The 140,666-nt window shown below is 51.8% G+C and overlaps 1 protein-coding gene and 2 long non-coding RNA genes across 9 annotated transcripts in view; all 3 read left to right on the forward strand.

Annotated features, from left to right (window-relative positions):
• The first annotated feature begins 10,266 nt into the window (after window positions 1-10,266).
• Window positions 10,267-108,556, forward strand: ACTN1 (actinin alpha 1). 4 transcript variants are annotated; one of them, XM_059056757.2, is made up of 22 exons: window positions 10,461-11,177; window positions 63,530-63,644; window positions 67,629-67,748; window positions 75,915-76,001; window positions 78,127-78,214; window positions 78,763-78,841; window positions 82,508-82,589; window positions 83,818-83,903; window positions 90,438-90,530; window positions 91,880-92,110; window positions 94,010-94,157; window positions 97,082-97,232; window positions 97,714-97,822; window positions 98,648-98,788; window positions 100,157-100,339; window positions 100,631-100,765; window positions 101,855-102,034; window positions 103,010-103,156; window positions 104,111-104,191; window positions 104,681-104,746; window positions 105,968-106,126; window positions 107,845-108,556. In XM_059056757.2, the coding sequence occupies exons 1-22, from the start codon at window positions 11,073-11,075 to the stop codon at window positions 108,001-108,003; spliced, it is 2,745 nt and encodes a 914-aa protein (XP_058912740.1). In that variant the 5' UTR covers window positions 10,461-11,072; the 3' UTR covers window positions 108,004-108,556. The 4 variants fall into 4 exon arrangements, with proteins under 4 accessions (XP_058912741.1, XP_058912740.1, XP_058912742.1 ...); XM_059056758.2 differs by lacking the exon at window positions 104,681-104,746 and having other exon boundaries at window positions 10,267-11,177; XM_059056759.2 differs by lacking the exon at window positions 104,111-104,191 and having other exon boundaries at window positions 10,699-11,177.
• Window positions 38,252-42,660, forward strand: LOC136793780 (uncharacterized). 2 transcript variants are annotated; one of them, XR_010839508.1, is made up of 3 exons: window positions 38,252-38,332; window positions 39,799-39,902; window positions 42,315-42,660. It is a non-coding gene; the product is annotated as an uncharacterized lncRNA (long non-coding RNA). The 2 variants fall into 2 exon arrangements; XR_010839507.1 differs by lacking the exon at window positions 38,252-38,332 and having other exon boundaries at window positions 39,700-39,902.
• Window positions 108,557-134,306: 25,750 nt separating the features above from the next.
• The window catches only part of LOC136793781 (uncharacterized), an 11,656-nt gene continuing 5,296 nt past the window's right edge, over window positions 134,307-140,666 (forward strand). For 2 of the 3 annotated variants that reach the window (XR_010839510.1, XR_010839509.1), the window contains exon 1: window positions 134,307-136,115. This is a non-coding gene — a long non-coding RNA (uncharacterized lncRNA). The remainder of the gene's footprint in view (window positions 136,116-140,666) is intronic. The other variant, XR_010839511.1, reaches the window with a different exon arrangement.

Raw genomic sequence — 140,666 nt, forward strand, 5'->3', positions numbered from 1 at the left:
ATTTAAAAAGATAAAAAAGATAGGAGAGAAAGAGAACATGTCACCAGATTTAGATTAACAAAAATCCTTTAAAAAGGAAACATATTAAGAAATAAATGAAAACATGTGACTATAGATGCAACAAAAACCCTGCAATTTTTCCATGGGTAAAAGCATATAAAGTCTTTAAGAGAATCTTACTGAATTTCTCTGCGGTATCCTATAGTGTGCTGGTTTTATTCTCAAATATTAAAATGAATAACACACCAAATTTTAAAAAATTAATAGATTGATGCCCATAACTGAGAATTCCAGAAGTGGTACAACTTCATGCAGGGACTCAAAAGGTGTCACCAGGACTCAGTTTTTCTTCACCTCTTAGAACTGTCTTCCTCTGCCCTGGCTTTTTCCCTTAGATTCCATGTGGTAGCTCCTGAAAGCTCCAGGCTCCTATCATCCTTACTGCTGGGATCTCCAGGGGAAGAGACTGTGTGCCTCTCTCCCAGGAGTGCCAGCAAGAGTCTCATTGCGTGTCATTCATTCTGACTGGGTCCCGTGCACAGTCCTAAACCAATCCTTGTGCTTGATTGGCCAGGCCCATCATTGCCCAGCCCTGGTGTTTAGGGGTGGGGTCAACTCTACCTGCAGCACAGGGACTGGGGTAGGGGAAGTGCCTCCCTAGAGGAAAATCAAGGTACAGTTGCCAGAAGAGGAAATGGTTTCTGGACAGTGAAACAATGAATATCTATTATACCCACATTTGCCCTGTACTTTTCCATACGTGTCTCACATGCATTATTCCACACTAGCCTCCTGGCTGTTCCTCAAATGCTTTACCTTCTTCATGTCACTTAGGTCTTAAATGTTCCCTACTCAATGAAACCTTCCCCGAATACCCCATTTAAAAAAGTAATCTCCCTTTACTTCTCTTCTATGATATTGTGATTTATAATAAGAAACATATTTTTTCTCTTTGTCCTGTTTCTGGCACAGAGCTCCTAAAACCCTCAAAATTTCCTAAGTGGTAAGAGCAATAAAGATGTCTTGAAATTCATGACAAACCCCTTTCAACCACATCAGAGTTTATGTTAATGAGATGACTTTTGGAAAGCATCTAAGGATGGGGGCTGGTTGCCAGGGGAACCGACTGTGTTATTGGAGGGTTGGACCTCTCAGCCCCACTCCTGAGACCTCCAGGGAAATGAGAGCAATCGGAGGTAGAATCAATCACCAGTGGCCAATGATTTAATCAATCATGCCTATGTAATGAAGCCTCCATAAAAACCCAACAAGGACAGGGTTGGGGTTGGAGGGTGTTTCCAGGGAGTTTCTGGGTTGGTGAACACACGGTGATTTGGGGAGATGGTGTGCCCAGAGAGGACATAAAAACTCCACCCCGGGACTTCCCTGGTGGTCCAGTGGTTAAGAATCTGCCTTCCAATACAGGGAGTGCACGTTCAATCCCTGGTCAGGAAACTAAGATCCCACATGCCACACAGCACAGCCAAAAAAAACAAAACCCAAACCAAAACTCCACACCTTGCCCTATGTACCCCTTCCATCTGGTTCTTCCTGAATTATATCCTTTTATAATAAAACCGGTAATCTAGTAAGTAAAATGTTTCTCTGAGTTCCCTGAGCCACTCTAGCAAATTAATCAAACCCAGGGAGGCGGACATGAGAACCTCAGACTCTATAGCTGGTGGGTCAGAATCTCAGGTGGCAGCCCTGACTGTCGATTGGCATATGAAGTCCCATAGGACTGAGCCTTGACCTGTGAGATCTGACACTGTCTCCAGGTAGATGGTGTCAGAACTGAATTAAATTATGTGTAGGACACCCAGCTGGTGGTGAAGAATTGCGTGCTATTGTTGGAAAACACACACCCTCTACTCCCCTCCCCTGCTTAATTTTTTTCCTGAGTACTGTCATATTATTTTCCTCATTCATCTTACTCTCAGTCTCTCCCATTGGCATGTGACTCCATAGGGCAGGGATTTTTTGTCTGTTCTGGTCTCTGCTCTACCCGCTGTGTCTAGAACTGTATCTGGCCCAGAGTAGGTACTCAATACGTAATGGTTGGATACATGAATGAATTTTCACAGCCATCCTGGGAAGTAGGTGGGATGAAGGTGATTCTCCTTCTGTGAGAGGTAAGGACATTGAAACCTGAGAGAGGGCTCCCGCTGGCAAAAGATTAAAAAGATTTTTTAAAACTTTAATTGTGGAGTGCTAATGAGAAAACAGCAGAGGAGAACTTAGTGCATGACGGTGTGTTCCTGCCAAATGAAGGTTAAATGATGCCCTGATGTGGTGGTTCAAATAGAGAAAGTAATAGGAGAATTGAGTCATCACCTGGCACGTGGTGATACAGGTATCCTGAATGAGAAAGAAGCACCTGCTCTACCACAGCCAGAACGTACATCATGCTGGGAGTTGTAGTTTAATTTCAGCAGATAGCAACAGTCACATTTAAATTAATATGGCTTGTTTGAGTTTTACCGGTTTTATAGTTTCTGTTAAATACAATTTGTAAGCTTGTTTTGATTTTATCTCAATCGTCAACCTTACGAAGTCTGTGCCTAGGACTTCCCTGGTGGTCCAGTGGTTAAGACTCTGCGCTTCCACTGCCGGGGCACGAGTTCCATCCCTGGTTGGGGAAGTTCTGCATGCCGTGGTGTGGTGTGGCCAAAAAGAAAAGAGCTTGTGCCTAGTTTTATGTTTGTGCACATTTAAGGAACATTAAAACAAAAATTAAGTAACTTTGTGAAAATTTGTATCCTTTATAAAGGAATTGAGTACTCCAGATTGAGAAACACTGTTTCCAAAGACTCAAACCCTCTTGTCATTGGAGATCTGAAGGAGGAGACTAAGGAGGATATTCTTTCTTAGAACAGAGCCCAGAGCTTAAAGACCAGGCGGTGAGTCCAGCTCTCTCAATTTGCAGGTGAATAAACTGAGGAGCTCATGTCTTCTGATACCCTCAGCCCCTCCTGCGCCCAGTTAAGGACACCTGTTCCCCAAAAGCTATCCCTTTATTTCCATGGAGTGACCTGAGAAGGTCTCTAGGGTTGAGCTTCTGTGGAAGACCAGTGGGACCCAGTTGCTAAGGGGGGGAAGCTGGGGTTGATCGGACTCCCATGGAACTCACTCCCTTGCCACCTCCCAAGGGGGTGGAGGTTGGGGTATACTACTCACCAGGAGTTTCCCAGCTGTGATCTGGGTGTTTTGCTCCAGTATTTGCTGGGAACTAGAGAGAGCTGGGGGAGAGCTCCCCCTGCTCCTTGGAGGGCTCAGGTTGGTCAGCCACCAGGCATGACTATCTCCTGCTCACAGAGCTGACCTCAGGGTGGCTATCTGAGGGGGAGATTTCTGAGGCTTCTGCTTGGATCGACCCCTGGACTTTGGGGGAGAGATATATGCAGAAAAGATGGAGAAGAGGGTACCAGACAGGCCAGATGTTCCATCACCTGAGGTCTAAGACCTGAGAGCTGGGCAGAGCGTGAGAACCAAAGAAAGTTTTCTGCCCGCTCCAGGCCAGTCTTTTAGTAAAGATTCTGCAGGAGGGACACTGTCAATTGTCTTCTTTCCTCCTCTGATGGGCCTGTGGTGGGAGGGGCAGGAACGGGTACCGGTGGCTGAGGACTTCGGCCTGAGGTCTGAGAGCTGCCGGCTGGGGCGCAGGAGGATGTTGGCCTAGCCACTTTCTCCAGCACTGGTTTCTTGGGAGGTCAGGGGACTGGTGAAATGCTTACATGGACTATGGCAGAGGACTGGCTTCCCAGAGCCTCCCACAGGTTGATGGGGGAAAAGGAGGCACAGAGATGGCATTTGACTCAGGCCATTTTTCTTTCAGCAAAGATTGAACTGGAGCCCCTTATGTGTGCTAGGCCCTGTAGTAGGCTATGTGGGGGCCGATAGAGGGGTAAGACTGCATAGGAACAGTAGGAGATGAAATGTGGGCCAAGGATTACAATAAAGCAAAAAATGCTATCTCAGTTACAAATGGTGTCCTGTGGGAGTTCAGGGGAAAGCGAGTTAATGAATTAGATTGCTATTGGGACTGGAAAAAACTGAGGCCTCTGACCTTCTGAGCTAGAAACCCAAGAAACCATAGTGATTTCCCCTCTTCTTCTAGCCTTCTACAAATACAACCATGTTCTTAGCTCTTAGGAAGAGCCCATAAGGAGCCTTAGGCTGTAAGGTCAGAGGTTCAGGACACAGTGAAGGAAACCCCCAGATCTCTGGGCTTTTAGTTTCCAGAATCTTGCAGATCCTACATGTCTGTGTTTCCCCACAGGGCCTTGTGTGGTCAATTACTCATGGCGGGGTAAGAAGACGGGCCCGAGGAGCATTGGAGTTTCTGTGGCACTCTGCATTGTTTATGTCCCTGCATATGTCAGTCCAATTCATTTTTACCCTCAGACTGTGCCGTCGGTAACTATCCGTTGGATGGATGAATTCTAGGGGTGGAAGCCCATTGTTTGGTCCCAACTAGACCTGGAGGTTTGGGAGGACCAGGGCTCTTCTTTGAGTCTCCTAGTACTCTGCTGGCACAAAGCAGGTGCTTGGTAAGCACTCCCAGAACTCACAGACATCGTAATTCCTCCCTCTTTCTAAGGGAAGTTGGGTCATCTATTCCAGAGGTAAGTTCTCTCAGCAGCAAAGCACTTCTGGCTTTCTGGGTGATTCATCACCGGCTGGACTGGGGCTGCCTGGAGTACTGGTAATGGACTGGCCTAGCGTCCCAGAGCCTGCTGCTGTTGAGCCGGGAGTTCCCTTCCTTGAGCAGCTCCAGAGAAAGCCCCAGGTGGTGGAAAGGACCTGAATATTTGCTTCCCGGCCACTGACTTGAGCAGAGACACCTTCAGTCTCGATTCACACCCATTGGCCTGTAGAATGGCAAGACCTCTGCCCACAATCTTGGTTTCTTTGTCATCGCATCCAGAGAAATCCAAAGGATGGATGGAAAAGGGGCAAGAAAGTCTGAGCCTCTGGGAAGAAAGGAGTCAGGGTGGTTCCCCAGATGAACCCTCTCATTTTCCTTTATGATCTTACTTCACTTGGACTGCCCATGTGACCCTGGGGTTTTTTTTTTTTTTTTTTTTTTGAGCTGTTTTCCTTAACCTTCTTTTATTGAAAAGTCATAATGGACCTGCTCCAATGGAAACCAAAACAGCTCCCATCAGGGGCCAAACAGCCTCCCCAGACAAGCATTAATGAAATATTTACTAAGCATCTATTACCTATTTTTTTCTTTTTTTTAAACATCTTTATTGGAGTATAATTGCTTTACAATGGTGTGTTAGTTTCTGCTTTACAACAAAGTGAATCAGTTATACATATACATATGTTCCCATATCTCTTCCCTCTTGCATCTCTCTCCCTCCCACCCTCCCTATCCCACCCCTCTAGGTGGACACAAAGCACCGAGCTGATCTCCCTGTGCCATGTGGCTGCTTCCCACTAGCTATCCACCCTACGTTTGGTAGTGTATATATGTCCATGCCACTCTCTCACTTCATCACAGCTTACCCTTCCCCCTCCCCATATCCTCAAGTCCATGCTAGTAGGTCTGTGTTTTATTCCCGTCCTACCTCTAGTCTCTTCATGACATTTTTTTTCTTAGATTCCATATATATGTCTTAGCATACGGTATTTGTTTTTCTCCTTCTGACTTACTTCACTCTGTATGACAGACTCCAGGTCCATCCACCTCACTACAAATAACTCAGTTTCATTTCTTTTTATGGCTGAGTAATATTCCATTGTATATATGTGCCACATCTTCTTTATCCATTCATCTGTTGATGGACACTTCGGTTGCTTCCATGTCCTGGCTATTGTAAATAGAGCTGCAATGAACATTTTGGTACATGACTCTTTTTTTTTCTTTTTTTCTTTTTTGCGGTATGCGGGACTCTCACTGTTGTGGCCTCTCCCGTTGCAGAGCACAGGCTCTGGATGCGCAGGCTCAGCGGCCACGGCTCACGGGCCCAGCTGTTCCGCGGCATGTGGGATCTTCCCAAACCGGGGCACGAACCCGTGTCCCCTGCATTGGCAGGTGGACTCTCAACCGCTGTGCCACCAGGGAAGCCCCATGACTCTTTTTTTAATTATGGTTTTCTCAGGGTATATGCCCAGTCGTGGGATTATTACCTATTTTAAGAGAGACAGGACCACATCTTTCTTGTTTGCTCTTGTATCTTTACTCTCCAGCCCAGTGCTGTGCATAGAGCAGTTGCTTGATAAATATTTGTTGAATGAGTGAATGAGTGAATTAAATTTGGGGAAATTAATAAAATTTGCATGTCATCATCTATCTCAAGCAGCTAAAAATATCAATTGCTATTATCAATGGCAGTGAGAATGACAGTTATTGATTCAAATGGTCATTAAGCATATGAACAGATTAAACTCATAAGAAGAGACCACTACTCACCCATCTTCATGGCTAAAATTAAAAAAAAATTTTTTTTTTTTTTTTTGATAACACCAAGTGGTGGGAGAATGTGGAGCAAGTGAAATTGTCACATCCTGCTGCTTGGAGAGTAAATTGTTACAGCCAGTTTGAAAACCTGGCAATATCCACTAAAATGAAACATATATCTACTCTGTGATGCAACAACTCCCTTCCTAGGTATATATATACCCAAGAGAAATTAATGCATATGTTCATCAAAAACACACATAAAAATATAAAACTGTTCACAGCAGCTTTATTCACAGTTTCAAATTGGAAACAATGCAAATGCATTGACAGGAGAGTAGATAAATTACTTAGCATATGCTTATACAATGGAATACTACACAGGAGGAAAAAATAGAAAACGAAAAATGAAGAAAAAAATCAACTACTGATACAAACCACAACATAAACAAATCTCACAGACATTAAACTGAGTGAAAAATCCAGAAACCAAAGTGTGCATACTGTATGAGTCTAAAAACAACTTTTCAAGCCTTACTTTCCCAGCTTTTCTGCCATATCTGATGTTGCTGATGCCCCTCACTTTGAAGCTTCACTCTGGATTTTTATGACACCATGTTGTCCTGTGCTTCCTGTGCTCCTGCCGACCATTTCCTCTCTTTTCCATTTACACTTCCTTTCCAAGTCCTGATCCTCTGGGTTCTGCTGGGTGCTCTTCTCAGCAGAAGAGCTCTCATGGTGTCCATACTATCCGTAATCAGATGACTTTCAGACACTGTTTCCCCTCAGGTCAGGGCTGTGCCATCACCTGCTTGCTGGACAGCTGACTCTGGACATTCTCAGAGCACTTCCAGTTCAGTGGGTTCAAACTCAATCCATGATTCTGCTCCCAAATCTAAAATTCTTTATCTCAATTGATTGTACTTCCACCATTCACCAGATTCTCTAAACTAGAAATCTATGGCTAAAACACTGGTTCTTAACCTAGGTATGGCTGATATTTTGGGCTGGATCATTCTTTGTTGTAGGGAGACTGTCCTGTCCACTGTGGGATGTTTAGCAGTATCCCTGGCCTTTATCCACTGGATGCTAATAGTAACCCACCAATTGTGACAACCAAAAATGTCTCCAGACATTGCCAAATATTGTGCGCGCGTGTGTGTGTGTGCGCAACTATCCCAGGGTTGAGAAACACTGGGTTAAAGGCATGGTTTTAGGAGTCACACGTAACTTTGGACTAGTTAGCTACCTCTCTGAGCATTAGTTGGTTTTCTCTGTAAGATGGAGACATTCTCACATCACAGGTGGAGCTTAAATAACATAGGTAAAGTGCATGGTCTGTCCCATATCAAACATTTGTTGAGGGAGTTCCCTGGCAGTCCAGGGGTTAGGACTCTGCGTTTTCACTGCTGAGGGTGCAGGTTCAATCCCTGGTCGGGGAACTAAGATCCTGCAAGCCACGTGGTCAAACAAAACATAACAAAAACAAACAAACAAAACACCGACCAACCAAACAAAAACATTTGTTGAGAGCAGCAAAGACTCCTCTCTCTCCTGCTTATTTCTCTCCTGCTCACATCCAAACTCCTAGGCCTCTCAGTTTTATCAAGTATTTCTTGTCTATCCACTCTTCTCCATTTGCTAAATACTCAGTGTTTATGTCCCTCTCAACCAAATTCATATGTTGAAATCCTAAGCCCCAATATTATGGTACGAGGAGGATGATTTGGTCACGAGGGCAGAGCCCTCATGAGTGGGATTAATGCCCTTATATAAGAGACCATAGGGAGCTCCCTGCCCCTTCCACCATGTGAGGCACAGTGAGAAGATGGCTGGTTTTAAACCAGGAAGCATGCTCTCCCCAGACACCAAATCTGATCATGGACTTTCCAGCCTCCAAAACTGGGAGAGATAAATGTTCTTTCTTTTCTTTTTTCTTTTTTTTTTGCAGTAGGCGGGCCTCTCACTGCTGTGGCCTCTCCCGTTGCGGAGCACAGGCTCCAGACGCGCAGGCTCAGCGGCCATGGCTCACGGGCCCAGCCGCTCCGCGGCATGTGGGATCTTCCCGGACGGGGGCACGAACCTGTGTTCCCTGCATCGGCAGGCGGACTCTCAACCACTGCGCCACCAGGGAAGCCCAGAGATAAATGTTCTTGTTTAAACCATGTGATCTACAGTATTCTGTTAGAGCAGCCCAAATGGGCTAAGACACCATTCCTATCCGGATTATTGCAATTCCTTTGCAACTGGTTGTCACAGCTTCCAGCCAGCCTTGTTCCCCTCAGAGCCACACTTCACAAGGCACAGGAGGCCTTCATGTTCTGGCTGCTGCCCACCTCTCCAGCCCCACCTCTTGCCCCTCCTTGCCTCGAGTTTGAGTTCCTAGTCTAGCCATGCTGAAATGCTAGGCAAGCCTTTTATACCATGGTTTCCTGCCCCCATGTATTAGCTCACACTGTTCCTTCTGCCTGGAATAACCTCCCACTCTCTTCTTTGTCTTGCTGACTCTTGTTCTTTAAGGCTCACTTGAATTTCACCTCCTCCAAAAAGTGATACCTGGAGCCTCCTTTCCTATGCTGGGCTCAAAGCTTGTCCTCTGTACCCCACTCTGTATCCCCTGCCCGGGGAACTATCTATCTCCTTGCAGTATATTTTTGTTTCTGTGTCTGTCTCTGCAGGGCGGCATGGGGGCAGGGAGTGTGTCTTTTTCATCTCTAGATACGTAACATCCAGCACATCCCCTGACACATGGAAGGTACTCAGCAAATATTTGAGTGAATGAATGGATACGGCGCCATCATTACCCTCTATGTCAGGTTTAGAGCCATAGTTTAGAAGTGGATATAAAATAGTCCACAAATCTGCTGTCTCTGTGGTTCTGAAGCACTGCTTCCTCAGCCAGGGACTTGTGGCAGGCACAGTGCTGACCAGTGACACTTGCATAAACGTGCGAGATTGGCTAATGATGCAGGGAGCAAGCGACAGCACCACCCATATCTGCACTACCCATATCTGCTTACAACAGCATCAGCTGGCTCTCCTGGGAGTCACAGGCAGTTTCTTCACCTTTTCCATCTGTGGCCTTTCAGGTATCCTAATTCACGGCCCTTTCTAACTTCTTCACTCACCTCTGGACTGACACACTTCAGTTTCTGCAGTAGACCCCGTCATCCCTCAGGGGAACAAATATAGATTAAGCACTGCTCTGTGCATAAGCTATTGGAGGCCTTCTTGCTACTGTTCTTCAGTCCAGGACCCCTCAGAAGAGCTCACCAGAGTGTGAGGCCTGCCTCTTCTTGGCGTCTGTCACTGCTGGAGCCCACTGGGTAGAGCTCCCTCTTACTAGGCCTGAGGAAGGAAGCCCAGGCAGGCACCAAGAAGTTAAAGGTGTTTCGCCAATCTTGCCCTCCCTCCTTCTCCAATAACAATATGGCTTTGTTTGTCAGGCATAAGATTACAGGGTTGGCCTGTGGAGTCCTGAGAACCTGATAAACCCTTTTTAAGCTCAGCTCTTTGAACCTCAGTTTCTCCATCAGTCAGGGGTGTGTGTTGGAGGGACGTGGCGTAGGTAGATCACTCGGAATTATCGGGATGCTGCCCAGGTGTATATGAGGGTAGCTCGAGCCCTGCCAGCCCGCGGGGACTCGCAGGGGATCCCGGGAAGCTCAGCGACATAGCCCCTGAGCCCAGGGGCGGGCGGCAAAGGACCCCGCGGCTAGGCGGGAAAGCTGTGTGGCCCTCTGAGCTCAGTTGGCTGGCAAGAAACCTGGCTCCGGGAGGGCAGGGGTCTGCGGGGTTGCGCAGGGCGGGGCTGGGCGGCAGAATCAGGAAATTCCCAGGAAATTCCTTTCCATTCCGGCACTTCCCGCCCCCCTTCCTTGGGTGCCGACCTCTCCGGACCCTGGGAAAGAGAAAATGGAACGCTTTTCGGGTTTCCTAGCGTCTGTCCTCCAGCTCCTGGCACTCTGGGGTTTGGAGAGCGCGCGGGAGCGCAGGACGCCGGCGCGCCGGAGTTCGAGGCTTTCTTGTCGGCGGGGAGCGTGTCCAATCCCCCGGCGGCTCCTGGGGCTCCCGAGCGCGCGCCCGCTCGGTCCCCGAGCTCGGGGAGGCGTCCCCCGGCTTCGGTCCCGTTCAGCTTAAGCTGGTGTCACATGAGCCGCGGGGGAGTGGGAACCCGGGGAGTGGGCGGGGGCGTGCGCGCCCGGAGGTGGCCGCCCAGTCCACCTATATGCGCCACGGCCCGGCTGACGGATGCCAGGAATTCCCAATGAGAGGCGATCGGGGGAAGTTTGGGCAACTCGGCCTGGCCAATGGAGAACCTCGGGAGGGCTCTACCCCTTCCCCTCGCCCCCGCCCGCCTCTGCTCCCGCAGCTCCACTGTGTCCGCCTCGCTCAGTGTGTGTGGAGATTAGGTCTGAGCGGCCGCCTGAGGCAGGCAGTCAGCGAGCTCGACCCGCCGCCGCCGCCGCCGCCCCTAGCAGCCGCCTTCGCTAGCAGCGCCGCGGCGGAACCGGGCGCAGGGGAGCTAGCCCGGCCCCCGCCAGCCCAGCCCAGCTCAGCCCATCCCCGACTCCCTCCCCACGCCGGGGCAGCAAGCCGCAGCAGCCGCCGCCGGGAGAGAAGGTGGAGGAAGAAATCCAGCCCCTAGCACGCGCTCACCATCATGGACCATTATGATTCCCAGCAAACCAATGACTACATGCAGCCCGAGGAAGACTGGGATCGAGACCTGCTCCTGGACCCAGCCTGGGAGAAGCAGCAGAGAAAGGTCAGCAACCGCCCCAGCCCACCGCAGCCCCCCGCCCCGGGCCACTCCGCCCGCGGGGCTCTGGGCTCCCGGCAGCGAACCGGTTCCAGGCGCGCACGAGCGGGGGCGGGGGATGCGCGGCCGCAGCCAGGAGGGGTGTTGGGTTACAGGCGCGGGGCGGAAGGGGGAGCGCCCGGGTCCCGGAGCCCGCGAACGCCGAGGCCAAGCGCGGGGAGGTGGGGCCGCCGTCGGGCAGGTCGCCTTGGGGCGGGCTATCCAGGCCACCCGGCTATACAATCGCACCAGCCCCGGGAGGGCAAGGCGCAGGGGCGGTGCTCGGGAGGCTGGGGCTGAGTCCCCGGCTCGGTAGGCTGTTAGCTTCGGATCGATTTTCCCTTCCCTTCCCCGCCCCTTGACCGCCTTTCCGTATGGCGTGCGGTGGCAGCGCGCTTCCTGGGTCGCCTTGGTACCTGGAGGGGACATGCTGCACTGGTCCTCCCAGCCCCTGCCCGCAGGCCGAGGGGGAAGCGGGCGCCAGCGGGATTGGCAGCCTCCTCTGGGTCTGCCTGGAGGTGGACCTGCCAGAATGGGGTTGGGGCCGAGAGAACCCGGGGGCAAACGCGAGCTCCCCAGCGGGCCCTGGGGGGGGGCGGGGTCAGGACGGCAAACCGCTTTATTGCTTAACTCAGTGGTTGGTAGCTGCGAGCGGAGATGGGCTTGCGTCTGCGTCCTGCCTCTCCGACCCCCGCTCATTCCCGGGAGATCGCGAATTTGGGCAGCTTGATCTGAGTCGAGGGGCTCTAGGGCAAGGCATTGTCTCCGGGGACGTTTGGGGTCAGTCACTGGGGGCTCCATGCTTAGCCAGCGAGGCGCGTCCCAGGCGCCGCGTGCGAGGGCGCGCTCCGCCACCGGCGCTGGGCTCGGAGAGCTGGCGATGGGACCCGGGCACAGTGGCCGGTGGCAGGAAGAGTTCACAACCCACTCTCGTGGGGGGGGAGGGCGCCCCAACCCTGTCCCTGCTTCCTGCCTGCGCGGTGAGCTCTTGCCCCAGGCGGCCACGTACCCTGAACACCCCCCTCCCCCTTCCCCGCTCCCATCCGGTCCCTCCTTACCCCCCAACCCCCCACCTCCACCCCTCTGCCGATCTGGGAATGGGGGGGGACAGGATGGCGCGTCCCTCTGGATAGTGCGGTTAGGGCTGGGCTTGAGGGAGAAAGCTCATGTCCAAAAATGGTAACATTCATTCCCTTTTTTTAAACTTAAAAGGGGGGGAGTTTAGGGAGCCGACTGAAGTTTTTTTTCCGCCAAAGGCATCCTGTATTAGCTCACTCAGGAATCCTAAGCCCTGAAACGGCGCCCTTTTACTCACTTCATCAGACAAGAAGAGGTAATTTAAAACACGCGCACAAAGGGCTTCCCGAAGCCGGGCGACCTGAGCTCCAGGGTCTTGGCTTCTCTTGGACCCAGCCCTCTGTGGCCGCATCCGAGGCTTCCCGGCTTCGAGCTGACTTCTTTGCCATGTGGCAGTTGCTTAAACACCCCTCCCCCTCTTCCTGTCGGCCCTTCTGGGAGAGCTGGGGGAGAGGTGAGTCCTCCCTCATCCGGTTTATCTCCTGGGTCTGTTGGGCTGTTGGTGAAATTGAGAAGGGAGTGATTTGGAGATTCCTATGCGGGAAAGGGTGGGGCTTTTTTTTTTTTTTCCCCCCAAGGTGCAGCTTTCTTGAGAATAGATTTTAAATTGGACGTGAGGGGTGGAATTAGGGATTAGGGTTTAGTGGATATCTTGGGATCTTCCATGGGCAGTAGAAGAGGAAAAATTCCTGTTTGCCTAGCACCTACTGTGTGCCTGGTGGGGCAGGAGTGACAGGACTGCCCAAGAATTAGGAATTAGGTCCTTCTAAGGACTGTGGGACTAAGCACCAGGCACTGGACCTGTACACAGTACTCATTATTATCAAATGAATGAATGAATATATTAAAAGTAGTTGGGGAGAAAAATTATATAATCTCTTTCTCTCCGCCCCCCCCCACACCGGCACTCACACTCAAAAACCCTGACCTGGGTGGTAGTGGGTGTGCACCAGGCTTTTGGGCAGCCAGGTAGGAACAGGGTCACCTGGGAAAGTTGGTTATCTAGAGACAAACTCAACAGTTCCAAGAGCTGGCTTTGGCTGATGTGTGCCAGGCACTCTTCTAATCATATATATTGTTTCAGTTGTTACTGCCAACAGCTCTGTGAGCTGGGCACACGTGAGGATGAAGAAATAAGGGGCAGAGGGGGAAGTAACCAGCCCAGCGTCCTGATGGGTGCACGGTGGGGCTGGGGTGCAGCCGTGTTCTGGGCAGGCAGCTTCCCCTCACTTGTTCCTTGTTGGTGAGGGAGGCCAGAAAGCTGGGTCTGGCGTACAACCCTGCAAAGATCTCAGACCAAGAGGAGCCAACACCTGCTTTGGTGGTGTTGATGGAGAGGGGTACACGGCACAAGCTCTGGGCCTGATTGGGAAAATCTGGTCCAAGGTTTGTTTTTTTCCTGCCATTAATTCTGTTACCTCTCAGTTTCTGCACATTTCCCCTAGTTCTCAGAGGGCTGGTGGGGATATAAAGTGGTACAACAAGTGGAGGATCAGACTTAAAGTAACTTGGTGCTTTTGACACCCTCCCTGCTGACCATGGGAGGTGAGGGTTGAGTGGGACCAGAGTTAACGAGTGGACAGAGGCCGACCATTCCAGATGCAGGCCGGAGGGTGAGTCTGGGGGTGAGAGCGGGGAGGAGGAAGACACAGTGCCGTGGGATACAAAGGCCACTGGGTGGGAGGCTGAAGACCCTGTTTTTAGCCCTGGTACAATCAGTGCTATGTGTGAGACTTCGGGCAAGTCATTTCACTTCTCTGAGCTGTTATTAGAAACTTCAGCACATACTTTTGGAGCACCTACTCTGGGCCAGGCCCAGTTCTAAGTGCTGAGGGTAGAGCAGTGAACTAGACAGGTGAGGTCCCTGTCCTTGTGGCCCTTCCATTCTGTTTCCTCCTCTTGCCGTGTGCCTGCCCTGCCCACCCCTTTGGGGCTCTTAACAGGCATCAGATTAAAGACTTCTTGGGAAAACGGTAAGGCTGATGCAGATGCAGGTAGAAGTTTGTGCAGGCAGCAGGCATGACTCAAGAACCTGCCTCAGGTCGGCCACGGCTTGTCCCTTCAAAGAATGTTTCAGTGCAGAGTTCATCATGCTGGACTTCCTGCCTCCAGACACAAAATGCAGTGGATTGGGGAAGTTTACCGGCTTTCACAGTCTTTCTGATATTGGAGGCTGAGCGCCAAAGTCACCTTTTCCAGGGGCCCCAGGTCTGAATGCCCATTTTGGGGGGATGACCATAGTCCCCACTTTATTCCCTCATGTGGATCTCACCCACGTCCTCGTGTGCGCACGCGCACGCATGCCCAGGGTCAGGTGGGCTGGAGAGAGCATAGATTTTGAGTAGCATCCTGGCTTTACACTTTTAGGCTTGTGGCCCTGGGCAAGTTACTTAACCTCTCTCAGCCTCCAATTTCTTATTTATAAAAAGGAGTTAATACCCCTCTGCTGGGCTGACAGCAGAGAATATGTAAAATGGCAGCTTCTGCTCTTCAATTTTTTTAAAAAAAATAATTAATTTACTTTTATTTTTGGCTGCATTGGGTCTTTGTTGCTGCGTGTGGGCTTTCTCTAGTTGCAGCGAGCGGGGGCTACTCTTTGTTGCTGTGCGCGGACTTCTCATTACAGTGGCTTCTCTTGTTGCAGAGCACAGGCTCTAGGAGCGTGGGCTTCAGTAGTTGTGGCTCGCGGTCTCTAGAGTGCAGGCTCAGTAGTTGTGGCGCACGGGCTTAGTTGCTCTGCGGCATGTGAGATCTTCCCGGACCAGGGCTCGAACCCGTCGTCCCCTGCATTGGCAGGAGGATTCTTAACCATTGCGTAACCCGGGAAGCCCCCCTGCTGTTCAGTTTTATTCTCTCTCTTCCCTCTTAAATCCTGGAGGCTCTGGTTTAATGTGTATTCCCACAGCTGCCAGCCCGTTTTTTTTTTTTTTTTTTTTTAAACATGTAGGACCTTAATTAATATTTGTTGAGCTGATGGAAGTTCAAACAGAGGCGGCCCTGGCAGGTGAAAGGAGGTGGTTGTAAATAGGCCCAGGTGCTGATTCTGTACCCACGTCAAGCCAGGTTGTCAGGGGATGTGGCAGGAAGAGAGGCCACTTTGTTTACACTTGCTTCTGGACTGTGAGACCATCATCACAGGAGCTACCAAGGCCACCGATCAGGATGGAGGACTGCAAAGAGGGGAGGGCCTGCTGTGGGTGGGTTTACCTGGGGAGGAGTGGGATGTCTGCTTACCCTGAAGGCAGGAGGTTAGGACTTCTAAAGCCAGAGTGATGCCTGGTGGAGATAAAGCCTTAGAGAGGAGAGAATTGGCCATCATCTCCATCCTCATACCCCCAGTGTTCTTCACGCCTTCCTGCTTCACTCCGTGCCAGTGTCCATGGGAGCAGGGACCCAGCCTGTCCTGTGCTCTGCCTGGCAGAGAGTTAGGCCTGTTATACATGGTCCAGAAATGATGCGAATAATTGGATAAATGGCATCATGCATGGCTCCCAGCTCCGGGCCGGGGGGGTGGATATTGGAATGAAATGCTTTACGTTCCAGATAAAACACCCCATCCTGGGGCTGGACCCCGGCTCCAACCTCTGCAGGTGTACATGCTCTGGGCACACTGGGTTCAAGTCTTGGCCCCTCCACTGACTAGGTGGTGTGATCCTGGGTGAATCACTTACCTTCTCTGTGCTTCTTGATGCCAAGGGGGAAATGGGGATAATAATTGTTCCCACTTGAAATAGCTGCGTAGAGGTTTAAACCAAGTAATGTATGTAGGGAATTTAGCATAGCACCTAGCATATAGTGAGTGCTCAATAAATGTTAACTATTTTGAGGAGCCAGATTTGCTATGGCCTTTACTCATGATGCTCTGAGATAAGATGTCGTATATAAACCCATTTCAGAAGGAGACCAGGTTGACTAGAAGGGTGGGGGAGTTGTGTTGTCCTTGACCTTTGACCCCAAAGTCAGCTCTGGCTCATTCAGTGTCACCTGACCTCTCCAGTTGCTCAGTACCTTTACCTATAGAATGGTATAGAGTCCCTTGCCTACCCTTTCCCTACTTCCCTGGGTATCCATCATGAAGAGATGAATGCTGAAGTGCTTAAAGACTTTGTCAGCTGGTTGTAATACAGGTAAAATGACCTCAGAATGGATTTCCTCTACAAGAGACAATTCTAGAATGTCTTCAGCCCCTCTGATAATTAGCTGAGGCCATTCTTTGGGGGCGGCCCACACCCCCAGCTGCTTACCCAGCCCTGCTTTGCTCCAGGACCCGTTAACAGCTGCTTCCTCTCTGAAACCTGTCCCACATGGGTGCGCTGAGCACAGGTGCCCCACTGGTTGGTGAAGTGATTGACAGAGCCTGAAAGAGAGATAGAAGAGATGGACGAGACCTGGAGCATCAGGGCTGTGGGTGGAGGCTGCCACCTTCCCTGCCCTGGACAGATAGATGTGAGAGTGCCAGGAGCACAGGGCGAACCAGACTTTCCAGTTCTGAGGAATGATGAGACGTTAAGGGCCTGCTGGTCACTCGAGATGGGCTTGTGGGATCCAGCCTTTCCAAAGGGAAAAGGAGGAAACTCATTTCCTGAAGTCTGACTTCTTAAGGAAGGCTGCCAAGCCTGTGCTCAATGGGACGGGGCTGGGAGAGGCCTTCACCGCTGGGACCTTCCTTGTGGGGCAGTTCTGTGTGAGGAGGTCAAACCAAATGGGTGTCCTGTCGTTTGGGATTTGTGGTGGGGATTTGGGCCTCCTTTTTCCAGCTCCTCGAGGAAGGCCTGGGGCTGGGCTCCTGGCCAGTGGCCACAAACCACAAACCTGACTGGAGGACTTGTCACATGAGACCTGGTGCCTCCTGCCCTGCCAGGGTAGGGCGGCCTGAGACAGGACCCAGCCACAGACCTGCTACTTTGTGTCTCTAGGGAAGCGCCTTGTCTCTGCTCCTTACCTTCTAGTCCCTTCACAGCGTAAGAACATGGACCATTTCTCCTTGTGGGGTCAATCAGTGAGTGCTGATCGAACCCCTGTTAGGTATCAGATGCTCCACCCATGTGGGGTTGTGGAAATGACAGTTTAGGTGCAGAGGGAACCAGAAAGACAGAAAATCCCATCCAGTCTGGAGCTCCCCAGAAGAGTCTCGGCTAAGAGGCGGCAGGCAGAGGAGCCCCCGTAACCTGGTTCCGTAGTCCTGGTCAGACGGGGTCACCCTGCTGGGACTCGGGGTTCAGCCCCGGGTGCTGTCTCCATCGGCCAAGGCAGGGTCCTGCTAAGTTCTAATTGCCCAAAGTGGCCGACGCCAGGCACCTGGGGAGTGGCGGGGGCAGGAGACCCTCAGAGCCACGCTGGGAGCCCACCTTCCTCTTAACACACGGCCAAGATTGCTCGCTGGTTCTCAGGCCGAGCATCCGGTCCGAGAATCCTCCCGTCTCAGCCCGTAGAGGGTAACGGCGTGGAGAGGGCTGGTCAGGCACTCTCCTGCTTGTCTTTCCTGTTCTTCCTTCACCACCACCCCCCAATCACGTCCTGGCTGGGGATTACCTGGCAGGATCTTGCCGTGCAGGGCAGTGAGTCCCGGGTAGTGACCCTTTGGCCTCAAAGCCACACGGGCAACATTCACGACCCCCACCTGCCCCAGCCTCGTGCCCTGTTCAGCCACCCCAAATGATGCAAGGCCTTCGCCCAGCTCCAGCCCCTCCCAGACAAATGAGCAGAAAGTGGCCGTCCCGGCAGCCCGAGAGCAGAGCCAGGAACAGGACTGGATTTTTTTCTTTTCTTTTCTTTTTTTTAAGTTGAAATTCTTTTTCTCATAATGATCACAGTGGCTCACCCTTTTGGAGCATGTGCTAAGTATCTGGTCCTGTGCTAAGGACTCTACGTGCATTAACACATCTCATCCTGCGAGGCGGATACTGTTACCCTGTTTTACAGATGACAGAACTGCCTTGGAGCAGCCGCATGACTTTTCCAAGATCATACAGCGGGCGGGAGGTGGAGCAGGGGTCCGTAGCCGGCACTGTGTTTCCTGATTTGCCTGCTCAAACTGCGCTCTCCTGCTTACAAAGCAAATACTTGCGAATCTCGGGACAATTTAACCAAAGCCAAACATATACAAAACAAGACCTAGTGATGAAAACGTTCTGGAATTAGATAGCAGTGGTGGTTGCACAGCCTTGTGAATATACTTAAAACCACTGAACCGTAGGCTTTAAATGGGTGACTTTGATGGTATAAGAATTATATCTCAATTTTTAAAAACCCTCAGAAAATGCTAATATAAGAAGAGAATGACAGTTGCCTGTCATCCCACCTCCTAGACGTGAGCTCTCTCCATCCTTACCCCTCTTCCTCTCACTTGGGAGCCCACCTTTTCTGTCTTGCTCACTGTTTACGCTAAGGTCAGGGATACAGGCTCATGGTGAGTGAGTGCGAGAAGAGAAGAGGAGAATAATCTAGAAGGGTGGCTTTCATAAAAAAGCATCATGTGGCCTTTTTCTTGGAAACTGCTTAAGAATAGATCACCGATAAGAACAGACAAACAGAAGGCTGCGCTGGGGGGAGGACGGGTGGCCTTCCTAATTTCTCCAAGGCCGAGTCCCATGGGACCTGCCTTGTTGGCCTGGGATTGCTTCTCACCTTCTGCCATCCCCCGGGTTAATAGGGTGGGTCCAAGTGGGGCAGCTTTCCCCAGGGCCTGAGGCATGAAGAGGGGAGGGCAGGGCCAGGGTCCTACCCCAGGAGACAGCTGCCCATTCCCAGAGGTTGCCTAGCAATAATGGGAACAGGTGACTTAGCCCACTACAGAGGCGGGAGGAGAATAAAAGGCAGCCGAGGATAGAAATCGGGAGTAGTTGCAGAGGATGCTGTTACCCTGGAAACCGCCTGCTTGGTCCTTGGCTACAGTAGGCTACTTCTGGACTGGGATCCACTCTTCACTGAGAGGTTGTGGGGTCCTCTCCAGGCCTGTCACCCACAGTGTCGGGGAGGGGGACGTAGAGAAACCCCTCTTGCACATGGCCTCTGTGGTGGATGTGTTCTCTGTGGTCTCATTTAACATTCACAACAGCCTTGTAAGGCATGTGGGATGATCACACTTGATAGATGAAGATCTTGAGCTTAGAGATATAAAATAACAGGCTCACACCAGAAGGCTCACAGTGAGAAGGGGCTGGGAATGAAGGTGCTGGTACACTTGGTGCTTAAAACAAACCTTTCGTTTCGGTTTAAAGCATTTCACATGCCCAGGATCTGGGAGGTAAAGTAAACCCTATCCACCTTCAGGGAAGGGAAGAGAAGATGAGAGAAGGAAGTCTGGAAAGGAGAGTTGTCTGTTTTATATCCAACAACCAGCCAGTAGTATTTATTAAGAAAGTCTTGGGCTTCCCTGGTGGCGCAGTGGTTGAGAGTCCACCTGCAGATGCAGGGAACACGGATTCGTGACCTGGTCCGGGAGGATCCCACATGCCGCGGAGCGGCTGGGCCCGTGATCCGTGGCCGCTGAACCTGCGCGTCCAGAGCCTGTGCTCTGCAATGGGAGAGGCCACAGCAGTGAGAGGCCCGCGTACTGCAAAAAAAAAAAAAAAAGTCTTGGTTCCGCAAATAAGTAAAAAGACTGATAGTTCACATGGATTGAAGGTTGCATGGTTTGGATTATCTCAATCTGTCAAAAACTCCTTTGAGAAAGGTACTTTTATTTCCCTTGTTACTACAAATAGGGAGATTGAGGCTCAGAGAGGTTAAGTAACTTGCCCAAGATTGACCAGGTAATAAGCCAGGTAATGAATGAACCCAGGCAGGTTGACCTTGGAACTCTATCCTTAACCATAAGTACAGACGCACCCTTTGTTATTTTGGAGGTTACGTTTTAATTGATACATGGCTGATATAAATGAAATAAGGAACAAGTCAAGATGGAATATAACCAAGTACTCATCATATAGTTCATGATTTTTTTTTTTTTTTTTTTTTTTTGCGGTATGCGGGCCTCTCACTGCCGTGGCCTCTCCCGTTGCGGAGCACAGGCTCCGGACGCGCAGGCCTAGCGGCCATGGCTCACGGGCCTAGCTGCTCCGCGGCATGTGGGATCTTCCCGGACCAGGGCACGAACCCACGTCCCCTGCATCGGCAGGCGGACTCTCAACCACTGCGCTACCAGGGAAGCCCTAGTTCATGATTTTTAACATTTATGCTTTCACATATGTTTTTTTTTTCACATATGGTTTTTCTCTCCATTTATCATGATGAATAGACTTGTGAGGCCTTATCCCCATTTTATAGACAGAGCAAGTAAGGCTTAGAAAGGGGGAGTGATTTTACCTCTCGCAACCTGAATGGGTTAGAGTTGGTTCTGAATCCAGGTCTTTGAGGGTCTGTGAGGCTAAAGGGGTAGGTGTGGGCCTTTCCAAAGTTCCTTTTCTCGGTTGGAAAGGTAGTGGAGGATTCTAGTTGTATTTCTCCCCACTTTTCAGTAGGAGTAACTGTCAGGAATAGACTCAGGTCCCCGGTGGCCTCTCCTGGAGCTGCTCCCAGCTTCGGGGGATTGGCTCCCCCGCTATGAAATTCAACCACGTCCCCTCCTTCTCTGCTGCTTGGGTTCCTTCAGCTTCACCTGCTCCTGCCGGCCCCTTTGTTTGGTCACCAGGGGAACCTAGCACCCTTTGAACCAGGTAGCTGAGGCTTAGTGTTTATTTTGATTTTAGAAGCCTGTGCGTGTGAAACACAAAGGTGGAGGTTCTGGTTTGTGCTTTTTTTTTTTTGGTTGTTGTTGTTATACGCGGGCCTCTCACTGCTGTGGCCTCTCCCGTTGCGGAGCACAGGCTCCGGACGCGCAGGCTCAGCGGCCATGGCTCACGGGCCCAGCCGCTCCGCGGCACGTGGGATCTTCCCGGACCGGGGCACGAACCCGCGTCCCCTGCATCGGCAGGCGGATTCTCAACCACCGCGCCACTAGGGAAGCCCCTGGTTTGTGCTTTGAGGCTGTTAAGAAAGCTGATGAGGGAAAGTCTGGGGCCTTAGGCTGGGGTAAGCAGTTTTGGCTTTCAGCGCCACGGGCCAGGCCAGAGGACAGCACTGGGGGGAGGACAGTGCCCTTCCTGCCCCCTCTTCCCTCTGAACCTTGCAGCTAAGGGTCTAAATCAAAGGCCCTGAGTGGTTCAGCTGAGGGCAGAAAAGTGATGGGGTGGGGAAGGAAAGGGAGCCTCCTCTACCTTGTGTTTACTGTTCCGCGGTGGTTGGTACCGTGGAGCGTGGAGCGTGGTCGCAGGCCTGTGATTTGAGGCCAGGGCTTACAGGGGAGCGTTTTTTATGGGCCTGAAATTTTATTTTTGAAAAGCCATCGGCAAAGCTGATTATAACCGACGGGAGTAGAACAGAGCGGTGCTGGGCTCTGTTTTCAAATCATCTGTAGGTGAAATGACACGAGGGGAGGTAGCGGCGAGGTGGGTGGCCCCCTTCAGGCAGGTCTCCTAATGGAACTTGGCTTTCCATTTTGGAAGAGGGGTGGCAGGTCCTGCATGTTGGTGGGAAGGGACTTGTTACTGTCAGACTCTTTCTCCTCATGTCCCATGTGCACATGTCACAGCCTGTGGTTTGAGGATGGAGAGAGAAGTGGGGCTTTTAATTCTTCTAAGTCCCAAGACCAGGAAATGGATCACTACCTCCCCCTCCCACTGGGACAGGGCCAGTGGCTTTGAGGTCCCGTGTCTGTTTTGACCTCTAGTTCTGTGAGTGAGCGAGGATGTGTATGTCAGCGTGAACGCAGGCACACGTGTGTGTGTGTGTGTGTGTGTGAGTGTGTGTGCGTGTGTTTGTCTGGCTCTGAGAAGCCCCGCTGTTGTTTTTGGCCACTGCCTTGACTTTGGCAGGGGAGTGGCCCCCTTTCAAACACCACAGACATCCTTCAGATAATATATAATGGCACTTTCCAGTAGAGTTCCCGATACTTCGGAAAGGCCTTTCTTTCCAGGAACCCAAAGTGCTTTTCCAGACTTGGCCCCGGGAGCTGGGAGATGGAGGAGGTGAGGGAAGTGGGGGCCAGACCCCTGGTTTCCTGCCCTTCCTCCTGGATGCTGTGCTGGCCAGGGCTGTTTGGAGGTATCTTTGCATGCATGAAGTCCTGAGGACGCCCCAAACTCTAGCCCCAAAGAAAGCCACCTATATATATATTTATTTTTTTTTGGTAAGTTACACAGTGGTAAATTGAGTTTCATTGAATATAATCAGCTTTTTAAAAATTAAGGAATTCCATATTGGGGTTTCAGTTCTCTGGGCCTGTCTGGAATCCCCTTAATGGGCTGCTTGGTGCAGGCAGTGAGGCCACATTGGGGCCCAGGGGTGCCCGGCTAGGGGACCTGCCCCCAGTCCCTTTCCATGGAAGCTGCTGGTTCAGGACAAGGCCAGCTTAGGCCCACCTTGTGGCCCAGGGAGTATGTCTGGAATTATATACAGTGGACCATCTACCCCCTCCCACAAGCATGAGGCAAGCTGGTACTGTGCTATGGGCCAGACGCATTTCTGAGTGTTTCCTAGATATTAATTCATTTAATCTTCACAACACCTGTGTGAGATGATTTGGCTGGGGGTAAGGAAATTTAGAAAGGACTGCAAAGGCTCAGGTGGTTACAGCCGTTATTTCTACATTTTCTGCTCTGAGGCCAGTTCACAAAGACAATGAACATTCTAGATTTGAGGTCACGGTGCTCTTCTCCCCAGTCCCTTTCCTGTCCCTCAGTGGAAGTGACTGCGATCCAGTTTGGTGTTTTCATTCCTAAACATCTGTTTGTACAGTTCTTGCCTGTGTAGTTGTCTGTGTGACAGATGGTGTCACACACAACGTGTCGCCATGCACGCCTCCCTTTCTGCTGTCACTTGTCCAGCACCCCACGTGGCAGGAGCTCCGACCCCTCTTGCGTGGATGAGACGGCTGACGTCTGGAGGGGTTGGAGGACTTGGGGGATTTGCCCGGGTCACACAGCTGCTTACAGGTGGCAGGTGGGACCAGCAGCTGGGCTTCTTGCCTCTGTGGGTGGCTCTTTGTGTTCACCTGCTGCTCTCTGCCCCATCGAGTTCAAAGACTCACTGGTATTCGGTGAGGGGGAGGGCAGGAGCAGTCAGAGACTCACTGGTATTCGGTGAGGGGGAGGGCAGGAGCAGTCAGTCTGTTTCTTATTTTCTTTCTTCCCGCGTGTGCTTTTGACACCTGGTTCTCGTCCCCTGGGGCACTTGTACCCTTGGGGACTCACACCACATTGCCATTTTTTTTCTCCTCCCAGGAGAGAGCCCTTCTGCTTTTATGGGCAAATATGATGAAGCAAATATGCAACGACAGAAAGCTACTGTGAATTTGGGAATGCTTCTAGATGAATGTGTGTTGTATGTCTTACAGTGGCTTCTTGCAGCATATGGAAGTTAGTTGTTCTCTGCACGTAGAGTTTTGGAAGAGGCTGGAGGTTGGAAGCCATGACTGAGCCCATCTTTCCTGGATCCCAGGGGCAGCCAGTGGGATTCCAGTTATGTCTCTCTGTCCCCACTTGGTTTCCTGGCTCCGCTTGGTTTCCTGGCTCTGGCCCGTTCTTCCTAATCCCGTGGCTGTCAGCCACTCAGCCCTTGCCTTGTTCACTTAGCGCCTAGGTAGAGAGGATGGCCTGGAGAGAGCTGGAAAGGACAGCCGTGTTGGCAGCCTTCACCGCACTTGCTTAGGGCACTGTTGTGAAACTCTAGGCTCTGAGGACATTTCGAGGGTTCTCGGGATGTCACTCATCTGTGATTGACTTGGGACTCCTTGGATGAGTGAAGGTGGGTTTGTGGGGTCTCCTGGGGCCTCCTAGTAAGGGCTCCATTACTTGGGGCTCCTGAAGGCTGTGCCACTGGGGTCCAGACACTCATGCCACCTCATCCCAGAGCCTTGAAGCCTAGAAGGATAGGGGTGGTTTGTGCAGTAGAGCAGTGGTTCTCAAACTCGAACGTGCATCAGAATCACCTGGAGGGCTTGTTAAAACACAGGTCGCAGGGCCCCATCCTCAGTGTTCGTCATTCAGTGGGTCTGGGGTGGGGCCTGAGAATTTGCATTTTTAACAAGTGAGATGACACTCTAAAGTTACTCGCAGGAGGGGGTAGATGTAGGCAGGGGTGAAGAATTGGGGCTATTTTTGCAATCTACTGTAGAGGTCTTGAACCAGACTGTGACTTTGCTGATAATGTCTACCTAGCGCCTCCTCTCCCTTTCCCCAAAATAAAAACCATGTTCTTTCTCTCTTTGGGAGGCCCAGGCTTGGGGAGGGAGATGTGCTTTTGCACCCCAAGAAAGGGTGACTCCTCAGAAGCCTCCTGCCAGCACATAGTACGTACTCACCAAATAGCGGGTGGACGGTGACAGTGGGTACATTTCAAGGGGGTGTGGTAGCCACAGTCCAGCAGGAGACGTCTGCAGATGCCGAGGTGCTGGGTGTGATGACCTCCTAAGTCACCAAGGGTCACTCCAGTGATGGGGCTGATTCAGGGCCCAGAGCAGGGCTGGCTCCCAGGACTCAGAAGTGTGCCCTGGGGTCAAGAGGAGGCCCGAGCTGGGGAAGCAGCCTTTTGCTCGGGGTGGGGTCTGAGCCTTCCACGCTGCTGCTGGTCGGCACCCCCCCCTCCCCCGGTGTCCTATTGCGGGGAGGCGGGAACCAGCGCAGGGCTCCAGCTCCCTGGTAGGTAGTCCAGGTGCCTTTCTTCCTCTTTTGGCCAGCGGCCCCCCTTCGGATTCTGCTGCCGAGGAGATGGCCTTGCTGACACATCCCTCCACTCCCTGCCCTATTGCATTTGGCTGAGGCCTCTACTTCAGAAATTCTTTGGGAGTTTCTGGTCCTGTTGTGTGGGTTTGTGGGCCTCAAAGGAAGTGAAATCTGGGCCTCGGTTTTCCTTCTCCTTCCAGGCCCAGAGCCAAGGGTTCTCTCAATTGTGGGACAGCAGCAGCCTGCTGTCTTTGGGCTCGACCTCCTGGGGGTGTGGAAGCAGACAGAACCCTGGGCTCTCCAGCTCACCAGGATATGGGGTTCAGCAGGACCTTGGTCCACCTGCCTTCAGCTCCCTTTCAGTTGGGACCTTGCGGGGGTGGCATTTAGGAGAGGAATAGGTATGGAGAGGCTGTCCCTTTTTCGCACTGTTAGGCCAGAGAGCTGCTTGGGAGGACCCTGTCCTCTTTCCTCGGAACAGGGAGAAGGGTTGTACATGATATACCGGGGCCTCAGGAGACCTGAGGTCTCCTCTTAGAGCTTCCTGTGGCTACTGTATGATGCTGGACAAGTCACACCCGATCGTTACCTACAAAATGAGGGCTTCCTGTGGCTACTGTATGATGCTGGACAAGTCACACCCGATCGTTACCTACAAAATGAGGGGGCTGGGTTATAGGATGACGGTGGTGCTCTGCTGTAAATGCCTTGCTTGGATTATCACATGGAGATGATCTCCAGGGTCTGGGTCAGTGCCAGTATTCTGTGCTCTGGTCCTCTTTGGGGGGATTACTCAGCAGAGTCTAGCACTTCTTGAGGTGACCTTGAGGTTGATCCCTGGGCTTCCCAGTCTGGCCCTGAAGATAACCTGCTAATACACAGTCTCTTATCTTTCGGAGTCTTATATGTCCTCAGCTTTCAGCAGTTTGTTCCCACCCTCTAGGGAGGGCATGGGCGGGGCCAGGTGAATGAGCTTCCCTTATGGACCCACAGTGCTCTGTGTCTTGGGCCCTGCATGGACTCTCTTACTCTGGAAATGCCTGCTTGGGCTGTGGCTGAGTGGAAAGCCAGGTGCCTGGGGAGGGGAGAGTGGGGAGCCCTGTTTGGGTTGGTGATGGGCCCCTTAGCTTTGCCTTGTAGCCTGGATGCTCCAGGTATGGTCTGGGGGTGGGGATACTGGGGGTGGCTCTGGAGGGATGGGGAGAGCATCTCTGCCCACTGCAGGGTGGATGGTTCATAATCAGTCCTTTGTGTAGGCTTGGCTGACCCACGGCCTGGTGCGAGGGAGGTGGCCTGCCTGTGGGTTCAGTGGGTAGGAGAAACTCCTGCCGGAGCAAGGGTATCTGCCCAAGGGACTGGTGTCAATGGGCGGCCTTGTTTTTCACTTTGTTTACTCCCAGAACCCGGCTCTATCCTTTCCCTTGTAGCAGTTTGAAGAAATCAATTCATGGAATGCCTGAGCAGAAGGGACCTATACTGTTACCTGACCTTCCCCCCATTAGATGAAGAGACTGAGGTCCGTAGTGGTGATCTGACTTGTCCAAGGACACACTGCCAGGAGTTCATTCCTTGTGGGGCTGGTTTTAGTCAAGGATTTATTCTGGGTACATATAAATCATCTTCTGAAGTCACCCTTGCCGGTGGGCTCCAGAATACCTGCTGACAGATAGGTGGGGTGAGCCTCTGTGCTCTGAAGGCAGATGGAGTTGCCGGACTTCTGGCTGGTGTGTGGGTGGTCAAGTTCAGGTGAATTTCACACATGCTGGCAGCTGTGCTCTGCCAGGCTGGAGGGGGTGATGGACAGACAGGTGGGCCCTGTGCATGGCTGCCCTTACACTCAGATGTGCCTGGCACTGGCTTCTGATTTTGCCGTTGAGGAGGGGAGCAAGAAAGGAGTCAGAGGGACAGGTGCTGGTGGTGCTGGTGGCTCTCGTGGTCCTGGTCCTGATATTCACAGTACCGCACGCCCAGCCCTGTGCTAAGCCCGTTACACGTATTATATCAATGAATCATCATAACCACCCCACAAAATCTAGGTCCTCATACATTTTCATCTTCACTTTACAGAAGCACTTGAGCATTATCGCAATTAAATAATTCGCCCCAAGCCACCAACTCCTGGGCTCTGGCCCGTGAACCCAGGGCTGCCGGGCCAGAGCCTGCACTCCTACCCAGCACCCTGGCTGTCTCCCCTCTGCCGGGATAAGCTGCCTGACGGCAAGTCAGCCCTGACTGGAGAAGGGAAGCCCCTCGCCAGAGAAGGAGCTGGGTCTCCACCCTCCCTGGGCCCCAAATACCTCTCTCCTGACACACATTCCTGAGCATTCCTGAGGAACCAGGAAGTGGCTGTCTCTCTGGTCCCCGACCCTGCAGGTCCCAGCACTGTGTCAAGCAGTGCAGGTGGCTGGGGGCGCTCAGGGCCAGATGAGGGCTTTTTATGTCCCCTCCGTACTTCTCTTTGCCCTCCTCCTTTCTTCTCCTTGTCTGTTCTCTTTCCCTCCTGCCCCGCAGTGGCACCCCAGACACTGGCCACCCCTGAGGATGGCCTTGGGAGGTGAGTGGCCAGGCCTCACCGCTGGGGAGGGGTGGCTTTCTTTGCCTTCGTGGGGGGCACAGGGTACTGGTTGCCTTCACTGGCTGCCCCAGAGCGGGGCACCTTCTTGGCTGTGTCAGGGTTGGGCTGCTCCTGTGTCCGTAGAGGTGCTCCAGACCCCCACCCTCTGAAATAGCCACGCCTGTGTTTCCCCGTCTTTGTTGCAGCTCCTGTACTGGCCGTTCCACATCCTCAATCATATTTCCTCCCCACAACAAGGTAGGAGGTATCAGCCCTGTTTGCAGGTGAGGGAATCAAAACCCCGACAACTCAGAGAATGCCCTGAGGCTAGTATACGCCAGATTGAGGTTAATGCCCAGGTCTGTGGGCCAAAGTGCCCACATCCGCTATAGCCCAGTGTGAGCAGAAAGTGGCAGCTGAACAGAATCCCCCCCAAACAACAACAACAACAACGAAACACTTCCCAGCCCGGCTGAGGCATCCTGGGTCCAGGTGGGCTGGGGTAGCTCCCTGATGAAGGAGCCTTGCTGGCCTCCTCTGAGAGAAGAGGGCAGATGGAAAGCATTTACAGGCTTGTGGGCACCTCTTACTCACTAAGCCGTGGCTGGGGCATTGCTCATTCAAGAGAACACATGATGCAAGGGCAGCCAGAAGCCAGTCAGAGCCTGTCCTTTGTGTCTGGCCTTGTTCTGTGATTCCTTCTTTCCAGAGAGTTTCAGTGCCAATTGTCGTCGGGACCTGTTAATAGGGGCTGTGGGAGCCTGGTGAGTAATAATAATAAATAATAATTATACTGTAAGAGCTATATGCACTGACTCTTCTAATGCTGTGTGCCTGGCACTGTCCTTAACTTTTCACATGTAAGCACTGGGACAAGGACTTTCCATATACTAACCCATATATTCCTCACAACAACCCTGTGAGGTGGGCATTAGTATCCCCATTTTACAGATTGGAAAACTGAGGCCCAGAGAGGTTTAGTTATTCGCCCAAGGCCCTACAGCTAGCCAGTGGCAGAACTAGGATTTGAGTCCGAGGATTTCAAGTCAGTAAGACTATGCATGATTCCCTGGAGGTCAGGGACTTCCTTATGGCTTTTATTTCTATCCCCAAAGCTTGCCTAGCACCGGATACTGAGTGGGCTCTAGGAAAAGTTGCAATGATAGAATGTAGGGCGTTTGGATCCTGCCGTTTGAGAGGAAGTTGCCTTTAAGTTGCAGGGATCTTGGCATGGGCTCCTATGGGGGTGTGAGATGGGCAGCAGCCCTGAGGCCCACCCCGGGGCTCCTGCAGCCACAGTGAGATTAGCATGCTAGGATGAACTGCTAAGACCTTCTCAAGTGGAAAAGGACAAATAGAGATGAAATGGTGCCCTCGTGATGCCGCTGTGCCAGGCACACTGCAGGTGCTTCTTTGAAGGTTTGACCTGACTGCACTTGATAACTGGACCAGGTGGCATTGGGCTCCAGCCCCAGGGTGGGAGGAACGTTTCTGAAGGATGAGTTCAGCAGATCCATGAGATCCTCAGACATGTACGCTGGGGCTAAAGGCACTGCAGCCAACGTTAGTTCATCCACACAGTTCACATTTATCGTGGATCTCTTTTAAACATTCAAATGTTTAAAAAGTACAGAATAGTAAAACAAATACCCAGGTGCTTGCCACCCAGATTTAAGAAATATTAAGCACTCATTCTTTTCAGATTAGGGCCAGATGATGCAGGATGTCTGCCTCTGAAGAGGCCAGTGGGGGAGAGACCCATGAATTAGCATTTCCCTGTCATGTTCAAAGATGTCACAGCCCATATAGTGAAGGGAGCCCAGGGAAGGCCTCAGGCCACCTTGGGGGAGACTGGTGTAAGACCTCCTGGAGGAGGTGATAATGTGAGCTAAAATTTAAATCTAGAGTACGTAAGAGTGAGTCAGGCAAGGGGGGTGGTGGCGAAGAGTGGGCCGGGCGGGCTGTGTGTGACCAAAGGCTTGAGACAGTGAGTGTCAAGTTCTGGGAAGGGAGGGGCCGGGGATGAGTGTGAAGGAGGGGCAGGGAGGGGCGGAGAGGAAGAGGCCCGAGGGTGGGTGACAGTGAGTACTGGGGCAGTAGCAGGCTCTGGGCCTGTCTGAACTGCGCACTGAGAGGATTAGAGACCAACATAATCCCCTGTAGAGTCTGCGCAAGGGTGGGAACTGCGAGGCAGAGGAATATCTGAAGGAACCTGGCTGTTGAGAGTAGCTCCAGGCTGGAAGAGTGGCTGTGCTGGACTTGCTATGTTCGGTGGCCCCAAGGGCTCGGAGAAGCAGGCCTTGGGGGAGGTTGAGTGGAAATGGAGTCTAGCTCAGAATTTCTAATAGTCAGACTTGCCAAAGAAGGAATGAACTGTTAGGTTGGGAGTTTCCTGGTCTTGAATGTGTTTAGGTAGCCCTGAGATACTGAACCGGCAATGGGGGAATTCCCTGGTGGTCCAGTGATTAGGACTCAGCGCTTTCACTGCCGAGGGCCTGGGTTCAGTCCCTGGTCGGAGAGCTAAGATCCTGCAAGCCGTGCGGTGCAGCCAAAAAAGAGAAAGACAAAACAAAATTTAAAAAAACCTTGTAGTTGAGGTATTCAACTAACCCAAAAAGAAATGAGATGGGAGGGACGTGGAGGGAGTGGGGGGGGGCACTGGGCCTTCAAGGCCCCTCCTCACTGTGGGTTCTAAGAATATAAGCTGGGGGAGAGTGGGTTCAGTGACCGTGGGCACAGGCGAATGGTGCTCCAAGGAAGGCAGCCATGGAGGAGGTGCTGGCCTGTTGCCATGGGAACCATCTCTGCTGTGGGTTTCCAGTTTCAAGGATGCCCTGGAAGGGAATGAGCTCACTCCACCTGCAAGGTGATGAGTCAGCCTGCTCCAAAGTCCTGCTTGTTATCCGGGGCTGGGCAAGAAGTTGAGTGGCAGACCCTGCCTCTCTGCCCCTCCTCGGACCACTGATACTTCTCTGCCTGATGTGGGCTGTTGTCATTAGAGACGAGATGGGGGCAGTAGAGGAAACCACCCGCCATTCTGGTGGCCCCGGGGCGCCTGACTCCGGTAGAGGCAGGAGGAAGCCTCTAGTCCAGTTGGCCAAACCACGGCGCCCAGCAGGGCTGAACTGTGCTATCTGCAGGCCACTCAGCTCACATCGATGGGGCCACAACTACACCTGTGCTAGGCCTGGGGCCTGCAGTCCCGTTGGCTGGCTGGATGCTGTGATTTCAGGGGTGCTGAGGGTTTTGAAGAAGTTCAGACTGTTCATGACTGTGTATTGGTCAGGTGTGGGCTGGTTTCTGAGAGTGGATGAGGAAAACTTCCGGGTGGGAGTAGCATTTGATCTGACACTGGAAGGCTGAGGGGTCACTAGTTTGCCAATCAAGTCCTAGGTATTTGGAGGTCCGGGGTTGTGGCTCAACTCCTTCCTCCCCGCCCACCATGTGTGCGATTTGTCGTTGTTGTGAGGGGGTGTGCAGAGCATGTCCACTGACCGCCAGGGGATGGCCAGCATCTCAACACAACTGTGATTTCAGGGCGCCAAGCATCTTCCTCAAGACCCTGTGAAATGTAGAACGTCATCCACTGGGTCCCAGTCTCTTAAGGATCCAGATGAGGGCCCTAAGCTGTTCTCTCCTTCCTGGTGTGGCAAACTGGGGATGACATTGGAGAGGCCAGGGGAACTCTGCTTTTCTAGTTTCTGGCTTGCCTACTTGTTTCACCTACACGGGCCTCTGTTTCCTTTTGAGAAGATAAACAACTTTGGAGGTTTGAGGAAATGACTGTTTTAACCCTTTCACCTAAACACAACTACTTATATTTTCAAAAACCTATTTATTTTTAGTCCTCATGCTTGTATTATTTTGATAGTGGTAATCACAGTGGATCTACAATTTAGTTTACTTTTATATTTCCCCACTTGGCATTTTATCAAAGATGTTTTTTCTTATATAGCCTCATAGCCTTTATATTCCTTCCCTGGAGAAAGTGTAGGGTTTTGTTCATGAATAAATATTTATTTGTATTTTCCTGCCTCTTTCCAAAAAATGTTTGAGGAGACACGTTAAAAGGCTCATGTAAAACAGAGTTTTAAATTAAAGTTAGACGACCCAGAGCTTTGTCAGGGTGATGGTGGTGGGGTGAGGTAATTGAGAAAATAGTGTTAAAAGAGGTTTGTCTTGGGACTTCCCCAGTGGTCCAGTGGTTAAGAATCCGCCTTCCGATGCAGGGAACGCAGGTTTGATCCCTGGTCAGAGAACTAAGATCCCACATGCCATGGGGCAACCAAGCCTACACGTTCTAGAGCTTGCACGCCGCAGCTAAGACCCGATGCGGCTAAATAAATAAATATTTTTTTAAAAAAAGGTTTGTTTTTGTAAGTCAGCACTGACCCTAGTTTTGAGCTTCCTGGCAGCCAAAACAAAAGAAGAAATTAGAATTCACATCTGTTATTTCCTAGTAAAGGGGAGTGTACCAGTTCATTGGAAAGAGACACTTTGCCTCTCTGTGTAAGCACTGAACACCCAGGGCTCTTCCATTTTAGGAGAGCAGTGTGGTGGAGGATGCCATCAGTGTTAGTTTCATGGAACACAGAGACCTTTTTTGTATATTGGTTCTTAAATCAACCCCAGTAGAGCCAAAGGCATGATGTTACATCACACTGGTGTGGAGGCATTTCTGTGGGGAGCTGAAGAATGAAATCTTGTTCTACTGTTTCTGGAGGTGCAGCCTGAGCGAGGCCCCAGTCCTTGGAGATGCTTGTCAGCATTTTCTGGAGACTTACATGCAGTTGTCTGACAGGAGCTGGAAGGCGGTCTGTGTGGACTTCTGTGTTCAGAGGTTTTCGGAGGCCTTTACTGAGATGAGAACTTTTGCTTTCAGTGCTGGGCACATGAGGGCCAAAGCTGCCATTTCGTTAGGAAAATGAGAGTTTGGCCTATATCACCTCTTTACAGGAAAGCTGTCAAGGCCAGATCTGTCCTCTGGAAGCACTTGGGGGTCTGCTGTGCATCTCAACAAGGTGATCCTGGCCCCAGGCTCTTTGCCACAGAGGAGGGATGAGGCCGTCTAGTCGGGGCTGGGCCTGGGCGTGGACCTCTACTGGCTGCCGCACTCGTCAGCCATACGTCTCCTCTTAATTCTCCCATTATTGGACATTTTCATGGTTTCCAGGGTTTTTTAAAATTAATTAATTAATTTATTTTTGGCTGTGTTGGGTCTAAATTGCTGTGCATGGGCTTCTCATTGCAGTGGCTTCTCTTGTTGCAGAGCACGGGCTCTAGGCGCACGGGCTTCAGTAGTTGTGGCTTGTGGGCTCTAGAGTGCAGGCTCAGTAGTTGTGGCGCATGGGCTTAGTTGTTCTGCGGCATGTGGGATCTTCCCAGTCCAGGGCTCAAACCCATGTCCCCTGCATTGGCAGGAGGATCTTTTTTTTTTTTTTTTGTGGTACGCGGGCCTCTCACTGTTGTGGCCTCTCCCATTGCGGAGCACAGGCTCTGGACGCACAGGCCCAGCGGCCATGGCTCACGGACCCAGCCGCTCCGCGGCATGTGGGATCCTCCCAGACCGGGGAACGAACCCGTGTCCCCTGCATCGGCAGGTAGACTCTCAACCACTGCGCCACCAGGGAAGCCCGGCAGGAGGATTCTTAATCACTGCACCACCAGGGAAGCCCCATGGTTTCCAGTTTTGAGCTCTCATAGATAATTCCTCTATAAATATTCCTTTCATGTGGACATTTTCCTGCACTTTAGGATAATATCTAGGAGCTGAGTTAATCAGTCAAAGAGATGATCGTTTCTATACGTCCTTTTACATATTAATCAGTTGCCTTTACAAGGCAGAGTAATAAAAATTAAAAAAAATAAAATAAAAGGCAGACTAGCTTAGTGTACCACCAGCATTACACAACCTATTTTTTATTGAAGTAGAGTTGATTTACAATATTATATTAGTTTCAGGTGTACAACATAGTGATTTAAAATTTTTATAGATTGCACACTCAACCTGTTTTTTTAAAACTAATTAAAAAGGAAAGTAATTTTGATTGTGGCAGATTTGGAAAATACAGCCAAATACAAAGAAGAAAATAAGGATTGCCTGAAGTTCTACCACCTGAGAGCATGGAGGTGTGTCTTTTGATGGTCTGCAGGGGTGAACCTGTTGCCTCTTGTCAGGCAGGAGTTTGAGCTGGGACAGTCCCTCCTTTAATGGCTGTCCCTAGGTGCCCCTACCTGGCAGGGGGGTGCCTGATTTTCCTCTGACCCAAAATATCTTTTCAGCCATTGGCCTGTCTGGCTGTGGACTTACATTTCTAAGGTTCTAAAGACCTTCATAACATTTTCATCTAGTGCTAGAGACATAAGATGGCTTGGAAACTGTCAGGATTTAGATATTTGGATGGAAAATGTGAAATATTATCACCTAGTGGCAACTTAGCAGATTCCTCAGTAGCTACCACATACCAGGTGAGATCTAAGGGCTGGGGGTACAGCTGGGACAGGGGGTCAAGAAGTAGAATCTGAGGGCTTCACTGGTGGCGTAGTGGTTAAGAATCTGCCTGCCAATGCAAGGGACACGGCTTCTGGCCCTGGTGCCAGAAGACCCCACGTGCCACGGAGCAGCTAAGCCCCTGTGCCACAACTACTGAGCCTGGGCTCTAGAGTCCACGAGCCACAACTACTGAGCCCGCGAGCCACAACTACTGAAGCCAGCACACCCAAAGCCCATGCTCCACAACAATAGTAGCCCCCGTTCAACACAATAGAGAAGGCCCGCGCGCAGCAACGAAGACCCAGCGCAGGCAAAAATAAATGAAAAAAAAAAAAAAAGTAGAATCTGTGTCTGAGAAGATTCTGCCCAGCCCTGGCTCCTGACCGCATTCCCCAAGTTCCTGTCTGTCTGTGAGGCTTGTCAGAAGAGCCAGGGTGTTCGGTGAAATTGAAGGGGAAGTAGGATGAGTGGTAAGTGAGAACCTACGCCTGCCATTTTGTGCTGGTTCTCACTTCTCTGAACCGAGCATCCCGTGGTCCAGGTGACCCTCTCCTCTACTGCTTGTCTTCAGGAGGAAGCCTCCAGGCAGGGGAGACCACCTCCTGATCTGGATGGGCCCTTGCTGAACTCTTGGTTAGGGTGCTGGTGCTGGGCTGAGGCTTGCTGACACCTCCAACCCACAGTGATACTTCTGTCACCCGAGCAGTTACGCATCTGCTCTGAATTTCCCAGATGCTGGAGTGAGAGGACAAAGAAGGTCTCTTCATGGTATGACTTGACTTCAGGTAGGGATGGAGGCCTCAGTCCCTAAGAACTCTAAGAGTTGACTAATGATTTCTTAGGTGGCTTCAAATGCCAAAATGGGTGATTATGCTTGGGGTGCCTGGTACAGTGCATACAGTAGGACACCTGGATGATTGTGTTATTTTCAGCATGGAGGAGGTGGTGCACAGAAGCTTCCTTTTCCCTACAACTGTGGCCCTCCCCTTGAGTTGGATGGGATTTGGGCAGGGACCATAGCTAGCTGGAGGCTCATAGATGTCTCTTGGGGGAGGAAGAAATGATGCTTAAATGATGGCATCTTAGAGTTACCCACCTGTGGGACTCTCAGGCCTCTAGGAGGTGCACCTAGAGGAGGCTTGATGTTCCTACTGCTGTTTGTCCTCTGGCCAGCCCATCTGACACAGTTGGGGACAGTTTTCCAAGGTCCGGGGGCTGTGGATGATCAGAACTTTGGAACCATGGGATTCACCACAGAGAATTTTCGTGTTGAGACATTTCCTTGGGGGCCCTGAAAGGGGAAGCCATCAGAATGTCTCAGCTACTGTTCTAGTTGTTTGGGTAAAGAGCTCCCTGTTGGAGCCTTGTAAGGCTCTCCAGCTTGCGGCCATGTGGAAAGGCTGGGATTGATTTTTTTCTTTCTGGTTTGTTAGACACTCTACCCTCTTTGCCCCTCCCCACCCAGGAAACCACATGAACTGTCAAGGCGGGTCCAATTACAATTCATGGTAATTGGAGGGAGAGAGGGACTCCTGAGGAGGCAGTGACTTGTGCTTTGCTCTGTGAAGGAGAAGTTTCTTTGCTGTGAGGAGTGGAGGAGGCAAGTAGCAATTAAGGGCCTCCTCCTTACACCTTATTAAATGACCACCGACTCCAGGTGACCACGGCTTCCCTGCAGGTATTCTGGTTCCCGAGGGCACATCCACCCTCTGCCACCCAAGTGGAGAGTTTCACTCCAAGGCTGTATTCCTTAAAGGATGGTCCACGGACCACCTAGAGTTCATGTAAAAATTGTAGCTTCCTGGGCCTTGCCTAGACCTGCTGAACCAAGTATACTGGGCTCAGAGCCCAGGAATCTGCATTTCTAGCAAGCTCCCACCTTAATTTTTAGGTAACACTAGAGACCTCTGCGAAGGATTACATGGGAATATTGTTGCTTCAGTCTGAATGGCAGGAGTTCGGCTAAACAAATTCAACTCCTTCATTCTCATTCACTCCTCCTCTGGCACATCCTGGTGATGCTTCGTCTCCTTGTAGACTTAGACCACAAGTTCACTAGCTCTGGGCTTCCCTGGTGGCGCAGTGGTTGGGGGTCCGCCTGCCGACGCAGGGGACGCGGGTTCGTGCCCCGGTCCGGGAGGATCCCACATGCCACGGAGTGGCTGGGCCCATGAGCCATGGCCGCTGAGCTTGCGCGTCCAGAGCCTGTGCTCTGCAACGGGAGAGGCCACAGCAGTGAGAGGCCCATGTACCGCAAAAAAAAAAAAAAAAAAAAAAAAATCACTAGCTCTCCAAAATGTGAGCCAAGCATCTCTTTTGGACCCCAGACCCAGAGGGGGGAATATTAATAGAGAAAAGGAAAGAAAGGAAAGAAAATCTCCTCTTGTTTCTCTGACTATGATTGTTTTTGGCTTTGGAGCAGGTGGGCCAGTCGGCTATCTGCAAGGCTGTGTTAAAGCAGTATTGCAGTGATAATGGTGGAAGCCACTTTTCTCATCCCGGGCATGCGGAGGGGTGTCTGTATCAGACAGACAGGAGGCCCATCCTGCCCTCCATTCCCTCCGGGTCTGCTCAGGGCCCGCCTTGCCACAGAGCACAAACATCTGTGTCCTGCAGTGACCTGCCAGTTCTGTTGTTTGGTTTCCTGTAGAGGGAGGGCTTTTCAGTGTTGTGTATCCTGCCTTGCCTGGCTCCTCTCCCTGTCCCACCTTAGTGACCTCTGGTCCTCTATACTCAGCTGAGCCAAATTCTGACTGTGGGCTGTTGTCTGGGTTCTAGCTTTCATCCAGACAGCGTGACAAGAGGAGTTTGGGTTGGCCCTAGACTGTGTGAACGCCTCCTCACTGTTATGGCCCTGGATTGTTTCAGCCTGCGGGTCTGCCAGCAGCAGTGTGTTTTGCTGGCACGGACTCAAACTGCCCCCTTGAGACAGGGGTCCCAGCAGCAGGAAGCTAGAAGGCCTGTAGGACTGAGCTCAACAGGCAATTCCCTAATGACTCCACACCACTAGGGGTCCTCTCGGGGGTTCTAGGTCAAGAAACCCTCTGGCAGCCTCTCTGCCTAGTGGAAGTTTTGCAGGGGAGATGTGGCACTGTGGAGGTCATGGCGTAGAAGGGGATCAGGGGCCTCAGAAATGGGGGGGCATTGAGTCTGGTAGGGAAGGCGTCAAGGGAGCCACAACAGGTCTGCTGATGTCAGAGTGGATTAGGGTTACAAGAAGGATGGGTATAGAGGAGGTAAGAGTTTAGAAAAAGGATCTCCAGAGCGCTGAACCTGGAGGCCCAGAGAAGATGAACTCTTCCAGTCAGTACAACTTAACTTTAAAAAGGTAAAATAAAATCCTATCAGGGCAAGTTTCTAGTCGAATAAATGCTTGCGCTCTTTTCTGAAGGCCTTGAGGATTTGCGCAGCCTGGGTTAGTATCTGGCTCGTTTATGTAGCAAAAACTATGGAAATGTTCTTACCCTTGGGCAGGGTAATTTTACCCCCAGGATAGTGTCCTGAGGAAACTGTCCAACTAAAACAACGAAATGCCTCAGAATATTCTCTGTGCTCTCCATAGGAGCAAAAGGAAGGCTTCTGTATCTCACTAACGTCAGGGGAGGAATTTAACAAACCGTCCTGACACACGATAGTGGTGGAACATATTTTCAGCCTTTAAATGACATTTAGGAAGGTTACACAGGAATGAAATGTTCAACAGACTGTTGAAAGTAGGAGAACTTTATGTAGCATGTACATTATAATCGGTTGCAACTGTAAAACCTATGTAAACAGGAAGATAACGTACAAAAGTGAAAATGGCTGTGTTGAAGTTGTAGGATTAAATACTTAAAAAAAAAATAGTACTCAAATTTTATAACAAGTCAGAGAATTGCTATCTGAGGCAACATCCTGCTTCAAATGTTTTTCTGCCATCACCTGTCCTTTTTCTTGAGGAATGGCAGCTCAGTGAGATTTAACTGTCCGTTCTGAGCACTTTGGTTGTGTGCTGTGCACTGCTGAGCCCCGTGGAGCGCACAGAGGGGGTGAGACATGGTCCCCTGAGCCTGAGAGCTCAGGGGGAGGTTTCTTCTCCCTGGGGAGACAAAATGTGCTGGGCAAGCTGATTAGTGCTGGGTGCTGAGGCTTGGCCCTGGCCGTGGGGAGGGGAGGGGGCAGGTGGGTGGATGGTCTGGGCCTTCAGCCAGAGTTGGAAGGATCTTTAGGACCAGGAGAGCTTTCAGGACCAGGGAGCAGCCAGCCTGGCAGCTGGGAAGGCTGCAAAGCCCAGCAAGAAGAGTCCAGTTCTCCTAAGGTGGGTTCTATCCAGGTCCTCACTGCTTTGACTGAGATCAGAGTTATTTAAATAAATGCCTGCGATTCACCCCATTTCTAGAGACTGGGAACTGAAGTCCAGGAAGCGAACTCTTCCAGGAATCTCCAGAGTCCCCTGTGACAGGGCTGCTGCACAGGCCCACTCCCCGCGTGTTGGCTGTGCCCCGTCTGCAAGCCCTACCCGTGCCCTCCCCAGGGGCAAATCCCCTGTTCAGGATCCACTCCTGGGAGGCTACCCTTTGGTCCCTTTTGGGTTGGCAGTGGGGGATCAGAGTTCCTTCCCCAGTGATCTCTCCTTTTAGATCTTTCCCTGGCCTGCAGGGGTGCCGGGCATTGCTGGGAGGCCGCCCATCCCCATTTTCCATTTGGAGACCTTGACATTTTGTTTAAGAGGGGGTGTGATTGAGAGCGTGTGAGGGTGAGAACCGGAGGTGCTGGCTCCTTAAGGCTTGGCCTTCAAGTGAATTTTGGCAGAAGGGACACTGAATGTTTAATTTTAGGGCCAGGAGGGGGTGGGGCAAAGTCCCTACTGCATCTGGTTTGTGTTAAGTCCTTCCCTTCAGAAAAGGGCTGTGTTTATGGTTCAAATCCAGCAGAGATGGGGCGAGAGGGGCTCCACTTTCCCGTACTAGGCAGTGGGGCACAGGGAATGCACAGAGCTTCCTTCTGGTCCTCTGACCCCATCCCAAGATAAATGCTTCCAACTTTGAGAAAACTTTGACATCCACTTTATCCCTGAGGTTAAAGCAGGCATTTGCTTCCAGCAGCTGGGCTTTGCAGGCGGAGCTGCAGAGTTCGCGGAGTTGGCCGGCTGTCAGCTTGGCTTGTCTGGCGTCTGAGGGTCCCGGATGGGTCAGCAGTGCTGCTGGCTCCCACAGGCCTCCCGGCCGTGATTCCGGGATTGAGGGCTTGCGTCCAGGAGGCCCAGGTTGTCAGAGCTGGAAGGTCCTGCAAAGACCAGATCCAGTCCCTTCTTGACAGATAAGGAACTTGAGGCCCAGAGGGCTGAAGAAGCTTGTCCAAGGTCAGAGGGTCGGCAGTAGACTCTGGATTCGAACCAGACTTCCCTGACTCCCAGTTTGGTTCAGTGCTCTTTTCAGGGCGCCGTATGGCTTCCCATTTTGCCTGCTGTTACTCTTCCAGGCTCTGCTTCCTCAAAGGGCCGGCTTTGGGGACAGAGCTTGTGACGGCCAGTCTTGAAATTTGGTGGCAACATTCACAAGGCTGTGAGCGCCTCGAAGGCTGGCTGACTCACTGCCGTTTTCCAGCCCTGGCATGGTCCCTGGCTCAGGGGAAGAAGAGCTCAGAAAAAATTAAATGAATGGATGAGTGGGTGGCTTGGCCTGAGGGTGGAGGTGCGGGTGTTCCAGTTAGAATCATTGTGCTTCCCTCTGAGCATCTGTTCTGAAACTGTCCTGTTCCAAGGCTGGGTCTTGTCTTCTCCAGCCCTGGCTCAGTTCCGGCACATCACCCAGCTTTCAGGGAAGTCTAGAGTTTCAGAGCCAAAAGGAGCCTTCGATAGCAAAGGGTTCATCCCCTGCAAGTTACAGGTAAGGAAACTGAGGCAAGGCCACACGGCTGGTCAGGGGGAACACAGGACTGGAGCCCGAGCCTGGTGTGTTCGTGGAGGGAGTTGAGGGTCCGCTGGCCTCCCCATCCCATGTCTTCCTCAGTCGGGCGGACGGGCCATTTCGTCTGCCTCCCTCTTTGCTCTAGCTTTCTCCTCACTGCGGAGGGTGGTTTCACCAGAGCCGACTGGGGAGAGGCCGGGGCATGCAGGGATGGGCCACGTCATTCTCTTGTGCTGTCCTAGAAGGGGAAAAAGGGCGGGCGGGCTCATTTCCTTGCGGGGAAACCAGAGCTGGAGTCACCCTGGAGTCGGAGCCCAGGGAGGGGCCCCCAACCCTCTCACCGCCTCTGGCCCTGGGTCGGGGGCACTTCCCTCCTGCCGGTCTCCCGAAAGGCAGAGGAGGACCGGGCGACAGTACCGCTGTTCCCCCACCCCAAGTTTTCCTTACTGCCTTTGGGAAGGCGTTTCTTGTGGTCCTCGGCAGGGCAGGCTGGAGGTGGCAGCAAGGGGAGGAGTCCGGTGACAGCATTGTCCCATTCTAAGAACTGGGGGTTGTTAAACCCCCCCCATGCATCGTGATTTGAAATCACGATGCATGGGGGGGGGTTTAAAAACTCCCAGAGGGGGTTTAACAATCACGATTGCCTTATAAGTCTCAATCTCTTTTTTGGTTTTATTATGAAAGTAAGAAATGCTCATGGTAAAAAAAAAAAAAAAAAACCCAAAAAACAATTCCCCACAGGTGACATGGTTATTCTTCTATGCCACACATAAGATTTTGTATTTAATTTGTATATTATTTATTTAATTGTGGTAAAATATACATAACATAAAATTTACCATTCTGACCACCTTTAAGTGGACCGTTCAGTGGCTATAGTTACATTCACGCTGTTGTGTAACCATCACCAGCATCCAGCTCCAGAACTTTTTCATTTTGCAGAACTGAAACTCTGTACCGTCAAACAGTAGGTCCCCGTTGTTTCTCCCCCAGCCCCTGGCCACCACCATTCTGCTTTCTTCTCTGTGAACTTGACTGCTTTAGGGACCTCATTAAAGTGGAATCAGAGAGCATTTGTCCTTTCATGTCTGGCTTATTTCACTCAGCATAATGTTTGTAATGTTCATACCCGCTGTGGTGTGTGTCAACATTTCCTTCCTCTTTAGGGCTGACTGATATTCCATTGCACGTACATGCCATATTTTGTTTACCCGTGCATCTGTTGATGAACATTTGGGTTGCTTCCACCTTTTGGCTATCGTGAATCATGCTGCTGTGAACATGGGTGTGCAAATACCTGTTCAAGTCCTTGCTTCCATTTCTTTTCTGTATATACCCAGAAATGGAATTGCTAAATTTTATGTATTTACTGTTTGCGACTCTCAGGCTCTTTGAGCCCCCGTGGCAGGGTTGATAGGTCAGCACAGCGCCCTGGGCACCCGCCCTCCTTCCTTTTCCCCAAGGGCTGGGTCCCTGGCCCGCTGGTCTGCCGCGGTAGCTGTCGGCAGAGGTGGGCAGGTGGGCGGGCTGGCCAGCTGGGTCTTCTTTGTGTACTGTGTCTGGGGCTGGCTGCAGCACAGCTCTAGGGAGGTTTGGAGCTGCTGAGTTAGTGTGAAGCTCTGGCATCTCCTGGTGAAGAAGGGCCTTTTTGGGCCAGGTTCCTATCCCTTCTCCTGCTGCAGATCTGGGGAAGGGGGCTGTAGTCTCCTAGGTGCCCTGGGGTGGAACGGGGACCCCAGAGCCAACTGGCCCCACTCTCCCCATTCGCTTCCCCCCGCCCCCCAGTTCTTCCTGCCCCAGGTCATTTCTCTCCCAGAGGGTTAGCGTGTGAACGATTGCTGGCCAGGGAGTTCCAGAGACTAATGCAACACTTCCTAGCTGTCTTTAGAGAAAAGGTCTATTTCTTGCTAACAGAGCAGGCTCTCCTCTCCTGCTTCCTGCTCTACCCACAGTCGACCATTATCTCAAGTCAGGCCCCCAGATATGCTCATAACCGCAGAGCAAACTGGTTGCTGCCTGCTGTCTGGAATGGACCTCCACCACGTGCCACATACCTGCCCCCTGCAGGGATCTGTGTAGCGTTCCCCTGGGCGCTCAGTCTGTGTCTCACTGGTGGGGTGTGTAGTTAGTTATCTGTCAGCTTGGCCATGGCTTCCTGAGAGCTGGGCCCTCTCTTGTTCTAGTAGTCACTGGTCTAGTGCCCTATACTTAGTGGATGCCCAGGGAGAGAAAGAGAAAGTGGAAAGAATTTGGAATTTGGTTAGAGAACTCCTGGTTTGGGGTTTGAGGCCTGCTCTTTGCCAGCTGAGTTAGTTAACCTCAGTTTAACCTTAACCTTCCGGAGCCTCAGTTTTTCCATCTCTAAAATGGGGATCAAAATCTACCTCTTAGGGCTTCCCTGATGGCGCAGTGGTTAAGAATCCACCTGCCAATGCGGGGGACACGGGTTCGAGCCCTGATCCGGGAAGATCCCACATGCCGTGGAGCAACTAAGCCTGTGCTCCACAACTACTGAGCCTGTGCTCTAGAGCCTGCGAGCCCCAACTACCGAAGCCTGCACGCCACAACTACTGAAGCCTGTGCGCCTAGAGCTCATGCTCCGCAATAAGAAGCCACCGCAATGAGAAGCCTGTGCACCTCAATGAAGGGTAGCCCCCGCTCGCTGCAACTAGAGAAAGCCTGCGTGCAGCAACGAAGACCCAGCACAGCCAAAATAAATAAATTTAAAAAAAATCTACCTCTTTTTGTGAAGAGTAAATGTGATAATCAGTACAAAGTGTTTGGTAAGTGTCACTAAATGTCAGCTGTGTCATTGTTGTGGCCTCTAAGTGGGAGAGACGTCATCAGCTGCCAGGCAGGGTGAGGACTGCTGGAAGGTGAGGTTTTAGGGTGGCCATGGCGCTTTCCCTCTGCTTCTCAGTTGTCTGGTCCCTGGAGAGGCTGGGTGAGAGAAGGAAGGGGCCGTGTGATGCTGTCTGGCTGGGTGGTGGCAGTTTCCTCTGCAGGAGGAAACTATTTCCTCTCCAGGGAGTCCGCAATTGGCTTGGAACCCTCCGTGGGGCTGGCTGCTGCTCACTGAGCAGGGATTGTGTGATGGGGGGAAGAAGGGGTCCGGGGTACCTTGGGCTTCATTCCAGATGTGACATGTCTTCGGATCTCAGCACCCTTCCCTGCCAGACCTTCTTGGAGCCCTGCTCCCCAGCACCAGGAGGTCTGGCTCAGAACTGCCCCTGCCGTGGTTGCTGTATGACTGTTTCTCAGGGGAGGTCCTACCTACCTTTGTAGATTGCAGGCTCCAGGACCCCTGTCTCCCTCATATTCGAGGACAGGAAATAGCAGCCTCCACCGCCATGCAGTAGAGCTCTCATTTCTCCTGCAGGCTAGGATGGTTGGGTCCACCCATGCATGGGTCGTATCTAGGCTCTGGGGAGGGAACAGGATTGCGAATCCCGCTTGGAGCTGCTGGCTCCTTTCTGCCCCGCCCTGCAGGAGAGTCTGTCCTGCAGAGGCTTCGCGGTGTTGGGAAAAGCCCGGCCTCGGAGCTGCCAGTTCTGGGGTGGGGGGAAGCTCTGCCATCTTACTAGCTGTGTCCTTGAACAGGTCCTCCTTCGGAGCCTCAGTTTCCTCATCTATAAAAAGAAGGCCATCTGTCCTGCGGGATCACTGCCAGGACTAAACAGGATGATGGTGTCCTGCCCCCGGTGGGCTCCCTAAGCTGGGGCAGGGCTTGTTATTTTGGAAGTGAGCCCAAAGCCAAGGAGCCTTTTCACAAACTCTTCTTTCCCTTCTCTACCCAGAAGGCAAGGTGGTAAAGACTTCCTGTTTGTTTCCACAGCCCAGAGTTGCCCAAACTCGCCCGATTCTAGGATTCACCCGAGTACTTGTTACTTGTTAAATACCGATTCTTGGCCCCCACCCCAGATCTTCTGTACCAGAATGGCGATTGTCGGGTTGGGGTCTGTATTTCATCATGTTTTATCAGTAGGCCAACTTGGGAAAACTCGCCTCCCTCAGATTGCCCTCCCGGTGGCTGTATCATCCGATCTTCACAAGAGGCCACTGAGGCAGGTCTGAGGTAGGTATGGCTGCACGCAAAATGGGAGACTTTATAGGTGAGATGGTGACGTTTAAGGGACAGACCCGAGGTGGTGGTGGTCTGAGCCACTGGTTCCCTCATGGTGGAAACAGAACTCAGATCTCCCAGTGCTGTGTGTCCATTGTGCCTGCAGACATTCTAGCAAAGCATGGAAAGGGTGGGGGATGGAGAGAAATGGGGTGACTGGAAGGATGTGAGTAACAAGGCTGCAGTGGTGGCAGAGGAGCACCAGTGGTGCCCTTCTGCTGCCCCTTGAGGGAGGCCTGCAGAGACCAGCCACAGGGACAGGGGTGTAGGGTGTTGGGCTGGAGCCCTTCCCCCACCAAGATACTTCCCCAGGTGTGCCTTCTGAAAATCAGGGCCCAGGTGTGCATGGGCTTTGTCCCAGAGCCACTGGGAGTCAGCAGGTATAAGGAGGTTAGGGGGTGGCCCGGTCCAGGTGGCCGAACACCTTCCCGGGGCTGTTGGCGGAGTCCTGGAAGTCCTTTGTGCAGGTAGGTCTACTTCTCCCTCCCTTCCCCGCCTTTTATGATTAGGTCTGGGGAGCCTTCTAGAAGCACAGGCAGGGCTGGCTCCCCTGCTCCAATGGTGGAAGGCGGCGTGTGTGGGGAGAGAGGAACGGGAGAGGGGAACGGGCGTGGCCAAGGTCAGCTGGCCATGCCAGGTACAGGGGCCCACTGCCTCCCTGCTTCCTTATTCCCAAGGTTGACCTGGTCCATTAAAGGAAAACTAGTTGAGGTCGTCTGTATACCACCCCCCTTTCCAGTTTCCCCTTAAGTGGCTCTTGATGATGCTTTCAGGCTGATTTTCTCCCAGTATTGGTGGAGAGGATTGGGGAGGGTGGCACTGGAATTGCTCCGTGAGGGCGTTCAAGGCTGAGGTGGGCGGTCCTAACTGCACAGCTGCGTCACTTCTACCTGGGGACTTCGGGAGCTGCTTCTGCCTGGGCGCACCCCCGGAGGGTGATCCGACTGGGCTGGGGAGAGTTGGGCTGGTGCGCAGTGTGAGAGGAGGAGCCCCGCCCTGGGCTGGTGCACGTGACGTGACTTGCTGCTGGGCCCTTGGGAGGGGCCAGAGGGAGGAGAGCCAGGCGGACCGAGCCTGGGGTTAGGAGCATGGGCTCTGCGCCCGGTTCTCTGGCTCCTCTGGCTACTGTTTGATGTGACCTTGTGAGCGTCTCTATGTCTCAGTTTTCTCCTCTGTAGAATGGGATTAATGATAGCACCTACCTCATTATGGCGGCTGGGGGGTTTAATTGTGTTAATACTGACAGAGCACTTGGGACAGTGAAGCTGGGGAGGGCATCCCTGGCCTCTGAAGTCCTTCTGCACTGACCTTCAAATTAGATTGTCAGGGGGCTTCCCTGGTGGCACAGTGGTTGAGAGTCCGCCTGCCGATGCAGGGGACACGGGTTCGTGCCCCGGTCCAGGAAGATCCCACATGCCGCGGAGCGGCTAGGCCCGTTAGCCATGGCCGCTGGGCCTGTGCGTCCGGAGCCTGTGCTCCGTGACGGGAGAGGCTACAGAAGTGAGAGGCTTGCGTACCGCACACACACACAAAATTAGATTGTCAGACTGAGGTGGCACCTTCACCCATGCCTCCTTCCTCCGTTGGCTCGGGTCCAAAACCTGGGTGTGACCTCTGATCCCTCCCTCCCTCCCTCCCTGAGTATCTCTTGTATCCACTCACTTCTCTGTCCCCGCCACCACCGCCCTGGTCTAAGCCACCTTTGTCTCTTGCCTGGACCTTTGCGTGGCCCTCTGACTAGTCTCCGCTGCCATTCTGGCCCACCTCTGATCTGCTTGTCACGGTGCAATTAGGAGTCTCTTTCCAAGATGTAGGTGTAGTTATGTGTAAACTAGCACCTGATTCCTGCACCCACCCTACCCCCACCCCTCAACCCTCAGCTGAAATCAAGTAAAACCTCTCCCATTGTTCTCAGGAGACACCGTCCTAACATCCTATGGGACCCCATGCCCCTGCGGTAATGCTGACCTCTGGCACCCCACTCTTCTCCTCCTGCACCAGCCCCAGTGGCCATTTTCCAGTGGCTTAAGCAGGCCTTCGTCCCTGACCCCTGGGGCCTCTGATATTTTCTTTCCTCTGCTTGGGCGGCACCACACTCCTGACCATCCCGGACCCCACACACATGCATTGGGTACCATCCATCTCAGTTTGCACCTGTTGTTCTGATGTATTTGTTAATAGCGCCTCCCTTTAAGTGCCCCGATTTGGATGATAAACTTTGTGGTCCCCCTTTCACATTTACAATCTCTTCATCTAATTAAAATTCCTCAGCTTTAAAAATTCACTGGCTTCCTCAAAGTAGTGGTCAGGCACACACACACACACACACACTGGACCAGGTTAGGGACCCGTTTTAGCCTCATGCCTTCCAGAACTTTTCCTGTATGCATCGAAGCTCAGCTTGCAGATATATACTCACTGATATGAGTCTTTGATTAACATTTGTCATCCTTGTTAGACCAAAGGCTCCTTGATTTAAGGGACTATGTCTTGGGCTTCCCCGGTGGCGCAGTGGTTAAGAATCCACCTGCCAACGCAGGGGACGCAGGTTTGAACCCTGGTCCGGGAAGATCCCACATGCCGCGGAGCAACTAAGCCCATGTGCCACAACTACTGAGCCTTTGCTCTAGAGCCCGCGAGCCACAACTACTGAGCCCATGTGCTACAACTACTGAAGCCTGCGTGCCTGGAACCCGTGCCCCGCAACAAGAGAAGCCACCGCAGTGAGAAGCCCGTGCCCCACAACGAAGAGTAGCCCCCGCTCGCCTCAACTAGAGAAAGCCTGCACGCGGCAACGAAGACCCAACACAGCCGGAAAAAAAGAATAAATAAAATAAATTTTAAAAAAATTAATAGATAAGGGACTGTGTCTTTACTTGCCCAAAATGTGACCCCAGTTCCTGACACAGTCAGTGCTCAGTAAGAATTTACTGAGTGAGTGAATGAACGAATGAATGAATTTACCTTCTCCTGCTCGCTGTCAGGGGAGCCTGGAGCCTGCGTGGGTCAGGAGCATGGTGGCCTGCCTTGAGGGAAGCTGCTGACGTTGAGCCAATCCAAGCCCAAACAAGCCGGTTGCCCACACCCTGGCATACACACCCCCTTACTTGCTGCCCCTGTAATTATTCATGACCTCTCTCAATGGGCTTTGTGTTTGGAAAGCCAAAAGAGACAAGAGTTCAAACCCTCTTTCCACCTCCCCCAAACTGAGACTTAGGAGAAAGAGTTGCCCGGCCCATTCTGTATCTCTAGGGAGCCGCAAGGTCCAGGACCTTCTCGCATGGCTGGATACGAGTGCTGGCGTGATTCTCACCCAGTGTCCTGGGCTGCCCTCCCCGGTCCAGGCCCAGGCACTGCCTGGGGACAGCTAGCTGCACACGTCCCCGTGTGGCTCTCGGCAGACCTGGGACTGGTGCTGGCCGATTCCTCATTTATTCTCCAGCCTGAGCAAGGGTGGAAGGCTTACCTGGAAGAGCCGCAGCCCCCAGCACAGTGGAAAGGGCCCACACATTGGCATCCTGTGGACCCCAGTTCAGATCTCAGCTCTGCCTCTCACTAGCTGTGTGGCTAGGAAGGTTGCTTCCTTTAACCCTCGCTTTCCTCCCCTAACGCAGGATTGTTGAGTGGATTTGCTGAGATGGTGCATGCCATCACCCAGTGGTAATAACAGCCCACGTCTTTGAGCAACTCCAAGATCTTATTCCCTCTCTCTTCCCCTCCCCTTGGGGCTCCCAGAGGTCCACTTTGCCTTCCGTGTCCCCATTTTGGAGTTGAGGGGTTAAACACGGTACCCTCCTCCGGAACAAGGTTAGGGGGAGGCTTGCGGTGCCCTTGGGCGGCCCGTGTTCTCTGCGGCCCCCTCTCCTACTCACTGCACACTTTCTGAGCTTAAGCCTGGTGCTGGGAGACAGAGCGGGTGTGGATCCCCGAGCTCCCAGGAGGCTGTGAACGCACTCACCCACAGACAGAAGCCCCGTGTCCCACCCCATCCCGGCAGTTAGTTGGCCAGACCCGCCTACAGCTGCACTTCTTCCCACCCTTCTGGAAATGTGGAAGTTTCCACAGACACGTTTCTATTCCTTAGCCTCTGCTCCCTGCTTCTGATCTCCCTGCCGCCCTGTCCCTTGAGCCGGGCTGGCCGTGCTGAGGTGTTGGCCAGCCACCTGGCCGGCAGGCCCGCTGCGCTGGGCTGCCGACACCCCAGGTCGCTGATGGGTCTTAGTGGAGGCTGGAAGGGCAGGGACGGTGTGGGGCCACATCCGCCTGGGCCTGGGTGGAGTTTTTTCATGGCCCACAGGTTGCCTGTGATTTCTTCAGAAAAGGGGTTTGGGGTTTCTGTGCTGCTTTATAATGTGCTGATCTGTGTCTGTATTTCGGGAGAAGAAACTTGATTTTCCTGGACCTCAGGTGAAGAGAACGGGCTTAAGGAGGCCCCTCAGCTCATGGCCCACTTGTGGGTCCACCCACGTGAGGCCACTGTGCGTCCATCATGTTTCACCCCACGGTCTCCCTACGATGGGCACGTAGAGGGTCCCCAACCCCTTCCCTGCCAACACAGATAACGGAACAATGAACATTCTCCCACGGACCCCTGGGTTCACCATGTGAGGCTTTCTTTGAGAGGAGATTTCCCGGGTGGCTTGTTGGGCCAGGTACGTGTTGAATTTCATGACGTAGTGCTGGCTTGCTCTCCAGCGTGGCTGCACAGCCCACCCTTCCAGTCAGGCATGAGGGCTCCTGGATTCCTCAACCACAGCGACATTTGGGGTAATCAGCTCTCTAATTGCTTCCCAGTCTCTTAGGCGTAAAGGACAAATTAGTGTTTTATATGCAACTGAGGAGGAACTCTTAAAGTGCCAAGCCTCTCTGTTCCCTTCCTCCATTCAGAGTTCCTGGAACCAGAAACTTCCTCTTAGGCATGGGGTGATTACTGTCATAGCTGAGAGTCACGGAGGTTCTCTGCAGAAAGCCCCCCACTCCCCGGGGAGTGGCGATTTCTAGGGAGTCTGTTAATGCCCCAACCTCCCCACCCCCACCCAGAGTGCACATCACTCTTGGGATTCCTTGTGGCTGGTGATGCTTACGCAGCTGCTGGATTCTGAGGTTGTGCCCCCTGCCCCCTGCTTTCTGCTTCCGGCGTCTCTGGCATCCTGAAGGCTCTGGGTTCCCTGGAGCTTTGACCTTTCCCTTGGGAGGCTGCGTGTCTACCTGCATTCTGGTGTGAGGTCATGTGGTGGTCCCTCGGGAGGGAGGTGGTTGGCATCGTAGCACTGGCGTGGGCTCGGGGCTGAGGTCGTCTTACTGAGCTTATGTCCTTGATTGGGTCAAGGAGCCTAGGGCCAGGGAACGCTGGGGCACAGTGCCGGCTGGTGCGTGCTGGCCCAGACTCAAGCACACACTGGGCATGAAGGCGACCTCTATAACCCCAGGATGGTGCCAGGTGACCATTTAGTACACATGGGCAATTCCATGGGCCCTGAGTAGTTCTATCTCACTCCTTTCTGTGAGCATCCTTTTCCGTTTCTTTCTTGTATTTTAATAATGAACTCTAGATATTATTAACAACTTATCACGTGCTTGGCTTTTTGCAAATGTTAGCTCATTGAAACCCCTTAATACCCCAGTGAGAAAGGTATTAACCCCTTTTACAGATGAGAAGACTGAGGTTCAGAGAGGTCAAGAACTTGCTCAGGTCCCAGCGTTACTAAGTGTCAGACCCAGATCACATCCAAGTCATCTGCGCCTAAACCCATCCTCGTAACCGTCAAGCCCGTGGTCCTCAGTGGGATCTCTGGACCAGCAGCGTCGGCACCACCTGGATTCTTGTGGGAAATGCAATTTCTCTGCCTGTCCAGAACTATGGAATCAGAAATCTGGGGGGATTCATAAATCTGTTTTAACGAGCCCTCCAGGTGATTTTGATGCACCTTCAAATCTGAGAACCACCGCATGGAGCTATTCTGCTCTCCTTTTTCTCCTTTATTTTTTCTGCCCTGCGCTTGTGTCATTGGGCCAGTCAGTGTAAGCACAGACGTTGGGCCTTGGCTTCTCTTCACGGGTTGCATGCCCACTCTGAGAGGTACCGTGTCTGTCCCTACTGGGTCTGGGGCCTCCAGGAACCCCTCCCAAGTCCCTGAAAGCATTTGATAGAGCTGATGTCTCCGCCGCCTCCAGGTGCAAGCCTGGTGACAGTGGCCACCACGGGGTTCAGAGTTCCCAGCACTGTGCCAGAGGAGATGCCTCGAGAGGGCAGGGGTTCCCGCAGTGGACCGTGGGACAGGCCAGAACAGAAACTCCAGTCCAGCAGGTTATTCAGGGACACAGAGAAGAGACCTGGAAATTTTCTTTATCCAAGCAGTGTCCCTTTCCTTCTTGCAAATTTGTAATAATGGTTTGGCCTCTGGAGAGGCCACATGGGGGGCTTGGAGCCTAGGCAGGACCCTTGTTCCCAGTCAGCAAATCACACTCACTAGAAATGACCCTGGCGAGAGGAGGGGAGCTAGCTGTACTTGATTTTACTTTTTGAGCCCCCACTATAAGTCAGGTATTGTGCTATTTGATTCTTACCACAACCCCGGGAGCGGGGGGAGGGCAGATTGATTGTTCCCATTTCACAGATGAGACCATCGAGGCTTCAGGCTGTGAAGTTGAGGGTCACAGCTCAACCATACAGAGGAGTCAGGTTAGATGCTCGAGGCAGCCAGACCACAGCTCCCTATATTTTATTAATACCAGGCTGGGCCAGATTCTTGTCATGCGGGGAAGTTCTCTGTGGGATTGAGTGGCCCGTGGCTCTCTCAGCATTGTGCCAGAAAAACCAGATGACCTCACATGTGAATGACTTTTCCTTCTTTGGGGAAGGAATGTGTGGGCCATTCCTGTGAGCTGCAGCCCACAAGACCTGTGTGCTGTCAGACCCACAAGGGCCAGAATCCGACTCCAGACATGGGAGAGGTGTCACAGGCAGGCCCAACCTTGGGGTCGGCAGTGGGGAGCAGGCTGTTCTCACACTGGCCTCCGTAAGTAGTGTCAAGTGTGCCCAGGAGGAGCCAACGGGCCTTTGATGGTTAAGCAGATGTCCTGGGGCGTGAGCTGCTCTTCAGAGTCACCACTCCCTGGGGAGGCATCCACAAGGCCGGTGGCACCTAAAGCCCGCACAGTTCGGGCCTGGCTCGAGTGCTACATATGCCCGAAGATGAGACCAGACCTCCCACCTTGGAATCTTGGTCTCAGTTACCTCTACCTGGAGAGAGCGAGGGTATGGGGCCTGCCCTTGAGTCTGGTTTCTTGCCAGTGGGCCAAACGGGTAAACAAAACAAAACAAAAACCCCTTGATAAAAGACTTAGTGGGGTTCTGGAATATTTTAGTGTTGTGTGTTTTTTTTTAAAATAATAGCTTTATTGAGATATAATTCACATACTGTACAATTCACCCATTTAAAGTGTACAATGTAAAGTTTTTAGCGTAGTCACAGATATGTGCAGCCATTACTGCAGTCAATTTTAGATCATTTTCATCACTTCTAAAAGAAACCCCATCCCCCTTAGCTATCACCCCCCCCCCCGCCCCAGCCCTAAGCTACCACTACTCTATTTCTGCCTCTGTAGATACATTTTTGGTTTTTTAACATCCAGTGAGCACTTAGTCTGCATCTGGCACGGGGCTAAGCCTTCTGTTTTAGCTCACACAACCCTCCCTCAGGATAACCGCACGGGATAGACGCTCTTTTTTGTCTTTGTCTTACTGATGTGGAGACTGAGGCTCAGCGAGTCCAGGATCCCAAAGGCCGTAGTGACAGAGCCTGCCGACCGCTGGACCATTGCTGTGGCTCTTTGGTCCCCAGGAGAGGCCAGGCTGTGGATGGTGGCAGACTGGTGGGGGCAGCTGATGCTCCTTGGCCAGGAGCTGAGAGGACAGTCCTTGTTTCTTCACTGGAATCTCACGCCACCTGACTTTTAAAATGGCCCTGGATTCTCTCAGGAGCTACAGGTTCTGCCTGTACCTGCAGGAAGGGACTGGGCTGCTTTCCAAGGGCCTTGGTGAGAAGGGGTGCCTGGGCCTCATGGAGGGGCTGGCAGCTCTCCTCTCTCCCACCAGGGTGTGGTCATTAGGTCAAATCACCTCCTAGAATGAGCCATTTGGCCACCTGTGCTTTGGCCTTGGGGCCTTGGCGACCCTCCGGGCGTCTGGTGCTGTGTCTCCCGAAACGGGCTGCAGGTGGACATGAACCGGAAACACAGGCCCCTGTTTCTCCCACTCCTGTTCTCACCCTGGCCAGTGGCTGGTCTCAGGGTTTCCTCATCAGTCAGTAGGAGAGAAATAACAGACCTCTTTCTTCCTAACCTGTAGAGCTCTGTGAATAATTAACTTTGATTGACTAGAAAGGGAATGGGAAGTGAGAGCAGTAGGACAGAGGACATTTATGAGGCTCCTGCCCTTTTCTGACGGCTGGCTATTTTGCTTCCATTGCCCTCATTCTGACAGCAACCCCACAGACTTGTGATATTATGTATCCCCGTTTGTCAGATGAAGTAATTGAGGCCTAGACAGGTTCATTAAAGCCACACAGCCACTGAGTGACAAAGGCCAGCTGGATTAACGTTTTTTAAGCATCTGTTGTGAACAGAGCACCAGACAGTCTCTAAGTGCATGAGATCTAATTTGGTCCTCTTTAATGCTGTGCCGTCATAGGTCTTGTTATCCCCATTTTACAGATGGGCATCCTGAGGCTGAGAATGAGAATCGTGTACAAAGAGACAGAGCTAATGAGAGGTGTAGGCCGGGGGCCCAGCTCTTTCCAGTTACAAAGTCCAGCTCCTTTGGGAGCCTCCAGCCACCTGCCTCTGAGTTTCCAGGGCCCCAACATTCACATGGCTTTGAGGGCAAGCGGTTAGAGAGGTGCCCCTTTCAGAGCAGAGGAAACCGCCTGGTGGTTCAGCACCACTCCCAGGGGTGGAAAGTAAACAGATCTGGGTGGAGATGTTCTTGAGGACTCTGCTTTTCATCTGTGAGTGAACCAGCTGACTGCTTGCTTTGAAAGGCTGGCAGCCAGCCCTTGATAAGTTAACCAGATACTTCTATTTACGTTACCAGAACACTGGGCATCTGAGATCACTGCTGGCAGGCCTTTGCTTAGGCAAACCACCCAGTGCCCACGCCCTGTCCAGGCTGGCCACGTGCGGGGGTCTGAGGGACTCCACGGTGGCCTGAGGGAGAGGGAGTGCTCCCTGGATGGTCCACAGTGACCTCCCCTGGGCCAGCAAATGCTGCAGAGACCTCACCCCTGAGCTCTCAAGGGGCCCTGGCCTGACGCTTGCGCATGGCAGAGGAGGGTGGGCTGTGACTGACAGCCATGGCAGGGTGCCCGCCCAGAAGGGTGTGGGGATCGCAGCACCGCTGAACTGATTTCTCAGTTGCTGAGCCTAGACCAGGACCAGGGTCCTTGGCTGCTGTACTCCAGGGAGGGGAAAATCATCCGATGAGAAGCCAGCTTGTACAGGAAGCCCTGTACCACCTTCAAGAGGCTTAGAAACTTGCTTGGGTTTTTCTGGGCCACTGGGCCAGGGGGACTGCCCTTCATCTCCCCCCACAGTTAACAGTTTGCTGTCTGTTGGGGTGGACATGTGGGTGTAATTGCTGCTTTATCTTCACGTCCTGGTCCCTAATTATGACTTTCCTTATAATAGTTTACACTGATAAGGCATTTCAAAGTTTTTCACAACCCTTTCTCTATATAATATTTTATTCTATTACTTATTCTTTTAAATAGATGGAAGAATTTTTCCTTTTTCATCTCTTCCTATTCTTTTAAAATTTGGAAACATTTGTCGTCCCCCCCCCCCCCCCCCGAGAATTCATGAGCCCTGACCCCACCCCCAGCCCATCCCCCCATCCCAAGTGATCCCAGAGAAATGGGAAGTTCCCTTTATCCCATCCAGAGGTCTGACTCAGCAGATAACCGTATAAGTCCACACAGACTTTTCTTAGATTTGCATCGCTTTTTGTTTGTTTGTTTTAACAGATAATGACTGCACACGGTATAAAATTCAAAGGAAACAAAAGGGTATCCTGTGACAAGAAAACGCCCCACCCTCCCCTTTCAGGAGCCTCCTAGCTCCCCTCCCTGGAGGCAGCCACCTTGCCAAGTCCTGTGTGTCCTTCCAGGGATACTCTGGCATAAAGCTTTTATGGACTATCCAGCAAACTAATAACAGGTGTCTTTTTGTGAGGGGTAGGCAGTCTTGAGACCGAAACCCTGATCGTGCGTTGAGCCATTGAGGTGAATCTGCCCCTGTGGGATTTATTGCCCTCTGACAAGGAGCAGAGCCCATCAATTGCAATCAGCCCTACGTACATGGGAGCTGAAGATTGTCCCTGGGTGCTCTACTTGCTTGTGTCTTTTACTTTTGCACGTTATGATAGGACAAGTTGCTGGGCTCTGACTTGCAGGGTCCCTGCGTGCTCTACTTGCTTGTGTCTTTTGCTTTTGCACGTTATGATAGGACAAGTTGCTGGGCTCTGACTTGCAGGGTCTGGGACTCATTTGGGGTTACACAGCTGGAAGGGGTTGAGGTGATACCTATGAGGTCACACGCATGCCTGGCTGAGCCAGGGCAGAGCCCAGGTTTCCTGACCCCTGTGCTCTGAACAGTAACTCCCCTGGAGTGAACCGGGGCTGGTGTCCAGTGTCAGGATCCCAGGGGAGCAGGAGGATGTGCCTGGGAGAGGTGTGGTCGGTACGAGCCCGGGGCCTGGTGGCCAGTGAGGTGGCAGTGCTGTCCCTCCACCCGCTGAGCCGGCCTCATTTTGGCTGCAGGGTGGGTTGTCTCGTTTACTCAGGACCAATGGAGAGGTCAGCCAGGTGTGGATGGCCTGGATTGTGCGCTGAGGGGGGTACACATCACAGAGGAGTGCTAGCAGGGAGCAGGGCATGCAGGAGACGGGGACTGCCAACCACATTTGCAGACGGCTTGGGCAAGGAAAGAAAGTCGTCGCAATTCAGTTACAGGAGCACAGGCACTGCTTGCGTCAGGATGGGTTTTGTTTCCATCCTTTTCTCTCGTTCCTGTGATCGCTCACATGGTTTTAAGCCTGTGGTACATAGGTTTCGTATCCTGCTTTCTTGGTAATTACGTATCAGCCTTTTCCCATAATAATATATAGTTTCAGAACCCATCATTCTGGCCGTCTAATGTTCCATTAATTGGAGGAACCATAATTTATTTAACGAATACTTTATTAATAGAATTCAGGGCTATTTCTAATTGTTTCCTCTCAAGTAATGCTGGCGAGGATGTCTTTGTGCCCATGACCCTTCTCTTTCTTGAGCCATATTTACCCAGGATAGTGTCCTAGCATTGGGCTAAAGGTTATGCCCCCTTTTAGCTCCCCTCGGCGAGTTGCCTTCCACCGGAGTTGTACCGACTCAGCCTACCTGCTGTGACGTGTTGCGGCTTGGCCACTGTACCCCCACCCTTTAGTGGGAATTAGCAGAAACTTATTTTTGCAGATGTAATAAATGAAAACTGGTACCTTCGTTTGAATTCACAAAACATGGTGGTGTGTGTGCACGTGTGTGTGTGTATGGGGGGGGAACGCACATCTGATTGCCGTCCCTGGTGACAGGGGTGGGTCCTTGATCAACCCAAACGAGGAGAGCTCCTGTGGCTCCTCGCGGAAAGTTCTCTCAGTTTCTGCTTGCAGATTCCCGGATGGCTGATGCTGGTGGTGGTCTGCGAGGAAAGTTAACCGTGATGGGCACAGCTGTCTGCTTGCGTTAACACACCATTCGTTCCTGTGTGGTCACTCTTTGGTTAGGAGACTTAGAAAGTTTCACGTTTTCCCACTGTGGAACCAGAGACCTTGTCAGTCTTAATTCAGATTTAGCGTGTCCCTATCTTTTGAGGGGCTGTGGGATGTCTTTATTTTTAAGTTGGACCAGCATTTAAAAATGAGAAGACTCACATAAAAGTGCAGGTTTCTGGCTCCTCTTCATTGGAGGTCTGGCACCTGAGGACGCGCGTTCCCATATGAGCCAAGGAGAGACGCCTCCCGTCCCCTCATCACACCTGCCCTGATATCGAGATTGTGTTCTAACTGCCATTATCACCGTGTACGCTCGGGACCAGTTCTCCGTGCCCATGTTGCTGTCCTGAGTGGAAACCCAAAGGATAGCCCGAGAGGGCCACTGTTTCAAGAGAAATCCATGAGCGCACTTGGAGGCAAGGGCGCTCGCCAGCCCCACTTTCCTTCCACTTTCCCCTTTGGCCTTGTATTAAACCTCTTTGTGCCTTAGTTTTCTTATCTGTAAAATGGGGAAAATAATAGCACCTGCCTTGTAATGTTGTTTTGAAAAGGGGTAAAGCACTCAGAAGAGGGTCTAGCAACAGCAAGTACTCAACAGATGTTAGATATTATTATTAATGGCATATGTGCTTGTCTTCTCCAGACTAGATTCTCGACCAGGGGTGATTTTTGGTTGTCACAACTTGAGGTGGAGGATGTTACCTGCATTTAGTGGGTAGGGTCCAGGGATGCTGCTAAACATCCCGTGATGCATAAGACAGGCCCCAAACCCTTAACAAAGAAGTAACTAACCCAAAATATCAATGGTATTGAGGTTGAGAAACCCTGCTCAGACATTTGAGAGTGTGACTCTTGTCTAACTGAACTCTTCAAACACATCTCTAACCCAACTTTTCAAGGGCTGCCTTGGGCTCTCGAAGAATCAGCATTATAAGGGACTTACTTAGCTCAGCCCCCAGGGGGAGCTTGAATCCTCTCCCAGCACCCTCACCAAACACATGCCTTTGGTGGGTAATGCACTGTATATCCAGTGTTTGGTCCGTTCTTTATTACATTGAACTCTAGTCTTTCCTGCAGCTTCCTATCCTTGATCCTAATAATAGTAGCTACCATTTATTGAGCCTGATGTGTGGGTGATTGTGCTTAGCACTTGCCATGTGTTGCTGCACTGATCCACACAGGTTCTATTATTATACCCATTTTACAGATGTGGAGATTGAGGGTTGAAGTGACATCACTTGCCCAGGTTTACTCAGGGCCAAAGATGGGATTAGATCCAGGTGAGTCTTGCTCTAGAATCCACGTTCCTCACCGTTACTTCCTGCCTTGTTCTGCCCAGGGCTGCACTCAACAAGTTTATTCACTCGTCCATGGAAGGGTCTTTCAAATATTTAGGATGAGTCCCTGAGTCCACTCTTCTCTCTTCCTGGTCAAAGGGCCCCATTCCCGGAATTCTCCTCAAAGACATGTTTCTGATCTGCTCACCATCCAGAACGATCTCCCCGCTCTGGGCAACAAGCTACCTGCCTTGGGGCTATGCTCCCTTTGTCTCTCTCCATCCTGCTGCCTCCAGAGAGGCTGCCCAACCCATGCCAGTTGATGGTCCATCAACTCAAGATTCTCTGTGCCAGTGCTGACCGGAGTCACCCAGGTTCCCTCTGGGTGGTGTTTTCACTTCACAGTGACCTGTTTTTCAGTGACAGGCCACAAGATTCAGCCCACCTGTCCGCCCTTGGTTCTGCTGTTCCCTTCCAGCACCCCACCCACACCTGCACCTGAAATCCATGTCGTCCTGGTAGAGCAGAAAAGTATACGGGACTGGGAGTCAGGAGGCCATGTTGTGAACACATCCAGCTGTGTGGCCTGGGAAAAGTCACTCACCCTCTCTGGTCCATGTGTCCTCAGTTGTAAAGTGAGGGTTTTGACTCACGTGTGCCAAGCATCTCTTCCAGCTCTAACATTCTTTGATGACATGTGTTGGACAGCATGAACTTGTAATAGTTATCTCTAATTATTGTGGTACCAGTAATGATAGGTAATTATGGAGCGGTCACTGTGTTCCAGACCTTCTTTTCCGTGTTTTAAGTGGGTTATCTTATTGAATTCTCCACCAACCCCATGCTGTCATTACCCCATTTTACAGACTAGGGCCTTGAGGCAGAGCCATGTTGACTCACTTACCACCTGGCTAGAAGCTGATGGACTGGGGTTTGCCTTGTCTTCTTCAGAGTGATTGAATCCTTCCAGGCTCTTGGATTCTTGCTCTGTGGAGTGATTTTTATTTTTAAATTTAAAAAAATTTAAAAACGATTTTGGCCACACCTTGCGGCTTGTGGGATCTTAGTTCCCCAACCAGGGCTTGAACTCGCACCCTTAGCATTGAAAGCACGGAGTCCTAACCATTGGACTGCCAGGGAATTCCCTCTGTGGAGTGATCTCAAGCAAGTCCTGGGATCTTCCTGTGCTCAGCATCTTGTGTTTTACCACTCCCTCCTTCCGCCAAGGTCAAGACTCTGAATGCCACTTGACTTCAAAAGCTCAGCCCCTGACTCATGCTTATGGGGTAATCCTCTGTACCCCAGATCCCAGCTGAGTGTGATTATTCAGACACCTTTTAGGACCTAAAAATTAGGTAATAATGATGACGGTAGTGACTACTTCTTACACACTTAATGTATTTCAAACACAATATTGTATTATTGTTATTAATATAAATTAACAATATTAATATGTTAACATTATCGTTTTTCCTAGTTTTTTTGGTTGTGGTAAAATACACTATATCATTATTTAATCTTCATTGCAGTCCTGCCTGGCAGGTGCTGTTGTCTCTAGTTTACAGTGTGAAGACTGAGGCTCAAAGAGGCCTGTGTGGCTAAAGTCACATTCTAAAGCATATGAGCTGGGGAGCAGGGAGAGCATGTTCTCAAAAGCCACTTGCCTTCTCAACACATTTTTTTTTTTTTTTTGCGGTAAGCGGGCCTCTCACTGTTGTGGCCTCTCCCGTTGCGGAGCACAGGCTCCGGACACGCAGGCTCAGCGGCCACGGCTCACGGGCCCAGCCGCTCCGCAGCATGTGGGATCTTCCCGGACCGGGGCACGAACCCGTGTCCCCTGCATCGGCAGGCGGATTCTCAACCACTGCGCCACCAGGGAAGCCCTCAACACATTTTAAAGGAAATATAGGGAATTCCCTAGCGGTCCAGTGGTTAGGATTTGGTGCTTCCACTGCCTGGGGCCTGGGTTTGATCCCTGGTTGGGCAACTAAGATCTTGTAAGCCACTTGGGGCAGCCAAAAAAAAAAAAAAAAAAAAAAGGAAATATATGGATAGGATACTTGTTAAAGATATAATGGAAAGCCTTAGAGGATTCTGTGTGAAAGCAGGACTGACTGTGAGACCCACAGAGAAGGTAGACAAAGATGCTTCTCTCTCCATCAACTCCATGGACCTTGGCCCAGCTCAAGTGTCCTGTGCTCCCTCACCCACTGTTGGGTTGGAGCCTGGCCTGGCCCATTTGTAACCTTGGACTACAGTACTGGATAGTTAAATTCTGTCTCCTTAAAATCACCTTTATGCCAGATTAAACATGGGTAGATGCTTCAAGGTCAGTGAGAAGCTGAGCAGGAGTCTGGGTTCTCTGCCAGCCTCTCCCTCTCTGTCCAGGGCCTTCCGAGGCTGTGCAGTGGGGCTGGAGGTAGGTGAAGTGCAGAGAGAGGCTGCTGAGAAGAGAGCTAAGCTAGCCCCTCACTGTAGCTCTGGGAGCACTTCCAGCATGGTGCCCAGGCCCTTTTTCCTGAGACCTGTCTGCATACCCGAGCTCATTCTGCAACAAAGTAGGTCCACGGAAGGCCCATCAGTTCCTCCTATCTCCTTAGTCAGGCAGTGAGCCACAGCAAGGATCCCCTGACGGGGTTCTTGAAGCGAGCGGAAGGTCAGATAAGGTCGGGCCTGGTGGGGAGTGAGGCAACAAAGTGCCACCTGGCCCTTTATTTGAATGAGGCTGGACCCTAACCCTGCTGGGGTGGCACTGCCCACCATGCTGGGGCATCTGGGCTGGAGGCCATGGGGCCAGGGTCTCTAGCCATGGGCATCCCTTGTGGCTGTTCGCTTTTCCTCCCGCCAAGGGGCAGGTGTCCCCCTCTGTCATAATGTGGGAGCTCAGGCTTCAAGTCTAGGGCCTGCCTGTGCCGGAGGAGAGAACGTGGCTGTGCGGTGTACGTGGAGGACCTCGCTCCTGAGCCTGAGCCTGCTGTCTCCCCTCTCAGGCCCCGTCAGCCTCCTCTGCTGGGGATCCACAAGGCCACGGTCAAAGTCACAGGCTTTCCTGCCCCCATACCGCAACTTTAGCCCTCTCCGCATAACACATCAGCACCTGTTCAAAGAAAAAGAGTCCCCAGACACAAGGTGTCGTCTTGGGGACACAGCACAGCACTTGCCGGGGTGGAACCCAGGACGGAGTTTAGCGGCTGGAGGCCGGGGGAAGGGTGTGGGCTGGGAGCACGGGAGGCCGAGTCCTCTGAGCCTCTTCCCCCAGAGCTTCCAGGGGAGCTAGCTTTTCTCCTCCCTCCTACCATTTATTGAGCCTGTGTTACGTGGTAGTCACTTTATAAATATTTTCTAGTTAATCCACCTGACTTTTATTGCGTGCTGTTACTATCCCTATTTTGCTGCTAAGGGACCCAAGGTTTAGGGAGGTGAGTCGGCGGGTCTCACCTGCAGATTGGTAAAGAGTGGGTCTGAGCGCTGAACCGGATCTGGTGCCCCGCAAGTGCATGTTCTTAATCACTGAGTTACCCTTTCCTCCATGGCCTGAGCTTCGAGCTGCTTCCCGGGGAGGTGCTCAGAGGCCCCTTCATAGCAGGCACCTGTGGGGGCCGGGACAGGGGCTTAGGGTTTTAAACAAGTGCAGCCCCTGAGGCCTCAGAGGCAGGGCTTTGTGTGGGGAGTCCGAGCAAACACAGGTACGTGTCAGCCTCCAGGGCTCTAGGACTGGCTTCTCCAGGAAATGGGGCTGGCTGCTTTCAACAGCACTTTTCCTCTTGCAGAAGTGGTACCTTTTTACCCACGTGGCCTCTTCCTCCTTCCTCTCACCCCATCCCCTCTCCACAACTGGGTGGTAAACAGTGAGATTTCACAGCCCCTCCAGCTGCGGGAAGCTGGGGATCCCCACCAGGACCCCGGCCCCACTGGACCTGAAAACTATCCCTTTGAGCTGCTGGGGTGACCCACTTCCTGCCAAGTCAGCAGAAAACCCCAGGCGGAAGCTGAGCGCGGGCCTGGGAGGGAGATGAGAGTAACGTGCTGTGGAAATGCAAGATGGTGGTAAATGACCTCCCCCCTCCATCAACGTACAGTGTGATGACACCCGGGCAGAAGTGCGTATACAGGCACAGGACAGCTGGGAGAGAATAAGGAACTACAAACAAATTATATTTATTTTAAAGATTTTAAAATTCTTTAATATTTTTTACATCAAAAAATTGACAGCACGGTGAAAATAAAAACTAAGTAGCCTCTCATCCCCTGCTAGATTTGCAATGCCAACACGAGAGGAAGGGGACCTGGTAGATACTCTTTCTTGGCCTGCTGCATCCCCTTTCCTCTGAGCTGTCTTCCTCTTCCAGAGGGTCTCTGAGAGCGCTCTTTGGCCCATCACCCGCCCTGCACTGATACCATCCAGGTGTGGTTGGATCTTCCAGGACCCCTCCCACTTTGCTTCGGTTCCTCACTTGCTCCTTCGCCCGGTTGTCTCACTTTTATATCCACTAGGATGTCCGTTGCACAGGGCAAGGAATTTTGTTATTTTGTTCACTGCTGCGTCTATGACTCTGTGCCCTGAGGCTTTAGGGTGAGTCCAGGTGTGAAGCTGACTGGTGGCCACCGTGCAGTGGGATACGGGCAATGATAAGAGGGGTTTGCTGGGTGCCGTGGGCTCACACATCAGCCCGATGTGGCGGGTGGCTCTCAGGAAGGCTTTCTGGAGGAGGTGATATCTTAGCCCAGTCTTAGAAGAAGAGTGTGAGTTAGCCAAGCATGACATAGAGGACACTCCAGGCTGAGGAATCGGTGTATGTCCCTTGCCCACCCCCAAGCTGTGTGCCGGGCTTACCAAAGCTTTGGGACAGCACACGCACATCCCTCTCGTCTATCATGGGTGTGGGCTGGACCTACAGAGTGGAGCTGTGTTTGCAGGGAGAGAGAAGTACCCTGTGTTGCTGAGTGTCTAGTGAGATATGATTTAAGAATGAGGCCCAGTGTTGGAGGGGTGTCATAGTACGGCCCCCTGTCCCCACCTCGTGTGGGCTGCTGTCTCGCCTGCTTGCTCACAGGCTCGTCAACTCTTGGTTATAAGCCTACGCAGCCATTTCTTCTCCCCAGTACTCACTGCTGTGGCACTGCCCCTTTCTCCTGCCCATTTATTGCCACTTTGCTTTGGAGTTCCCTAGGGCAAGAGGACGTGGTGGTGGGTGGGGGTCATGAGTCTGGTGACCTTTCCAAAGAGGAGTATTTCCAGGGTGGTTGCTGCTGTTATGAGAAATAACACTGTCACCATTGCCACTTTGCAGGACAGATGGGGAGAGAGCTGGCTGGCCCTGCTGTGGGGGACGGAAGGTTGGCTCTTGAGCCCCCATGTAGTTGAGAGTACCATTTGGTGCAGAGGAGTCTTGAGTTGCTAAGGAATAGATTGGATCTAAAGTAAGAGAGCTCTTCTCTCTGTTTGTGACAGCTGGGGAGAGACGCTTGCCCAAGTTCTGTTCGGATGGGCGAGCGAAATGGAAGTGCACACTTTTTCTTTCTCATGTTTGTTGAGTCACCCTGTTCCTTGTTTGAGCCACCAGAGGGCGCTGTTGGCGCAGGGTAGCTTGGCCTGCCTGATGGTTGGCTTAATACAGAAGCTTCAAGGTTGCTGCTCTCTCCCCACAGATCAGAAAAATTACAGCGCTGATGGCCTTTCATTTAGTCTTCTGACAGTCCCTTTTTGAAATTCTTGCTGATACTTTTGCACCTTAAGGTGCCTCCACCTCCCACCCCCAATACACACACATACACCATGGGGTACTTACTTCTCTCTCTTTGTTCTGACACTGTCCCTCTGAACTCTGTCCCCAACAAAACTGATTAATCTTCCTTTAGCTAGCTGCCAAGTGGACAAGGATTTAATAAACTTATTTACCCTAAGGTGTTAATGAGACCTAATACTTTACCCCTGGGGTACCCGACCTTGTAACTGTGAAGATCTAAACTAAGCCGTATAATCCAAGAGGTGAACTGCTAAGAGTGGAATTGTGCCACTTCTCAGTGTGGGTGGGGATGATGTTTGGGGAAGAAGGTTGGGAGGGGAGCTGTTAAAGGAAGGTGCTGCTTTGTCCATCCCCCTGGTGCCCACCCATGCCACTGGCCCTGCAGGGCGACCCCTCAGCTGTTTACTGCGATGAGGTGAAGGAGACTCTGCAGGACAACCACGCTGAGAGGTTTTATGGGCTCTGCTGACTGGGTTTCTCACCCTTTATGGTTAGATGTCTTGACCAACAAGGATGACAACACCAGCCTGCCCAACACCTTATACAGAACAACTGGAAAAAGGGCATGAGACAGACGGGTCCTAAGGGCCTCAGAGACCATGTGGCTTGTGGGAGAGACTGACCGCTTACTTGTTCTTCTTTCCTTTGTGCAGACGTTTACAGCATGGTGCAACTCCCACCTCCGGAAGGCAGGGACGCAGATCGAGAACATCGAGGAGGACTTCCGGGATGGCCTGAAGCTGATGCTGCTGTTGGAGGTCATCTCAGGTGAGCTGGACCACTGGCCTTGGGCGAGCCAGAGCAGAGGTGATGCCAGATGGGTGGGGCCACCATGGCCCAGGATCAGGCACTGCCCACTGGGTTCTGCCACTTTGGGAATGCTGCCCTGACACCTCTGCGTCTGCTCTGTCCTTGGTTATGGCTAGCTTTGGGTGTCTTGAAAAAAGTTGGGGGTGACGTGTGAATTCAGACAAGGAGACTGAGTTTGGTCCTGGCTCTGCTGCTGACCATCTCTGTGCCCTCGGACAAGTCGCTGCCTTTCGGCCTCAGCATCCTCATTTGCATAAAGAGGGGTTTGAAGGATGGTCTCTGAGGTCTCTTCTCCAAATGCTAGGATTCTGTGGTCAAGAAAGCAACCATGGCTGACCATCTCCAAATGCTGGCTCCACCGCTACCTAGCTCCCTATATCCAGGTGATCCCAGTCCCTTATCCAGCCCCCAGCTTGGAATTTGGGTGTCCAGATATCTGGATGGACAGCTCCTCTCCAATGCATATCTCCTCTTTCTTAGGGATACCTTTCCTCCACCATCCCTTGAAGGTTGGAGGTCCCGAGATTCTAGCCTTGGCTTTTGCACTGGAGGATCTTGGCTGCTTGCTTCAATTTACCTTCCATCTTGCCACCAGTCCTAGACTAGTCTCAGTCCAGCCTTCTCCCTGGAGCCTCCTTTTCAATACTGAATCGCACTGGGCATCTTCCCCCACCTGTGCCCCAGGGTTCAATGCCTTTGCTCTTTGGCATTCAAGTTTCATTCATTCTGTTTCCTTCTATTATCCTTCTTTTACCTCTGCTACCTCGTGGTGTCAGTGCGCCTGCGTCCGCTGTCACCTGGCTAATGTCCAGAGGCCTTGGCCCCCTCCTCCCAGCTTCTCCCTTCCCACTGGCCTCTGTTACCCAACGGCCCAAATATGGTCACGCTGTTCCCTGCTTGAAACTTTTCAGTGCCTCTCTGGGGCTTTTTACGCCTGCAGCCCACATGCCTTAGCATAGCCAGCAGGATCCCTCATGAGCTGGCACCTGCTTTGTTTTCAACTAACTATTCCCAAAAAGGTGTCAGACTTCAGACCCTCTGCCACGTGGGGGCACACGCAGTCCTCCCCAGATGGCACGCTCTCTGTTTTCTGTGCTTTTGCACAAGCTCTGACTGCCTTCCCTCACTCCCCAATACTTGAAAATATTTTCATTGCAGGTGAAATCTCTGAAATCTCTGTGTGTGTGTGTGTGTGTGTGTGTGTGTGTGTGGTAAGATATACGTAACATAAAATTTACCATTTTGATCGTTTTTAAATTTACACGGAGGCATTAAGTACATTCACATTGTTGTGCAACCATCACCACCATCCATCTCCAGACTTTTTCAGCATTCCACACGCGGCGCCATACCATTCAATGCCAATTCCTCTTTCCCTTCTCCCCCCGCAGCCCCTGCCAGCCACCATTCTGCTTTCTGTCTCTGTGAACTTGATTCACAGATTCTGTTCTAGGTTCCTCATTATTAGTGGAATCATGTAGTATTTGTCCTTTTGTGACTGGCTTATTTCATTTAGCATAATGTCCTCATAGTTCCTCCATGAAGTAGCATGTATGAGAATTTCCTTCCTTTTTAAGGCCAAAGAATATTCCATCGTGTATATATATCCCACAGTTTGTTTATTCAGTCATCTGTCAATTCACACTTGAGTCGTTTCCACCTTTTGGCTATCATGAATAATGCCGCTAAGAACATGGTGTACAGATATCCGTTCAAGTCTGTGCTTTCAGTTCTCTTGCGTATGTACCCAGAAGTGGAACTGCTGGGTCCTAGAGTAATTCTATATTTACTTTTTTAAGGAACTGCCATATGTTTTCCTCTGCTTTTTAGAGTGTCTTTCCCGACCTCCTCTTCCAACATTTCTTAAACAAACTTGGCATTGTCCTTTTTCATTCTTCAAAACTCAGCTTAGGTGTTTCCTCCAGGAAGGCTTCCCTGACTACCACCGCCCCCCAGCCCCATCCCCGCTCGTGCTTTGAGTGGCTGCCCTCCTCTGGGCTCCTAGAACAGGCCGTTGATTCCTCTGGTGTGTCATTTGCCATGCAGCAGGATCATTTTTGGCTCATGTGTTTTCTCCCCACTGCGCACTGAGCCCCTTGGGGCGGGGGTAGTCTCATCTGTATCCCAAGTGTTTAGACCTGTACTTGGCACATAGGTGATGCGTGATGCTCAACAAATATTAGAGTGACTGACTGCCCGCTGGGCTTTTCCACATACCCACCAGGTGCTCTCACTGAACGGGCCAGCCTGTGCACATCTGTGGGGCTGGGAGAGATTGAGTCACTGAGATGTTGCCTTTTCCTCCTTGAGCATTTCTGGAGATGGGTAGGATAACAGGAGAAGGAAGGGGGTGCTCCCTGCAGAGGTCCTCTGACTGTGGTCCCTGGACCACCCAGCAGAATCAGCAGGACTGCTTGGCCACATGCAGATTCCCAGCCCACACCCCAGACCTCCTAATTCAGAAACTCAGGAAGCAGGGGAAGGGGACTGGACGTCTGCAGTTAGCAGGTCCTCCTGGTGGTTTTGTGCTGATTGAAGTCCCAGAACCACTATCCTTGCTGCCTCTACTGTCTTGGAGAAGCCCCGTTCCAGCCAGTGTACTTGGCTGACGGGCTGGCTGGCGAGCTCAGGCTTAGCAGGACCTAAGGGCTGGGGCTCTAGCGGGAGCAGCCTTCCGGGGGCACGAGGTGCTGCCTCCATCCATCCTATCGGAAGGGAGCCCTGCGGCATCTCATCTGCTCAGGAGGGCGGTAGGGTACCTTGCCAGAGTGGGGGGCAGTGGCCACAGCCTTGGGAAAGCCGTGAGCAGAAAGTCTTGATTTAATAATAAAAACCCAGGTGTGCTTCCCTGGGAGCTGCCAAGCGAAATGACATCTGTGGCAGGAATTCTGTTCTCTAGAAGCTGGGGGGGCCCCCTGGGGAGTTGGGAGGCCCCCTGGAGAAGTGCCGCTCTGACAGGGTGGGCATGGCCCAGCATCAGGGCCACCCTGCCCCTCGAGATCTCTCAGCCAGACTGTCGATGTGCTCAGAAGGGGGCGGGAAGGGCACCGCTGGGCTGGTCTGGAGACCGTGGCAGGTGCAAGGGTCCTGAATTTCAGGTCCTAGGATGGTGGTTCTCAGCCTTTTAGGGTCCCTGCCCTCTTAGAGACTCTGAACACCGTGTGCCCCTTCCCCAGATATGGGCACACATGTCGTACATACGCATTTTTCAGATGGTTTCAGGAGGTCCCTGGACACCTCTGGTCTGTGCTCTTAACAGGGTGTTTGGAGAACCTGCTCCTCAATGCCTGTCTCCCGGCAGCTTCTGAACCAAAAGCCTGATCATCAGGAGCTCCCCTGTGGAAGCTGGAGGTGTGGGATGGGGCGGGGGAGTGGCTGCTGAGTGACGGTGAGGGGGTTGACTCAGAGCTGAGCCGAGGGTACCCCTGGGAGGCAGGGGTAAGAGGTTCTCAAATGAGAGAGGACTCTGGCAGCGCACAGGGAACTCTTCCAGAATACTCTAGAGTGACCCAAACACTCTCCCAGGCTAAAACAGTCTAGGCTAGGAGTTCGGGGCCTTTGCATATGCTGTTCCTTCTGACTTGGTCACCATTCCCTGCAGTTTGGGCCTGGCTGCCTCCCACTCAGAGGCCTCCCCTGACCACCTCATAACTCTTTCACCCTCTGCTGTCTCTCTTAAAGCATTTATTTTAAGCATTTACCCTTCTGTCTATTTGTTCATTTGTGCGTTTCTCTGATGAAGATCTGTCTCTCCTCCTGGACCATAAGTACAGGAAGGCAGCAAACTGTTCTGTTCACCCCCATATTCCCAGCACACAGACAAGTCCTTGGCATATGTTAGGGGCTTAATACAGACTTGGTGAGTGGCTGCAAGTAGTTTACACCTGAGAAGTAAGAGAACAGCATCTCACTTCCTGTTCTTCCCTCTCGGTCTGTGTTCAGGTGAACGTTTGGCCAAGCCGGAGAGAGGCAAAATGAGGGTGCACAAGATCTCCAATGTCAACAAGGCCCTGGACTTCATAGCCAGCAAGGGGGTCAAGCTGGTGTCCATAGGAGCTGAAGGTGAGTAAGGCCTGCCCCTGGCTGCCCCCCAGAGTTGGATTCTCCCCACCTCCCAACTTCCTGGTTCTTTTGGCCCTTTCCAGCCTGACTCCTAGACCCACTACTATGTCCCACCCACTCCTAGACATCCCTGGGGGCATTTGGAAATGGGGCTCCCAGCACCTCCATCTGGTCGACCCCGTGGATCCTTCATGTAAAAACAGCACTTTCCATCCAATCTCAGCACGTTGGCAACCCCTCCACTGAATCTTAGTGCTGCGGGATATACCTGTGTGGAATGCCACCTCCCTCTTCCACAGGCCTGGTTGCACTGCACTGTCCCAAGCAGAAAGTTCCGTGGTCTGGGAAGAGTGTGCAGACACTGGCTGGGTGGAGGCAGCCCCCTGCAGGATGGCTGTCTACACACCTTTAGGAATATTTTTAATATCATTTCCCTGCAGAGCAGCTTCTTGACTCTTTTCCCTTTACTTACAAAAAAAATTGTTTATACACCTGAAAACTAACACAAGCTTGTAAATCAACTTTACTTCAATTTTTAAAAATTGTTTCAAGCTCAGTCTAAACCATTATTAGCATGTTCTTAATGGTTACAAGGAGGTCGTACAATTTCTTGTGTGCACTGTAATGGTTCTGAAGGATTCAGGGAGGGTTGTGAGGTGATTAGAATAAAATACCATAACTAGGCCCTGTCAGGACTGTGTCCCATGGATTCTGCAATGGATTGGGCATCTGCTGTGTGGTGCCAGAGATCAAAAGGTGAGTAAGACACCATCTCCATTCATTCCTTCCTTCATTGTAGATATAACCCTGGCTGTGGTTACTGATCACTTGCTCTGCGGCAGGTACTGTGCTGAAGCCCTTTGCTCCAGTGCTCTCATTTCATCCTCACCAGCCCTATGAGGTGGCTCTAATTATTATCCCCATTTTACAATAGGAAAATACACACCTGACGAGATTAACTTTGTCCCAGGTCCCATCATCAGCAAGTAGTAAAGCCAGAACTCAAATTCAGGTCTGAGTGACTCCCGAGAAATACCCCAGAGGGGGGCCTTTCCTCGCAGAGGATGGAGGGTCTTGCTTCAGTAAATCCATAAGAGCTGATCTCTTCTCTGGTTGATGACTTTAAAGTCCTCCTCTTTTTTTCTAGAAATTGAGGGATTTGATGTATCAACATCAAACTGAGAAACTTGAGCACAGCGGTTGCCAGACCATGGGGTCCAACCTGGCTGACCTGGGTTTTTGTAAATATTGGAACGTGGCCATACCCATTCGTTTACATATTATTGGCTGCTTTCCTGCTACAGGCAGAATTGAATAGTTGCGACAGAGACCATGTGGCCTGCAAAGTCGAAAATATTTACTATCCGGCCCTTTACAGGAAAGGCTTGCTGACCCCTGCCTTACCAAGGACTCAGGCTAGTACTTGAGGCCATCACGGGTGGTGCCTTATGCATCCCATCCCCTCAGCTGTGAGGCAGAGATCACGTCTTCTACATCCTTGTGGCCCCAGCTCCTAGCAGCACGATGCATACAGTCAGCATTCAGTAAACGTTTGAAGGGCTTGTGCATAGCAGGATACTTCGCTTTGTGAGTGGGAAAAGAATCGCTGCCTGTTAAGAAGAAAAGAATAGTTTGTTCTCTTAGGGAAAAGAATAGTTTGTTCTCTTGGGGAGGAATCAAGACTTGGCAGAAAAAGTTTCAACCAAGCAGGTATGGGAAGCCAAAGAAATTGCCACTCAGGTCATCTGGTGCAAGCTCAGGTGCTCACTGGGACAGGGCAGGAGAGGATGTATGATGTGGGCTGGGGTGAATGGTAGGGGTGAGTGGGGAGAATGGGGGAGAACATGTCCTTCTAAGCAGGGCAGCTGCCATGTAGATCTAGCCAGTTGTTGCTGTGTGGGAATACTCATCAGGCATTGCTAGATCTTCCAATTTTTCAAAAGAAGCCAGAAATCCAGATTTTGAGAAAGGAAAATTTAACAACTACCTAAAAAAATATATCTGTAAAGACTCTGGATACCAAAGGGGAGGAAGAAAGGAGAAGATGGGCGAGAATAGCACTTGCTGAGTTCCAGATCTGTAGCTGACTAGACAGGATACTTTAACAGCTTGTCATGTCACCAGCCACATTTTACAGTCAAGGAAACTGAGGCTCAAAGAAGTTGATGGAATGGAAGTATGTGGTACAGGCTCTGGGCCAGACTGCTTCCATATGGCAGAGTCCAGTAAACCCCGGGGGTTTGGGCTCTGGAGCTGAGATCTAAAGCTCTCCCATCACCCCAAGGCTTTGCTGCCTCCTCTGCAGGGGCCCAGGACAGAAATTTCATGTCTTGATTTTCCTCAGCTCTGAAGTGGCAGGTCAAGCTGGCTGTGTTGTCTCAACAGAGGGGTAAGGAGCAAAGACTGACATGGGTGTAAACGCTCACGACCCCTCCTCTGATCTCTGGGGAGTCACCTAACCTAGCTGGCCGGAGTTTTCTAGCTCCTTTGGCACAAGCCTCGCTTCTCAAAAGATTTCTAAAGCTTCCTTAAAATGAGACGTTCCCTACCTTCTTGCTGCCTTTAGGCCAAGCTTCCCTCTTTGAGATCCTCCCTCCTGTTTCAAGCTGAAATAATAACCTGTATAGGACAAGAATCTGAAAGAGAATGAATATATGTATATGTATGACTGAATCACTTTGGGGTACACCTGAAACTAACACAACATTGTAAATCAACTCTACTCCAATAAATTGAAAAAAAGAAAACAAAAAAAGCTGAGCGCCGAGATCGTGCCAGGACGGCCGCTCTGCTGAGTCAGGAAACTGGATGAGGCCCTGAATGGGTTTTGTTTATTTTAATGAAGTGAAGTTTACTGCTGTGGACTATAAAAGGCAGCGGAATGGATCACCTGGAAGGAGCCCTCTTGGGGTGGGGGTGGGGGAGATGTTGCCAGTTATCCTGGCTGGGGTGCCCTGGGGACCAGGCCCAGCCCAGGTGAAAGGCCCCAGACCTTTGAAGGGTTATCACGTGGGGCAAGGTTTCGACTCTGGCTGACCCTGACGTGCAGAACCAGGCCCGGAAGGGAGACCCTGTGGGCAGGCTGACTGTGGATAACATACAGAACCTTAGGGGATGCAGTGGGTGCTCTGGGAAAGGCACGGGTTCCCTGCCCCCAGAGATGGAGGCCAGAGGCAAGAAGCCTCCACACCGCGGCAGGGGTTAGAATAGATCCTTAGGATTTCTAGTGTGATACTTTTTTTTTTTTTTTTTTTTGCGGTACGCGGGCCTCTCACTGCTGTGGCCTCTCCCGTTGCGGAGCTCAGGCTCCGGACGCGCAGGCTCAGCGGTCATGGCTCACGGGCCCAGCCGCTCCGCGGCATGTGGGATCTTCCCGGACCGGGGCACGAACCCGTGTCCCCTGCATCGGCAGGCGGACTCTCAACCACTGTGCCACCAGGGAAGCCCTCTAGTGTGATACTTGATTCTAGAGTGTCTAGACTTCACGGGGTTGCGACTTGACGTGGGTGAGTGGTGGTATTTAACCAGCTGAGAGTACCTGAGAAGGATTTTTTCCTTTTAAAATCTTGAGGCAGGGAAAACTTGATGGCTTTGGGTGCTAGAGCCTGGGGGTGGATCTGTCCTTAAGATGGAGGGGGCGGGGCTTCCCTGGTGGCGCAGTGGTTGAGAGTCCGCCTGCCGAGGCAGGGGAAACGGGTTCGTGCCCCGGTCCGGGAAGATCTCACATGCCGCGGAGCGGCTGGGCCCGTGGGCCATGGCCACTGAGCCTGCGCGTCCGGAGCCTGTGCTTCGCAACAGGAGAGGCCACAACAGTGAGAGGCCCGCGTACCGCAAAAATAAAAAAGATGGAGGGGGCGGCGGGTACAATAGCTAAACCCAATGGTCTTGGGAGGTGGTGACCCCCAGGGTTCTAGCTCTATCACGTGGAGTTCCTTCGGCATCATTCATTCCACCATCTGAATACTGCTCACGTGACTGCCTCCCTGGACTGGGGCCGGGGGACAGGCAGGTTCTGAGTAAAAGCAGGATGTGAACAGCTTCACAGGTAGCTGTGGTCTAGGAATGACTTCTTCCCACACCCACAGCGACACTGTTTTTTTAGTTTGGTTTGGCTTTTTAAAGATTTTTTTGATGTGGGCCATTTTTAAAGTCCTTATTGAATTTGTTACAATATTGCTTCTGTTTTATGTTTTGGTTTTTTGGCCACAAGCCATGTGGGATCTTAGCTCCCCAGCCAGGGATGGAACCCACACCCTCTGCATTGGAAGGCGAAGTCTTAACCACTGGACCGCCAGGGAGGTCCCAGACACTGTTAATCTAGCATCATGGTTTTTCCCCCAGGGGCCCGGTTGTGGCCTTGGAACCCCTCTTTTGGACCCAGCATTTCAGGCCATATAGATGCCTGTGAGATGGGCAGCCTTACTGCAAACACAGAGATGCCTGGGGAAAGGATCTACCATTCTCGGGACCAGGGCAGGAGAGCCCTCTGGGGAGGGTTACACTCTGAGGGCGTGTGGGGAATCAGGTGGGCCCTGGGGATGGGTGGCACATGGGCTGTTAACTGTACACACACCACTCTCTTTGCCTGTCCTTGGCCCCTCTGTTTTCTCGAGTGAAACTGCTTCTTTGGTAGGAGTTAGAATTCAGTAAGCAACACCCCCAGGGCTTGGGTGTTTCTGTGGAAGGAGGAGAGACGTAAGTAGGCAAGACCCAGAAAAGAAGTTGCCTTGTCTTCCTTGGTGCTGGGAGGACACTGAGTTCAAGGCCAGCCGGAGGCTGGGATATTTTGATCTTCACAAATGGGGCATCTGTGGGGGCGGGGGGGGGCACACTGGCCTCAAGTCATTAAAAACTTGTGAACATAATTTTTAATTATGTTCTAATTGTCTATTTGGTGAGCACAGCTGTGCCCTGTTCCAGACCTGGGTCCGGTCCTGGAGGAGCCTGAGTGCTCTTATGTTCTCTGCCCGCTCGCCCGCCTGTGGTTAGTGTCCTCCAGTGTCCTATTCATTCATTCATTCATTCATTTGTTCATTCATTCAACAAATGTTGACGGAGGGCCTTTTCTGTGTCAGGGCCAATGCTGGGCTTTTAAGCAGTGATGCAAAACAAAAAAGCTTTACCCTCAGGGAGCTTACGTTCTAGAAGAGGGAGAAAGAAAATCTATATTATGTCAGTTGTAGAAAAGTAAAATGGGAGGTCCAGGAAGGGCTGTGAGAAGATGAAGGGTGAGTGGAAACAGGAGGGAGGTGAGGGGTACCCCAGGGTGGGGGAGAGCTGCAGGGAGGCCGTGTGACTGGAGGGGTAGAGGGAAGGGGGTCCCAGAGGCCCCTCCAGCTACTACCTTTGGCTCCGAGTGGAGGTTTTGAGCACAGAGGGGTGACAAGTGTGGGGGTTTGCTCAGTCATGCCTTGTACTTTGCACCTTCACAGGGTTTCCAGTGTGTGGTCATGACAAATACCCTGGCAGCAAGTGCCTTCACACAGCAACCTTACTCTGTATTTCACTCCACTGGCTGGGGCTAGAGAGAGAATGTTTCTCTCAAAAAAATTGAGCAACTTCAAGATGCTAGCTCCCTATTGCCAAATTATTTCCCAGAAAGGGTTTTTTTGTTTTTTGGTTTTTTTAAAAACTTCTAGCCACAGTATGGTAGCCTTATTACCATCCTGGTGTGTGTTCGCTTGTTTTTCAACTTTGCTAATTTAATAGCTGGGAAATGGTATCTTATATCTTTAACTCCAAGTGAGATTGACATTCTTACAAATTGGTTATTTGTATTTCGTGTTTTGTGAAGTGTATTCATGTCTCTTGCCTACTTATGTATTATGAATTTAGACTTTTCTCTTAGCAATTTATATAAACATTTTGAACGTTACAGATGCAAAACCATTGGGAGTCACAAATGAAAGGGCATTTTAAAAATATCAAACTTTTAGGAACTGTTTTTTTTTTTTTTTTAAATTAATTTTCATTGGAGTATAGTTGCTTTACAAGGAACTGATTTTTGACTGATTAACTGACTCTACTCCCGGCTCCCCACAAGCCTGCTCTGCAAAGTGCAGCCGGCTGTTTTAGTTATTAAGGAGGATGCTCATATGCTGCTACATCTCTCTGTCTCTCTAACCCAGGTTCTCCAACTTGGATCATTGTCCTGCAGATGCCTAGGGTTCTGGGAGGGGCATTCAAACCCCCTTCTTTATAGGAAGAGTCACATCCTGTCCCATGTCCAAAGTGGACACTGTGCTTCCTTTACTCAGCACCCTGATGCAGGCTCAGCACAGTTACCCACTGTCCCCACCAGAAGCTGCTGTGGCCAGGCATCACTGTTCAGTGCCTTTACCCTGCATGCAATTTTGCCCTCCCTTTTTTTTTTGGAGGGGGGGGTGGTACACGGGCCTCTCACTGCTGTGGCCTCTCCCTTTGCAGAGCACAGGCTCCGGACGCGCAGGCTCAGCGGCCATGGCTCACGGGCCCAGCCGCTCCGCGGCATGTGGGATCTTCCCGGACCGGGGCACGAACCCGTGTCCCCTGCATCCGCAGGCGGATTCTCAACCACTGCGCCACCAGGGAAGCCCTGCCCTCCCTTTTGAGAAAGGGGATGAGATCTTAATTTCCTTAGTGGAATCCACTCTTGTTTAAGGGGTTTGTTTTGTGGGAAGCAAACCCAAGTGGACGTGGGCTCGGGATTAGGACTCCCTGGAAGTTGCCCCTTCTTATGGTTTTGTTGGGTCTCCCCTAAAACTAGTGTTGCAGGTAGAAAAAAAATGAGATATTCTTTGGATGCCTGAGTCTTAACTGAGAGTACCTCACCATGGGGCCAGGTTACCATCTCCTGGCTTGGAAGCAGGTGAGGGGTAAGGAGTCTACATTTGATTGTTACACTTCTCAACCCCCAAGACTATAAATGACTCCATGTCTTAGGCTTCTTAAGAAAGGGCTTATTTATCTTTGTATTCCCTGCCTTTGAGTCTGGTACAGAAAAAAAAAAATTACTTCATAGAATTTATAACATTTTTTTAAAAGTCTAGAAAGTGCTGCTTAGACTGAATTTAGTGGGGTATCTTTTTTTTTTTTTTTTCGGTATTCGGGCCTCTCACTGTTGTGGCCTCTCCCATTGCGGAGCACAGGCTCCGGATGCGCAGGCGCAGTGGCCACGGCTCACGAGCTTAGTTGCTCCGCGGCATGTGGGATCTTCCCGGACCAGGGCACGAACCCGTGTCTCCTGCATCGGCAGGCGGATTCTCAACCACTGCGCCACCAGGGAAGCCCTCTTTTTTTTTTTAAAGATAGATTTTATTCATTTAAAAATAGTTTTATTTATTTTTAGCTGCGTTGGGTCTTCGTTGCTGTGAGCGGGCTTTCTCTAGTTGTAGCGAGCGGGGGCTACTCTTCGTTGTGGTGCGTGGGCTTCTCTTGTTGCGGAGCACGGGCTCTAGGCGCGCGGGCTTCAGTAGTTGTGGCTCGCGGGCTTCAGCAGTTGTGGTGCACGGGCTTAGTTGCTCCGCGGCATGTGGGATTTTCCCAGACCAGGGCTCCAGGGCTCGAACCCATGTCCCTTACATTGGCAGGTGGATTCTTAACCACTGTGCCATCAGGGAAACCCATAGTGGGCTACCTCTTAATTGTGATCTTGAAGCTGTTGTTTGCTTTTTATTAAAAAATACCCAGCTAGTGGCATCATGAACTTGATTTGTGAGTTACTGGATCCTTCCAGTGGCAGTTTATAAACCTTTGTCGGGTTGGTTAATTTCTGTTGCCTGCACTGGCTTTCCAGCTGTGGACAGCTGTTTTGAGAGCTGTGCTTGCCCAGAGGTCCTCAGCTCACAGAGGTGCCAGGACATTTGTGATGGTATAGAAATTCTCTCCCTCTTCTCTGTTAGGCTGGTGGACACCGCTCAGGGTTTAAGACACCCCCTTCTCTGTTGCCTTTCCTGTTGTACCCAGTTGAATTGACAACTGTCCTGATGCCCCCAAGACACCCCCAAGTAGACTTCCTTCCTGACACCTGTGACATGTAATTGCACTAATTTTTAGACTTCCCTCTAGAAGTGGAGTGTGTGGTCATTGACTTCCTAAGTGGCACACGGAGTGACACGGGCACTCAGGGAGTGTGAACTTTGTCCCTGCTGAGACCCTTCTTAATGTGTCCTACTGCTGTTTCTGTAGAAATCGTGGATGGGAACGTGAAAATGACCCTGGGCATGATCTGGACCATCATCCTCCGCTTTGCCATCCAGGACATCTCCGTGGAAGGTGGGTCTTCTGCTCTGTTCTATGCCATCCTCAGGCTTCCACCTCTCCCGTGCCTTCACCATCACGTCTTCCTCCCTGATCCTCAGGGCAACAGGGCCTTGATCACAGGCCACATCCTGGGCCGCTTACCCATCCCTGGCATCTGTGCTCTCTCCTAGTCTCCAGGGAAGTAAGAACTGTTTGGAGTGCTGGTCCCCATAGATGTGCTGGCCCCAGGGAAACCCCTCACTTGGAGAAAGCCCAAGCTTGCTGTGGGGAAGTGTATTGGAAACACCCCACCTGGCTCAAATCTGAAAGGGTAGGGAAATAGCAGTCAGGAGGGAGTGACAGGAGGGTGAGCCGACACCAGGTCCTCCACTTTGCTCCCATAGCACCCTCTGGTGTCCACCTTGTAGATCTGCAAGGGGCCACCATGGTCTGGAGCAGTGATCTCTCTAAACTTTTGATTTCACACTCCAGCAGGGTTTTTTTGGTTTTTTCTTTTTTCGTTTTTTTTTTTTTGTGGTATGCGGGCCTCTCACTGTTGTGGCCTCTCCCGTTGCGGAGCACAGGCTCCGGACACGCAGGCTCAGCGGCCATGGCTCACGGGCCCAGCCGCTCTGCGGCATGTGGGATCTTCCCAGACCAGGGCATGAACCCGTGTCCCCTGCATTGGCAGGCAGACTCTCAACCACTGCACCACCAGGGAAGCCCACTCCAGCAGTTTTTGAGCTTTATGTCTGATACGTGTGTATTTATTTTGCACTAAATTATATGCATATTATATTATTATAATATTATAATAATATAATATTATAATATTATTATAATATTATATTATTATTCATATAATATTATATTATTATTCATATAATATTATATGAATATTATAAAAACACACCAAACCAAATTTTTAAAAGATGAGGTGGAGATATTTAAAAAATATTTTTTATTCATTTTAATGGCCTAGAAATCAAATCTTGAAAAGATTTTTGTTCAAAATAATTTTTAATGAGAACAATGTGGATTAAATTGCTTTGTTATGGAAATCTTGGTTTGACACTTGGTGATACAGCATTGTGAAGTTCTAAGTTTGGTTTATAGATACCTGGTATTTAGGGCTGAAGTGGTTAAAAAGATACCCACAGTAGTCACTTAGGGCATGGTGCTTGTTAGTGATAATAGATATAAATCTGGTTTTCAAATAGGTTTCTTGATGAGTTTATTCTTTTGGGTAGACATCTTGTCAGTTCTGATTAAATGGTTGTTTTTTCATCCTGTAATGTGACTGACAAAGAGCTTGAACTAAAAGGAGAAGCATTAGCTTTGCTGATTTTTTAATCGTTTTCTTGTGCTTGAATTATTATATTATCTTTGCAGGAATTGTTTAACATCATTTTAAAGTCCATTTTGTGAATCAAAAGTAAATGAGATCATCCACAAACCCACTTTACTGAGTACTATAACCTGCAATTCACAGCCATGAACACATGGGGGCGGTGCGGTTTGCAGTCCTCCTGGGCTGGGAGCTTCTGGAGTCCTCTCAGATACCTGCCCTATCTTACTGACACATGTCTGCTTTACACACAGCAATAGTGTCGATCCATGCATTAAATATAAGGAAACCATTTTTGTTCTTAGATGAACACTAGATGCAACCGGAAGTCCTAATGCTTTCTTCCCACATGGCTGTGTGCCCTCCACAGGGCACATGGGGCCCCTATCTGAAGATTCCTGGGTTTCAGATTTCATAGACCAATCAAACCTTCCTCCCCAAAGCGGCCACCTGACATAAGTTGCCAGCTTATTTTGTATTGTTGCCATTTCTTTGCATAAAAGGGAGTGAAGGGGAGATATTCTGAAAGTTTGAAAAGCCACTTTCTCAGTATTTAAATGTGTAAGGTGGCCAGTTATGAAATGCTTCCTAGCTTACTTCTATGTTTCTCAAATAAGTTCTCAAACTTTGTCAAGGAAATAAGATTTGGTGGCCTGGTAGCAGCAGGGTTGAAATCTAGGGGTCTTTGTGTGGACGCCCTGTGTGAAAAAGCACGGACCCTGTGGTCATAGTGGGACCTCCACGAGCCCACGCCCCTCCCTCCACCAAGCCAGCCACTGACCTCTCTGCCCGTCATCCCCTTCCCCACAGAGACTTCAGCGAAGGAAGGGCTGCTCTTGTGGTGTCAGAGAAAGACAGCCCCTTACAAAAACGTCAACATCCAGAACTTCCACATAAGGTGAGTGGCTGGGGTCTGAGGGACCCTTGCGGAACCTGGGCTGCTTCCCCCAAGGACCCCAGGGCACACTTGGCTGGGTCAGTCTTAGCTCTAGAACAGAACAAAGACACTTGGGGAAGAAGTCGCTTTTCTGGGAAGGGAGTATCACCTTTTGATGCCCTCTTCCTCCTAGAGAGGAGCCCTCTCCCTCCTAGCTACTGCCTGATACACCTTTGGTTGATGCCCTTTGGAGCCCCCCAAGGAGAGTGTCTGGGAAGTTCTAGCCTGGGGCTCTGGAACAGAGCAGATGAGGGCCCTGGACCTTGGGGGGGATGGGGGGGTAGGGTTGGATGTGGCAGGTGTATCTCAACTTGCCAAGCCCCACAGTGTCGTACCCCAGTGCCTGGGATCGTGGCAGGAAGAGAGTTCCTTCCCATGGTGTCTTCTCCCAGTTCCTGCTCCGAAGGGTTATATACTCATCTCTGGAAAAAAGGAGACCCCTGCTTAGTGCTTTGCCCCTACTGCTTGGCCTGACTCACCAGCTTGCCCCCCTTCTCTCCCCCGGGCAGCTGGAAGGACGGCCTCGGCTTCTGTGCCTTGATCCACCGACACCGGCCTGAGCTGATTGACTACGGGAAGCTGCGGAAGGTTCGTGTGCTCACCTGACCCTCCTGCCCCCTCCCCCAGCAGCTCCTACCGACTGGTCCCCCTTGGTTGGGTGGGGGATGGGCAGGACTGGGCCCCCTGTTCTGAGAGCCCATGGCCTAGTGTGAAGGGGTGTCAGTCTCCTTAGACTAGCTGAGGAGACAACCCTTCTAGAAGTAAGAGAAAAATATCTCCTCTATCAGGGCTGCTTGAGTATGTATGTGCATAGCACATAGGTACTTGCTGACATGCCCAACCTGCCAGGAAAAATATCAAAACCACCAAAGCAATTTTGTTAGGATGATGGGATACTAAGTGGCCTTTTCCCCTTCTGCTTTTATGGGTGTGCAAGATGCATACATTACTTTCGTAATTTAAGATATTGCATATCTTTAGAGACATCTATCCCAGCCTTGTCTGAGACTTGCTCTACAGTCCTGGGCAGGTTCCCGCCATGGATTTGCTTTTCCTCATTGCTGAAGTTTGACTGGGGATTTTATTGCTGCTTGATTCATTTATGCTTTTGGTGTGAAGTTGCTAGGGGGTTTTCTTGAGCAACAAGATGTTGAGAAACAGACCGGGAGGTGGGAGCTGTGTGTCTAGCCTCGTGGTGGTTTTTAGTGTCTGGGCTGGTTAAAGATGCTGGCCTGACCTGGGAGAGGTCTGTCTGGGACACCCTGACTGTACTCAGCATCCTGCCTCTCAGCCCATCCCAGCACCGAGAGGTCCTGTGGTGCAGACATCCTGGGAGAGGCCACCCATGGAGCCCTCCCCATGCCCCCGGTATATGGTCTGGAGCTCGGGTTGGAATGTCACCTGTTGGTGCTTTAATCTCTTGGCAAAGGGCTTCTAGGAATGACCGTTCTGGTATTTGTCTCCTTGACCTTGATACTTGGAGAGCTCAGTGTTCAGTGAAGTCCCCCACCTTGCCTCTGCCCCCAGTGGCCAAGCAAGGCTTGATGTTGCTGGTGCAGCAGCAGCTCTGTGGCATCAGAACCTCTGTTTTGGGGTGTGTGTGGTGAGGTGAACCGCCAAAAAGGATTTGTGAGAGAGGAAAGGAGTAGTTTCCTATCCCCTCCAGAAACCCCAAGCTGGGCCTGAAACTTGAGGCTGGGCCCCTGCCCACCTGGAAGGGCCCACCTGCCAAAGGAGAGAGCCCACTGCCTGGCCCTGTGCATGGCGGTGTCCAGGTGTATGTGGACGAGGGTCCAGCTAACCTCTTGGGGGATGGGGGGGTCCCAGCCCTCTAACTCAGCCACTTTGCAAAGAGAAAAAAAATCGATTTGAGAACCCCCCTGACCCGCCTGAAAGCTGTGTGGCCAAACCAGGCAGGGGCCAAGGTGGGGGAATCCTAGAGGCGGAGACTTTTTTTAAAGGTATCATCATCACGTACCGCCCTAGCAGTCAGCCGATGCCCTGTGGTGACAGGTGTGCATGTGCCTGTGTCCCTGCTTGGGGGGCCGGGGTGGGCAGCAGCCAGTCAGTGCACAGCTCTTCCCCACCCCCGTATAAAATGGGGTCCGTGCCGACTGTAGCTTTTCAGCCTCGGCCCCCGCCCCGCCCCCCGACTCCAGGAGCCTCAGCCGTTCGGGAGGTGAGAGTCCAGGGGCCTTTGTCTCATTCCCGGCCAGCCTCTCCCCACCCTCTGTCCCTCTCTGTGTCTTTCATTTCTCCCTGTCTCTTTGTGTCTGTCTCCCCTTCTCTTTAATTCAGTAGCAACAGTACAATCCAGCCCAAATCCTAGCACAGACCTATTCCCACTGAACCGTGGATTCTTTCCAGAAAGCACAGAGGTTGCCAGAGCCTCTGGTGCTTGGGAACAGGGAAGAGCCAAGGGCTCTGACCGGGAAGTACTTCCTTCCGGCACCCGCTCTAGGTGGGCGTGGGGGGCCTGGCGGTCCTTGGGAATCGAGGGGGGCAGGTGGGTGTGCACCCGGGGCCTGAGGATGGCCGAGGGCCTGGACGGAAATGACTGTTGCTGCTCGACAGTGGTTTTTTATTATTCTGGAAGCTGTCAGAGACTTTCCCAGAAGGACCCCACCTTCTTTATTTTGAGCAGTTTCTTCCTGAAAGTGTCCCAGATGAATGGATTTATCCTTTTGTACCCTGTGATTCTCACCTTAGCAAATGCGGAAGCTGAGTCGTAGGCTGACAAAGCCAGTTTGCTTTAGATTAGTCTGGGAACCAAGAATCCAGCAAGGAACTCCCCCGACTAAGTTATGGATTTTTTTCCACATTAAAAATTTTTTTTTTAATTTGGTAAAGTATACGTAACTTTTAAAGTACCACTTTAACCATTTTTTTTTTTTTTTTCTTTTTTGGCGCGCGGGCTCAGCAGTTGTGGCTCATGAACTTAGTTGCACCGCGGCATGTGGAATCTTCCCGGACCAGGGCTCGAACCCGTGTCCCCTGCACTGACAGGCGGATTCTTAACCACTGAGCCACCAGGGAAGTCCTACTTTAACCATTTTTAAGTGCACAGTTCAGTGGCATTAAGTACATTCACACTGGTGTGCACCCATCACCACCACCCAACTCCAGAACTCTTCATCTTGCAAAACTAAAATTCTGAACCCTTTAAACCATCATTCTCCACTCCCACTTCCGCCAGTCTCTGGCACTCTACTTTCTGTATCTGAATTTTTTGACCACTCTTGTAGGTACCTATATAAGTGGCATCATATAATATTTGTCCCTTTGAGTCTGGCTTATTTCACTTAGCATGTTTTCCAGGTTGTCTATGTTGTAGTATGCCCGTCTCGGGATCTCTTTTCTTTTTGTGGCAGAATAATATTCCATATCTGTTTATCTGTCAGTGGACGTTTGAGTTATTTCCACCTTTTGGTTATTGTGTATAATGCTGCTATGAATGTGGGTGTACAAATTATTTGAGTCCCTGCTTTCAATTCTTTGGGGTACAGACCCAGAAGTGGAATTGCTGAGTCATAGAGTAGTTCTTTGTTTAACTTTCTGAGGAACCTCCATACTGTTTTCCAGAGCAGCTGCACCATTTTACAATCCCACCAACAGTGCACAAGGGTTCCGATTACTCCACCTCCTCACCAATCCCAGAGCCAGAATATAGTCAGAAGACTGTAGCTGTTTGAAGGAGCCCCAAATTTCATGGAATATGAGCGTCAAAGGGGCTTGAGAGCTCCTAGGCCAACTCTTGAGTAACAGGCAGGGAGACTGAGGTTAGGTTACTTACCAGTCCAGCTGGCTGGTGGCGGAGCTGAAACCAGAAGCCAAGACGGATGGCTCCCAGGCCAGTGCCTGGTCTCAGCTTGCATTTCTTTCTTTCTTTCTTTCTTTCTTTCTTTTTAAATTGTATTTATTTTTGGCTGCATTGGATCTTCGTTGCTGAGCACAGGCTTTCTCTAGTTGCGGCAAGCGGGGGCTACAGTGAGGTGCTTGGGCATCTCACTGTGGTAGCTTCTCTTGCTCTGGAGCACAGGCTTTAGGTGTGCGGGCTTCAGTAGTTACAGCACTCAGGCTCAGCAGTTGTGGCTCACGGGCTCTAGAACGCAGGCTCAGTGGTTGTGGTGCACAGGCTTCGTTGCTCCGCGGCATGTGGCAGTCCCCCCGCCCCCAGTCTTGGTGATCATCGAGATGGGGGTAGCCAGAGACTTCTGGTGCCTCTCACCCGCCGCCTTCTTCTTCTCCCCCTAGGATGACCCACTTACAAACCTGAACACGGCCTTCGATGTGGCGGAGAAGTACCTGGACATCCCCAAGATGTTGGATGCCGAAGGTGAAAGGCGCTTTCCTTCTGGGCCTTTGGCTCTTCTCCCGGCTGCGTCCAGCGGCCAGGAAGGGCGGGCCCTGCACCTGAGGCCAGAAGCGAGAAGGCTTGGTCTTCATTTGGGGAGCCAGGGGCTCAATTGTCTCTCAGGGATTCCACAGATAGATTCCCTGAGGTTTGGAGGGAGAAGTGGTAGCTGGTGTCGAAAAGGGCTGCCTGAGCAAGATCCTCATCTTGGCCTTGGAGTCGGGGTCGTGGGTGCCGGGGTGGAGTGCAGTGGTCCTTTGTTGTTGAAGGGGATGGAAAAAGAAGTTTATTATCAGGTGCATCATGGACACACATGGGAGCTTGCAGTGGTGTGTAACTCAAAGGGGTGATTTGAGTTTGGGGGTCTATATACATACTTGACTTCACAGGGGAAAGGGAGTGGGAGAGAGGGCACTTGTGGAAATACAAATGACTTTTTGGAAAGATGAATGGGCCCTTAGGAGAATAGATGGAAGATATGATAGTTTGTGACAATGTCTGTCAAGTTGTAAGGCCATTTTCAAACATGCAAAAGCAGGGAGAATAATATAATTAGCTTCCATATACCCACCATCCAGATAGAACAGTTACTGGATTTTGTCACACTTTCTTTTTTTTTCGCTTTTGTTTTCTTTGTTGAAATATTTTAAAGCAAGTCCCAGACATCACAGCATCTCACTACTACATACTTCAGAATACATACCTTAAAAATAGCAATATTTTCTTATGCAATCATAAAATAATTTTCACACCAAACAAACTGACAGTAATTCCTTGATCATCTGCTGCCTGGTTCAGAATTACATTTCCCCATTATTTCTTTTTAGTTGCTTTGTTTTGATCCAGATCCAAACAGAGTCTGCACGTGGCATTTTGTTGTTCTATTTCTTGTGTCTTTTCTAATCTGTCGCACTTCTCTCTTCCCTCCGACCCCTTTCGTTCCTGGCATTGAACTTGTTGTAGAACCCAGGCCAGCTGTCCCGAGTACCCCTTACTCTGGTTTGTCTGTTTCCTTCCTCGGGTACCATTTCACTCCTTCCTCTACCTCTCGCGTTCCTGTAAGTGGAAGTTGATGCCAGATGGCTGGTTAGATGCAGGCTCAGCGTCTTGGCAAGAAGACTTGGGGGTTCTGAGAGCTGCTTTCCCCATCACCTCAGGAAGCGTATCATGTGTTCACCAGCTGGCTTTAACTCCAGATTTTTCTTGACAGACATCGTCGGAACCGCCCGCCCGGATGAGAAAGCCATCATGACTTACGTGTCCAGCTTCTACCACGCCTTCTCTGGAGCCCAGAAGGTACCCGGGGCCCCCTGCTCCTTCCTTGCCCGGCACACCTCATGCCAGACCCCAAGCCATGCCCTCCCGCCCCTCCTCTCCCCGCCTCTCCTTGGCGACAGGGTCCGATGGTCTGTCTCTTCGGTAGCGTCAGCCCCCCGGTGCCAACATGGCATGTCGTTCTTGCTCAACTCCTCTCCCACCCGCCCCTCTGCTTTCTCTCATCTTCCTCTACTGCCTCGGAGAACACTGGGAAAGCGCTCACCTTCTGGGACCCAGATGGCGGGCTTCAGCAGGAGGGGAGGCATGGGTGAACTCAGCCAGGGGTGGTTCTGGAGGCCTGGAAGCGCTGCCTCTCTGTGCCCACCTCTGTTGAAGCTACGGCTTTAACAGGGCAGCAGGCGTCCCTTACGGAGGCAGATCTGGGGAGGTGCCTCCTGTCTTCACTGACCTGTTCTACAGAGGTGTCACGAAGCCCCCGCCTTTCTCCCGCTCAGAAGCGTGGTTTAGCAAATCTGTCCACAGCCCTGTTGGGCCTTGGTGCCTTCTATATCTTGCCTGGGGCCCCCATGCGGGGTCATTCTGCACAACCCCTTGGGGAGACGAAGGGAAAGGGTGGGCCGCAGTGAACACTTCAAGTGTTCTGACCCAGGTTTGCCCAGGGCGCCTGAGGTTAAAGTCCAGTTGTGCAGGTTCTACACTCCACAGAGGCATCATTCACACTGCAGACACTGAAGATTTGAATGTTTTCATTAGCAGGCTTAGCTCGGGTGGCAGGCGCCCCTCCCCCAGGTCCCCTCACAGGCAGGACCCCAGAAGCACAACATCCAGGTGGCTATGATGACAGACCACAGGCTTGGCCCTCTCAGCTCTGGGCCTTGGAGCTGCCACATACTCAGGCAAATTTCCCACCCTCTGCATGGAGTCTGAGTGGCCTGTTTTGAAATGCATGATGGGGCGATGCTCCCGCCTCCCCGACCCTCTGCCCAGCCTTCCCCAGCCCCACCCCCTCTCCCCCACCCACCTTTTTCCCCACCTCTTCCCTATCTCTCTCCCACCCCAGCCCCTTTCTCCTCCCATCATCTCATTTTCTCTTTCTGCCCATTCCCTCCTTGTCTGTCTGTCTGTCTATCTTGTGTGCTCTGTCCACCATGGCTGTTTGGGTTTGTTCTGCGCCGCTGCTGCCTACTTTCTTCTCTCAACCTCTTCTCCTTCTCTGTGCAGATGTGTAGGCACGCTAAGGCCGGATGGGAAGGCCATGTGACCTAATGTTTCATGTCACTGCCACGCCTTCTCGGTGCGCAGAAGGTGAGCTCTCCCTCGGCCTCGCCCTCTCTCCCAGCGCCCTTTTGCCCATCTCTTCCATCTGCCCTCGATACTCCAGCCGCAGCCCCTTGGAACTGCAGCCCCTGGAATGAAAGGCGGGATTAGAAAAGGCCCCCTACCGCAACCCCAGCCTCTTGTAGGAGGGCAAGATGCTCTCTGAGCTTTGGCCAGGACGCTTAAAGATGCCCGAGAATGCCAGCCTCTGGATGGCCTGCATCTCTGTCCCTACACGCTGGGCATAATAGGTGCCAGAAACGGGAAAGAAGCTTGCAATCTCAGCTCCTTCCCTGGACTGAGTTGATAGGCCTTATCCCAAGCAGCACAGTTCTTGGCTCTGCTTCCTGCCTATTCTCTTAAATATCCAGCACCTCCTCACATCTCTCTCTCTCTCTCCCTCCATCTACTTAAGCAAGACTACCCTCTCAAATTACCCAGCAACCAGGGCAGGGCGAAGTCTTCTGCCTTCCCCCTGGTGTCCAGTCCAGAGGCTCAGAATCCTGCCTGATCCTTCCCAACCAGGCCTGCCAGGGACACTGGTGCAGGTTGCATATTACCCAAGGGTGCCCTGTGTGCACCATAGACTATGAAGATTTGAATACCTTTTACAAAAATAATCTTGCAAATGGTAGTAAAAATGTCTTCTAACAGAATAAGTATGACAGTTTTGCAATAGAGGTGCCTTGGGGAAGAGGTACCTTTAAAAAATATATATATATATAAAAGCATTATGTGGGCTAGCAGCAGCCCCATCCCCTGCCTGGACGGGCACCCAAGGCCTTCCTCACTTTCCTTCCAGGCCTCATGGGTACTGCCCGACAGGAAGCAGCCCCGCCTGGAGGCCCCCCACCCTGGGTGTCCCAGCACCCCCAGGAGGCCCAGCCCTTTTCAGCCTCTTCTCTGGCCTCTGCCTCTTGCTTCTCCCTTCTCTTTGTCCCATCTCTGCTGCTGCTCTTTCTTGTCGGCTTCTTCTGGCCCCTCTTAATGCCCCACCTTTTAGGCAGGATGTGCGCACCATCTATCTACTTGCCTCACTGGGCCTCCAGCCCTGAGAACCACACAGAGTCTTGCCTGCGCCCAGGGCTAGGCTGAGCTCTCTGCCGTGGTCTTTCCCCTCTTTCCAACCCTCCTTCCTCCTCCTCCCCTGCTCCTGCAGGGTTCTCTCCTGGGCTTCATGCCCGTTGACACTGGCCTTCCCTGTCTCTGAAGCCTTCCCTGTGTCCTGGCTGATGATGCTCGGAAGGGAGCGTGTGTGTACGTGCGTGCGTGCGTGCGCGTGTGTGCGTGTGCGCATGCGTGCGTGAAGCAGCCGGCTTTTCTCCCTCCCAAATCTCATACCACCTCCCCCCATGCCCTCTTCCCTCTCACTCATTCCTGTTGCAATCATTTCATGCTCCTTTTGTCCATACATGAGGACAAGGTCACCAGCTGGGGGGATGGGGTGGGGGGGGTGGGGATGGGGGTATGTTCCTCTTACGTCCTGGGTCAGGAGCCTCACCCAGAGTTGCCCCTCCCATCCCACTTCGAAGGAGTCAGGCAACTGCTTACAGCTCAGCAGGCCGATGGGAGGGGAATCTTGCCCCTCTCCCATGGAAGAAGGAGGAGTCTTTCAGACTCATAGACTCTTCTTGTCTTGACTGTCTCCATGTCTGGAGCCAATGGGGGAAAGTCTCCTGAAACCCACGCCCAGTGCCCTGCATCCTCTTCACTGTCTTTTTCTTATCAAGCCTTGGGCGGTGGAAGTAGAAAGACAGCCGAGTCTAATACATGCGTGTGTGCAGGTGTACACGTGTTTGTGTGCCTGTGTGGATACTGTACTTGTATGGCTGCAAATGTGTGTGATTGACGTTCCTAGTCAGATGAGGACCAACTCCTGTTTGATGTGTTGGTTTTGGTTCTCATTCTTTCTCAGCTTTCCTCTCCCTTCCTCTAACCCCTGGAGGGATTTAGAATGGCTTGTGAGCAACCAGAGTTTGTTTGTGTAGTTTGTTGCTTTAACATTCATGGCCTATTGGGAACTGTTTCTGAGAAACAGCCTTCTAGGGCACGAACTGGACTTGCTGTAGGGGGTTCTGGATGCTTTTAGGAGTAGATGATGCTGTTTGCAGTCTTGCATTTGTCGCCAGCTGGTTGTGAATCTTCTAAGGGAAAGAAACCCCGTTCCTGCCCTCAAGGGATTCATGGTCCATCCGGGAAAACGCTTAATAAAAGCAGCTCATGATGCTGTGGTCTAATCTCTGCTCTGCTGCAGACCTGAGCAGAGGAGGGGCGCTGCAGGGCTGCGGGACATGGAGACTTTCTTGAGCAGGAGACGCTGGAGCTTGAGGGTCTTAAGGGTCGAGTGGTAGGGATCTGCAACTGAAAGGCTCAGGGAAGGTTGAGGAAGGTGGTCACAGCTTGTGCGACGCTTCATGGTGTGACAGTGCAGCGTCCAGAGGAGAGAACGTCTGTCCCGCTGCCTGGAGTGAGGATTGGGGGCAAAGCCAGAGTCAGTAGCTGGGGTCAGGGCTGAGTGCCGGGAGGTTGGCTCCCTTCTGTCTGGGGGCCTCACTGGCAGGGACACCAGGTCAGGGAGCTGACTTGGGACATGAAGAAAGACTAGGCAGTGGGAAGCTGTGGGAGAAAGGAAATGGGCAATTCTAGCTAGATTTGGGAAATTTTTGACTAAAAATGTCACAGGTGAGATCTTCGTGACACTCGCATGACTCTATAGGTGGTGGGTGGCAGCGCCATGGCGTGTCATTTGGCCTCATTTGGCTGTTTGATGTCCCCGGCATTGAGGCTGCTTCGTCTCCAGACTGTACCTGTACCAGCTGATTTGATGCTGATTAGTAGAGGGGCAGTTTGGCCTGGAATAGCTGAGGGTTTCATTTGAGGATAGCTAAGTGCTCCGGGGCTAATAATCCATAACTTGGACACAAATAACTAATGTAAAACTAAGCACATTGTTTTGTATTACGTTGTATAACAATACACCTTAAAGTGGGTCCTAAAAAACAAAAAAACAAACCATGGAAGGGTCAACACAAATTTCTAGTAATCTTTTCCTTTGGCACTTGGAAGTCATCCTTTGGCCTGTTTCTATAAAATATTTTCTCAGCCCATTTGATGATCTTTATAAAAAGTCCCCAGGAGGCCCAGCTGGGAACTCCCCTAGACTTCATCCAAAAGGAGCCCCCTTTGACCCTGGAGCCTCTGAGGGACGGCCGAGGCCCTTAAGGCCCGCAGGACGTGTCTTCCAGAATCCCATGAGCGCAGGCCTCACTCAGTCCACCAAGTTCACAAATTGACACACAAATCAAAGCTTATGGCCTCTGAGCCCAGGATCTCAAGATGAATCAGGAGGATAACACGATTAAGGTAGGCTTGATCCATTCGCCATCACAAGAAGCAGTGGCAGCTGCTTCTTGCCGATGATTAGGGGCGACCTGTGATTCTTACTTGCTTGATCAGCACGTTGGGCTGGGGGCTTTGCAGCCACCCCACATTCTTACATGCACGTGAGCACACGGGGGGGGCACTGGCCTCCCTCGGGTCCCCTCCCCAGCCTTCAAGGGAAGTGGCCCCGGTGACTCCAGGCAGATTCCTGGGGCAGCTTCATGGGGACATCAGCCCAGTTCCCATGACCCTGCTCGTTCCAGGGCCCCGCATCTTCTGGGACGGGCTCCAGGAAGGAATTTCCCTCCTTGTGGCCTCTTGGGATGCCCCATGATTGCTTGTTGGTTCCTAAGAGGAAGGACCATCCGTCAGGAGTTCCTGATGGTCCTGTGAGAGGTGGCCTTGGCATCTCCAGGACAGAGTTAGGTTGGGGCGCAGCGGGTGAGGATCGAAGGATGTGACTGCTTGTCTCCGTTTCTTGAGACCTGGGACTCTCAGCTCCCCCTCTGGCCACGCCCACAGCTCTCCTGCTGGAGGCCCACCTGCCCTGACACCTCGCCCTGGAGGGTGCAGTGTCTTCGCTTGGAGCTTGAAAGAACCTTTATGGTGATCTCATCCTGCCCCCTCGCACACACACCTCCTGGCAGTCACCCACGCATCACATGATTGGGTGGGCGTGTGTTCTATTTGCAGAGTTCTGCAGTGAAAAAGCATTTTACATCTTCTCAGTTGTTCCTTCCCAAGTCAAAGCACCGTCATTCTCAGGAACTTCTTGATGCCTAGCCTCGGTTTATCTTGCTGCAGTTGAAACCCGTTTTGTCTTGTTCATCAACCGGGTGCAAGGTCCCATCTTTCTCCCCCTTAAACCTTTGCCATCTGCAGGGTCACCCTTCTCCAGGGCGCCAGGATGCGTATCTGTTTGTTCATTGGCATTATCTGCTGCCACCCTTAGGCCATCTTCCTATCACAGGACCCCCAAATGGCTTCGAGTTCCCCTCCCCTTGCAGTCGGGTTAGGATGTGCACAAGAACTGCATTTAGAGATCACCTGAGCAAAGTGGGTTTAGGAGCGCCTGGCCCCTGCTGGGGTCACGTGCACAGTGCCCTCTAAGCGGGAGAAGCAGTGTCCCCTGGGGTTTCTGGGCCTTTGCATCTGATTTGCCGTTCAGTCCTATTTAGTTCCTCTCGCCACCAAGGCCCACATCGGGTGTCTGCTGGCCCAGCACGCGGTGTGGAATGTGCGCTTAGCTTTCCCAGAGGTGCCCGTGCCGGCTTTCTGGACTTCCTGCCTGTGCTGGGTGGATCCTTAATTCCTGCAGCTTCTCTAAAGTTCTTTGGGCTTTGGGCCAGGAGCCTAGAGAGATTCTGCAGGGGTCCTGAGAGGCCCCTCTCCTTATCAGCACCTTATTCTAGGACTCCCAGATTTGAATTCCTGCATCTCCAAGATCCTGGCAAAGCCAGTCTGAAAGCCTGAGCCTTGGGAATCCCAGGGTCTCCAGTTTGGAATTCCAGGATGGGCATGGATTTTCTCACCCCTCCACTTGCGCTGAGTATTTCGATTGTACCAGTCATTGGATTAGTTTCTTCCCAACATGCATGTTGGATCTCAAACTTAGCCTCTTCTTCAGGGGCCCCCAGTTCAGCCACTAAGATCTCCGTCTGGGCTCACTTGATCTGTGGGGCTCGGCCCGGGCTGGCAAAGAGGATGGTGAGGAGCCTGTGAATTCACAGTCATGGGAGGTGCCTTCCAACCGCGTCACCTGCAGGGGTGGGAGGAGACGTTGTCACCGCAGGTGTGTGCCAGGTGCTCCCGCTGTTGTGAGGCTGACAGTGACCCTCTCTGTCTTGTTGCCAGGCCGAGACAGCCGCCAACCGCATCTGCAAGGTGCTGGCCGTCAACCAGGAGAATGAGCAGCTCATGGAGGACTACGAGAAGCTGGCCAGCGATGTGGGTGCCCTCTGGGCTCTCCCGGCCCCAGCAAGGCCCTGCCGCCCTACCCTGAGAGACAAGGGAGCCCCAGGACCCGTACCCCCAAATCTGTGCCCAGGCACACTCCCAGGCTGGGTGTCGTCCCTCATGCCAGTGGTCCCCCTAGGGCAGCTTCGGCTCTGTTCCTGCTCTCCCAGAAAGCAGAGGGTGGGTCAGGGGCCCATCTGGGCTTCGGAGAGCCGAGTTCCAGGCTATTTTTTTTTAATCACCGAGAGTAAGCCTGGGAAGTCCCCTCACCTCTCTGGGTCTTGTTTTTTCTTTTCACGTAACAAGTGAAAGCTGTGCTAAGGGACCTCGGAGGCCTTTCGAGACCAGTGAGTGTACCGTGGCTCTGGGGGTTTCGCTTGGACTAGAAAAGGAGTAGGCGGTTCTGAGAGGGTGTGAACGGGGGAGAAATCAGTGCTGGCTCAGGCTAGCTTAGCAGCTGGGCCCACCCAGGGGACAGGAGGGGACAGGACTGGATTTGCTGTTCTGCCATTGGCTGCATTTGGATTAGAGCTCCACTTGCTTCTTCCTTAGAAGAATTCAGCCCTCTGAACAGCTCAGCCCAGCCTCTTGGTAGATCAGATCTGCCGTCCAGCATAGCGACAACCCAAGTCCTGGCGCCCAGGTGCCTGGCTTTAATCCCTGTGCTACCATTCCACCTTGGTCACCTTGGCAAGTCACAGAACCTCACAGTGCCTTGGCCACCTGAGGCAGGATCACCGTACTTAACCCCATGACGACGTAGCTCTCGTCATTCGTTCAGATGAGTTAGTTCAGGCCACGTGCCTGGTACCTCGCAGGGGATCACGTCTTTCCTCTCATCACTTCCACTCCTCCTCCTCCTCCTCCATCACCTCATCGAGGAAAACAATCCCTGCCTGTGCCCCAGAGGCCAGCCTCTTCCTTTTTGAGTCAGGGACCCCCACATTCTAGAATCCTAGAAGGTCAGGTGGCAGGGGCCTCAGGGAATGAGTGTTCACACCTTCATGGTAAGATGAGGAAACTGAGGCCCAGCCAGGCAGTAGACCTAGAAATAGAACTCGGGTCTCCTGCTCTTAGCTGAGCCATCTTGCCCCCAGGTCTTCCCTTGGCAGAGCAGGCAGGTTGAGTGATGCTGGCTGTGAGTTCACATACCCTAGCGGCCAGGCTTCATGAGGCCTTTGATTCTCAGAGGGAACACGCTGGAACCTGGCCAAATGGCCTGGGGTGGTAATTGGGAAAGAGTGTGCTGTCAGGAGAGATGCCCGCCCCCCCCCAGCATCAGGAGGAGAGGGAGGCCAGTCCTTGCCCCCATCCCAGCATCCTCCCCCCGCTCCCTCCAGCTGCTGGAGTGGATCCGCCGCACCATCCCGTGGCTGGAGAACCGGGCGCCCGAGAACACCATGCACGCCATGCAGCAGAAGCTGGAGGACTTCCGAGACTACCGGCGCCTGCACAAGCCGCCCAAGGTGCAGGAGAAGTGCCAGCTGGAGATCAACTTCAACACGCTGCAGACCAAACTGCGCCTCAGCAACCGGCCCGCCTTCATGCCCTCCGAGGGCAGGATGGTCTCGGTGAGCACCCGACTGCCCCCACCCTGAGCTGTGCCCGGTCACCATCAAATGCCGCATCGTGACTGGGGCAGGGCCGGGGGCGTGTGCTCTCTACCTGCCCACCCTGCTCCGGAGACCAGTTCTCCCTTCCAGGTGACCGCCCAGGCTCCAGCCCACACTCAGCCATGTGGTGTTCCCTCCCTCCCCAGGAACAGAGCCCCTTCGCTCCTCACTATTCCGGGTCAGACTTGCCCTTCCAGACCCCTGAACATCATCCACTTGGATCTGCCCCCAGCACCTTCCTCCCGACCCTTCAAAAAAATCATCTTTGCGGGCTTCCCTGGTGGCGCAGTGGTTGAGAATCCGCCTGCCGATGCAGGGGATGCGGGTTCGTGCCCGGGTCCGGGAAGATCCCACATGCAGCGGAGCGGCTGGGCCCGTGAGCCATGGCCGCTGACCCTGCGCGTCCGGAGCCTGTGCTCCGCAACGGGAGAGGCCACAGCAGTGAGAGGCCCGCGTACCGAAAAAAAAAAAAAAAAAAAAAAAAAAAACTTAAAAAAAAAAAAAAAATCATCTTTGCAAACAAAATCCCTCTTGACATGTTGAACCAAACAGGGTATAATAGCAATAGGGATAATTTTCACTTTTCATGGAATCTTACTTAAAAATTTTTTTTATTACCTTAAGTAATAGATTCTTTTGGTAGGATATTTCAAAGGTATAAATAAGCAAAATTCAGAAAATAGAAACTATTCATAATCTTGCTACCCAGGATCAACTTAAAAGATGTTGGCGGAGGGAAGAGATTCTTTTAGTCTCTGTAAATATAGTTTTTCAGGGAATCCTAAAGCATGTTTTAATTAATAAGCTGCTTTAAAAAACAACAATATATTGTGACCAGGTTTCCATGTCATAAAATTTTCTTCATTTATGTCACTTTTTGTTATTCCTCCCTCTTTACCCTCTCCTCAGAACTTGAGAAATTTTAGGAGTCAGAGAAACACGTAAAAGAAAATTTAAAATTCAACAGGGTAGAGTTTTTGCCCTTTGTAATGGAGAGTTGATGAGGAGACATGAGCACATAAGGCAGGGAGGGAAGGGAAGGGGAGAAGCATGCAAACAGCATCGGAAAAGGAAGCTTGATCCTGGGGGGATCTCTGGGGGACAGGAAAAAGGCTGTCACGTTGTACATGCAGTTTGGAAAGTTGCAGTCCTTTTACAGGTTCCAGGATGAATCAGCAGTTTTTAGATGGCCAGAGCTGCTGCTAGCTGGAGGGTGCTCTGTGCTTTAAAGCCCCTCCTCTGGGTGGATGCAGCGTGGCCCCTGGCACATGGCAGGGACCTGGGTGGCACTCGAACTGGGTCAGCCATCACTGCCCAGGGGTGCCCTTGTGCTAACTGTAGGGGATGGCCCTGTCAGTGGCTCCCTGTCTGAAGGCCTGGGGGTTTATGCTCTGTACCTGTCACTATATCTGGGTAGCTCTTGGCTGGCTCACTCAGGCCAGGGTCCCTACAGGCTCCAGGCTATTGCCCGGGGCCCGGAGGCTGGGGCCCATGAATGGACCCAGAAATGTGGGAAGGCTGGGAGGCTCCCACACCTGCCTGCCTCGTTTAGTCTGTTGCTCTGTCTCCCTGGCTTGCCCTGTGACCTCTGTGATTGCTCAGAATCCTGTCAGAAGCCAGTCCTGGAGCACAGAGGGCCTTGGGCTTTCTCCCCACTGAGCTGCACACCCAACACCCCGTAGCTGGCCGTTCCCACTCTCTGTCCAGGAGGCCTGGTACCCGGGAGCCCTGGGAAACACTGTGCGGGCTGGACGGGGATGGCTGAGATGGGGAGGAGGCTCGTCCTGGAAGGCATGGAGCAGCTCTGGGGTTGCGGGGGCCCAGGCGGGCTGACCCTGTGCCTCCCATCCTTAACAGGACATCAACAACGCCTGGGGTTGCCTGGAGCAGGCAGAGAAGGGCTATGAGGAGTGGCTGCTGAATGAGATCCGGAGGCTGGAGCGGCTCGACCACCTGGCAGAGAAGTTCCGGCAGAAGGCCTCCATCCACGAGGCCTGGACAGATGGTAAGGCCAGCCTAGCCCCTGCTCCCTACTCCAGGGGTCTGGCTTTCATGCTGAACCACCAGCCACAACTCCTTTTTTTCTTGTTTTTTCTTTTTTTGTTTTGTCTCTTGCTAGTTCCTTGACATTAGGCAAGTTCATCAGCCTTTTGGTTGCCTCAGTTTTCTCATCTGTAAAGTGGGGACAATAATAGTACCAACCTCATAGGTTTATGAGGGTTAAATGACTTAATACATTAGAGGCACGGAAAAGAGTTCCTGGCATAGTACAATGCTATATATGTGTTAATTATTCTTGTCACTATAATGATTTCTTCTTCCCTGAATTAGGTTGGGGTTCAAACCCTGACGTTGCCACCTTGAAGCAGTGTAACTTGGACCAGTGGTCTTGTTTCCTTGTCTATCACATGCGGGTGATGATGTACCCTCCGGATTAGTTTCCTAGGCCTGCAAATTACCATAAACTGGGTGGTTTAACAGGACAGAAATGCATTCTCTGACAGTTCAGGAGACTAGAAGTCCTAAAGTGAATTGTCATCAGGGTTGGCTCCTTCTGGAGGCTCTGAGGAGGAGGTTGTCCAATGCTTCTTCCCCACGTCTGGTGGTTGCTGGCAGTCCTCGGTGTTCCTTGGCTTGTAGCCGCATCACTCCAATCTCTGCCTCCATCATCACGTGACTGCTTCTCTCTGGGTCTCTGTGACTCAGTCTGGCTCTCAGTTTTCTACTAAAGACACCAGTCATTGGATTTAGGGCCCACCCTAATCCAGTATGACCTCACCTTAACTAATTACATCTGCAAAGACCCAATTTCCAAATAAGGTCAGATTCTGAGGTTCTGGGTTGGACATGAGTTTTGGGGGGGACGCTATTCGACTCAGCATACCTCCTCATGGGGTTGTTATATGCTTACATATCATACGTGTATTTTATGCTTAGCTGGGTGCCTGGCACATGTAACGCACTCAGAAAATGGCAGCCCTTGATATCTTCCCTCCAATGCCTGCCCTTTTCCTGTTTCTGGCCTCCCATTGTAGTACCCTGGAGCCCTGGCCTTAGCACCCGTGTGTCTCCATCACTCTGACCTGGAGGTTCTTGGGGCCATGTCTGGTGTCTGCTTGTTGGCAGCTAAGGTTAACTCCAAAGAGAGAAGATCATACCTGGAATGGTCTTTTCCTCAGAACCTGGGTGGGGGCTGGAGAGGGGGCCATGCTACCGTTCTCCTAGGGCCATGCAGCCTTTTCAGCTGGAGCCCCTGGGGCAGACCAACTGGCCAGTGGAGCTCAGTGCCCTAAGACACTCCCACTCAGCTCTGTTGCGATCCTCAGACATTAGGCTGGAGACGAGTAGGGACGGCCGCTTGGGGGTAGCGCGGCTGGGTGGGGGATAGGAGTGTGCTTGACTCAGCAGAGGGGGTTTGCTGAGCTTTGTATACAGTGATACGAGGCTGCTGCCCCACGTTCCACTGCGCATGTACGGAGCTATTTATCCAAGCGTGGATGTGCGGAGTAGAAGGGGGATGGTGGAAATTGCACCTGTTCAACCACATGCTCCTATCGTGTCCTCTCCGGAGCCAAGGAACAGCTTGCCAAAAGGTACAGAGCAGGGATTGGCCAGCCACCAGCAAGGGCATGAGAGGTGCTGGCATGCCTGTAGTAGATGCCGGCACAGCTGCTGGGCACAGCAGTCTGGCTACACGTACTCGCGCTTGACAGTGTTATTGCCCGCTTACCCGGGAATTCCATTTCTTGAGACTGTCTAAAAAATTAACCCTAAGCATGGCTGAAGTCACGTGTCTGGGATGTTTGCGATGAGACCATCTACAATAGTGCAAGCTGAGGGGCCTGAACGCCCCATGGTAGGACAATGAGTGGTTACGCCAGTGACGGTTCAGCCACGTGACAGAATGTTATGTAGCCATCAGAGTGGCTCGTGTAAAAGCCACTGGAGCCAGAATAGAAACTGATGGTGTGCTGCTGAGTATTTTAAAAGCAGGAAACCTTATTTATATACATCCGATGGTTTTAACACAACATCCATATAAGGCAAGACTGAAAAGGAGTAGATAAGTGGGCTCATCTGTGATATTTTTTCCCTAAACTTGTCATATTATTATTCTGACAAAGAAAAAAGAGTAGAGAGAAGGAAAGAAGCCCTCACCTCACAGCCCAGCCTTCACTTACTGAGAGGGGCTGAGCATCCCTGATGGGTGCGAACACAGGAGGTGGGAGTGCAGGCAAGGCCAGATCAGCCCCTGTCCTGCAGCAGCTGCTTCCCAGGGTAGCTGATAACCATCGTCTCACAACAGTCTGGGAGGTCGTTCCTCATCCCCTTTTCCTCCTGGGAAACAAAAATCCAAGAAATCCAAGTCTGCCTTTCCCCTAAAAAGGGAGGGCAGTGCACCTGATGATTGGAGAAGATTCTGGCCACTGATGGCTTATGTGCAGAGTGCACTGGACATGCTACCCACACTGAGCGTAATTGAGGGGAGGGGTCCCTGCTGGGCTGCTGGGGACCAGCAACTATAACTGGAGAAACTCTAAAGGTGGGGTATCCCTGAGGGGCTTGGCTTGTTTTTCCCTGGTTATACCACAGGCATAGATCGTAGTTTCCTGCTGTTTATAAAGTTCATGTTATGCCCTAACTTCCCCTCCTGGTCTGGCACAGCCTTTGTACATCACCACGCCCGATGGCCCTGACATGCTCCACGGAAAGTAGTGACTTTCCCGCCCCTGCCCCATCGTGGGTGGATGGGCGTTCCGGTTGCACATCTGCTTTCTCAAACTGCAGATAATTGATCATTGCATAGGGCGCGCCTCCTTGGGATCTACCAGAAGTGGAGCTCCTGGGCCCTGAGGGGTGGGTAGTTGGGGTCAAGAAGGTGGGGCCTCCTGGCTCCCGCCCAGCCTTGTGCCCTGTCTCTGACCCCAGGCAAAGAGATCATGCTGCGACAGAAGGATTACGAGACGGCCACCCTCTCGGAGATCAAGGCCCTGCTCAAGAAGCACGAGGCCTTCGAGAGCGACCTGGCCGCCCACCAGGACCGTGTGGAGCAGATCGCCGCCATTGCGCAGGAGCTCAAGTAGGCCCCGCCCAGCGGGCACAGGGGCGCTATGGGAGGTGGGAGTGTGGCCTGAAAAGTCATCAGTACGGAAGGCTAAGGACATTCCCCCCATGTGGGGAACAGCCTGTGACCGTTCTGTCCCAGGCCTTCGGTCCTCACCTGTAACTGGTGTGGGACCAGAGGATGACTAAGTCTTGGCTCTGAGCTCTTGGCTGGTCTTAGTGACTTCCTGTCATGGGGCAGTTGGGTCAAGACTGGCATGGCCTACAGGCAGGGTTGGGGTGGGGGCCCTTGCAGAGGAGAACTGGCCTTCGCTGGTCACCTGCCAGCGGTCTCCTGAAAGCCAAGGAGTTGAGAGTGGGAGGGGAGGGAGTCCTGGAAGGTCTTCATGAAGCGAGCACGCCTGGCCTTCCAGTGCCACCAGCGCCCCAGCCCCAGGGAGAGGAGAGCAGGCCACGGAAGTCACCTGCGTCATCTGACTCTTCCTGTCTCCTCCCAGTGAGCTGGACTATTACGACTCACCCAGTGTCAACGCCCGGTGCCAAAAGATCTGTGACCAGTGGGACAATCTGGGTGCCCTAACCCAGAAGCGGAGGGAAGCTCTGGAGGTGAGGGTCCCCAAGGGAGATGGAGGCCTGCCTTCAGCAACTCTGTGTGCTCCTTCCAGCTTCGTGACTGTCTTTGCTCTGGGCTAAGAGGCTCCACTGGGTTCCCTGCACCTTCCCCAGGCCTGGCCTGCCTGTGGAAGGCTCACATTGACCCTGGACTTGGCCTCTGCCCTGATGAAGATGTCCTAATCATATCCCATCCTCCCGGTTTGGTGTACTCAGCCCCACCCCAGCTGTTTGAGAACTTTCTTGTTCTCCAAACCATACTCCCTGGGGCCCAGGCTGGGTGACTCAGTTGGGGGGTGGTCCATACACCCCATATTAAGAACCAGCACCTCAGAGAGAGCCTGTTCTTTTTTTTTTTTTTTTAAATTAAATTAATTTATTTAATTATTTTGGGCTGCATTGGGTCTTTGTTGCTGTGAGTAGGCTTTCTCTAGTTGTGGCACGCAGGGGCTACTCTTCATTGCGGCGCGTGGGCTTCTCATTGCAGTGGCTTCTCTTGTGGAGCAGGGGCTCTAGGCATGCAGGCTCAGTAGTTGTGGCGCATGGGCTTAGTTGCTCTGCGGCATGTGGGATCTTCCCGGACCAGGGCTCGAACCCGTGTCCCCTGCATTGGCAGGCGGATCCTTAACCACTGCGCCACCAGGGAAGCCCCGAGCCTGTTCTTTCTGTCTGAGTTAGTCTTGTGCTTCCAGACCTGAACCCCTTTGGGCTGGCCGGGAGGATCTCAAAGGCTGTTGGGAATAGGGGTGGGGGGATGCGGTGATTCTGGACATGACTTTGCTAAACACCTCCCCACCCCCATGCCATTGGCACTCCCAGCGGACAGAGAAACTGCTGGAGACCATTGACCAGCTGTACTTGGAATATGCCAAGCGGGCCGCACCCTTCAACAACTGGATGGAGGGGGCCATGGAGGACCTTCAGGACACCTTCATCGTGCACACTATCGAGGAGATCCAGGTGTGCTGCCGCACCCCCCTCGTCCCCAGAGGCCGGCTCCCCAGCTGCCCACGGCCCACACTCCTGCAGGACTGCCCCTGTAAGGAGAGGACTGAGGGTAGCATCCCCAGGATGTTATAGATTCGAAAGCTTTGCGTTTTATTTATTTTGACTCAGTAATATATGCACATGGTATAAATCTAAAAAGGCTAAGCAATGAGTTCCCTTCCTTGTCCCCCAGCCCTGAGTGCCCCTCCCCAGAGGTGAGCAGTATGGCCACACGGTCTCTGCACAGGCAAGCACATTGATTTATTAACATGTTCTTCTCCACACCCCCTTTTTTTTTTTTTTTTTAACATCTTTATTGGAGTATAATTGTTTTACAATAGTGTGTTAGTTTTTCCTTTACAACAAACTGAATCAGTTATACATATACATATGTTCCCATATCTCTTCCCTCTTGCATCACCCTCTCTCCCACTCTCCCTATCCCACCCCTCTAGGTGGTCACAAAGCACAGAGGTGATCTCCCTGTGCTATGCGGCTGCTTCCCACTAGCTATCTAATTTACATTTGATAGTGTATATATGTCCCTGCCACTCTCTCACTTCGTCACAGCCCACCCTTCCCCCTCCCCATATCCTCAAGTCCATGCTCGAGTAAGTCTGTGTTTTATTCCCGTCCTACCACTAATCTCTTCATGACATTTTTTTCCCTTAGAGTCCATATATATGTGTTAGCATACGGTATTTGTTTTTCTCCTTCTGACTTACTTCACTCTGTATGACAGACTCCAGGTCCATCCACCTCATTATAAATAACTCAGTTTCATTTCTTTTTATGGCTGAGTAATATTCCATTGTATATATCACACCCCTTTTTTTAATGCAAAATGTTTATTATATACTGTATCCTGAGCCTTATATTTTTAACCTAACAATGACCTAGGAGCCCATTTCATAGCAATAAGCTGTTCTTTTGTACAGCTGCAGAGTGTCAGACGGAAAAGGTTTTGCAAAGTGCTGAGGAACGTGTGTTGGGGGAGGTCACCTGAGGAGCAGACCTGGAGCACCCCTTGTCCCCGACCTGACTGTGGGGTGGTGAGCGCCCCCCGGGGGGGTTGCTGCTGACTTCACCAGTCCTGAGCGTGAAGCTGCCGGCCTCTTCCCGTGGCCAGCCCGGCCATCCTGGTCCTCAGCCGCGAGAGCCCTGGCTTGATACCGCTGGGCCTCCCAGCTGGTGTGGGGCCGGCCTCCCATGGCCCCTCCACCCACCTCTACCCTGGGGCCTGCAGGTCTCCCTTGTCTCCTCTTGCCCACGGGAGGCACCAGTGACTGGGAGGGACTTCCCTCCCAGTCACTATGCTCCTGCATGCCCGTCTATGTCCAGGGACTGACCACAGCCCATGAGCAGTTCAAGGCCACCCTCCCCGATGCTGACAAGGAGCGCCTGGCCATCCTAGGCATCCACAATGAGGTGTCCAAGATTGTCCAGACCTACCACGTCAACATGGCGGGCACCAACCCCTACACAACCATCACGCCTCAGGAGATCAACGGCAAATGGGACCACGTGAGTCCAAGGGCCAGGTGGGGCGTTGGCGGAGCCACTGTAAGTTTCAGAGGGGTGGGGATTTTTGTCTGTGTGTGTTGTTAATTTTCAGTGACTTTCCATTGACTTCATTGTCACCTAGTAAGTACTCATTATCTTTCAAGTGAATGAATGGCTGAATTTCTCGAACAGGTCAATGTGCTCACTCTAGTACTGACTGGCCCCTTCCCTTCACGGCGCTTCCATTTCCTCTCCTGAAGTGGGGGCAGATGGCTGGCCCATCCCAGTGTCCCATGATTGTTCCTGCCCCAGGTACGGCAGCTGGTGCCTCGGAGGGACCAGGCCCTGACAGAGGAGCACGCCCGCCAGCAGCACAACGAGAGGCTACGCAAGCAGTTTGCGGCCCAGGCCAACGTCATCGGGCCCTGGATCCAGACCAAGATGGAGGTGGGGCCCATCGTGGGAAGCAGGGAGAGGGTTTCCACCCTTCCCAGCACCATCCCAGCCCGTCAGGCTTACCCTGTCCCCTCTGGGACGGGACCTGTTGGGACTGTGGGGTCTGGTCTGCTGCCCTGTGGGTGGGGGCGGAGTCTATGCGAGGAACGTCTGTGGGGTGATTCAGGTGTCTGGTTTGAGAGCAAAGACCCACACAGGGACACCACTCAAGAGTCACATGAGAAGGTCCCACAGAAGGAGCAGTGCCCAGGTGACTGACTCGGCTTGCCCTTTGGCTTACGTGGCTGACCGGGTCTCCCTTCCTCCTGAGTCGTGAGCTTGGTCAGACAGGGTGATCTCCCCAGAGAGCGAACCGGGCTTTGGGCAAGCGTGGAATTTTTTGCTGAATTGTTGGGCCAGGTATGGGGGTGATGTCGATAAGGAAGGGACACTGTGGGTTAGAGCATGGTGTCCCTCTGAGCTCCTTGAGGGCGGAGACCACATCGAGTTCATGTTTGTGTCTTCCCGGCATCCCACCCCCAGCTGCTTAGCACATTGTGCATAGTAGGTGCTCGGGATATATTTGCTGAGTTGAACTGAGTGCACAGAAGGTGCTTTTACAAGCAAGGTGTGTTTACATGGATGAAAGACTGACAGAAACGGGGATTAGTCCTGGACCACGGAGACAGGTGGGATTGAGGTGGGCAAGGCAGGAACAGAACAGAATCCTAGGAACGGAACAGCAGGAGCATGGCCATTGAGAAAGGGAGGTGAGGTGCGCTGAGGCTGTGAGGAACCCAGCTCAGTGGGAGAGTGCCTGAGATGGATGGTAGCCGGGAATGGGCTTGGGAAGGGAGTTGGAGCAGACGAGTGAACATTTAGGTTAGCAACTGACCTTGCATCCCCTTCCTGAGGCTCAGAGGTGCCCGAGAGACAGGAGGTATCCAGCCGGTGATAACGGTGCTGGTCATACTCCTTTATGATGCTATTTCCATGCCAAGACTCATCTGAGGGGTTGGCCAATGACCTGGGGGCCCCAATCTCCACCCCAGGGACCCAGAGTGGGGCGGTCTGACAAGGGCCTCCTTCCCGGGTGAGCAGGAGATTGGGAGGATCTCCATTGAGATGCACGGGACCTTGGAGGACCAGCTCAGCCACCTGCGGCAATACGAGAAGAGCATCGTCAACTACAAGCCCAAGATCGACCAACTGGAGGGCGACCACCAGCTTATCCAGGAGGCACTCATCTTCGACAACAAGCACACCAACTACACCATGGAGGTGGGTGGCACCAGCCTTGCTTCTCCAGAGAGGGAGCCCCAGCTCCCCTTCTGCTTCACCATCCTGGGCTGGGGTAGTGGTGGGGGGGTTACCCATCATCCAAGAAAACTGGTCATAATAGGGTAAACTCCGGCTTTTAAGTGAGGGGATACTTGCTTCTCCTCACTCCCGGAGCTCTGGGTCTTCAGTCCTCAGTGCCTTCTGAATTTCCCGAGGAGCTGGTTGAGAATGCAGATTTCCAGGACCCATCTCCAGAATTTGATTCACTAGGTCTGGGATGGGGCTCAGGAATCTCCGTTTTTAACAAGCAGCCTGGTGATTCTGAGGCTGGTGGTCTCCAAACACTGGCTTGGCATCTGCTTTCTAAATGACCTACTTGGTTTTTTTTTTGTTTTGTTTTTTGTTTTTGTGGTACGCGGGCCTCTCACTGCCGTGGCCTCTCCCGTTGCGGAGCACAGGCTCGGGACGGGCAGGCTCAGCGGCCATGGCTCACGGGCCCAGCCGCTCCGCGGCACGTGGGATCTTCCCGGACCGGGGCACGAACCCGCGTCCCCTGCATCGGCAGGCGGACTCTCAACCACTGCGCCACCAGGGAAGCCCGACCTACTTGTTTTTACTGTGAAGGCGTGTGTGTGAGGTTATGAAGTTGGATATTCAGGGAATTACCCACTCTTTTGTCCTTTAGTTTTTCCTGCTGCCAACTTTGCCCTCCTTCCTGACCTGACCGCACTGGTCATTCTGGTGTCTGCCATCCCGGGCAGAGGCCACCACCCTCCTGTGCTTCCCCCTTCATCATCAGCGTCCTCTGTCCTGGTGGGTTGTCCTTGTCCTGGTTCCCCTGCCTCTGGTGACACTGTAAATCTGGGCAGAAGGCCTGGTTCGACTGCTTTGGCCATTTTGATGGTCAGGGGAAGGAATAGGCAGGGGTGGCCCAGGCCTGGGACCCCTTGGCTGACTGGCCCTGCCCACCCCCAGCACATCCGCGTGGGCTGGGAGCAGCTCCTCACCACCATCGCCAGGACTATCAACGAGGTGGAGAACCAGATCCTGACCAGGGATGCCAAGGGCATCAGCCAGGAGCAGATGAACGAGTTCCGGGCTTCCTTCAACCACTTTGACCGGGTGAGCCCCGCCCCCTGCCCTCGCTTAGGGCAGCCCCGGCCCCTGCCCCAGGGCCCTGGAGGATGCTGCCCAGCGCGTGGGCCTGCTTCCTGGGCAGGTGAAGCGGGGGATGGCCGGGAGGAACTGCTGTCAGCCTGCCCTGACCCTGCACCACACCAAGCCAGCCTTAGAAGCTGTCCTGGTGTCCCCTGAGCTTCCCCGCTTTCCTGGAGAGAGTGCTCGCACTGTGAGTTAAGGAGAGGGCCTTTGACCCCTGACCCTTGGTCTCCTGCGACCAGGAGTCAACCCCCAGGAGCCAGGCTGTCATAGCCTCAAGGGAAGGCCTGCTGTCCCCTGGCTGTGGGGACCATCCCTTGCCTCTGCCTCAGGACAGGGCAGGGGCTCCCTCCCCCACCGGTGCAGCCTTTGGGACACTCTGCGGGGGTGTCAGAGTTGTCAGTCCTGAGTTCTCCTCCTAGCTCTGGGACAGGACAGTTCTGCGTGGGCTGCCCCCCCCAGTGCCCTGGGGCTTTGCGGTGGCCACAGGGGGTGGGAGCATGGGCTTAGGTGCTGCCCACCCCCTCCCCTGCCTGCTTCACTGCCCTCCAGGCACCTGGGTGGGTGGAACCCTCCTGGAAACCCCGGTCTGGGCAGCAGGGCCGGAGGTGGGCTGGGCACTTGTGAGGCAGCTGCTTACCCGTGGCTCACCTTGCTCCCCCCATGGCCTGCCTTCCGGAGCAGGGCTGAGTGTGCCAGGGAGAGGGCCCCTGGGCCTCGTCTGTGTGTCTAACCGTGTGCACTTTTATTTCCCCTCCTCCCCCGACCCTCCACCCTCCGCCCTCCCCATCCGCATGCCTTTGTCCCCGTGTCTCCCCACACTCGCTACCCTCCACTGGGGCATGGCCCACCCCTCCCCTCACGGCCTCCACCTCCCTGGCACCGCATGGCTCGCTGGCTGGCGCACGGCGGCCCCAGGATCACTCCGGCACGCTGGGTCCCGAGGAGTTCAAAGCCTGCCTCATCAGCTTGGGTTATGATATTGGCAACGACCCCCAGGTACTCGCCTCCTGCATGGAGCACGCTCAGGGGTGGCGTCCGGGCCGAGAAATAACGCGTTTCTCCTTTTTCTTTTCTCTCTCTGTCTGGATCTCCCTGTCTCCCCTTTCCTGTGGGCCGCGGGGCTCGTCTTCTCCTGCTGTCCCCGCCCCCCCACCCCCGCCCCCCCGGCCCGTGTCGGGATCCTCCTCCCACTCCTCCGACCTCTGCCCTCGGTTGTCTTTTGTGGGAACCTGCTCGGTGCCCACCTTCCTCTCTCCTCGCCGCTCTCCATCCTGTGGACGGATTTTTGCATCTCCCTGCTCTGTCTTCCTCCTTCCTGTGGACTTTTCCCCCGGATGTGTATCTGCATCTGCTCCTCCTACGTTCCTCTCCCCTTCCTGACCCCCAAACCGTACACCTCGACCTCCCCTCTGGCCACCTGGGCCATGTCTTCCTGGCCCTCGGCCGGCCCTTCCTCCTTGTGTCTCGGTGCCACTGGCCCCACAGAAGAAGACAGGCATGATGGAGACGGATGATTTCCGCGCCTGCCTTATCTCCATGGGTTACAACATGGTAATGTAAACCCCACTCTCTGGCCAGGGGCAGCCAGCTGACTCGAGAGGCCGAGTCCTGGCCGTGGCGGGCTGGAGGCCCTCAGGCTCTGGGTGCCCTCCCCAGAGGGGCCTCAAGATTCTGGTCCATGGGGAAGATGGCGCCCTGAAGGCTGAGCCCAGCCGCAGGGCCTGTGTGTGTCCCAGAGACCTGGCCTTCTCGCCTCTCTCTGCTGGTTTATCTTTTGATATTTACAGTGGAGGTGGGCCTTTTCTCTCCCACTGTGGATGGTGGGGCTGACCCCAAGGCTGCCGGGAAGGACTGGTGGTGGGCACTCGGGGTGCGGCTTGGTTCTGCTTCATCTCGCATGAGGCGTGGAGATTTCCACCTCTGCCCGTGTGATGGTGCCAGCCAGGCCTGCTGCCCTTTGCCGTTTCCTCAAGCCCCTCCCCAACCTTCTCAGCTGCTGGCCCTTGTGCTGGCCTTCTGAGCCGGACAGGGGCCTCAGCCAGGCAGCCCGGCGATGCCTGGGCTGTGGTGCAGAGTGCAGAGCCCATGGGCTGCCCAGCAGAGGGGCAGGAGCACGGGCTTTAGAAACAGGGAAGCCAGGAATAAATCCCAGCTCCGCCATCACCAGCTTGGGGGCCCGGATAAGGTGAGGGGAACCCTGCCCTGCTGTTGTAGTGGTTAAATGAAGGAACTCACGTGAGTGCTGTGCCCATGTCTGACGCATAGAAAGTACAGTGCGGTGGAGGCAGACCACCCAAGTTCAATTCTCAGCTCTTCTACCTACTGGCTGTGTGACCTTGGGCAAGTCACTAAGCCTGTCTGGGCCTTAGGTTTCTCATCTGGAAACCTGATGGAAATAATAAAATAAATACCTACCTCATATGGTTGTGAGGAGGGTTAAATGAATTATACACAGCGCTTAGAATAGTGCCTGGTATACAGTATATGCTATGTGAGTGTTAGCCGTTGCTGTCATTAATTATTATCAGCATTATCATTTTTGCTCCAAGAGGAATCAAGGCATCCGTAGAGGGTGGGAAGCCTGAACTGGGTCTTCACTATTGGGTATTATGTTCCTATCATGCCCTCAAGACAACCCAAGTTAGGGCAGGGGTCTGCTTTGCCCTCTCTAATAGCCTCAGGCTACTCTGAGCCCGCAGGGGCTTCAGGTCCATAGAGAGAGGAGACCGTGGCTGAGAGGATGACAGGCCTGGGATTGGCTCTTCCCTCCAGGGAGAGGCAGAATTTGCCCGCATCATGAGCATTGTGGACCCCAACCGCCTAGGAGTAGTGACGTTCCAAGCCTTCATCGACTTTATGTCCCGTGAGACGGCTGACACAGATACAGCAGACCAAGTCATGGCTTCCTTCAAGATCCTGGCCGGGGATAAGGTGGGTCTGCTGTGGTGTGGGCGCCATGCTGGGGCGGACTGATCTGGAGGGGTGGTCGTGAGCACCTCCACTGCTCCTCCTCCCCCCCGCCCCCACCCCGGGCCTCCTTGCTGTCACCTCTACCCATTTCTGTAATGTCTTGGTGATCAGCTAAGGCATTAGGACACAGCGTTAGCTTAAGGGGGTCCCCTGCCAGGGACACTGCATGTCATACTTGTGATGAGATACTGGTGATGAAATGATGGGTGGTGGAGGGCAGTCCATTCAGGTGGAGTGTGAGTGGGTGATGGAAGGTCCATCTGGGAACTTGGACTTCGGCCCTATATCATTCTGGGCACAAGGTACGGCGTATAGGTGGGGAGCAGGAAGGAAGCGTGTGTCTCATTTTTCTACCCTGAGCAGCAGTCAGCTTCAATTTTCCAAATCTCCCAAGTTCCCTGCAGTGCCCTGCTTGACAGTGGAAACGTGGGAGCATCCAGGGGAATTCGGGGGCAGAGGCCTCTAGAGGCCAGATTCCCTTTCTGAAAAATTCACAGGATAATCCTTATGCCATCCTTCCTTAGCCAATAGGGAGTATAGTTTCTGCAATGTTTCAGTCCATATGGAAATAAAGACTCAACCCACAAAGTGGTTCCTAAAGGTCTGATTTAAATTCGAGGACAGTATGTTAGAGTCAGCACTTTGGAGCTGGAAGGACCCTGAGAAGCCACCTCCTTGAAGTGACTCATTTTGTAGAGGAGGTCTCCGGGGCCCAGAAAGGGACCTGGTCTTCTGACTTTTGAAGTGACCTGAGGGCCAGCCCCTCCCTCCTTCAGACTGGCTCCTGGGGAACTCTGGCAGAAGTAGGGCATAGAACGGGTTCCCGCCTTGTGGTCCAAGCCCCTGAGCTCCTGTGGAGCCTCAAGCTCTCAAAAGAAGTAGCTTCCAAGTGGACTTTCATGGGCAAGCCCAAGGTGGGGAGAAAGCAGAGACCCAGACTGGGAACCAGGCCAGGTGGGGTCAGGTCCAAATTTTGCAAACACGGTTCAAATAGCTGTGGCGATGATGCTATCTGATGATGATTGATGCTCGTGTAATTTGCAGGAATTGGGTGATGTCCTTGGAGCCCAGCTGAGTGGGTGTGGGGGGCCCTACTCTGGGTCACCAGATACGGTGTTGTTGATCCTGCTCCAGCCTGTGGTTGGGGTGAGCTAGAGTAATACGTGGAAAGATTACAGGTGCAGTTAGCACTTCCAGTTAGCTTGGAAAACGCCTCAGGTAGTTATAGAAGTGGAAAACTTATAAGGGGATTTAAATATACACACACACGTATATGGTTATATATGTGTATATGTATGTTTATTGTATATATTTATATACATACATATATGCATACACAGATATGTGCAATATACATGTGCATGTGTATGTACACACATTTGGTTATATGTATATATCGTACATATTTATATACACACATGTATATGGTTATATATGTATATATATTTATATACATGCACATACATATATACGTACATATGTATGTGTAATATACATGTGCGTGTGTGTATGTACACAACACACACACATTTCTATATCCAGAAGTATGAGGACAGGGCCAGAACGGGGACGGAACAGGGTACCTAATGTCACGAGTGAGGTTTACGGCCTCCAGCTTTTGCGGCCGCTTTGCTTTACGGCCGCCCTGACCTGCCGTCCTGACCGCGCTCTTTCCGCAGAACTACATCACTGTGGACGAGCTGCGCCGTGAGCTGCCGCCTGACCAGGCCGAGTACTGCATCGCGCGAATGGCCCCCTACACCGGCCTCGACGCCGTGCCAGGTGCTCTGGACTACATGTCCTTCTCCACGGCGCTGTATGGCGAGAGTGACCTCTAACCCCTTCCCGCTGGCCCACGCCCTCGCCCCCGTCCGCCATGCGCGCCCAGCCCTGCGCCTCAGCTGTCCCCCCTCTCCTGCCCGGGTTTGGTTTGCGCTCTGCCTCCAAAGGGGCGAGCTGGACCCAAGTGGCATCGAGCCTCCCAGACCGCGAAGTGACAGTTTACAAAATTATTTTCTGCAAAAAAGAAAAAAAGTTACGTTAGAAAAAGTAAAAACCACATATTTTATTATAGAAAAAGTATTTTTTTCTCCACCAGACTTAAATGGAAAAGAGGAAAAATTAACTATTTGCACCGAAATGTTTTGTTTTGTTGTGACATAGGAAAATAACCAAGCACAATGTTATATCCATCCTTTTTATCAATTTTTTTTTTTTCTATCTGTACCATCTGCTGTATTCATTTCTCCAATCTCATGTCCACCTTGATGTGGAGTGGGAGGGTGAGGGTAGGGGATAATCTTGTCAAAGGCACATTGGTGCATGTGTGTTTGCTAGCTCACCTGTCCATGAAAATATTTTATGATATTAAAGAAAATCTTTTGAAATGGCTGTTTTTTTAAGGAAGAGAATTTATGTGGCTTGTCTTCTCATTTTTAAGTCCAGAGGTGTAATTAGCCTATTTATCAGCACACACTTTAAAAAAAATATATATTTCTCATTAAAAATGGTCAGGACAGGGCCTTCCCTAATGGGGCAGTGGTTAAGAATCCGCCTGCCAATGCAGGGGACACGGTTCGATCCCTGGTTAGGGAAGATCCCACAGGCCACGGAGCAACTAAGCCTGTGCGCCACAACTACTGAGCCTGCACTCTAGAGCCCCTGAGCCACAACTACTGAAGCCCGCGCGCCTAGAGCCCGTGCTCCGCGATAAGAGAAGCCACCGCAATGAGAAGCCCGCGCACCACAGCAAAGAGTAGCCCCCGCTCGCCGCAACTAGTAAAAGCCCGCGCACGGCAATGAAGACCCAAGACCCTCGCGGCCAAAAAGAAAATTAATTAATTAACTATTTTTAAAAAGAAACACTAAAAAAAAAATGGTCAGGAGAAAATTGGCAAGTGTGGACCACTTTGATGCTGCTTGGCACACACCATATTAAAGCAACAACACTCCCATGTCAGCTCTTTGCTTGCTCCTTGCTTACTGTTTTCCAGAAGTGTGTGGGGTCGATGGTGTGGGGGCACCCGGACCACCCCTAATATGCTTTTGACCTTGGTGCGTTCCGTCTTCTTACACTTTCGGTTTCGTGTTTAAAAGGAGAAGGTCGTTTCCTCACAAGGCTCCTATGAGTTGAAAGTAGACTCCACCTTCGTTTGTTTCCCACAGCATCAAACAGCTCTGTGACATCTACATGCCCCCCCTTCCTTTTATTTTTGCCACAGGGGACACATTCTCAGAGGCATCTCGTCCCTTGCTCTTCAGACTGTCCCACAGACGGCCGCTGTCCAGCATCACCTGGAGCTTGTTGGAAATGCAGGCTCTCAGGCCCCACCCCAGACCTTCCTGAATCAGAATCTGCCTTACAACAAGGTCCCCGGGACATCTGTATGCACTTCTGTAGCTTCTCCTGTATTTTCCCCTTACCTGTGTTTCCTCCTCGAGGTTATCAGGCGATGAAGACTGCCGATAATGATATCAGTACTAGTAACAGTGCAGTGATTTACAGAAATGTAACTTAGCAATGGAAGCTAAAGGTCTGTGTTCCAGTTCTGGCTGTGTCTAGGAGTAAAACAGTTTGGTGTAGTGGTTACAGGGAGTTGGATCTGTGGAGTCTGACTGCCAGTGTTCAAATTCATGACTGCCATTTACAAGATGGTTAACCGTGCACTACAGTTCCCTTATCTGTTAACAGGTAATAATAGTGCTGTTGGAAAGTTGATGCTATAATACACAGAGCTCCTAAAATATTAGTGCATATAAATGTTAGCTGTGGTCAATCTTATTTTAAGTTTCAAGGGATTCGCTTGAAGACTCTCTTAAAAAGAGAACCCTCAACACGATAACGTCCCCTCATATAAGAGGACTAAGACTAAATCAGAACGTATTGAACTGGGGCCAAAGATAAGTTCTTCAGTGTGAGGCCCTCTTGTTTAGGATTTAGTGCTATGAGTTTCTGGAACACCCCTGCCCTGGGAAAGAGGCAAGGCTGCTCAGGAGAAAAGACATGGGGAGAGAGGTTGGCTTTTGCTTTGGGAAACATTCCTATAGGTTTTACCACTGGCTGGTAAAAAGCCAGTAAATGCTCAAGGTGGGTCTGCTCTGACTGCAGCTCTGTGGGGAAAACTGTGGAAAAAGGCCGGAGCCTGCTCTCAAAGTCTTTTGAGAGAGGCGGATAAGCAAGATACATTGTTTTAGCTATTTACATGCAAGTCTACCCAAGGGCATTGGTGGTACAGGAGTTGAGGAGAGGGAAACTTCCAACCAGAAAGTTGCCTAAGCTCAGGGTGTAAGTGCTTTAATAAGCTTCAGTTTCCAGGGACTTCCTGGTGGTCCAGTGGTTAAGACTCCGTGCTCCCACTGCAGGGGATGTGGGTTCAATCCCACATGCCATGCGGCGTGGCCCAAATATTTTTTTTTAAAAAGCCTCAATTTCCAGAGATACGATCAATTTTTAAAAGAATGTGTGCGTCATTTGAACAAAGTGTGTTTACAGAGTTATTCCACAGCCTTCAAGAGTTTGAGTTTCTCAGTGTTCAAGGGTGCTTGTATGTGTGCAAATGACTATGATTAAATTAATTTTCAATCTGTTAAAGAGGTAAAATCTTAAAAATTGATTTCTTAAGCTTTTAAGGTCATCATGGACGTCTGGTTTTATTGATAATGTAATTTTTCTGTAAAAATAAAAACACTCTTCCTTGTCCTCATCATTCATACATTTAACAGATTTAATCCCCCAAAACCACCCCACTTGCAAACTTCATTAAATTCCTTTAAATATTTTAAATGTATTTATAAGTTTTAATAATTCTTTCCAGGACATCAGACTCCCAACCCAGGAAGATTCAAATCCAAGCGGCAAAGTTTCACTCAGCACAAAGCAATTGAAATATTATAAATGTAGTAAATCACATTCTCTGGAGCAGTTCAAAGCTATTTACTAACAATTCTCTTACACCTCCAGAATTACAATCACGCATCTCATTTCAATTATACATTTCAGATGAAAAACCACAAAGCAAATATATGCCAGGTTCTCTGCTGTGTTCAGTCACCTTACATTTAACCCACTGGTGGTCATGATGCTTACAAAACTGCTGAACACACCACCACAGTATTAGTACTAAGAGTTTGATTTTACTTCATCTGTTTACTTATTTCTAAATAGGCGATTTCAAGTCCCTTTACTACTCATTGCTGGCTTTTGGGGTCAAAGGTTCAGGTGATAACATATAATGTACATCTAGGAAAATACCATTAAGAGGAGTCCTCTTCTAGTCTTTGAACTCTGTGGTGGGCTGAATAACGGTCCCCACGAGATGTCCATGTCCTGGACCCTGTGACCGTGTTACTTTACATGGCAAATGGGACTTCGCAGAGGGTAATTGAGTTAAGGTACTTAGTGGGGAGGTTATTCTGGATTATCTGGGTGGGCTTTTACTAAGAGGGAGCCAGGCAGCAGTGTCAGAGAGAAGATGTGATGATGGAGGTGGAGGTTGGAATGACATGCGGCCACAAGCCAAGGAATGCACTGTCCTCTAGAGGCTGAAACAGGCAAGGAGATGAACTCTTCCCTAGAGCCTCCAGGGGGAATGCAGCCCTGCTGACCCATTTTGGGTCTCTGAACTGTAAGATAATAAATTCATATTTTAAGCCACTACATTTGTGGTAATTTGTTACAGCAACAATAGGACACTAATACTTGCTCCATCATCCAGGCCTCTGGGAAGCCTGGCTGCCTCCCTGACGCCAGTGACCCACATTACAGGCTTGAGGCTTTGGAGAAACCACCCCAGCTTCAAAGGCCTGAACTTGCAACGTCATCCCTGGGAGGCTGTCACAGCTACTGGACCAGAACTCCTAACCCTAAAGTCGCCAGTCTGCAGAGGAGGGAGAGGGAAGCTTCAAAGCTCTGAAACCCCCAAAGGGCCGGAATGACTAGGCCCAGCAGGAGGTGGGTAGGCTGATTAGCTCACCTGGTTAGTGGCACTGGCTGAGGGGCTGGAGGCTGTGGGCTTAACCCCTGATGGGGTAGATGACCTCACACGGACAGGTCTGCCCCGAGGTCATAGGCTGCTCCTTCACCCCCATACCAGGCCAAACCTAGGGGGACAGAAGAGACATAACTGAGCAGCAGCGCTGCCACTAAAACCATTGAAGAACCTTGTGTACATGCAGTGCCCTGGAGGATGGCACTGGACAGACACCCCTCTCACACCCAGCACCGGGCAAACATGGACATCAGAGCTGGAAGCCTACATCGAGGCAGAGAGGGCCCAGAGATAATATCAGACATGGTGGGATAGGGTCCTTCAGCTAAACTACAGCTCTAGAAGCCACTCTGTGACCATGGAGGCTTTCAGAGCCCCAAGAGCGTGTATGCGGTATGTGGGATCCTCCCGGACCGGGGCACGAACCTGCGTCCCCTGCATCGGCAGGCGGATTCTCAACCACTGCGCCACCAGGGAAGCCCCTGCCTGCCCTTTTGAAGTAAGAAAGTGAGTCCTGGTTTTGTTTCAAACTTCCATTAAAACCTTCTAGTAAGATCAGGCACCAGGATCAAAGCCTGCAGAATGGGTATACAGAAAGAAAATCTTGAAGTCATAGTGGCGCTCTCTTTTATGAAAAGCTGCATTATTAACGCTGTGGATCGAAATGGCATGTGGAAGATGCACTTAAAGACTGTGACAAGGAATTCAGAAGAGTTGGACTCTGTGTTTGAGGAAGTTTTAGCAAATTTGTTTTGCTCATGCTTTCTTTTTTTGTCTCTGCACAAGAGTGACAGATGATAAGAACGTTTAAAGTCTAAAAGAGCTCTTTCAATAAGTACAAAATAAAAGAATGATAAGCGTTGTATTACAGTTTAGTTGGTTACACATTTTCTTTCTTGATGGTTTATAAAATAATGGAGCATCTTCTAAATCTGACCATATTTTAGATTCAATGAAATATGGCCCACGGAACAGATTACCTGTCAACTCCCCAACCTTCTGGATTCTATTTTTGATGAGAGAACAAAAGAAAGATTCATCCTAAACCTACTCTATGTAATTTGGCAAGCTAAGAGATCCTCAGGCAATGTAAAACATCCATTCTTATCACAGATTACTTTAACATATGGTCTCTAATCGACCCTCTCTAGCATCTTCCATTTCTAATTATCCTTTTTTTCTTAGACATCTCCTTGAATCCTACTTTTCCAACAGAAAGTGCAAGAGAGATTGCAAACTCTTAATACCTGGGAAGATGGCTTCTGAAAGCAAGCTATTTGAAAGAGGGTTTGTGAACACTTGTAAAAGGATTCAGTCATCCCTGGGTGCAGCTCGGTTCCATGAAGAGCAGGTGCTGCTTGACTAACATTGTCTTCTTTTGGGGTTGCTACTGGGCTCTTCAGAAAGAGCAATATAAAGATGTCTCAGTCCTTGCTGAAATTCAGACAAGCAGCGTCTCCTCTATTCATGGTGAGGACGATAGAGAGTCCCACTGCAGTGCTAAGTGGCTGTGTAAACAAAACGCGTGCCCGGAGTGTGCTGCCTTATGAATCTGATGACTTCTGGGAGGTTGCTATAGGCTGTAAGGACCGATTGTTGGTTCTGTTTTGTTTAAGTCCTACTGACTTGGACTCATCAAACCCACAGGTGCTATGAAGCCTATAAGGTAGATGAGAGAATTAGGATCTCAAAAGATCTCAACAGGCAATAACGGTGGGAGTGATCTTATAAGGTTACATTTCATGGGAATGCATGTAAAACCCTGAAAGTGGGTCTAAAAAAACCAGGATGTGGGAGATACCCTGGAAAGGAGACCAAGAATATCCTCAGCTTCATAGAAGTGAACAGTGTGGAGAAGCAGCTTCAAAGAGCTAATCTGATCTTGGGCTGGACCAATAGCTTGGAAACTCAGAAGATGCTTTGTGCTCACATTATCTGCCAATTGCAGGAGAAGCATGGAAAGCTGGTCTTTAACAGACAAAATGAAGCAATGCTGCAGTGGTGGAGAGACCTAGTCCCATGTCGGCTCAAGCCTGTGAGTGAGATGAACTGGATCCTGGTAACTCGTGACACATTTTCCTTTTCCTGCTCTGTCCAGAACAGCCAAGCTTGGAGTCAAGGTGGGTGGGAGGAGAAAGGGGGGGTGGAGAGAGGGAAAAGGATATTTTGGTTTCATACACAATCAGCCTGAGATGATTAGATGTAATATCTCACGCATGTACTCAACCCAGCGTCATTTGAGGATATGATGCTCAGTAGCTGTTAGGTTGTGTATTTGGTTAGGACCCTTCTAGACCAAGAGCCACAAAACCCAACCCAAGCTGGTAAGGCCAGAGGGTGATTTACTGGCCTGGATAACTGAAGTGTCCAGAGGTAATGCCTGAGGCAGGGGCTTACATGCTGCCAGCAGGACCTAGTTTCTCTGGATGGACTTCATTCTCAAACATGCTGTCCTGCTTCAGTCCAGTGAGTTCACAGCACACCATCGTCTAGAGCTTTCCTTGGGGGTAAGTAACCCAAACTAAGAACAGACCATTCTTGGGGACATGCTTGGGAGAGTGACTTCACCTGAGACTCTTGAGATGGGTACCCAGGGGCCCCATGCCTCGTGCTCACACAGTATTAGAACACTTAGACCTGCCGGCTGCAGAAACTGTCCTTGCTGCCGCGCTGAGAAGGGAACACCGAGGGCGTGGGAAGGGGGCTGCCACCTCTCTCTGGGCTGCCTACGTGTTTCTTCATGTGCAGCCAGCAGCTGGCAGGATTGGAAAATAGGGAGATTCCGGCATGCCTTGGGGAGGTGCAGGGAGTCCTGGTGGTCAGGCATGTGGGCACTCAGAAAACTGTCACTGGGCACCTGTGGGAGAGCCCAGAGTTAAGATCAAAATTCCCATTTTATAGTTCAAGGCAATGGGAAAATAGGGTTCTTTACGTAAAACTTCTCTTTATGGGTTATATTTTAGAACACATCTATTCATTAAGGGTTGCCTAAAGTAAGGTGGATGTAAATGAAATACTAGAATGAAGCAACTAATCCAGTGTCCAGTAAGCCCTCGTTAAGGCTTCCACCATCCCCACACTGCTACCAAAAGGTGCTTTTTGAGAAAGCAGTTCTTAAAATTAGCTAGGTGGATGCTGCCCTCCAGTGGTCAGATGTGTCCTTACAGCGTTTCCCAGTTTTGAGAGGAGCAGGGAGCAAGACCTGAGCAGGAGCCCTCACATCCTCCTTGCTTTCTTTTGCACTTGCTCCCAACGGGTCCCAGCTGGGCTGTTCCTGGGATGCTGGGGGCCATGGTCTGTTCCACAGAGAGACAGAAGAAGCAACATTTAGCAGGAGAAAAACAATACTAACACATGTTAACACTTTGTGCTGGCCCAAGTCTTAAGCGATTTCTCTGCATTTAATCGTCACACATACTATTATCACCACATGTTAAAAACCAGGAGACCAAGGCATAGAAACATTAAGTTAGTGGCCAAGCTGAGATTTGAACCCAGGTCTCTCTAGTCTCCAGAAACAATGTTTCATTCACTTTACTAGTGGTACTCAAACTTTGCTATGCCCAAGAATTGTTTAGGGAGTTTGTCAGAGATGCAGAATCCAGGGCTCTGTCCCCTAAGATTGTGATTGAGTGGGTCTAAGAGGAGCAAAGACAACTGGGAATCTGTCCCCGGGACATTATGGGTAGAATCTAGTAAGTAGTCCAAGCAGGGTCACGGGCCACACTTTGGGAAGCATTAGATTAAGATCTCATCATTAATAGGAGGGATAATTCGTCAGGACATAAGAAAGAGCTTTATAATAGTCATATATTCTGATTCAAACTAATGTCTACATGCCAAGCATTTTGGTAGGTGCTCACAGACGCAATCTCATTTCCCATCCTTGGTGACTCTTGGAGGTTGATGGCCCAAATTTGCAGATGAGGATGCCAAGGTGTGAACCTCCAAGAGAGAAGAAATCCCTCCTCTCCTTTCTTCTATTTTGAGGCTCCTTTCATTGGCACTCCATCATGGTGGGTAGCCCCTGATGCCACTCCAAAATATGCCACTTCGACATAAGGATTATTTTGAACTGAAGGCAATTGAGAAGAAGAAGATACAAGAAAAGCTCTCTTCCCTTCTATTTGCCTAAAAGCAGGACATAAATTTGTAAATGTATGTATCATTTGTAAATTTTGCTCTCTACCAGGAAGTCCAGAAGTTAATCACTGGCTGCAACTCTAGACCCTCAGCAACCCAGAGACAGCATCAGAGGAATCTACACACAAACCTTGCTAAAACTAGCTCTTAGCTACCATTGGCTTTCCCATATATTTGCCTTCCCACAATTTTCCACCCTGGAAACTCAGTCGTTTTCCTGTGTCTTATCACTTCTCTAAAAAAATTTTTTAACCTCTTTTTTTTTAAAAAAAATTTATTTATTTACTTATTTTTGGCTGCACTGGGTCTTTGTTGTTGCGCTCGGGCTTTCTCTAGTTGCGGTGAGCGGGGGGCTACTCTTTGTTGCGGTGCACGGGCTTCTCATTGCGGTGGCTTCTCTTGTTGCGGAGCACGGGCTCTAGGCCCGCCGGCTTCAGTAGCTGTGGCTCATGGGCTCTAGAGCGCAGGCTCAGTAGTTGTGGCGCACGGGCTTAGTTGCTCCACGGCATGTGGGATCTTCCCAGCCTAGGGCTCAAACCCGTGTCCCCTGCATTGGCAGGCGGATTCTTAACCATTGCGCCACCAGGGAAGCTCCCTAACATCTTTATTGGAGTATAATTGCTTTAAAATGGTGTGTAGTTTCTGCTGTATAACAAAGTGAATCAGCTATACTTATACATATGTCCCCATAACCCCTCCCTCTTACGTCTCCCTCCCACCCTCCCTAACCCACCCCTCTAGGTGGTCACAAAGCACGGAGCTGATCTCCCTGTGCTATGTAGCTGCTTCCCACTAGCTATCTATTTTACATTTGGTAGTGTATATATGTCAGTGTAACTCTCTCACTTAGTCCCAGCTTACCCTTACCCCTCCCCATGTCCTCAAGTCCATTCTCTATGTCTGCATCTTTATTACTGTCCTGCCCCTAGGTTCATCAGAACCTTTTTTTTGGGGGATTCCATATATATGTGTTAGCATATGATATTTGTTTTTCTCTTTCTGACTTACTTCACTCTCTATGACAGACTCTAGGTCCATCCACCTCACTACAAATAATTCAATTTTGTTTCTTTTTACGGCTGAGTGATATTCCATAGTACATATGTGCCGCATCTTCTTTTTTTTAAAATTTTTTTTTTCAGTACGCGGGCCTCTCACTGCTGTGGCCTCTCCCATTGCAAAGCGCAAGCTCCGGACACGCAGGCTCACGGGCCCAGCCGATCCGCGGCATGTGGAATCCTCCTGGACAGGGGCACGAACCCGTGTCCCCTGCCTCGGCAGGCGGACTCTCAACCACTGCGCCACCAGGGAAGCCCCACATGTTCTTTATCCATTCATCTGTCGATGGACACTTAGGTTGCTTCCATGTCCTGGCTATTGTAAATAGTGCTACGATGAACATCGTGGTACATGACTTTTTTTGAATTCTGGTTTTCTCAGGGTATATGCCCCGTAGTGGGATTGCTGGGTCATATGGTAGGTCTATTTTTAATTTTTTAAGGAACCTCCATACTGTTCTCCATAGTGGCTGCATCAATTTACATTCCCACTAACAGTGCAAGAGTGTTCCCTTTTCTCCACACCTCTCCAGCATTTATTGTTTCTAGATTTTTTGATGACGGCCATTCTGACTGGTGTGAGGTGATAGCTCATTGTAATTTTGATTTGCATTTCTCTAATGATTAGTGATGTTGAGCAGCTTTTCATGTGCTTCTTGGCAATCTGTATATCTTCTGTGGAGAAATGTCTGTTTAGGTCTTCTGTCCATTTTGGATTGCGTTGTTTGTTTTTTTGATATCGAGCTGCATGTCACTTCTCTAAAAATTTATTGTTCTTTTGTTAAGATGCTACACAAGCCCACGTTCTAACCACTCTTTTGAGTTACTCAACTCTGAGAGCCTCCATGTGCAAGTGGGGTGCACATGTTAAACTTCTGTTTATTTTTCTCTTGTTAATCTGTCCTTTGTTCGTATAATATACAGGGCCCCTGTACAATGAACCTAAGAAGGGTAAAGGAAAAAAAGAGTTTTCCGCCTCCCCTGCACCCCCATGGAAATCAAGCACCTTGGCATTGTTGGGGATGTTTGTGGTGTCTGGCAGGAGGCACGGAGAAAGCACAGGTTGGCATCCTTGTTGAACCCAAGTTTGTGTGCCCAATACACAGTGAGGCCAAAAAAACCGAAATGTCGGAGTTTGGAGCAGAAAAAAGTTTATTGTAAGGACCAAGCAAGGTCTATGCTCAAAAGACCCAAACTCTCTGAGGGTTTTCAGGGAAGCGTTTTTTTTTTTTTTTTTTTTTTTTTTTTTGCGGGACGCGGGCCTCTCACTGTTGTGGCCTCTCCCATTGTGGAGCACAGGCTCCGGACGCGCAGGCTCAGCGGCCATGGCTCACGGGCCCAGCCGCTCCGTGGCATGTGGGATCCTCCCGGACCGGGGCATGAACCCGTGTCCCCTGCATTGGCAGGCGGACTCTCAACCACTGCGCCACCAGGGAAGCCCCCAGGGAAGCGTTTTTAAAGGCGACATTTGGGGTGAGGGCTGCAGGTGTGTGACTTTCCTCTGATTGGCTGCTGGTGAGGTGCCAGGGCGGTGTTCCAGGAATCTCAATCATCAGCCTTCTGGTTCCAGCCAGTCTGGGGTCTCAGCATGTAGTTACCATCCTCCACGTGGGTAGGGGCCTTAGTTCCCACAGAACAACTCATAGATGTATATCAGATTGTTATGTACATCCCTTGAGGAGAAACTAGGACTCTTATCTCTGCACTATTGTTTCTTGCCTGCTTTTCCTTGGTTTCTGCATTCCCTCACTTCCCTAATTAGTAAGCGGCTGAATCTGCTCTTCGGAACTCAGGGAAGGTCTAGGAGACTAAAGCCTTTTTCTGCAAATGAGAAATGGCGGATTTTGTACCTGGGAGGGCCCCACAGGTCCCGCTCAGTTTCAATCCCCCTTTTCTTGGATACTCCTCAATCCTGAGGGTACAGGGGTGGGACAAGAAAGGGAAGAAAGTTTTGCATAGAGAGGTTAATCATAAACTCAGCAGAGGAACTCGGCTTTGTGGGACTGGGTTTCAATATTGTTGAGCTGATTTGCCCCACCTGCCGCGAGCAGGCTTGCGTGAGGGTTCGTGAGGGTTCGGTGGACCTGCCGAGCAGCCGCCCCAGGTGTCACTAGGGTGGCATCAGTCCTGGGATCTGGAGCAGCTAGTCCCTGGGAAAGGCCTCACAGGGGAAGACGAGGTGCTGTAACAAGCGTTTTGGGAGCCAAGTCCTGGTCGCTGTGGGGCAGCTTTTCAGGGGAGCCCACAAGTACCATCAAATCAGGACACACCCTCTGCAGTGAAGAGCTCCCACCAGGTAAACCCAGGGCTTTCACAGGAGCAGCAGGAAAACTCTGAGGCAGGCTGGGAGGAGGGAGGCCAGCTTTTCAATTTGGGCCCTGCTGCCATTGCTGTTGCTGTGTTCCCCTCAGTTGAGGCCCCCGGCCAGCCTCACAGCCGAGAAAGAGCACCCGAGGGAGTTGGGGAAGCCCTCTGGGGCTGTGGCCACGGGCCTGATGTTCACCCAGGCTCAAGGCCTCAAGGATCTTGGGGTCCCTGCCTAGACCTTCAGTTATTTGGGCTGAAGACAGGGCCTGTGAGCCCTCCGACCTGGCTGTGTGAACAGGGCTGCGTGAGGATGGGGCTGCCTTCGTGGCTGGGCCCTGAGGGGCCGAGGGGGCAATGTGTGCCCACCCCTCCTCTGCACCCCAGGGGTCCAGGCCCTCCAGCCAGAGAGGGCCCCGGGGTTTCTGTGAGCTGTGCGTGCAGGAAGGGGAGGCCTGCGGAAGGACAGAGCTGGAGGCAGGAGCACTAGGTTCTTGGCTTCTGCTTCACCTGATGCACGGCCTCTGGCAGCTGCCAGAATGTGTGTGTGTGTGATTTACGTGGGACCCGATTTTGGTTCGGTAACACTGGGAGCCGAGGGTGAATTCTGGGGCCGCCTGGCCCTGGTGTACCAGAGGCTAGGGGTGGTGGCCAAACTGGCTGTTCCTGCCCAGGCACTGGGTCCCTAAGTAGGAGCCTTGCCTGCAAGAGGATCCCCACAGAAGAACTTCCTCCCCACCCCCAGGAGTCCTTGGGTTCCCCCTCACTGCCCCTCGCCCACCATAGCTCTCCTTTCTTTAGGGTGTGCCCTCCTTACAACCTCTTCTTTTTTTGTTGTTGTTTTTTTTTTGTTTTTTTTTTGCGGTACGCGGGCCTCTCACCGCTGCGGCCTCTCGCGTTGCGGAGCACAGGCTCCGGACGCACAAGCTCCGGACGCACAGGCCCAGCCGCTCCGTGGCATGTGGGATCTTCCCAGACCGGGGCACGAACCCGCGTTCCCTGCATCAGCAGGCGGACTCTCAACCACTGCGCCACCAGGGAAGCCCCAACCTCTTCTTTATACCATTTGTATTATCTGATTTTTTTTTTTTTACATGAAGCGAGTGTTATTTTTACAATTACATATATTAAAATACTTTTCATTTGGGGGAAATCACATATTGGACAATCCTCAGGAAAACAGGCTAGTCCACCGAGGGCAATAACTTCATTTAAAAGGAACACGTTCTCACAGATTTTTAAGAAAACCTCCCAGAACCCAGTTTGAGAAATTCTGACTTGAAAATTTAAGGGCTAATTCAACTTTAAGTGTCTTTCAGTTGTGAAATATCGATATAAAAATCTCACCTTTAAAACTTGTAGAAAAATCTTAAGATTATTTATTACAACGAACACAAAACTTAAAAATACTCATAGGAGTTTTGATTCCTGAACTTGGGAAGGTCTAAGGACGCTGATTTGAGAAAGGCTAAAGTCAGGTGTCTGGCTGATGCTGAGAGATTTTTTTTGTTTTTTGGTTTGTTTTTGTTTTTTTGGTGGTGTGGTTAAACCTTGCTAAGAAATACAAAGTATTACACAAATGTAGGAGAAGAATGCATGATGGCCTGGAGGAATGCCCCAAATTTAAGCCCAAAGTAGGATATAAAGGAAATTGTAGAGTCATGCAGGGGAGGAAAAATATCTTTCCTTCTACCCCTCTAAATTCTGGACCCTGAGCTGGGGGCCATGTAACAAAAGACAGATTAACCAGAGAAAAGTATATGCATTTATTTAATATACATTTTATGTGACCTGAGAGCCTTTGTAAGGAAAATGACGACCTAAAGAAATGGTTTAACCTGAGCTCTTTTATATTAGGTTTGACGAAGAATGGAAAATTGTGGAGAACTATGAAAGGACAGAAAGTATGAGGGAAGTGTAGTAAACTAGGGGAAACTTAGCCAGGCCTGTTCCTTCAGATTCCTCTCTCTGTCCCTTCACCTTCAGAGATAAGGATGCTCCTTTCCTCTGGGCATAGGGAGGGCACCTCTCACACGGGTTTTTTGTTTGTTTGTTTGTTTTGTGGTACGCGGGCCTCTCACTGTTGTGGCCTCTCCCATTGCGGAGCGCAGGCTCCGGACGCACAGGCTCAGCGGCCATGGCTCACGGGCCCAGCCGCTCCGCGGCATGTGGGATCTTCCCGGACCGGGGCACGAACCCGTGTCCCCTGCATCAGCAGGTGGACTCTCAACCACTGCGCCACCAGGGAAGCCCCTCTTTAAGTTATTAAAAAATTGAAATCATTTCTTATTCTGTTTAAGTTCTTGGGTCAGATGCTGCTGTGGTAACTATGGAATGATGAATGCAACTAACAGATAATTTACTGAAAGAGCATGCATGCTCATAGTAAAAATACATATCTTGTACAAAGGGTATATAATAAAAATTTCCCCTGCCCAAGAAGCAACCACTATTAAATTTCTTATATATTCTTCCAGAATTTTCTATACATGTTGTCATGCAACCATCACCACAGTCCGGATATTCAGCCTGGGGCTTTGTCATTCAACATTACAATCTGGGAGACGGTTCTGTATCAGCAGGTATGGTCTTCCTCATTCTTTTCGATGGCTCTATAGCTTTCCATTGCATAGGTGTGCCATCATTTATTATTTAACCAGTGTTCTCCTGGTAGTTCCCAGTGTTAAGGAGGCTGCAGAAGAAATCCCCGTGCATTCTTCTTTGCACCCGTGATCGTGGATGTGTCTGTAGGGTTCATTCCCAGTAATAGGATTGTTGCTCTGATGCACTGAGAGGCATGTACTTTTATCATTTGATAGACTGAAAATTATTTCTAATTTATGTTCCCACCTTAATGTTTTTGAGAGAGCCTATTTGTTTGAAGATGAGTTTAAGACAATCTAATAAGACAAAAGCTGCCTAGTCTAATTTGGTACAAGAAGTGGCAGAGATCATCATCAGTTAGATGTCTCAGTGTATTTGTACGTGTGTGTATAGAAGTACATAACCTTTTCATTGCCTAATGTATATACTGTGTCTGGTACTTTAAAAAACAACTGCTTCATTGAGGTCTGGTTGATAAACAAAAAAACTGTAGATATTTAATGTATACAACTTGATGTGTTTGTGTCTGGTACTTTAAAAATCTCTCCATCCCTGGAAATCACACAATTAATATATGTGGGGGACAATAAATTAGACATCACTATTGTGATGGGGCTTTTAAAATGAGAACAATCGGGGAGGGCCGAGCCGGGTCTGGGCTGCCCCTCGGTGGAGTAGCTGTGCGGGCCTCTCCCCAGGACCTTGCCGTGAATTCTGATTTGGGCCAGCAGGGGGCGCTTGTGCTCCCCACTGGCCACCCGGCTGTGAACTGGACAGAACAGAGTAACCCGCTGTTGCCCTGAACGTATAATTCTCAAACCTCCTACCCTACCGCAAGGAAAACCTCGGAGAATTTTCTTCTGGGAAGAGCGATTGGCCTAACCTCTTAGGAGGAGAAATTGCATCGCCGAGCTTGTCTGGGAAAGTAAAATCTCCTCCCGAAGTGGTCTTAGGGGGAAGGAGAAAAACCAGCAAAGGCCATGCGGAGGAGGGAGGTGGTGCTGGGGAGGGCTGGAAACTGCGGGACAGCGGTTAGGGCTCTGCGTGGGAAATGCCTCCGGTACAGGCTGGAGGGTGGTGGAGACACTGAGCAGTGCAAGATTACTTGGGGGGTGGGGAGAGGTAGTGACCTACCTGAGCTCTGCTCGGACCTCAGGCGAGCTCGGGAGACCCCTCCCCCCTCACCTACTGTGACTAAATGCCACTGGGGACACAGCTGTGACTAGATGGGCCTGGTCCCTGCTCTCACAGAGCCTGTGGTGCAGGGGATAGTGTTTGGGATGGGAACAGAGGAGCCTTTGGTGGGTCTCCTCCAGATGTGAGGGGGAGGAGGGCCCAGGCTGATGGGTTTAGACTCTGGACACCCTGGGATGGGAGAGAAGATTGGAAGGATCTGGGAGCAGAGATGAGCCGAACCAGAGCACACGGGCTGGGAGGCCCACTCAGCAGGGGAGAGAGCTGGCTACCAGGGGTCAGTGGGGGAGCCAGGAGCTCCGAGCTGGGGGACACCCACACCAGAGTCCTATAGGAGGAAGGGTGGGGCATTATGGCCCCCACTACAGATGAGGCTGGGCCGTGCTTGGGCACTGTGTCGTGTCCTGCTTTGAACAAGAAGCCCTGATTTGGCAAAGGCTCTGATGGGGGGAAAGGGGCTGGGGAGGGAGCAGAGAGAGGCAGAAGTACCCTGTCCCTGCTCTCAAAGACAGTGTGATGATGTCAGTGGAAAGAGAAGACAAGTGTGTGAGTGTGTGCACATGCAGACACAACAGCTGTTACCATACGGCTGTCAGTAATTGGAACCAAAGGAAGCATCCAGATGGCCTTGGGCAAATACATAACCTCTCTATACCTCAGTTTCCTCGTCTGTAAAATGGGAACAATATTAACATCAACTCTGTAGGGCTGTTAAAAGGATTAAACACAAAACAATGCTTGTAAAGCGTGTAGCACAGTCCCTGCACCTAGTAAGTATCACAAATGATTGGTGTTGCTGTCATTTATCATCATCATCATTATTATTTGTCATCTGCTGGAAGAGGAGGGGTAGGGAAGGGTAGGATATGGATGGGCACTGAGAAGACCAGTCATGGGGTGGGCAAGGCAATGCAAGCTGGAGGGGGAAAGAGTGGGAACAAAGGAGAAGAGGCAGGAAGTGTCAGATGACAAAACAGTTTAGTAGTGAGTTTAATGTCCTTTATTCAAGAGAAAACAATCCATGGGTTGGGGGAGTACAGGGCCTCACAAAGGGTGGAGCACCCTTCCTGAGGGATTTGAGGCAAGAGTTTCATAGAGCATTAGAAGCGGCGAGGAGGAAACAGGGCATGACTGGACTGGCTAAGGGGTCAGGGGTTTCCTTGTAAGGCCAGCGGGTCCTCTTTTCTAGGGCCACGTAAGCTAGCTCCAGCTCAGTTGGAGGATTGCCATCAGTGTGTGTTAGGTTTCCTTGACAGTGAGGTGTTTCAGTAAGTGGGGCCTGATTTAGGTTTAGATTTGTGACGTGGACCAGGCCACTGGGGCGACCTCCCTTTTGTGGATCCTGATAGATGAATTATCTTTGTCAGAAGGTAACATTCAAAGTCCTTGCTACGCAAAGTGTGGTCCAAGGGCCAGCAGCAGCATCACCTGGAGCTTGTTAGAGATGCAGACTTGGGCCCCAGCCCAGGCCTACTCACTCAGAAGGAGCCTCTCATCAAGGCCTCCTGGTAATTTGTTTGCTTGTTGGGTTTGGAGAAGCCCAGCTCTCAGCCACAACTCATAGGAGTAACCAGTTTGGTGGGGCAAGTTGATAGAGGACTGGAGAGATGGGTTGGGACCTACTTCCCCCTAAATGTTCCCACATGCAAGTTGTTAACTAGGGTTCAGTATTTGTTTATAGTTTTTTTTCCTTTGAGGTAAAACTTCTATAACATGAAAGGTTCATAATAACTGTCCCTTTGAATTTTTGACGAATGCATCTAATAATGAAACCAGACTCTAATCAAGATATAAAGCATTACCAGCAACTAGAAAGTTCCCCCATGCCTCTTTCCAATCAATCCCTGCCCCAGCCCCTAGAGGCAACTGCCATGCTGATTATTTTCCCTCCACAGATTATTTTTTTGCCAGTTTTAGAACTCCAAATAAATAGAATCAGACGATAGGTTATCTTGTGTAATACTTTTTTCACTCAGTATAATGATTTCGATACACCCCTGTGTTGTGTGTATCAGTAATTTGTCCCTGTTTATTGCTGAGCTGTATTCTGTTGTGTTAGGTATGCCACGGTCTGTATATGCGCTGGGTTTTTGCTTATTATGAATAAGGCTGCTAGAAACATTCCCGTACAAGTCTTTTTGTGAATGTATATCATCATTTCTCTTGGGTAAGTACCTAACAAGTGGAATTGCTAGGTCATGGAAGAGGTGTATGTTTGGTTTTATAAGAAACCACTAGACCTTTTTCCGCAGTGGTTGTACCATTTTATACATTTACCAACAATGTATGACTGTTCCCGTTAACATTCTAGTTAGCATTTGGTTTTGTCAGGCTTTTCAATTTCCGCCGTTCTGGTGGGTGTATAAGGTGTTATTTTATACTTCCTAATGATGACTAATGATGATGATTATCTGCTTTTCTGTGTTTATTGGCCATTCATATGTCTTCTTTTGAGACGTGTTTGTTCAAATCTTTTGTCTATCTTTAAATGGGGTTATTTGTCTTTTTACTACTGAGTTATAATGCGTTCTTTCTATATCCTGGATTCTGGTCCCTTGTCAGATATGTTTTGCAAGTATTTTCTGTGAGTGGATTTTTCCAGAAATCTTGGGTATTGGATTTGGTACCAGGTGGGACTTATGTGGGTGCAAGGCTGGAAGTTGTGTGGACCACTGACTTTGCAGTTGCATGCTGCACGTCCCTCACAGGCCTGGTGTGAAGCGCAAATGGGATAACACAGGGGAAAGTCCTTGGCAAAGTACAAGATAAGCGAAGATTTAACAGTGACCCTTTGACCAGGCAAAGAGGAAGATCCATTTCTCTGTCTTCTCCCCACTAGTGCAGTCTCTCGGGAGCAGGAGACAGGAGAGAAAAAGCTACCCCTAGGCTGGAAACAGTCTCTCTTGTTAAGATCTGAGTGTTTATAGTGCCTAAACCACAGTACAAGCTTGGCATCACAACACGGTTCAAATCCGGGTTCTATTTGAGTGCTTTTGTGCAAGCCTCCATTTCATGAAAACTGGAAATAATAAACACCTACCTCCCCTGGGTCACTGTGTCATCATTATTACTATTTGCAGAATGTCATGCTGAGAGGGCTGCACATGTTGTGCAGTCCTCACAATGACCTTTTGATGTAAGTCACATCACTTTTTTTTTTTTCCCCTTCGGAAATTGTGGGTGAGTTATATAAGATGCTGCTGGAGCCTCCAGGAGGCTGCATGCGTACAGGCTGCCCTCCTAGGAGTCCTGTCGGGGGAGTGTGGCTCTACGTGCCTGCGTCACAAGAAGCCACCAGGGGGCGCTCGCCTCATCTTCAGGGCCGGTGCTGAAGCCGGGAGGTTCCCTGCCCCCCACTCTGCTCCCACGTCCAAACTGACCTCTGCGGCATAATGCAGTGTAGTTTCCAGAAGGTCCCCATGTGGAGAGAGGGGGCCAACGAGCCCGAGGACCCGACGTGGAAAGGCCAGGGAGGGCAGTGCTGGTCTCTGTCCCCTTAAAGACTTCCTTGGGGCAGGGGGCTCACGCAGGGCTGCGGCGCAGGGGAGGGAGCCAAGTTGTGGAGCAGTTTTCTGTGCACCCTGGCCCCGCCCCTTCACACGCCCATTATCTCCCTGGACTTCAAGTCTTCCCCATCATCCCACCCCCCCCACCCCACCCCTGGCTGGGGGAGGCATGGCAACTCAGGGCTGAGGGCTGTGCCTGGCCAGACATGCCCCCAGGTCTCCTGGCCTCCTCTGTCCCCAAGGTGAGAAGTACCTTCGCTTGATCTCCAGAGACACTTGTGCCTCCACCTGCCAGCCCCCCCCGCAGAGAGCTGGCTGGGGAGAGGGTGGGGGAGAGTTCCTCTGAGAGCCCTCCGGGTCACCCCTTGACTTGGTCTGGTTGCTTTCCCTTGGGGCCTCATGGAAGGTGTCGAGGGTGGGCTCACAGACCCCTAAGCGCCGTTCCCTCCAGCTCTAAGATACTAGGGTACACGGCCCCACGTGAAAACGACAGCCTCCTCCTCACCCCCTTTCTGCCACATTGTCTCCACTTCCGGGTCCATCCTGCTCCCCCCACGCCCCAGTCCGGAGCCCAAGTGGGGCCTTACCCCAGAAGCAGGGGCCCTTGGCCCTCCCTGGCCACAGCAGCGAGCCCTTGGTGAGTCGCTTCCACGCCAGCTTGCACCCACCCCGGTAGGCAAACAGGCCTGGGCACTGACCCCGGGGCCGGGTGGCCGGTGGGCAGGGCCGCTGTCCTGGCCAGGCCCACCTCCCTGCACGAGGCAGCAGCAAGGCCCTCTTGGCCACGACCCCCTACCTGACCCTTGGGGAGGCCAATGGACCTCTGGATCCTCTTTTCCTCCCAGCAGGGGTGGGCAGGTCGATACCTGGCCCAGGGTCCTCTAAAGCAATCAAGCTCTCGATGGCCTGTCGATGCCTGACCAGGCCAGCCAGTTACTTGGTCATGGAGTGTGCGTGCATGTGGTGGGCAGGGGCCCTGGGGCCCCTTGTTCTGGAGACTTGCTGTCTAGGGAGGGAGACCCCGGGGGTATTCTTCATGGTCAACCAGCACCCGGATGGGCCACCCAGCTTCTCATAAGCCAGGTTCCTTCCTGTCTTCCAGAGACCATGTGACAGAGCCGCAATTACTTTTGCCTCCTGAGCCCTTTAGCCATCCTACCGTTTGTGTACTGGTCCACTTGCCCACCTGTCCGCTTGCTCAACTGCTCAGCGGCCACGGAAGTAGAAGCACTTCTCCCCTCCCTCATCCCTACCTCTGTCCACTTGCCCACTCCGTTGTCTGCTCACCCCCTCATCCAGCGAGTGTCTGAACAGCTCAGCTGCAAGTGCTGGTGCTGGGCACAGCCAGCAGGGAAGCTAAGTGATCCAGGGCAAAGCCTTTGGGGTCAGAGGGACTGGACGTGAATCCTGACTGTACTGTTTCCAGGCCACATGGAAATGGGCACGTTTCTCAATTCTCTGAGCCTCAGTCTCCTCATCTGTAAAACGGGGACCCTATGCACCTTCCTCCTCCCAGCCTGGGTGTAAAGATTGGCTTCAGGATTAATTAAGTGCTTTAACCAGAGCCCAGGGAATGGAGTTGCAGTCACTGGGCCTCTCAGTGGCCATGTCCTGGCTGTGGGGACACCACTTGGCCTGTTCCCCATGGCAGCCCCATCAGCCTCAGGATACACCTGGGACAGGTAGGGGCTCATCCCTACCTCTTGGCCAGGCCTTGCTCCCTGGGCAGGTGGCCCCCACGCCCAGCCCTGAAACGGAGGGTGAAAATCACCGCCTTCCCACACATCCCCGTCCTCTGCCTTCTGGCCTGCAGGGCACTCTGGGGTTGCATCAGTTCAGCCAAGACACCTGGGAGAACCAGCCTGCTCCCTCCCCTTTTGCAGCCAAGGTCTCCATGACAGCTGTGGAGGGTGGGGATAGGCCTAGAGCATCTGACCCCTGGAAGAATCATTTCCCCTCCCACCTGAGGCCTAAACATGGCCAGGACCGGTCAGTTCCCACCCCATTCCCTTCCTTCCACAGGCCCAGTGGGACTGTTCCCTCCAGCTGCTCTGGGGGCTCCCTGGGGGCGGAAGGTGCTTCCTGACCTCAGAAAGGCTAGTCGAGCTAGAGGGTCAGCTGGGGCGTTCAAGGGGAGAGGGCAGGAGCATGGCTGGGGTGGGACTCTGGGTTAAGGGGGGAATCTCTTCCCTCTCCCCCAGACAGTCTAGCCAGGAGGCTGCACGGTACCTGGGGGAGCATTGGGTGCCAGCCTTGTCTGGGGGAAAATGTGTAGAACTGTGGGTGTGGACTTCGGAGTGGGTCAGACCAGAAGGTAAATTCTCCACTCGCCCTGGCACCTTGGGCAAGTCACTGGTAAAAATCTTACTGGTTTAAGAAATGCGTGTGACGTGCTGAGCATGTGCCCAGCACTGAGGAAGTTCCCTGCGGCTGGGGTGCTGCTGTGGGCGGGGGCCCAGCCTGGCCATTCGGGTCAGCCCAGCACCCCCACGGCAGCCTCTAGCAGCGATGCGATGGAACCCTTTTGGGGCTCTGGGTGTCCTTTCCTCCCCTCTGCCAGTCCTCAGGGGACCTTTGGGGGGAAGATCCTTCTGCATCCTGGATGGGGGTGCAGGTAGGGGTAGCAACTAAGGAGCACAAAGCCCTCAGGCCCGTGTTTCAGCCTGATTTACTGAATGGGTGTGTGTGGGGGAGAGGGGTTATAGTCTAGAGATGGGCCCAGCTGTGGGATGTGTGGGACCCATGCTCCAGCTGCAGCTGCCCCCTGGGTTGTGGCCCTGGCTCTGGTCTCCTTGCCCTGGGCCACGTGGTCATTATTGGTTTTGCAGAGTCCTGCTCAGTTTTAAGCTCCTGAAGGACAGGGACCATTTGTGTTTTTTTTTTTTTGCGGTATGTGGGCCTCTCACTGTTGTGGCCTCTCCCGTTGCGGAGCACAGGCTCCGGACGCGCAGGCTCAGCGGCCATGGCTCACGGGCTTAGTTGCTCCGCGGCATGTGGGATCTTCCCGGACCAGGGCACGAACCCGTGTCTCCTGCATCGGCAGGCGGATTCTCAACCACTGCGCCACCAGGGAAGCCCAATTTTGTGTTTTTTTTAACCTTTGTATCCTTGTTGCTGAGTAGGGTGATGGGTGCTGACTGACTGAATGAGATGAATGAATGAATGAATGGATGCTAGGTGGGCACGCGGTCAGGATAGGGTACGTGGACAGTGAATACTGCTTCCTGCTTGGGCACTGAAGAGCCCAGGTGGGCATCCCAGCGGCCTGTGCACGAGCTGCCCTGTGCCCCCCACCTGTCCTGAGGCGGGAGTGAGGCTGGCAGGCTTGGCATGTGCAGCCTTCTTGACTGAGGTCAGGGACTCCCTGTGTCCCATTCCTTGGTCCCAGCACCCGCTTTCTGTTCTGGGGTTCGTGCCTTCCTCAGAGAGAAAGCACCTTAAGGTGGGGTCCCTGGCATAGAACGGGTGCTTAATAAACGTTTGTGCATTGAGGTATCCACTTGCTGGGTGGGCGAGCAGCTCTGCCCAGGACCATCTGCTGGCTGGGGACAGTGCTCCTGGCCTGGCCGGTCCCCCAGGCTGCCCCAGGGCTGAGGCGCCTCACAGCCTCATGACTCAGTTGAGAAGGAGGGTTTGGGGCCCAGGAGTGCCCTGACCTGCGGTTGGCCGGGACCTGGAATTCCACTCGAGGAGGTGGCCTCTTCAGCCACGCTCCGGCCCGGCCTGGAGCAGGGTGAGTGGGAGGCCACCTTGCCCACACCTGTGAACCTGTGCTGAGAAGAGGCTGGGCCACACCCGGGGGGAGCCCGCATCCGCCCGCAGGGGCAGCCCTCCCCAACCCTGGGATACAGGGCTAGGCTGGGGCCCTCTGGGGTGCGGGCCCGTGTGGCCAGGTTTCCACGTGTGGACTCAGGTGTTTCCAGGTGTGGACTCAGGCTGGGATCCAGGCCTGCTCTGCCACGGACAGGCTGTGACCTTTGGGTGTTGCTTGTTTGCCCCGAGTCTGTTTCCTCGTCTGTACGATGGAGATGCTTACGTACAATGGAACGGTATTCAGCCATACAAAGAAACAGAATACTGATCTATGCTATAATGTGGGTGAACCTTGAATACAGGCTACGTGACACAGGTCAGGCACAAAGCTCTGGATACATGGAGCATCCAGCATATGCAAATCCATAGAGATGGAAAGTAGACTGGTGGTTTCCAGGGGCTGGGGTGAGGGGGGATGGGGAACAACTGCTTAATGGACATGAGTTTCTTTCTGGGCTGGTGAAAATGATTTGCAACTATGTACGGGTGGGAGGGCACACTATGCATGTGCTAAACGCCACTGAACTGTTCACTTTAAAACGGTTCGTTTTCTGTTATGTGACTCTCACCTCAGTGAAAATTATGGGGCTGCTACTGACCTTGCTAGGCGGTTGGGAGGGGTGAGAGAGATGTGAGGTGTATGTGAGGCCCTGGCGGATGTCAGGAATGGAAGCTGCGTTACCCTGGCAGCTGCAACCCTTCCTTCCTCCAATCCAGACTGCAGTCCAGTGCACAGGCCAAGGAGGAGATGAGGGCAGGCGGCTTAGGCTGGTGCATCCTTTAGCCAGAGGTAAAGGGGACTTCTGTGGCTGCTCCACCAGCTGTGGGTCAAGGGTGACCCAGGTTCTAGCCTTGGATTTGCTGGGCGGCTTTGGGCTGGGCCTTCAACCTCGGTCTGTTTCTTAATCTGCCCAGACCTGCCTTGGAAAGTGCATGTGACCACTGTGTCTGAGATGTCACCCCTGCCATATCCCTGTACCTCGACCCCAGTCTTCTTCACAGTGCAGACCACTGCCAGGCAGAGGATTAGGAATATCTTGGTGCTTGTGTTTATTGTCTATCTTCCACTCAGAATGCAAGTTCACGGGGGGGGGAAATGCTTGATCTGGTTTGTCCATGATGGTATTTCCACCACCCAGGGCCTGGCACAGAGTAGGTGCTTAATAAATGTCTGTTGAAGGAACAAATGCACGAGGTCCTACAGTACTAAGTGCTGTGAGGTCAGAGCTATCACCATCCCCACTTTGCAGACGAGGAAACTGAGGCTCTGGGACATGGAAGGGCCACTGTGGAGCTGGGATCTCCATCAGGCAGCCTGGCATCAGCGCCATGGCTCGGACGCACCCTACCCTAGGCTGCCTCCTGGCTCCGGAGCTCCTGGTCTGAGCTGCAGCCTAGGGCCTGGAGTGTTCTGCCCCCTCAGCCACCCAGCTCCTCCCGCTCCCAGGACCTGGGTGTCCCACACCCACTGCCCTGAAGCCTTTTTCTCAGGCTCACAAGCACCCCAGCGCAGCTCCCTTTCCTGAGGACCTCTGTCATAAGGAAGGCGAGGCCCTGATCTGGCCTGTCTCTCTACCCCGGGCCTTCCTCATCCAAGGGAACCTTGGTTATAAATATGGGGGTCACGCCTTGCATTTGTATTAGGCACCTTTCATCTGGGGAGCTCCTGGCTGAGGGAAGGGTAACTAGCTGCTCTCTGGGAAGAGTAAGAGCTGACGTCCCAGCCCAGGCACTGGCTAACTAGGCCCGGGGCTGGCCCTCTGGGGAGAAGTGGGTGTACCATCCTCATGGCACGCCCCCTTCATTTCCCTTTGCTGTAAGAACTCTTCACAAGGGTCCCTTCTGTCTTAAAAAGAAAAGCTATCTTTTATCGAGTGCTTACTATATGCCGAGGGCTTGCTAGTCCCCTCCTGTCTACTGAATGTACCCACCTGTGCAGAGTACTGGGGGCGATTGTGAAATGATAACACCAAGGCTCCTATTATTGAACCTCACTCCTTGCCGGCAGCGGGCCAGTGCTTCACGCGTGACCTCATGTAATTCCCGAGAAGCCCTTGGCGTGGGGCGTCACGTGGATTAAGTGCTTGATAAGTGGTAGCTATCACTATTCGCCTTCAGATCAACCTTATGAGGTAAGGTACAATGTAATCCTCATCTTCTCAGACGAGGAAGCTGAGGTTCAGAAAGGTTAAGCCACTTGCTGGAGAACACACAGTGAGTCAGGAGCAGAGCCAGTATTGGAACTGGACTGGTTTGACTCTGGAGCTGCAGTCGTTTTTTTTTTTTTTGCAGTCGTTTTCCAGATGCTCTTCTCTCCCTCCCCCCAACCTGGAGGTGATTAGCCTCCAGGCGTGACTTTGTATAGTTGTGTGTGGGGTCACTGAGTAAGAGCCTTTTTTTCACCCGTCCCTCCAGCAGTGCGCTGGTAGGCTAGGCTTGGACCAAAGCACCTTGGAGATCATCTAATACAACTCATCCCCACCCGCATTTTTCAGATGAGAAAACTGGGGAGGGAAGTGACTGTGCAAGCCGACAGCCCTAATGGGCAAATGCCTCCTCACCGAAGCATGAGGCACAGAGGCAGTGGAGTGGCCGGTGGTCACCTCACGCCCCCTGCCATCAAACTGGCATTGATCCCAAGTAACAAGCATCCTCACAATAGAGTTCCTGGCTTCCATTCACCATCTTGCTCGCTTCTCCCTTCCCTGCCAGAAGCTGCTCCAGGGATATCTGGGTGGGATGCAGGTTCAGGCAGCTGGCTGGGAACTGAGACTGGGGTCAGGGATGGTGTCCTCCACCTACCTGCCCTGCAGGACAGTTTGGGGGGCAGGTCTCACCCTTTGTAGCACACCTCACACATCACTGTAGTGACTCCAGAGCAGACACACAGTAGGTACTTAAAAATGCTCACTGGAGAAATGGCTGTATCCTGGACCTGCGGTAGGGAGGAGATGAAACATCCAGTGCACGGGTGGGTAGACAGTACACCAGGTCTTCTCACCATTGCTCACCTGGATCCATCAAATGCGGCACTCCCTCAGGCCTTGGGAAGGAGCCTGGGCAGATGTGGTTCAGGAAGCAACAAGTTCATGGGTCACGGGCACTTGGCTGAGGTTCCCGCAGGTGGGACCCCATCCCTGGGCGCTGAGGAGGGCGACTAAGGGCTCAGAGTATCCAGGTTCCTCTGAATGTTGCCCCTTCTGAAAAGGCAGGTCTTCGGGTACCAGACGCATAGAGCTGGGGACGCTAACCCTCTGCCCACCTGCTCCCCCAATCCAGCTCTGTCTCTCCAGTCTCTGCATCTCCATCCACCGTCTACAGCTTCTCACCTGCTCTACCTGCAGCCTCAGTCCCTCTCCCGGCCTCCCCAGGATCTCTTCCCTGCTCCTTCCCACCTCACCTTAAGGGTTTCCTCCTCAGAGAGGAAACACCAGCCGCCTCATCCCAAATCTGAAATAGTTTTCCATGCATATATGTTCTTTGAGCACCTTACTCTTTTCCTTCGTGGGAATTTGAAAACTTTTTCGAATAGAATCTTATGTTTATTTATGAGATTATCTGTTTAAAGAAATCTCTCTTCTCTGTTAGAGTGGGCCCCATGAGGGTGGGAACTTGGTGGTGGTTGCTTCGGGTCCTCAGTGCCCAGTGGGTGGATGACAGGATCCCCAGGACAGGATGAGCCACTGAGCCAGTGGTTCTATAAACGTAGTCCTAGCAGCAGCACCTGGGAACTTGTTAGAGAGGAAATGCAAATTCTCTGACTCTGGGTGTGGGACCCAGCAATCTCGGTCTGAACCAGCTGGGCACCAGGATTCAGGTGCACACAAAAGTTTGAGAACCACTGGCAGAGGCAAATCCCCTGCTGTTGCATCAGTGTCCACTGTGGCCAGGGGCCACCTGAGCCGCCCGTAAAAGGCACTGGGGATGACCAAGGCCACATCTTCAAATGCAGCAAGGGGAAGGAAGCCCTCCTCTAAGGAGGGACGGCCGAGTGTGCCGACATCGCGCCATCCCCGGGACCCCGACCCCGGCCCACCGTGCGGTTCGGCGGACTGGCCACTGGAGGGCAGTGCGACCACGTCCATCGCGTCCCTGCCCGGCTGCGGGCGGCAGCAGCCCTCGGAGGCCTACCCGGGAGACAGCTGGGGCGGCTTCAGCCAGGAGACAAGAAAATAGAAAGGGATCGCGGCCCAGGCTGCGGCCTCGGCTCACGGGCCCCAGACGTTCTTAGAGGCCGAAGGGACCCCGCCGGCGCGCATCCCCGGCCCGGTATCTCTGAGGGGGCCTCCCTTCCTCGCTCCTCCAAGGCCCGGTCTGCTGCCTGGAAGGCTGGGAGTCTGGCTCGCCTGGGGCCTGGAAGGTTCGGAGGTCCCGGAGTGCAGGACGCGCAGGGGAGGAGATGCCATCAAGCCGCCGCCGAGGGCAGAGCGCCAGGGGCAGGACCTTGACCGCTTCCCCAGAGGCAAAGGGCGGCCTCCCGCGTGACCCCCTCCGAAGTGCAAAACAAGGCGGCCATCTTGGTGGCGCGTTAACCCTCTCGTAGCCGGAGCCCCGGCCCAGCCAGGCCAGGGCGGGCCTGCGGTTGGAAGCTGCGATGCCACGGGGACGGCGAAGAATTTCCAAGAACTTGAAGAAAATCCTGGATCCTGGCAACTCCCTCGGGGGCGTTTGGAAACCCTATCCCGTTAGCATTAGGAACCCGAGCCTTTGTAAGTGAATTGGACTTGTTCCATGCCCTGCTTTCTTCTTGCCCTGTATTCCAAAAGAGAAAGCCAGAGGCAGCAAACAGGCAGCAAACGCCCTCCTGGTGGTCATCAGGTGTTGTGGGGCTAGCAGAGCATCTGGAGCCCAGCCGAGCGTGTATCCAAGTGTTGTATCTTGTTGCTCACAGCATAAAGGGCAGCTTCTTCACAGGCAGGCCAGTCTCCAGGCCAAGGACTGGCAGCCTGGAGCTGACTCCAAGTGGCCGCCTCCTTTCAGCCCCTCTCCACCGTGAGGACTTTAGCTGCCATTCTGAATGCCATTTGAGGAACCATAAGCCCTCCAGGCCCCACCATTCCTGTGGTCTCATATCTGATCTGGCTCACACGTTGATATTGTCTCTCTGTCATTTGGGTACTTTTCAGCTTCTAGAATACACTTTCTTCTTAATATCATCAGCCCTTCCAGGTGCAGCTTAGATATCAGCTTCACCAGGAAGCCTTCCTCCAGTTCTCCCCCTTGTTTCCAGCAGAGCCTGTCATTTCCCTCCCTGCCCACGGGAAGCTCCCTTGGTCTCTGCTGTAGGATCTCCTGTTTTCTTGTCTGCGTCCCCCTCCACTGAATCATGGGCGCCATGAAGGTAGGGACTGTGCGACGGTGGTCTTTGCGTTCGCCTTGGTGCCTTCCTTGCACATGTAGGTCATTCGGGAAAGGGTTGCTGCAGGAGCATCATGAAATTATTGAATGGGTTTTGGTGTTGTAAACAGACTTCCCAAACACTTTGAACCTTGAGCAAAGGAACATGTAATGGTGTTTTCTTAAGCCCTGTAATGGAGACCTTTTGTGTGTTTAATTGCTTTGTTATTTTTGGTGGAAACGTCAGGGTGCCATAGGAACAAAAACCATGGGTCCTAGCTTGACCAAGAGGACTAACCACTGAGCCCCAAGTGTTCTCATTGCTTCCTCTGTGTGGCCTTGGGGTTGGAGCCTGTGACATGGGATGGCAGGCAGCAGGGCAGGCGCCAAGGACCAGCAAAGGAAGGTCTATGTATCTGGCTGGGCTTGAGGTCATGAATTCAGGCTGAGATCTCAGGATGAAGCAGAAAAGAAAGTGCCTTGAGAGTCTTGGAGAAGGTGGAAGCTAAAGGAAGAATCCTTTCTTTTTCCTTTTACAAGAAAAAGCCTCATGAAGGACTCCAGAAAACCCCTTTCATGCCTCACCCACAGATGATTTGCTGAACGCTCATTAAGGGGAAAACAAAGAGGTGGTTTTGTTTATTTATTTAAGAGGAAAAATAAATGAGCTGTGACAAAACAATTTGAAACCAGGCCCCTCCGAGACCTGGGCTTTCACTTCCTTGATGGGAAGTAAAACAGAGAATCGAATCCCCCTCCAAATAAAAGTGAAGTTAATAATCAGACAGCTCAGCCCTGGCCACATCCTGTGTCAGCTCCCTCCCTCCCTTGGCTCACTGTTTATAGCTGCGGAGCCCAGAGTCGACTTAACTCTTTCCTCCCCATCCCTCTCCATCCCGGGGAAGCCCAGCTCTGCTCTGAGGGCGGCAGGCTCCTCTTACCCTCTGGTGCAGGCCTCGCCTCTGCAAGGCTGGCTCTCCCCATTCCGAACAGGGCGGCCCCCCTGCCTCTCAGCCTCTGGCTGATGAGTTTAACAAGCCCAGCTTAGATTTGAGTGCTGTCTTCTGCTTGTCCGGCACAAAACCCAAAGTGGACACAGGAGGGCTGCACTGGATACCTCCTTACCTCTCCACTGCTCCAGGGAAACACTAGCTAAACCCATTCCCACTCCAGACGCAGGGCCTATGCTCCAGGCAGCCTCCACAGCCTGGTGGTCTCCTTGAACTGAGTTCTGATGGAAAGAAGCACAGACCTTTGGGGCTTTTGGCCTGTGCTGACAGCAGTACTATGTATATCTCTGAGCTGCTTTCTATGAGAACTTCACGCTCTCTTCAAATGCCTTCCCATGTCGTAACCAGCCATTGTTATTGTTGTAAGCAGTGATCCTAGAGAGTCACTGTTATCCTCTTTTTTTTTTAAGTGAGAACATTATTGCTTCTTTTAAAAAAAGATGTTGGGGGTAGGAGTTTATTAATTAATTAATTAATTTTTGCTGTGTTGGGTCTTCGTTTCTGTGCGAGGGCTTTCTCTAGTTGTGGCAAGCGGGGACCACTCTTCATCGCGGTGCGCGGGCCTCTCACTATCACGGCCTCTCTTGTTGCGGAGCACAGGCTCCAGACCCGCAGGCTCAGTAGTTGTGGCTCACGGGCCCAGTTGCTCCGCGGCATGTGGGATCCTCCCAGACCAGGGCTCGAACCCGTGTCCCCTGCATTGGCAGGCAGATTCTCAACCACTGCGCCACCAGGGAAGCCCTGTTATCCTCTTTTAAAAAATTTTTATTTATTTATTTTTGGTTGCGTGGGGTCTTAGTTGCTGCGCGTGGGCTTTCTCTAGTTGCGGTGAGCGGGGGTTACTCTTCGCTGCAGGGCACGGGCTTCTCGTTGGGGTGGCTTCTCCTGCTGTGGAGCACAGGCTCTAGGCATGCGGGCTTCAGTAGTTGTGGCACGCGGGCTCTAGAGCGCAGGCTCAGTAGTTGTGGCGCACGGGCTTAGTTGCTCCGTGGCATGTGGGATCTTCCCGGACCAGGGCTTGAACTTGTGTCCCCTGCATTGGCAGACAGATTCTTAACCACTGTGCCACCAGGGAAGCCCTGTTATCCTCTTTTTACAGAGCAGGAAACTGAGGCACAGAGGGTTAAGTACTTTGCCCATTATTGCAGAGCTGGGATTTGAACCCAGGCATTGTAGCTCCAAAGGTCTCACAACAGAGATCGCTCTCTTCTCTGGAGCCAGGGGGCTTTCTGAGAGCTTAGAATAATCCTGTGAATGCATTTCAAAGATCCCAAAGCCCAAGGACCTTTTGAGAACTTTTGAACTTTGTCTTGGGCTCTCCTCCTTTCTGTTTCTTTCTGGGGTGAAGGCACAGAGAACACGTGGTGGGGTCCAGTGGACAGTGGAATGAGAGAATGTGGAGCAACTTAGGATGGGACAGACCTTTCATCCGCTTGGCAGCAGGTTCTAGAGCAAGGATCCAAAGACTTGGCATGGCCGTTCTCTCAGCCATCAGTCTACCTTCTGCTTTTACTACCGCCCTCATCCTTGCCAGCCCTGTAGCCTGTGGGTCCCTCACCTGAAGTCACAAACACCCTCTTCTGGCTGAAGCTGGTCTTGCAGGAAGCCACTCACCAGTTGCCTGGGGCAAGTGGCAAAGACTTCTGAACTGGTGGTGTGGGCCATCTGCCTCTCTGGGATTCCTCCCTCTGCATGCCCTGGCTACTGAGATTTGTCTTGGAAGCTGTCTGTCACCAGGTCACCTTTGGTGGGTCCCTCGGACCCCTGGAGGGTGTGTTGTGCTGCCCCCTGGTGTCTAGAGGCTGTCCTGCCCGCTCAGTTGCTTAGAGCTCCAGAAGCTCCCTGTCGGGGTGCTGCTGAGCATAAGGCCTGCTGTCTGTCTGTGCGCCCCAGACCCCTGGCCCCCATCTTTGGGAGTGAGCTGATCTGCTGAAGATCTGCTTTTTTAGGATGCATTTCTCCATTCAAAGCCACAGCCCGGACTGGGCAGTGCCCTATTCCTCATTTTCTGACTCATTCTTCATCTAGAGAGAAAACTCTGGGGCCTTCATTCCTGTTCTTCCCAGAGCAGGGGTGGCTCCTCTGGGGAGGGAAGGGGACAGCAGTGGCGGCTTTGTGATTCCCAAAGGGGCCGACACTCAGCAGGTTGCCTGGCCCAAAGAGGTCTCAGAGAATGTGTGCCTTGACTCGTATTTAATTTAGATGTTTAGGTGAAGCATCTACATATCAATCAGCGCCCAAGCTGGGGTGGCTCCTCCGTGGTCGACATTTGCCAAACACCCCTCAAATCAGACCCAGCCTTTATCAGTGCTTACAGTGCTAGGGCACTTTAGGACCATTAATCTCATTTACCCCACACTCTGGGAAATGGGGTACGTGTGATTCTCCCCACTTTTCCAGATGAAGAAAGTGAGGTTAGAATACCTGCCCACTCTGCTATAGTGGCTGTCTGCTAGAAAAAAAAAAAAAAGTTCATTGTGGTTGAAAATACATTGAAACCACTTAAATAATTTTCTCTGAGTTCAAAAGCAGTGCAAATGGACAGCAGTCCCTCTGAATGTTTTTTCTCGGCCTGGGAGGCCCTGAGGGACAGGACGGCATTCTTGGTCCTCAGCATGTGCCAGGAGGAGGGTTTGGGGCACTTTCCTGATCCCGGAGTGGTGGTCTCCCTGTCTGTTCTCCAGCCCTTCCCAGCTCCTGGCAGGTCTCCCCACAGCCTTATCTCTGGTCCAAGAGCACATGTCCTTGGGAAGTAAATATCGTGTTGCAAGAACCAATAAGAGGAGAATCCCTGAGTTAACATTTTTTTTTTCCAGCTTTTATGCACTTAAGACATTATGCAAAATTTCAAACATGTACAGAAGGAGACATACCCATCACCAACATCGCCAACTCCAGCCAAGTTTGTCCATTTACATCACCATCTGCCTCCCCACGTCCCATATAATTTTAAAGTAAGTCCAGTGTATCAGGTCATATCACTTCATCTATCAGTATTTCAGTATGTATTTCTAAAAAAAAAAAAAAAAAAAGAACTCATTACACTTACCCACATTGTTCTTATTTCACCTAAAAATTAATAATACCACCTAAATATTACCAAGATTCATTTGCTGTTCACATTTCCAGAACATTTTTTGAACTCTTTACCTTTCTACTTAAAAAAAAATCGGCCCTGAACTAAGAATTTCTCAGTGTTTGGTCGTATCCTTACAATAGCTCCTAAAGGGACAGATTTCTGAATCCGGGCAAAAATGGCCAGTTACTGATTCTCTGAGGCCAGCGATCATTTTTAAGCTCACCACCGCCACAGCCCTCCGCTTGGCCAGGGCCGTGCACATAGTGGGGGCCACGTCAGCGTGAGCGGAGTCTCACGTGAGGCTGAACACAGGGAGGGGGGGCGGATGCAGCACGTTGCATTAATGCGGAAGGACTGGAGAGCAGCCCCCTGTGTCCTCCCACCACGGTCTGAGTGGCTGCCCTTGGCTTTCCGTGCAGTGCTCCACCCGCCAGCTGCCTGGGCCTCCTAGGGGACCCTCTTCTCT

Source organism: Kogia breviceps, chromosome 3, assembly GCF_026419965.1.
Source record: "Kogia breviceps isolate mKogBre1 chromosome 3, mKogBre1 haplotype 1, whole genome shotgun sequence".
Classification (NCBI taxonomy): domain Eukaryota; kingdom Metazoa; phylum Chordata; class Mammalia; order Artiodactyla; family Physeteridae; genus Kogia; species Kogia breviceps.

What these genes read in the sequence shown, in the direction of transcription:
- ACTN1 (XM_059056757.2), top strand. Translation starts at nt 11,073, where the DNA reads ATGGACCATTATGATTCCCAGCAAACCAATGACTACATGCAGCCCGAG. An exon ending in ACGAGAAGCTGGCCAGCGAT is followed by an intron (nt 90,531 to 91,879) that starts GTGGGTGCCCTC and finishes CGCTCCCTCCAG; the next exon opens with CTGCTGGAGTGGATCCGCCG. An exon ending in AGCGGAGGGAAGCTCTGGAG is followed by an intron (nt 97,823 to 98,647) that starts GTGAGGGTCCCC and finishes TGGCACTCCCAG; the next exon opens with CGGACAGAGAAACTGCTGGA.